The 144,179-nt window shown below is 42.7% G+C and overlaps 2 non-coding genes and 1 pseudogene across 2 annotated transcripts; all 3 read right to left on the minus strand.

The window, feature by feature from the left end:
• Positions 1–6,539: 6,539 nt before the first annotated feature.
• On the minus strand, positions 6,540–103,549 carry LOC142451418 (uncharacterized; annotated as a pseudogene).
• Positions 40,882–41,044, minus strand: LOC142451923 (U1 spliceosomal RNA). The gene has a single exon (XR_012785027.1). It is a non-coding gene; the product is annotated as a U1 spliceosomal RNA (small nuclear RNA).
• A 4,427-nt stretch (positions 103,550–107,976) lies between the features above and the next one.
• Positions 107,977–108,363, minus strand: LOC142452298 (small Cajal body-specific RNA 2). Its single transcript, XR_012785315.1, has one exon.
• Between the last annotated feature and the right edge of the window lie 35,816 nt (positions 108,364–144,179).

A 144,179-nucleotide genomic window follows, 5' to 3' on the forward strand; every position in this document is an offset into this window, starting at 1 on the left:
AACCTTTTGGTTAGCAGCAGAACACATTAACTATTAACCCTGGGAATTCAAGGTTGAAAAAGAGAGTCCTTCTACAGCAGCAAGCTAGACATTTGCAAGTTGACCTGCTTCCGTCCTTCCCCCTCCCATACACCCTGCCTAAAGTGGAATAACAAGTAGCAGAACAAGCTTGGGTTCTCCTTTCTGATCTATGGGCTATTCAGCCCTCCTGACTCTTGAAACCAAGGACTTGGTGTTAGCTTGTGTATGAACAAATGTGGGGCTGGGGACCATGCCCACTCACATTCCATGTAACCTCAGTTGGTGTATATTTTTACAGGGTTGCTTTGAAAGTCAACCAGAGCAAAAAGTAGACTTAGTTGAGTTCTACTCATCAGCCTCATCAACCCCAGAACCTAGATTACTGGTCTTTGAAGCCTGGCATAGTTTACTTCTAAATCTCAACCTCAGTCCAAGTCTCTTACCTGACTGACCTACACAACTGCCTACAGACCTGCACCTAGCTGGGACACAGGGGCTCAACATTCCATGTCCCAGACAGAACAGGGTTTTCTTGTAGGCGCCTTCTCAGATTATATGCCCTAGCTCAATGGCTGGCAAAGCCACACTATTAGTCTATCTACCTACTCATGCCAGAAATTGAAGGATAGACCTTAGCCTGTGTTCTTTTCACTTCTGTATCCAGTTGTGGATGTATTCTATCTCACAACTAACTTCCGTGTATGGATGCCTATGTCCACTCAAGTCTAATGCCTCTGTCACTGCCTTGGTCCAGGTCCCTGGATGTGTTACGATACCAAGATTTAGTGCCAGTAGAATCTTTGATTTCAGAAATAGAAATGCAGTCATAAAAAATCAGACAAATTTATTCCAACATTAATAAAATTAACCTACTTATTACAATGATAATATTCTTTCTGAAAACAAAAATTTATAGAGTATTTATTTAGTTTTATTACTTGAGTTGCAATAATTTTATTATTTTTCAAATGAAGATTACCTTTTCCCCAATAATTTTTAAAATCATTTTATTGGGGGCTTGTACAATTCTTTTTTTTGGTACAATTCTTATCACAATCTATATATGCATCGATTGTGTCAAGCACATTTGTACATTTCTTGCCATCATCATTCTCAAAACATTTGCTTTATACTTGGGTTCTTAACCCCAATAATTTTAAACATGGAATAATTTATTATTGGCTCATTTTAATTTTAATAGCTAGGTCTTTCACTTCCAGAAACTCATACTGTATTAATCATATATTTCCCAACAACTCATTTTCATTGATTTAGTTTCCTATAAGACCTGAATCCAAGAAACCAGACTGAGTGACCTTACAGCTTAGAACATGGGGTGGCAAGCAGGAGGTCAATGATGGGACAGAAGAGTACATTTTGAAGACCAGAAAAATAAGGATCAACTCCAAACCTACTGCTATCAAGTTGATTCTGTACAACAGAGAACTTGCCCAGAGAGCTTTTAGGGCTGTAATCTTTATAGAAGCAGACTGCGACATCTTTTTCTTCTTCAGAGCAGTTGGTGGTTTCAAACTGCTGACCTTTGGGTGAGCAGCTGAGTGCTTTAGTCACTACACCACCAGGGCTCCTTAAAGTAAGGAAAGCAATAAAAAAAAAGTAAAAAAAAAAAAAAAAGTAAGGAAAGCATTCAAAGCCAATATCAATACTAGAAGTAGCACTGGGTGGATTGAAAAAGCCCTTTCAAATAGCCTACTATTTATTTGTTCGCTCTTATATTGCTAAATAAAAACTGTCATGAGCAAATCTATATGAATAATAATGCTGTCCTTTTATTTCCTACCTGTTGAGGCCTCGCAGAGTTGAAGAATGGTACTCAAGAGCACACAATTTTAGAATTGAACAATTAAGCTCAGCAAAGATGGGATTAAAAGTTACCTTGGCAACTGGAATTCATCATCCTAGGTTGGACCAGATTGGTTCAGTGTTTGGGTTAGAGACTGGTAATTGTGATTGATGATCCTGGCAATGTTAGTGTTTCTCTTGTGCCAGTTTAGAAAGGACCAAACGGAACCAGTGGCCATTAAGCCAATTATAGCTCATAGCAGCCACATGTGTGTCACAATTGTCAGAGCTGACTCGATGGAAGTGGATGATCACGACAGTGTGCCTGCTCATTCTTTTTTAAAACATTTTATTAGGGGCTCATACAACTCTTATCACAATCCATACATATACATTCATCAATTGTATAAAGCACATCTGTACATTCTTTGCCCTAATCATTTTCAAAGTATTTGCTCTCCACTTAAGCCCTCTGCATCAGGTCCTCTTTTTCCCCTACCTCCCTCCCCGCTCTCCCCTCCCTCATGAGCCCTTGAGAATTTATAGATTATTATTTTGTCATATCTTGCCCTATCCGGCGTCTCCCTTCACCCCCTTCTCTGTTGTCCATCCCGCAGGGAGGAGGTCACATGTAGATCCTTGTAATTAGTTCCCCCTTTCCAATCCGCTCACCCTCTACTCTCCCAGTATAGCCCCTCACACCCCTGGTCCTGAAGGTATCCTCCGCCCTGGATTCCCTGTGCCTCCAGCTCCCATATGCACCAGTGTACAGCCTCTGCCCTATCCAGACTTGCAAGGTAGAATTCGGATCATGGTAGTTAGTGGGAGGAAGCATCCAGGATCTGGGGGAAAGCTGTATTCTTCATTGGTGCTACATCGCACCCTGACTGACTCATCTCTTCCCCTAGACCCCTCTGTGAGGTCTATAAGGTCTTGGAGGGTAGCAAGGGCCGTCTCACAAAAACATCGCTGGGAAAACTTAGCCCACCTATCCACCCATCCTGATATTGCCCGTTCTCAATGCTCACCTCACAAACTTGAAGAATATTAAAATGGAGTGTGCCCTGAGTTCCCCGAGGATGCCCAAACTGCCATTTGTGTGTCATGTAAGGCTATGTTGAAAAAGCAATAGCTTTACATTTCGATATTTTTGTTTAATAAAAATTTCTGTGATTTTGTAGCAATACTCTGTGACTGACTATTAATACATTTTGCCATGAGCACAACAATACAAGAGATCAGGGGGTGATCTATGCAAACGTTTAGGGAGAAATATTCTAGGCGAAGTGAACACCATGCAGAGGCCCTAAGAAAGGCGTATGTTTGGTGTGCTGGAGGACCATCAAGGGGGCTGGAGTGAAGAGATTGAGGGGGGATTAGTAGAAGGTAACGGAGGACAAGATCTTCTAGGTCCTTTAGGGTCAGGATCATATGGGGGCCTTTCCTTGGGAATCAGCCACCACAGGGGGTTCTGGAGGAGCCTGGAGGGAGTAGTGGTTCCTGTGGGGCTGCTGACCGCTGAGATAGCAGTGCTAACCACCAGCTGCTCCCCAAGAGAAACACAAGGCTTTCTCTTCCCATGAAGAGCTGTAGTCTGGGGAATGCACAGGGGCAGGCCTACTCCGTTCTCCAGGGTCACAATCTCCTGGTGGATTGGCTGTGGGATGTGAAAGGATGAGTGGAGCCGAGGCTTGGGGTCTGAGAAACTGGAATGATGCAGTTGCCATCCACTGAGCTGATGGAGACTGAGGTGATAGAGAAACTCACGGTCAGCAACTAAAGCCAGGCCAGGGACGGACTGTGGAACTGGTAGCTGCTTTTCAGGAATTGTTTTCCTTTTTGCCTTTTTTTTCACAAGGACCCTGGCTGTCTTTTTCTTTAAAAACAAAAATAAAAAACTAATGTGGTCTGCTGTTGACATTAACATTTCCTTAACTGTTTTCTAAAAGGGTTAACTAAATTATCATCAGCAATATCGATTACATGTTTAAGCAGTTCTTTATCAGGCTGATTCTTTTCCAAAAACTCTTTCTTAGGACCCATGTTTTTTTATTTAAAAACAACACAAAGATTAAGAAAATTATAGCAAAACACTTGGGACACAACTGCAAAAGGTTTAAACAACGCATACGAACAATGCCAACTAACGCCGAGTGACCAAAACACGAACTGCTTTTGTTTACACAAATCACATACGTTGGGTCGGAATCTGATGTTTTGTTCAAGCCCTGGATGCAAATTTTTCTCGACATTTTGCATTAAAATCCGTGTATGTCGAATGCTGATGCGGTCAGCTGAGTAGTCCCGGGTTCTACTGCACTGCGTCCCAGGATTTCAACGCGGCAGCCTCTCGTGCCTCTGCCACTCCAGACAGAGAGCTGCGAACACGCCCCATTGGGGGGGGTCTTCTTTCCACGGTCCTGAGAATACTCGCTGTGTGGACTCCTGCTTCTGTACACAGGTGGATGTATACACAGGTGGCTTATCTACACAGGGAAAAGGCCTTGATGAAGGTAGGATTTTCAACTCTCATCAGACATACCATCAAGGAAACAAAATGTAGTGACTTGATTCACACCTAAGGTAGAGACTGAATCCCACCTTAGTCCTGTCCATTCGTACAGCAGACAATTCCTTCCAAAAAGGGAGTTTAGAGACAAGCAGGGGCTATCACATAAGGAGTTTTGCTAGAGGGGTCATATTACTTGACTATATCTCCAGTAAACAAGCCCGGAGTTAAGGGGGCAGGGGGGGGGGGTCTGAGCTGGGGGTAGGAGGTTGGGAGCCGTAGTCCAGTAGATAGTGTTTAAAGCCAGAAGATGGGGTAAGCTATACGAGAAGGCATTGAGGAGCAGATAGACTGAGCCTATGGCACGGTGGCATTGAGGTCCTGGGAAAATGTGCTGGCAGCGTACATACAAGTGTGCTTAATACAATTGCATGATGGATCACCATAAGATTTTTGAGGACCCCAAGAAAATGATTAATAAAGACAAAAAATAAAGTCCTGGGAAGAAATGACTAAGGAGTGACGGAGAGACAAGAGCAAAAGCAAATCCAAGAGAATGCGGAGGCTAGAACCCACAATAGAGTGTTTCCCCGAGGGAGAATGACCAGTAGGAGAAACCTGATTCTCTCCTTTCCTGACTGTGTGACGGTGGCCAAGGAATTTGACTCTCTGTTTCCTCTTTTGTGAAAGAAAAATATAATCATGCCTACCTCGGAGGCTCCCTACCTCGGAGGCTCCCTACCTCGGAGGCTCCCTACCTCGGAGGCTTCCATGTAGGATTTCATGACTCATCCTCCCACAAGCCCAGTGCTGTGCCTCTGACCAGTGAGCATCTGGTCCAGGTTAGCTGTGATCATAATTCAATGCCCTGAAGTGAGGAGAGGACCCCTCCCCTTCCTTGCATACCCGTGTCTGTTTCATTTCAGGGGTGTCTGCGAGAGCCTCTTCTCTCATCACACAGAACTGAATGCCACTCTCAGGGGTCTGCTTATGGAATTCAGGGATCTATAAACTCAGATGGGGAAACATTCATGTCCCCCCACCCCCACTAACTGCTAATTGAAAAGTAGTGTGTTCTTTAGTTATGAAGTTGGCAACAAACTTCCTAGTATTTACAATACCTGTAAACTTAGTCCCTAACAGAAATCACGCATGTGTTCATTTCATTGCAGTTGCTATAGATATCTCAAAACATAATTACACTCACCACTGCTTTAAAATCCTGGTAGCTTCCAGATGCATTTCCTTCTACATCATATTATTTATTTCTGGAATAATGGACACATCTTACTATATGATAATACGAAAAAGCGACTTTGATTCTCATGTTTCATTATATTTCATTTCCTTTGCAATTAAGCTACCACCATGCCCCCTGTCCTCCTCCAACTTTATTAGGTAGTTTAAAATTACATTGCGATTTGCTGGGACTTCAGTTGCTTTTTCCATCTGACGTTTAAACGCTGATTACAGTAAATGAAACACAGTTGTTTAAGTGATATAGCATACAAAAATAACTTCTTGATTTCTGTGAAAATGCAGTTTTTTTTTCATTTCCTGAACAAGCTCCAAATTTGCCAACTCTGAGCATCGATGTTAACTCTGGGTTTTAAATTTAAGTCTTTGAGGAAATAAATTTCTTCTAAACCATTGCTATCACCACGTAAATTATCATTCGGCACTAACTCTGCGATGAAGTCGTTCCTGTGTAGACTTTTTTTCCTGGTTTCTCTCTCGCATAGTCAGGAATGAGCATGTCTTCCTTCACTCCCACTCAGTAACCCTATGAGCTAGGTAGGGCCTGATACAGGTGTGGCTTGATGTTATAGCTGCCAAGGCTGTCACTATGCTAAAATTAAAATGAAAGTTACTTAGACACTTCCAAAGCTGGTCTTTATCTTCAAATGGGAACATCTCAAGACACCCAGAATGGGCGCTGTGGTCTGCCTCTTCCCCGTTCATAAGCCCTTCTTCACCAGTGGCCTGGAAAGGTTTTTGTTTTAGTTGTTTTTAAACAAAGCATTATACATAATACCTCTACCAAACTAAACATAATTTTTTGTAGTTAAATGGAGAAATTAACGCCCCCCCCCCCCCACCTTTCCCTCCTTTTACACCGCAAGAAAAACTCACTGGCCTGGGAGTAGCCTCTATCTGCCAGCCTTGGCCAGTGAAGAGGATTCAGAGAAGACAATCTAACCATCCATCAGTAAAAGGCAGGGGCGACAAAGGGAAATAATGAAGATGTAGCCTCAATGGTGCATTCCTGTGCAAGGTGCCCTGATTTGCCACCGTGATAGCAGTTACCTTCGCTGACTTCGTTTGCCTTGCTGCAGTTGGTGGCTACGACCAGTTTCACCACACCTGCAACTCTTCCCTTGAACGTGTCCACATCCTCCACAAGAACAGCACTGCGGCGCATCAGCGTGGTCACAGTCACGAGCTTGATGGGCTGGTGTACCACAGTTGTAGCAACACTGCTCGTCTCGCGCGCAGGCTCCTTGCAGTCCTTGGCACTGTGCCCACCTCCACCGCAGTTATAGCGGGCATTCTCCTGAAGATCACAATCCTTGGCAAGATGACCAGAGTCTCCACAAAGATAACACATGTCTGGAAGGGACAAGGAAACAAACTGGGAACCTTTAACGTCTGCCACGGCCAATAGCTCCCTCCGGTAGGGCATTCCCGGGCCCAGTGGCCAGCTCGCCCCTACTTGACTCATTTGTTGCTGCTCACGGCTGCAGGTAGATTTTGTTGGACCTCTGAGTGTGTCACAGAAGTCGAGATTCCGACGCAGCCCAGGTGAAGGAGGCTCTCAAGGTAGAGGCTGTTTATTTTCAGGGTCCTGGCCTGCGCCACAAGGGCACCATGGCTCCCTCGGCCTCCCCCACGCAGCCCACGCTTTATTTTTCCATACCCTTAAAAACGTCATTCTGAAAAGGGCCACCCTGGCAAGAAAAAATGTATAAGAATCCTTCTTTCCACCCCTCCAAAAAAGTGAATGGGCAGCCACATTATAAGCAGAAAGTATGTTTATCCAGCAAGTAAAAATCTCTGATCTTTTGGATTTCCAAAAAAGTATCATTGTCAAAGGTGTAGTGGTTATACATTGGGCTGCTAACTGTACAGTCAGCAGTTTGAAACCACCAGCCACTCCAAGGAAGAAAGACGAGGCTTTCTACTCCATTAAGAAGTTATCCATCTCAGATCCTCCCAGGGGCAGTTCTGTCCCGTCATAGAGGGTCTCCGTGAGTCAGAATCGACGGGATGGTAATGAGCTTGGTTTTTCTTTCTTTTAAATCGTTGCCAAATTGCTCAGGTACTCCCAAAGTTATGAATAAAATCCACTATGATGGAGTGCGAAGTGGGTTCTTTTATAAATACTTGAAAAGCAATAAAAGTTTTCAAAGAAAATGAAGGTACTCATGCTCTTATTGCTTAGCTGAGTGGAGTGCAATACGGGCGTTGCGTTCGTCCACTGTCTTCAAAGAGCGCTCTCGCGGTCCATTGTCCCAACGCCCTGTCTTATCATTTCAAGTGGACTAGGAGACATTTTATGTAGCATGATTTCATATGCCAATTACACAAATACTGACTCAATCTGGAACTCTTTCGAATGGGTTTTAAATATCTGTGACATATACTCTATAGCTTCTGGAAAAATAAAATAGCCACATCGAAGGGGAAGACCATGAAATGGAAGATGAGAAAAAGCAACTATCTTTATTCTAGCGATGGCACCATTGTGCCCAGGTCCCAGCTTGTAAAATGACCACATTTTAATGGAGACCAGATTTAAAACAAATGTCTAAGTGTTGAGAAAGAAATGACCTCCGTGTTGCATTTTTTCCCTGAGGAGCCCCCTCCATCGCCGCTGTGTGGGCAGATGTAGCATGGTTCCCTGTGGCCCCACTGATCTGGGCTCTAAGCAGAAGACAGGTTATTCCAGGCCATTAGTATCAACATAGGCTTAAATTAACAGCCCATTTAGCATCAGAACATTTATTGCAAACTAAGCACTGACATACTTCAGAGAACTGCACACTGCAAAACAGCCGCCCCCTGTTGGCTGTAGGTGTTTTTCACAACAGAATCCATGCCTGACCTTCAATGTTCAAGCTTCAGGTGTCACATCTCCTCAGTACCCTGGTGCTGTGTCTTTCTCTTCGCCGAGGCTGCTCTTTTTTTTACATCGGAAATGCTATCAGCTTAAAACACAACTTATAGAGCTTCATTAACATAAAAAAGAGAACCTTATTAACATGAAATTACAGCAACATGTATCGGGGTTTGGATTTCCAACGCATTTTGGGGGTAGGGGGTGGGAAGGGGACACAATTCAATCCATGATGGGTGCAGACACAGAGACCCAGATAAAGAAAACGACTTCTCAACGACTGGAACTTGATCGCTTTCCTTAATGCTGTCTTCCCCCCATAACGCTGCTGCGGCGGTGTGAACTTGCATCGGCCAAGAACAAACAAATGGGGTTGAGGGTGAAGCCTTCGAAGTCCACTCTCCTGCTCGAGGTGGGACAGTCATTGCCTCTTGCAAGTACTGCCTTATAGAGTGGCTACGAGTCGTAATCAACTCCAGGGCAGTCGAGTTTGGAATTTGGTTTTGCCTCATAAATGAATAACTGAATTCATTGTGTGTTCCCATGGATTGATCAGAAGCAAATACTTGGTAAATAAAGTTTGGTGAAGTTTTCTCCTTCCTTTGATTCGGTGGCAATCTTCATGTGACATGTATCATTCCCAATTTCTCCTCCTCCTTTTTGGAACAATTTATTGTGTTATAGATGAAAGCTCACTTAACAATCTGTCTCCCCGTTCAGCCGTTCGTGCACCAGTTGTTCTGTGACACGGGCCGCTATCCAGCCCTCCCCTGTGCCACGGTTTTCTCCATTCCCACCCATCCAGGTTCCCTGCTCCTCCTCTGACCTCTTGTCTTTGGAGCAAATGCTGTCTGTTGGGTCCCACATAACCCGTTATTCTAAAGAGCAATCGACTTCTTACACATCTTATTGTTTATTTTAACTGGCCTATAAAATTACAGACTGAAGAATGACCTCTGGGTGTGACTTTAGTTCTAGGTAATCGTCTCAGGGGCTCCTCCTGTCTCTATCAGTCCAATAATTTTTAAACAATTGATAAGAATTTTGTTTTACGCCTTGCTCCCCTTCTAACCACGATCTTCTGTTATGTCCCTAGTCAGCGTGGCCTGTTATCATAGCCAGGCACCATCCAGTTTTTCTGGTCTCAGGTCAGAAGATGCTGTGGTTTGTATGGGCATTTAGTCCCTTAGACTGATTGCTTCCTCGAGTCATTTTCTTACTCCTGCTCCAGATGGGAAGCGACCTATCCTTGTATCTTAGATGGGCATGCACAGGCTTTTAGGATGTAGAACATTATGAATTATGCTATGCCAATTGACTCAAGATGTGCCTCAAGGCGATGCACAGTAACTCAGTTCCATGAAGTGTTTGAATATGCTGTTTCCATAGCTGTGATACTATGTGCTCTATTATACATATATGAATGCATAGCACATATACATAAAAGGGTGCTTCAAAAGTTTGTGGAAAGTGGAATGAAAAGATAATAAGAATTTTCTACAATTTTTGAAGGACCATTATATTTATATGTGTTGGGTATTTAAATAATAGAATACATATTTTAATCAATACAACTATACTTATATATGTACAGGTATATACTCCTATGAGGAGCCCTGGTAGCATGGTGGGTTATGTATTGTGCTGCTGGCTGCAAGGTCAGCAGTTTGAAACCACCAGCCACTCTATGGAAGAAAGACGAAGCTTTCTATGCCCATAAAGATTTACAGCCTTGGAAATCCACAGGGTTACTATGAGTTGGAATTAACTAGATAGCAGCGACTTTGATTCGGAATTGGGATAGATTTCCACATACCCTCTCATACCTATATGGCATACATAGCTCCCTATAAAACCAGTCACAAATTTTGGGTTCATATTATAATCCCTAGTGGTTAAACCGCTTAACTGCTAACCGAAAGTTGGCAATGTGAACCCACTCGCTCCTCTCTGAGGATCCCTGTTCTTAGGTTTGAGTTCCTCACCATTTTTCTTATGTTTGAGCCCATTGTTGCAGCCACTATGCTAATGCATCTTGTCAAGGGCCTTCCTCCTTTTCATTGCCCTACCACTTCTCTGAGCATGATATTCTTCCCCAGGGACTGGACTTTCTGGACAACACAGCAAAGTATAAAAGATGAAGTCCTGCCATTCTTGCCTCTAAGGAGCCTTCTGGTGGTACTTCTTCCAAGACAGATGCTTGTTCTCTTTTGGTAGTCCAAGTACTTTCAATGCTCTTGGCCAGCACCATGCATCCATTCTTCTTCGGTCTACCTAATTCAAAGCTCAACTTGCATATGAGGTGATGGGATGTACCATGACGTGGGTCAGGCACACCTTAGTCCTCAAAGTAACATCCTGGCTTTCCAACACTTTCAAGAGATTTTGTGCAGCACAGTTACCTTTACTCCTTTAGGAAAGTCTTTTTTAAAAACATACAATAAAATCTTTTGATGAATATAAGTATTTAGGTTTTAGGAGCTCTTGATTATTTTCTTGACTATCTTCTATTATTATATTTTAGTGTTTGATTGCATACTTGTGCCATACATTAGAACCCCCAGCTTTGCTCCAGAAAAGACTGATGGCTTAGTGGATTACATGCTGGGCTGCTAATCACAAGGTTAGCAATTTGAAACCACCAGTGACTTGTGGGAGAAAGATGCAGTTTTCTAGTTCCATAAAGATTTACAGTCTCAGAAACCCACAAAGGCAGTTCTACCCTATCTCACAGGGTTGCTGTGGCAGTTACATCATCTCCTGTCAACTTGAGCAAAGGGGTGGAGTCTAGCCTGTCAATCAGGTAACTCTGTGTGGGCATGGCCTTGTCCTAAGGATTCTGGGAATTCCTGTTTTTCTCCTGGCAGGTGGGACACAGACTCTGCTAGACACTCCTGTTGATAATCCACATGGAGCTGATGGAACCAGAGCCCTGGAATTGGAGAATCCATGTGGAGACCCACGCCAGTGCTGAGATGCTTCCACTGCCACTGGATCCACAAGACTTTCCATCCACTGGCCTGTGATGTTCTGGCATTCAGCATCATTGCATATTGCATGAGTCTGAAGAGGAATTTACAAATTGGTTTTGGAAATATGGGCTAAAATTGGACTTGTAGACTTGATCTGGATTGGGCTGGGATGTTTTCTTAATATACTATTACTCTTTGGAATAAAGCTCTCTCTTACATATAGATGAGTGTCTCTGGATTTGTTTCTCCAGTCTACCTGGATAAACACAGTTGCTATAAGTTGAATTGACTCCAGGGTCATGAGTTTAGAGCTTTGCTCTTATGTTATCAATCATCCAGGAACTTTATGCTTTTAGATTTAACATTAAGGTCTTTGGTTCATTTTGAATTAGTTGTTGTGTATGGTATCAGGAATGTGTCCTGTTTGATCTTTCCACATATACATAACCAGTTTTGCCAGCACCATTTGTTAACGAGACTGTCTCTTCCCTATTCAATGGACATTGACCCTTTGTTGAAGATCATTTGTTTATAACTGAATGGATTTACTTCTGGGGTCACAGCTCTGTTCTGTTGGTCTATAGGTCTGTCACTGTACCAGTCCCAGGTGGTTGTTGTTGTTTTCTGCAAAGGCTTACCTTTTGAATGGAGATCGGAACCAGAGAGTGGGCACATGTATTTTCTAACAGACTTATATAATCTCAGGCATGCAAATCACATTATACACATGTAACAGAAAGGCCTTGTATAAGAGGCATCCATGTAACAGGAAGGGGACATGTTAGGGCCATACATGTGACAGGAAGTACATAACAAGACGGGTGGGTTCTAGAGTTAAGATGGCGATTTAACTTTGGTTGTCTCTGAGCTGGCTTGACCTTAGATGTGACTGAGCTCTTCTCCGGGGGAGGAATCTATGATCCTTAACCCAAGGGAGTGGGCCATACTTAGGGTGATCACTCTTGATGGCAGACAACCTCCAATGGGATAGTAGCAACCGTGTGTTTGCAAGCAGCATCTTAAAATTGGTATTATTACAGGGGGGCGATATGGGGAATAACTTTTTAGTTAGGAGAATGTGGCGAGGATACATCGCCAACTCACAAGTATGAAGGCCTCCCTCCACCAAAATCTGCCTCCAGGCTCTTAATTATGAGCACAGAGAATTTTTCTGCACACACTCTCTTCTCAGTTTTCCACATTTCCCCCTTTTGTTTTATGTTTTAAATTCAAAAGGGCTACAGAGGGGACATGGTCTCTTTCTGTCAGTTGGAAGCCTTCTGACTGCCAAGACAAAAATGACAATAAGTAATACAGTCAGACCGGAACTTCAACTGTGTGAGAGACTTTGCGCCCAGACACGTGGGTCAAGTCCCTCAAGCCCATCCACCAAATGCTTCATTGTGCCAGAGCTAGGGGATAATTGAAGATCTAAATGTACTGAAAATCTCCTTCCTTACAGTCCCAGGCTGTTTTGACAAGTGAGTTTATAAAGTAGTTCTGAGATCCAGAAAATGAGGCCTCCTACTTCCTTTTTTCTCAGTGATTCTTTAGCTATTTGAGCTGCTTTACTTTCCATATAACATTAGAGATTAGTTTTGCCATTTTGTGAAAGAATGTTGTTGGGATTTGGATTGAGATTGCATCGTATCTATAGATACCTTTGGGAAATACTGATGGACATTTTCACAATGTTAATCGTCTAATTTGTGCATAAATAGAAAACTAGCAGCCGACACTATTCTCAACGGAGAAATGATTTTCCATTTACTTAGGTCTCTTTTGGTTTCTAGTGGTCGTACTTAGTAGATGTCCTTGTATAGGCCTTTCATATCCCTGGTTACAGTTATTCTTGGCCATTTTGTCCTTTGGGAGTTATTGTAGATGCCACTGTTTTCTTCATTTCATTTTCAGAGTTCTCCTGCTTTCTGTAGAGGAATCTAACTGATGTTGATCTTGTACCTTGCCACTTTATTGATTGCGTTTATGAGTTGCAGTCAATTTCTTATGGGCTCTCTGGGACTTCCTGTGCTATGATTACATTATCTGTGAGGAGGCACAGTTTTACTTCTTCCTTACCAATTTGGATGTCCTATATTTACCGGTCTTGCCTTATTGCTCCAGCTAGGGCTTCAGGACAATATGAAGAGTGGCGATAGAGTGTATCTTTGTTTCATTCCAGTTCTCGTAGGAATGCCTTCTGTAGTTTTCCATTGAGAATAATGTTGGCTGCTAGTTTTCTATGTACACACTAATTTTGCTGAGTAATTTCCCTTCTATTCATATTTTGCTGAGAATTTCTATTAGGAAAAGATGTTAGGATTTAACACATGTCTTTCTGCACCCGTTGGCATAATCATGTGATTCTTTTATTTATGTAGTGAGCTACATTGACTGGTTTTGTAATGTTGATCCAGGCTTGCATCCCTGGTATGAATCCTATATGATCACAATATATATCTTGTGATATGCTGTTGAATTCTTCTGGCTTGAATTTTGATGAGAATATTTGTGTCTATGCTTATGAGGGATACTGGTTTGTAATTTTGTGTATGGAGTCTCTGCCTGGCTTTGCTATGCTGTCTTCATGGAACGGATTGGGGCATATGCCTTCCTCTTTTATGCTCTGGAATCGTTTGAATAGAATTGGTGTCACCTCTTCTTGGAATGTGTGGTAGAACTCTCCAGTGAAGCCACCCAGGCTGGGGCTTTTTTTTTATGGTTGGGAAACTTTGTTTTTTAAATGACATCTCCAATTGTTTTCTTTTGTATGGATATATTTCAGTTTTCTAGCTCTGTGCTAGTTCAATTAGATGGCGTGTTTCTAGAAATTGTACATTTCTTCTAGGTTTTCAAATTTGTTAAGAGTGCAGCTTTTTCTTCTTTAAAAATCATTTTATTGGGGACTAATACAATGCTTATCACAAGCCATACATACATCCATTGTGTCCAGCACATTTGTACATTTGTTCCCATCATCATTCTCAAAACATTTGCTTTCTATTTGAGCCCTTGGTATCAGCTCTTCATTTTTCCCCTCCCTCCCGCTCCCCCTCCTTCATGAACCCTTGATAATTTATAAATTAATATTATTTTGTCATATCTTACACTGTCTGATGTCTCCCTTTACCTACTTTTCTGTTGTCCACCCCCCAGAGAGGAGGTTATATGTAGATCCTTGTAATTGGTTCCCCATTTCTACCCCACCTTTGCTCCACCCTCCCAGTATCACCACTCTTGCCACTGGTCCTGAGGAGTTCATCTGTCCTGGATTGCCTGTGTTTCTAGTTCTTATCTGTACCATTGTACATCCTCTGGTCTAGCCAGATTTGTAAGGTAGAATTGGGATCATTATAGTTGGGGGGGAGGAAGCATTTAAGAATTAGAGGAAAGTTGTATGTTTCATCATTGCTACACTGCACCCTGACTGGTTCATCTCCTCCCCATGACCCTTCTGGAAGGGGGTGTCCAGTTGCCCTTAGATGGGCTTTGGGTCCCCATTTTTCACTCCCCTTCAACCACAATGATATGACTTTTTTGTTTCTTGATGCCTGATACCTGATCTTTTCCACACCTCATAATCACACAGGCTGGTGTGCTTCTTCCATGTGGGCTTGGCTGCTTCTCATCTAGATGGCCGCTTGTTTACCTTCAAGCCTTTAAGACCTCAGTGCTATATCTTTTGATAGCTGGGCACCATCAGCTTTCTTCACCATATTTGCTTATGCACCCATTTGTCTTCAGCGATCTTGTCGGGCAGGTGAGTGTCTGGAATGCCAGTTTAATAATAGAACAAAGTATTCTTGCATTGAGGGAGTACTTGAGTGGAGACTCAATGGGCATCTGCTACCTTAATACTAAACCTATAAAATATATACACATAGATCTATTTCCCCATCATCATAAATGAGTATATTTACATGTGTACATACCTGCATCTAGACCTCCACAAATGCCCTTTACCTCCTTGTTCTTTCCTCTATTTCCTTTTACTTTCCTCTTGTCCCACTATCATGCTCAGCCTTCATTTGGGCTTCAGAATTTCCTCTTGGTTAAATTACCCTTGCTCAAGCCTTACCACCCTCCTTGCCACCGATTTTGGATCACTTGTGGTTTCCTTGTCCCTGAGTTTGTTAACACCACTTCCTTCCCCCCCCCCCCATGTCCCCCACTGGAACCATCGTTTTTTCCTCCAGGTTGTTTATCCAGGTATGTTCCCTTCTTGATTCACTCCGTTTTGGGGGGTTCAGATCACACTGCCTCTCCACCAGGTGACCCCAGAAATGCCTTCTGTTCCAGTCTGCTCCAGTAAGGGGACAACATGACACATGCTGTTGTCATTTGCCCAGTCCCCTCTGTGTCCCATTAGTTCCTCGCAGGGATGTCATCCTGGTGTGCCAGCATGGGGTCCAGTCTGGCTCTCTCTTTCTCTTCCCCCCTCCCAGCCTGCCTCCGTGTGGGTGTGGCATGCTGGCCCCTCCTGTAGGTTCAGTTCTTCTCTCAGCCCCACCCACTTCCCAGGAGAGGGTCAGTTTGGCTCTGGTTGGGGCCAGGCTGGTAGCTCTCTCTTTTCATGCATCCTTCCATGTGGCCACACTATCTTCATGCTTTCATGCATCTTGGTCTGCATGCCCTCTCCTGATTCTGTGGAGACGAGACCAGTACTCTCCCCAGGGTGAATTAGTGCCCTGCTTCCTCCATCATCATTTCCCTTTCAATCCCCCCTTTTCTCCCTTCCCCTCCCTCCTTTTCCCATTATTGTGTTGGACCAACATGTACCTCCTTGAGTTTGGTCCAAATGCTCCCAATTCCGTGTATCTCAACCCAAATGTTATGATATAGGCGGCTTCTCTTCTATACCTACTGTGCTGATTACACTTACTTTAGGCGACTCATGGCTAACTTCGCTTAGCGTAATTTCCTCCAACTCTTTCCATGAAAAGACGTGTTTCATGTGCTCATCAGTGCTTTTCAGTGCTGCATAGTACTCCATTGTGTGGATGTGCCAGAGTGTACTGATCCCAAGAGTGCAACTTTTCATGACTTGTAATAATCCTTTCCATCTCAGTTGGTTTGTGGAAATGGCACCCATTTCATTTTTCATCTTTGTTATGTATGTCTTCTACTTTCCTCCGATGTCAGTGTGCCACTGACAGCCTTGCGTTTTCTTGATCCTCTCAAAGAACTGATTTTTATTTTTGTTGATTGCCCCATTTGTTCTTGCTTCTGGGCTTAATCTGTTTTTTATGCCTCAAAAGTAAGTGGTTTAAGACACATCCTGTTGGCATGGCCTCATAACATAACAAAGCAAACTTTATTCCCCGGGGGAAATTATATCTACAAGCATTGGGGTTAGGATTTTGGAGGGGTATATTTTGAGGGCACATAACTCAATCCTAGCAAGATTGTATCATGATATCATTCACATACAAGCAGAAAAACAAGTGAATTTACCTCAGTCATTGGTTCAGAGTTGACATGAGTGCAATATCATTGATCATAAGTGATGATAACTTGCATTCTAAATTATTTACATGTATTAATCCAGTCACTCTGTAAGTTGGGCACAAGCCTTGCATCGGAAAAGCCAAAAGGGGAGAACACGCTCGTCAGTTCTCGAGCTGAAGGAACTAAAGAAAAATCCAGACCTCGAGTTGCGAGGCTGGGGCATTCTACAGACAAGATAGCAAACGGCGCAGGGGACATAAAAGAGGATGGGAGGGATACGCAGGGTCCCTGTCCTGGAGAGGACTGCTTGGGGTTCGCACTTGCCAAGAGGTAGCATCGGATCAAGAACCAATGGCGTCGAAGGAAGAAATCCCAGCTACACTAAAGGCATCAGCCAAGGAGCCTAGGAATTGACAGGACATCCATCCAAATGTTTCAACAAACTGATGTAGCCCCAGAAGCACTCATGTCTATGTCAAAAACTTAGAAGACAGCTATCTGGTCAGCCACCTAGAAAAAAAAATCCCTATTTGTGCCTATTTCAAAGAAAGGTGACCCAAAAGAATGCAGATATTATCTAACAATATCATGAATAGTATATGTAAGTAAATTGTGTTGAAGAGCTTTCAAAAAATAGTTGCATCAGTACATCCACAAGGATATGTCGTACATTTAAGCTGGATTCAAAAGAGAATTTCAGAGGAGGGGAATGAGGGGTTTTTATTGCTGATGACACATGGATCTTGGCGGAAAGCAGAGAATATTAGAAAGATGCTTAGTTGTGTTTAATTGACTATAGAAAGGCATTCAACTGTGTGGATTATAACAGACTATGGATAATAGTATGAAAATGGGAATTCCAGAATGCTTAATTGTGTTCATGGGGAAGCTGAACATGCACATAGACCAGGAGGCAGTTATTCAAATCGAACAAGTGGATATTGCACAGTTTAAAACCAGGAAGGGTGTGCATCAAGGTTGCTCCCTTTGTTGTACTTCTTGGATCTCTGTACTGAGCAAATGCTCTGAGAAGCTGCACGACACAAAGGCGACCTCGGCATCAGAATCAGGAGAACCCGAGCTGTGTGACTGACAAAAGTTCACTTGTGGAAAGGGAAGCCCCCTGAAGCATTACTGATGAAAATCAGAGGTCATGGTCTTCAGTGTGGTGTGCAGCTCAATACAAAGAAAACAAAAATTGTCACAACTGGATCAGTAGACAGAATTATGAAAAACAGAAAAACCATTGAATTTGTCAAGGATTTCATCTTACTTGGATCTACAAGCAATGCTCATGGAAGCAGCAGTCAAGAATGATCCATTTTGCACGGAGGCAAATCTGCTACACAAGACCTCTTTAAAATAGTAAATGTGAAGATATCACTTTGAGGACTAAGATGTACCTCACCCAAGACATAAAATGCTCTGTCATCTCATAACGCACGCGCCAGCTCGGCAGACCAGAGAAGATGTGATGCATGTGAATTGTGGCACGGCTGAACAAGATGCTGAATACCCACAGACTTCTCAAAGAATGAGCACCTCTATCCCATAGGAAGTACAGCCTGGAGATCTGCTTCCAAGAAGAGCAGCCAGTGACAAGCCCACGGAGCACGAGTCTGCTCTCATTCAGGAGCCCGCCATGCATCATGGATTATATTCCCCCAACTCCTGGGATTCCAGCCTGTGAGGAGAAGAGAAGAAAGCAAGATGGATCAGGGAGAAGAGTGGAGCTGTGATGTGATGCAGGCTCACAACAGCCAAAGCCAACCCTGTGGGCATGCCTGGAGCTAGACAGGTTGCTCAGAGTGGTCCTGAGTGAGACCAAGGTGGCCGAGCCGTACATCTCTGCACTCATCAGAAATAGGTTAGCCAGAGAAACAGATGAATGTGAATATGGAGTCTCTTGGTGACAATCCGGGAAAGGCTGGCAGACAGCTTGCCCCGGCATCCGGACAAGTCCTTTTTTGAAGAAGATGTTGGTTGTGCATGGAGTGCCCACAATGATTGAGGTCGTGACTGACAACCATCCCTGTAGTTTCCCATATACAGTAAGAGAGAGAAAGAGCTTTCTTGAACTCCAGAAACTTTTCAGGGACGAACTCTTGTCTGTCTTGGACCAGATAGATGCCTACTCCTTGGCTCCTTGGGCCAAAAATGTGTCTGAGGGTGCAGTTCTATGCAGACACCACCTCGGTCATGTTCAGCCTGTGAGCATCTGGGTGTTCATTGAGGATCGGAGCCCTACCAAGCCCCACAGAGTCAGGAAGAAGCATTTCTTTAAAGGAAAGGGATAGTGGAGCTGTACCTTAAGGACAAGGAAGGGAGTGGAGTGCTGGTAAAAACACGTTTTCCCCGACCTGTTTCTCAGATCCACCTCTCCACTCTGACTTGTTCCTCAGTGACACTGTCAGGCACACACCTTACACAAGTGGAAGTCTGAGACAGGCACGCAGCTTTGCACCAGGGAGAGAAATGACTAACTAGTCTCCAAGTCCACTCACATAAAGGCTCCATGTCAGCTGTCAGTCTCTGAAGTCAGCCTGGTCACCAGAGAACCACTGCTGTAGAGGCGATTCCAGCTCATGGCCACCCCATCGGTTACAGACTAGAACTGCTCTAGGGGTGTGGGGCTTAAATCTTTAGGAATGAGCAAGATTTTCATGTGAAACTCCACTGTGTGGGCTCCGACTCTGTGCCAGGGAGGGTCTACCCTCAAGATAGACTTTACTCTCACTTAGTTCCCAGAGTTGATGCATCCCCAATCTTTCTTTTACACACACACACACACACACACACACACACACACACACACACACACACCATGGCGAGTAAGGGATTTGACCCTACACATTCCAACATCTCACTAAAAAACCTCAACCCAAACTCTGCCATTGGGTAGACTGGGACCCTATAGGGCAGGGTAGAAGTGCCCTGTGAGTTTCCATAACTCTTTAAGGGAGTACAAAGGACGTTGGGGAACCAAACCCGGTCTCCCGTGTGACTGGCAAGGATACTAACCACTATACTAATAAGAATAGCAAGGCATATTATCCCATCTCTTGCACATCAGCTCCCAAACTGCTTTTTTTTTTTTCTGCCCTTGTCCCAGTCCATTCCCAAATTTTCGCCTTTAGTTTTCCCTTGTGATTCTTCTTCGGTTCCTTGGACCTGTCATTTACTCTGGATCTTTCTGAATCTCACACCTACTCAAGGATCCCTACCTTGGATTCATTCCAGACCCTGGTCCTATTTCACCGCTTGGTCCCCACTAACTTCACAACAGCCACCGTTTCTTCTGCCTCATCTCCTGTGAGCGGAGCACAAAAGCTTCAAATGCTTACCTGGGCACATTTGTGAGGCTTTAAATTCTCTGTAGGAAATTAGAATGGAAAAGCACACAGAGATGAAGAAGGAAAAGTACAATTAGGAAAAATCAGAAAGCCAAGAGGCTCATAAAATCATAGTTACTTGGCAGGCTTTCTAGGATCCAGGGTCAGACGTTGCAGGTGACAATTATGTGATATTTTCAGTATCTCCAACGTGGATGGACTTAGAGATGCTAACTTATGATGGAAACGACATAAGGGGCGGGGAGGGAGGGAAAAAAATGAGGAGCTGATACCAAGGGCTCAATTAGAAAGCAAATGTTTTTAGAATAATGATGGCAACGAATGCACAAATATGCTTGACACAATGGATGGATGGATGGATTGTGATAAGAGTTGTACGAGCCCCCAATAAATGATTTTAAAAAAGAGATTAAAATGATAAATTAGCAAATGTATTATTTGATGAAGGAAATGTAATTACAAAAGAGCATTTTTTTTAATGGAAACTTGTAATTTGCTGCCCATTTTATAAGATAAGGGGGGGAAGCCATAAATGTGGGAATTATGTACTGAGCTATTGGGTGGCAGGCAGCGCCACCTTGTGGTGGTGCTACGTTTATTGGTCTGCAGAAGTATGGGCACAGTCTATGAAATGGGATTTAGGAGTGTCTTTCTTCAGAGCACAGCACTGAAGTTACAGCTCAGGGAGAGGGGCGTGTCTGATCAGAGCACAGAGGAGCAAATGAAGAGGGAAGGAGAGAGAGTGGAAAACATCCTGTCCCACCTAATCTAGAGGACGATATTCCTGCTCAGAGCAGTCAAAGCAGAGAGAGGACCCTAGGGCAGGCCCCACCATGAGACAAGACATCCCTCACTGACCCAAAGCCCTACGAGGACAACACTGGAGACACAGTGAGGGAACTCTACCCGATCTGACTCCACCACACCGTCAAAACGCTAAGGGCGTGTAACAGAGCAGCAAGGGGAGTAAAGCAATGAAGCCCCCAAGAAATACCAAAAATAGACTTTGGGGCCAGGATGTAGAACCCCATCAGTCTCGACCAGAAAACACTCCTAAAGGACAACAAACAGACCTGGAACTATTAATAGGCTTTTCTCTCTTTTTTTGCGTGCCAATTCTTTGTTGTTGTTTTGTTTTGCTCTGTCTTGTTTTTGTGCTTACTATTGTCTCTACATGTCTATCTAGACCAGTGGTTCTCAACCTTCCTAATGCCATGACCCTTTAATACAGTTCCTGATGTTGTGGTCACCCCCAACCATAAAATTATTTTTGTTGCTACTTCATAACTGTAATTTTGTTACTGTTATGAATCATATGTAAATATCTGATATGCAGGATGTATTTTCATTGTTACAAATTGAACAAAATTAAAGCATAGTGATTCATCACAAAAACAATACGTAATTATATATTTGAAATATTTATTCCTAATTACAAATAAATGAAATTTTGTCTTAAAGCATGGTGTAACATGGGTAACAGTCTTCCCGCCAGGTAGTCCTATGTGGGTGTATCTGCATGTGGGCAGACCGCCTGGAGATGATAGAAGAACGGTGTCTCGGTTCCTAAGACTATAGGAAATATGTGTTTTCCTATGGTCTTAGGAGACCCCTGTAAAAGAGCTGATCTAGATAAGATAGGTGGGAGAAACAATCCAGAGGAAAAAAATGGGACAGATGGTTCCAGAGGGGACCCAGGAGAGGGGTAGGTGGGGGTGAGGTAGGGGGAGAGTGGGGGAAAGGAAGGGGAGTATCAAAAACCTAGAGGCAAAGGAAAAGTAAGTGATCTAAAATCGGTGGTAAGTAGGGTACAGAATGCCTGGGGCTTGGTCAAAAGCAATGTAGCCAAAAGGAATTACTGAAACTTAAATGATGGCTGAACTTGATAGTGGGACAAGAGGAAAGTAAAGGGAAATAGAGGAAAGAACTAGGAGGCAACAGACATTTATAGAGGTTAAATACAGGCATGTACATATGTAAATATACTTATATATAATGATAGGGTAATATATCATTGTACATACATTTATATGTTAAGTATCAAGGTAGTAGACCGACATTGGGCCTCTACTCAAGTACTCCCTCAATGCAAGAATACGTCATTCTAACAAGCTGGCATTCTGTGATGTTCACCTTCCAGACACAATTTCTGAAGACAAAATGGGTACATAAGCAAAAGTGGTGAAGAAAGTTTATGGTGCCCATTTATCAAAATATATAGTGTCTGGGATCTTAAAGGCTTGAAGATAAACAAGTGGCCATCTAGCTGAGAAGCAACAAAGTCTACATGGAAGAAGCACACCAGCCTGTGTGATCATGAGGTGTTGATGGGATCAAGTAGTAGACATCAAAGACCCAGAACAAAAAAAATCATATCATTGTGAATGAGAGGGAACGCAGATTGGAGACAGAAGGGTCACAAGGAAGCAATGAGCCAGTCAGGGTGCAGTATAGCACTGACAAACATACAACTTTCCTCTAGTTCTTTAATGTTTTCTCCTCCCCATTATCCTGACCCCAATTCTACCTTACAAATCCAGCTATACCAGAACATGTACACTGTTACAGATAAGAGCTGAAAACACAGGGAATCCAGGAGAGAGAAACTCCTCAGGACCAGTAGTGAGAGTAGCGGTACCAGGAGGGTAAGGTGGGGGGTGAGAGAGGGACTGATCACAAGGATGTACATATAATCCTCTCCCAGAGGGACAGACAACTGAAAAGTGGCTGAAGGGAGACAGCGGTCAGTGTAAGACATGAAAAAAAAAGAAAGATAAATTATCAAGGGTTCATGAGGGAGGGATGGGGAAAAATGAGCTGTTACCAAGGGCTCAAATAGAAAGACAATGTTTTGAAAATGATGATGGCAACATATGTACCAATGTGCTTGACACAATGGATGGATGTATGGATTGTGATGAGAGCTGTAATAGCTCCCAATAAAATGATTAAAAAAAAAGAAGAAGCCATCATCAGAATTGCTGAGTCAAAAGTGACTCACTTGCAGTGAACTAGGGTGGGTTGTGATGCCTGGTGGCGCAGAGGTTAAAGCACTTGGATGCAAACAAAAGGGCTGCCGTTTCAGCCACCCGGTGCTCTTTCAGAGGAAGACTCGGTAGCTTCCCTGAAGATACACAGGCTCTGCCCGAGAGGGCCACTACGAGTTGGAATCATCTCATGAAAATCATCTCATGCTTTGGCTTAGTATGATATTAAAATGCATTTATAACAGCGGGCAGCCGTGGACTACCTCCAGTTATATTGAGTTGAAGCAACATTTCTTTACTATCATAATGCCCTGACTCAGGTTATCTTGCTGGTCTCAGAATTGTTTTGTCTCTCTGAGCTGGCAGCATATCTCTAAGTTAGGGTAATATGTTTGCATCTCTGAGGGAAAACTTGTTTGCAATGCACCGGGAACAATTCCCCATCTTTGCAGACCACACGGCTTCCTGTTGTTGTTAGGTGCCATTGAGTCAGTTCTGACCCAAAGCGACCCAATGCACAACAGAATGAAGCACTGCCCGGTCCAGCACCTTCCTCACAAGTGTTCCTGTGTTTGTGTCCACTGTTGCAGCCACTGTGTCAACCCATCTTGTTGAGGGCTTTTTTGCTGTTTTGCTGGCCCTACGTTACCAAGCATGATGTCCTTCTCCAGTAACATGTCCAAAGTTTAGAAGATGAAGTCTTACATCCTTGCCTCTAAGGAGCACTCTGGACACACTTCTTCCAGCACACATTGGTTTGTGCATTTAGCAGGCCACACTACTTTCAAGATTCTTCTCCTGGACAATTCAAACGCATCCATTCTTCTTCGGTCTTCTTTATTCAATGTCCAACTGTCACATGCATATGAGGCAATGGAAAATATCATGGCTTAGGTCAGGTGCACCTTAGTCCTCAAAGTAACCTTCCTGCTTTCCAATACTCTAAACAGATCTTGTGCAGCTGATGGACCCAATGCAACTCATTGTTTGATCTCTTGACTGCTGCTTCCATGAGCATTGATTGTGGATCCAAGTACAATGAAATCCTCGACAATTTCAACCTTTTCGCCATTGATCATGATGTTGTCTATTGGTCCTGTTGTGAGGATTTGGGTCTTCCTTACGTTAAGTTGTAATTCATACTAAAGGCCCCAATACTTGATCTTCATTAGCAAGTGCTTCAAGTCCTCCTCACTTTCAGCAAGGAAATGTCCTCTGCAGGTTGTTATGAAGGCCTTATGATATAGTTAAGGTTTATTGTGTCAAGCTGGCCGATAAACACATGTGGGGTTATTTGAAGGGTGGAGAGATAAATGGCCAGGTGAGCCTCGCCTTTCGAGTTCTCTGGTCTCTTGCTTTGTGATGGTCGGACCAGGGTGCAGCTGCCTTAGCAATTCTCAGCTTCAGCTTGTGAGGCTGACGTCCTGTAAGACATCCCAAAGGAGAAGCCACATGAACCCACCCCGATGCAGCCCTGGGTGCTGGAGCAGCCCTGTGGCAATCCCTGTCAGCATTGAGATGCTTACACATTCACTGACTCTGCTTTCCTCCTGCAGTCGGCGTCATTGCATTTGCTTTGTGAGATGGAGGAGGACTTTGTGGATTGGTGTTGGACATATGGGTTAATGTTGGACTTGTGGGCTTGGGCAGCACTGGGTTGGGATGTTTTCTTGATGCTCACTTAAACTTTATATAAAACTCTCTCCTATACATGAGTTTTTGCGGATTTGTTTCTCTAATGTACCCAGACTAACACACCTTACTCCAATCCCAAGATCACATTCTGTTCATATAAGCCAGTTTCTCTGATGATCTGCTCAGCATATAGAGTGACTGTTCGGTGAGGGAATACAACCTTGATGCCCACCTTTCCTGATTGATAAACCTTACCTTCTTCCCTTGTTATACTTACGCAACTGCCTCTTGATCCATGTACAAGTTCCTCATGAGAACAATGGAGTGTTCAGGAATTCCGTCTTCTAAAGGTCATCCACAGTTTATCATGGTCCACACAGTCGAATGCCTTGGCACAGTCAATGAAATACAAGTAAACATCTTTCTGGGGTTCTTTGTTTCTAGCCAAGATCCATCTGACATCAGCAATGCTATCCTTTGCTCCAAGTCCTTCTCTGAATCTGGCCTGAACTTCTGGCAGCTCCCTGTCAATGTACTGCTGCACCATTGTTGGATGATCTCCCACAACATTGTACTTGCAGGTGAGAGCAATGATAGTGTTCTATAACTTGAGCATGGCTTCCGGCATTACACAATTCTAGGAAGGGGGGAGTGTTGTCTAGCACTCTTGTGACAGATACTCTTGAGTAATTCTCTTCTCCTCATAGCTGGAGAAAGATCTGGCAAAATGCTTCTGTAATGATCGCTGTTGCTGCTGTTAGGTGGTTTTGAGCTGGGTGGACTCAAAGCAACTATTTGCACAACAGAACCAAGAAATGCTCCATTCTTCAGCTTCGTCACAATTGTTTTAATGCTTGAACCCATTGTTGCATAGTTAACAAAACACAAGTAAACCTTTTTCTTGTGTTCTCTGCTTGAAGTTATGATCCAGCAGGCATCAGCAATGATAGCCTTTGTTCCATGTTCTCTTCTGATTATGTACAACTTCAAACATTTAAAAATTATCTTCTTCAAAAATTCACTCGCATGTGGTATTAATGATACTGTTCGATAATCTCTGTGCTCTGTTGGGTCACTTTCCTTTAGAATGGACAAATGTATGGATCTCTTCCAGTTATTTGGTCTGGGAGCTGTCTTCTAAATTGCTTGGCAGAGACATGTGAATGCTTCCCATGCTGCATCAGCTTGTTGAAACATTTTGGTTGGTATTCCATCAATTCTTAGGTCCTTATATTTTTTTGCCAAAGCTGCCGTGCACCCTGGTTTTCTTCCTTCAATGCTATGAATTATTGATTACATGCTGCCTCCTGAAATGGTTGGCCAATTCTTTTTGGCACAGTACAATATTCCCCCCATCTTAGGATGCTTCTTGTATCATCTACTATTTTTTCCATAATATCCTTCAACGTTGAAACTCAAGGCTTACATTTTTTCTTTATTTTTTTTAGCTTGAAAAATGGTGAACACATTCTTCCCCTTTGGTTTTCTAACTCCAGGTCTTTGTACATTTCATTGAGTGTCTTATTGAGCTGTTGTCCTACATTTTTCTGTTCAGCCTTTTAATGGCATCATTTTCTCCATGCACTTTAGCTACTGCATATTCCAGAGCAAGCGTCAGAGTCCCGCTGACATCCACACGGACACTGTCTTTCTTGCTTGGCTTTTCAGTAGCCGTTTGCTTCTTCTATGCATGATGTCCTTCATGCCATTCCACAGCTCATCTGGTCTCCAGGCATCAGTGTTTGGTGTGTTAAACCTGGTTTTGAGATGCTCTCTAAATTCTGGTTGGATGTACTCAAGGTCGTCTTTTGGCTCTGCAGTAAAGTGAAATTATTCAGTATGGCTCTTCTATTCAGTCTTTATAACTCCCACTTAATGATTGGTTGGGATCATGCAAATAAGATTTTCACTTGGGGACTGGTTGATTTTGCCACACCTTGAGTATAAAAGTGAGCCATTTAAGAAGCAAGGAGAGAGAATTCCATGACCATCAAGAAAGAAGAGCCATCAGTGAAGCTTGTGCGAAATCCTTGTGTGAAGTTGTGGGGACCACAGGCATACCAGAAGCCAAGATCATGAGTTAGATCAGCAAGATGCCCAGCCCCCAGACAAAGTAAAGCTGAATGCCTTTAAACAGGAGGCTGGTATGCAGAGTGGGCTTCCCTTTGGGCATCTATTGGTGCTAAAGGAGCTTTGTACCACTTGCTGGAACAGGGCAGAGGCCAAGGGGTAGAATGACTGATACACTGAGAACCAGAGAGAGAGAGAGAGAGAGAGAGAGAGAGAGAGAGAGAGAGAGAGAGAGAGAGAAAGAGAGAGAGAGAGAGAGAGAGAGAGAGAGAACCAGAAAGAGATGTGTCTACTGACATGACTGAGAAAAGGTGCTGTTGTGGACAAGAGGGCTATATCCTTAATGTTTTCTGATCCTGACTTACAGTAACTGGTAAGGTTCCCTAATAAGCCTCATAATTCCGAGTATTGTCTGTTGTGAGCTCCATGTGGATTTTGAAACAAATGATTAAACCGGGCAGAGAAGTGGAATGCCACGGGAGAGATGGTTTGTGTCTGAATGGGGTGAAGCATGATGGAGGGTAGAGTCGTATCTGACCTCTGCTTTGTGGGAGTCAGCCTGGTGATAGTGTGGGGTTGGCTTCTCCTTTTCCCTGCTGAAGCCAGAGGAGATCAGACATAACTCCCCTGCCATCTGCCCAGGCTGTCATGGATTGGTTTTAATTTTCTTCAACTTCAACCTGAACTTGCATTTGAGCAATAGATTGTTCCATAGTTGGCCACTGACCTTGTTTTGGCTGATGATACTGAGATTCTCTCTTTGTCTCTTCTCATGTTGTCCATTTGATTCCTTTGTATTTCATCTGGCCAAGTTCATGTGGATAGTCATTGTGTATGTGATTATAAAAAGGTATTTACAAATGAAGAGGTCATTGGTTTGCAAACTTCTACCATGCCATATCCATTTCGATCAGTGAGGCCATACATTCCAGCTACTGATCCTTTCTCTCTGTTTCAACTCTGACATTCAAATCACCAGTAATTATCCATGCATCTTTATGGCATGTTTGATCAATTCTTCATTTTTTTCTCATCAGCTTTAGTGGTTGGTGTATACATTTGAAAAATAGTTGTATTCACTGGTCTTCCTTGTAGGTGTATAAATATAATCCTTTCCTAGACAGCATTTTACATCAAGACAGATCTTGAAAGGTTCTTTATGATGGTGAATTAATGCCATCCTCTCAAATTTGTCATTCTTGGCAAAGTGACCCAATTATTGTCCATTTCAAAATGGCCAATACCAGTTATTTAGTTCACTAATGCCTAGGATATTGATACTTATGCCTTCTATTTAATTTTTGATGATTTCCACTTTTCCTAGATTCATCCTTTGTATAGTCCACACTGTAATACTGAATGGATATCTGCAGATGTTCCCTCCCATTTTGAGTCACTCCCTATCAGTAAGGGAGCATTACTCCATCCTTGTCTTTAAGGTAGACTCCATTTGAGGAGATGGCTCTTCCCCAGTTGTAGTTTGAATGCCTTTCAGCCTATAGGACTAATCATCCAACAATTTATCAGACAATGGTGTAATACTACTAATAAAATTTTCAGTGTTTAATCCATCCTAAGTGGACAGCCTATTCTTTCTTCCTAGTCTGTCTTCGTTTGGAAGCTTTCTTGAAAACCGTGCACCATTGGTAACCCTGCTGGTATTTGAAATATCATGTCACCACTTCCACTATGCACTAAGCAACATGCAAGTGATCACAGATCACAGTACCACAAACTGACATATGAGTGCTGGTTGTAAAGAATACAGCCTAAAAGATCCTATGGAGCAGTTCTACTCTGTTATGTGGAGTAAAACATTGACTTGATGGCACCTGTGAGGGTTAGGTTTATTGTGCCAACTAGGCTCCCGTAGGATCCTGTGGGCAGAGTTTAATCAGGTCACTGGTTCACTGGAGGGTGGCTGAGATAAATGGCTTTCTGAGACTGGCCTCCCTCTCTCTTTCTCCCTGGTGATCGGACCAGTGTGCTGCTGCATGGACTAGTCCTTTGCCCCAATCGTGCTGCGCTATCTGTAGGCTGAGCCAACCTGTAGATCCTGTATCCTTGGCATGCATTACTAGAGGTGGAGGATCCACCAGGACCTGCTTCGCTGTGCTCCCGTGCTTCTGGGCTCTGCTACCCCTCAACTTCTCATCTTCCTGCTGTTGCCATCCCACCCTGCTGTGTCAGTTGCCTGAGGGTAGATTCCACTGTCTGCTTCCTTGGACTTTGACCAGCAGCTGGCATGAGTTGAAGGACCTTTAGTTCCCAGAAAGTGAGTTGAACTGAGCCCTCTGTACTGCTGTGTGGACTAATTGGCTGTTGTATTCCTTCTTGCTTTATAAACCTATATATATATACATATTTGTATTTATATATGAAATCATAAGTGTCCTGGTTTTGTTTCTCTAGAGAACCCTGCATAACACAGCTCCCAACACCACCACAACACTGGAGGCTGTTGTTCACACAGTTAACACTCTGGGTTGCCACCTTAAAGGTTGGAGGTGGGAGTCAATCCCTGGAGAGCTACCAAAAAATCAACCATTGAAAGGCCGAGGGAGCCCGGCTCTCCTCTGATGCACATGCATTTCCATGGCAGCTGGTATAGGAGGCTGTGGGTGCAATGATGTTTCCGTGGTAGAATTCTTGTCTTCCCTGTGGGAGACCTAGTTTGATTTAGGGCCAATATACTTTTTGTGTAACCACCATTATGGATACTCATGAAATAAGCCAGGTAAACAAACACATGCTCAGGCCCCAACAAACCAGACCACCGGTTAGCCAAAGCTAAGACCTGTACATGCCAAGCAGATAGGACACAAGAGAAAGCAAGTGCCTCCATTGGCCAGTAAATGAAATTGATAACATTTAATAAACTTTGCATATGATAATAATTATGCAAGAGTCAATGAAATAATATTTATACTAGGGTTCCATTTTATATTATTCCAAATAAAATACGTTTAAATGTGTGTCTGTGATCAGCAGCTGGCTGCCGACCAGTTCTCTCAGTAACACGCTGTCTTAGTCTAGTTAAAAAGAAAGCAAAAGGTTGGGTCAAAACAATAGTCTCTGAGGAGAGGTGCTGAGTTGATTCTGAGGTCTTCATAGAAGATGTCGTGACTGCTTTGTGGAATTCCACCTTGAGATATTTTCTCAAAGGACATAGGAGCTTGTTACTAAAACGTTTTAAGAAAACGGAACACTACACGGGTGGGATCAAGTCCAGGAAAGCGTTGAAGAATTTTCTTCCGTTGTGGCAATGCTCCTGCTCCTTCACTGAGTGCAGCCGGCGCTGCCTAAAGGGATTTTGATGGGAAACCTTACTTCACCCATCCTACAGCCCCGATCTTGTCCCTTCAGGCTTTTTGTGGGTCCCCAAACTCAAAGAACATCTGAAAAGAGCAGGTTGTGTGTCCCTCAGGGTCGACAGACCACTGCTTTGATGTGGTGCACCACCAAGAGCGCAGCGCTTCTCAGAAATGTCAAGGCTGAGATGGAGGATCTGTTGATAAACAGTAGACTCACATTTTGATATTTTTGTTTAATAAATATTTCTGATTTTTATGGCAATACTTTTAAAACTTATTCGGCTCTCTCTTGTCAACCACAAAAGGACACCCCAGCGTCATAATAATCACGTGACCCCTTTGGTGTTGTGCAAAGCAAACCAAAAGCACATCTTCAGACGGAGCGTATTTGGACCCCGCTCTTCAAGAGGGCTCTTGCCTGAATCCCGTACCAGCACTAATCCCGTGACCTTCAAGATGCAGCTTCAAAGGGTAGAAAGTGACTGCAAGTTTTAAAGTATTATTTCAAGACAAAGAAAATACTCATGGAGGTCTGTGAACAACGTTGTACAAATAACATGATTTTCCACTGTCTTATACGTACTATTTCTCCTGAGAATCTCCAACTTACAGAAGAAAACTGTGCTTTCCCAAATATTTTGTTGTTGTTGTTGTTGCTGGTTTGCAAACAGAAAATTGAATATGTGTGTAAATATCCCAGTTTGAATGTAAATTTTATTTAATGAATTCTATTTATTTTTAATTGTTCAAATGAATCTGCTATGGTAGAACTAAAGTTATAAGGTGACATACTTTTGTATCTGGATATAATGAAATAGCAACAAGGAAGTGGAGTAAAAACATGAAACTTTGCAGAAGACAAAAAGAAAAGGGTTTGTGAATTCCTAAAGACAATTCCAGAATTAATTTCTTTTTAAACATGTAAAGAAATCAGAAGAGACCTCTTCCATTGAATGCTCAAGCTTAATGGGTACAGGTCATTGCAAGAGTACTGCCACTGTTGAAATTACTAACAGCAAAAGCAGAATTTGTTACAAATGGACAGATGTAACAGAAGTTGTTACAGTCCTTGCAGTTCTAAGGGGAAAAAATAATGGCTTCGAAAGTGAAACTATTCTAGAATCTGAAATGGTCACATCTGCAGATCCCATACATAACAGAAATACAGCCTACTTTGTGGAGTACTTCTGCTTCTAATGATGTAAATTACTGCATCGAAAGAGGGTGGAGGGATTGTCAATGACAGTGTACCACTTGAGAATTTCTGTGGAAATTTTCTGGATGGTAAATAAACAAGGTTCTGTAGCCAGAAGTGCAAAGTTAATGGTGGAAATTATAAGAGACTGTAACTACTGCCTGATACATAACTCAGCTCTATGTATTATTTTGTTGGCTTACTATTTAGTCCTAAATAATTTCATTCTAAATTTTCTGTATATGGATTTAGCAGTTGGTTTAAGGTAAAGATGATTGATAAACATGAAAAGAGTTTAATTTACAGACCTTGTATATTACCACTTTCAAACATTCAAATTGATGAGAGACCACTGTGCAATGTGCTGTTGCTGTCATGATAATAATAATGAACAATAATAATGGCTTAGTTTTCAAGGAAGAATGGAACTGGTTGGGTTGTCACCACGAATGGAAACTTTTGGAGTTTACTTGAACTTGTTACTCAGTTTGATCCATTTTTAGTTGGTCACACCTCAAAATACGGCAGCACGGGGAACAGCAACCCACAGTCTGCATCCAAAGCAAGTGAAGAATTAAGAAACTTAATGAGTGATAGTTTCATCAGCCATTTTCAATGAAGTAAGTAAAGGCCAATATTTCATGTCTGTAGCTTCTATCCCTTATCTATCCTTATTCTGCAGACAGAGGAGCCACACATTGTTTTCATAAATGTACTCCCAAGACATGGGAAACGTGTCCAGTGATTTATCACATTTTCTAGCTTAAGAAAATCAGACCAGTGAAGTCATTGCAAATCAAGTACTTCACTTTTCATCTGATATTTGGAAAATTGATGTTTCTAAGTGCAGAGGCCAATTCTCTGACAATATTGCCAGTTTTTGAAGGCATTATTAAGACTGCAATGGAAGAGTTTCAAATGTAGGGACTGTGCTATTTTCTTTTCCCGTGCATGTGCTGTGCATTCACACCGCCTTGTAGCATGGTAGGTTGTTGTTCAGAAGCAGGTGACTTTTTTCTCTAGGACTCAATCACGAGATGCATTTTTTTGCTGCCCCTCTCACTGACCAACAAGTCTTAAGGCCTCAAGGCAATGGTCAGACTTCGAAATGCCTTTCTAACACATGTTGGGAGATGTACGTTGCAGCAGCTAGTACAATCCTGAAATTGTCTACTCAGATTGCTAGAGGTCTTAGGAAATATTGCTGAAAACCAGACACAAAAGAGAAACTGGAAACACAGATGAGTCAAGTCCTCCAAGACTCAAAGTGACATGAAGACCACACACAGATCCTCAAGAAGTCACTGTCAGGATACTTAGGTGATTTAAGAAAAGATTTTGAACATTTTGAAAACAAATCAATACTGCTCCAAATTGGTTATCAAGGAGTTCACCCCCACAGAAGCACTCGAAAGAACACAGAAATCATAGAAGTGCCCCAGAAGTATAATGATGTCCGAGATCAATTTTCCATGATCACCTGCTCCACCTTCAGTGGCACGCTTGCATCTCACATGAAAAGAAGGGCAAAGTGTGAGGGGCTCTTCAGCCAGATTGTCTTTCTTAAACAATGTGGATGGATCTGATGAAGACTGCACCAAGGCATCCAGGAAATCAGTGCAGGCGCATCCTGGTGACTGCAACACAAATCTTAACAGAGAGCAACAGTTTCATTCTGACATGGGAACTAAGTTCATAGATCCAAGAAAGACAAATCTTACTCATGTGGGTGTGTTATGGTTTCGTAATAGAGGATAAAATAGAATGCTAAGTTCCCAATGTTGAAATTGCTTCATACATATTCCTAACTCTAATAAACTACAACAGAACACTCACTTTCATCCCTAAAGAGACTAAAAATCCCTAGGCATACAGCAGGAATTCAAGAAAGACTTGATTCATTGTGTGTCTTATGTATAGGAGTAAATTTTATTTGGCAGTTTAATTGCGATGAAATCATTGAAGAATATGGAAGAACAAATACTATGATCAAATGTTTTTAATTATGTTAGAGATGAAAGATCTATCTAAAAAGAAGATATAGTCATTTGTTATAATATTTCTTTTCTAAACATGAAATTTTCTTTTATGACATTTTTGTTTGTTCATTTTAAATTAAGGCATTTATTATGAAACTAGCATCGACATGGAGGTACTGCAGAAAGTCAGTTTTTGTTGTTGTTGTAGATCAATAGAATTTTACATTGATTATTGACACAACTAAGTTCACGGATTCATTTCTTTTTTAGGGTTTGTGGGAAATTCTGCTGTAGAACATGTGAACTACTGTAAACATCTTAGTATCGACATCCATGAAAATGTTTATAATCCAGTTCATCTCTTTCCCATAAAATGGCATGGGCCACTATTGGATGCAGCCCATCACTCCTATGAATGTGTTGTCCTCGCTGTTGTTAGGCGCCGTTCATTCAGTCCTGCCTCAGCGACCCATGCACAACAGAACAAAACCCCACCTGCTCCCGTGCCACCCTCACCATTGTTCTTGAGTTTGAGGCCATTGTCAAAGCTACTGTGTCCGACCATCTCATCGAGAGCCTTTTTCTTTGTTGCTGCCCCTCCATTTTACCGAGCAAGATGTCCTTCCCCAGGGACTGGTCTTTCCTGATAACATGTTCAAGGCACATGAGACAAGGTCTCACCAATGTTGATTTTAAGAAGCACTCAGACTGTACTTCTTCTAAGACTATCTGTTTGTTCTTTGGCAGTCCATGGTACCTTTCAATATTCTTCACCAACCATCATTGCTTTTTCTTTAGTCTTCCTTTTTCAATGTTGAACTTCCCCATGCATATGAAGCAATTGAAAACATCATGGCTTGGGTCTGGTGCACCTTAGTCCTCAAAGTAACATCTTTGATTTTCAACACTTTCAAAGAAGCTTCAGGCAGCAGATTTATCTAATGCAATACATCATTAATATTACAGTTGCATTTGGAAAGATGTTACAGCTTGGACACACAATACATGTGTGTACAGAACTCACATACCATCTTGAAATGCATGAGTAAGTAGAGGAGTGGGACTGTAATTTATCCTGCTCATTCCCGCTCTGACTACCACTCATCTGTCAGTGGATCCTTGTGTGTGACTATGATGCTCAACAGGGTTCAGTGCAGGTTCTGTTCTAAGACCTGGGGGAAAGACCTGGTGATCTACTGAACATCAGTCAGTGAAAATCCTATAAATCACAAGGATCTAATCTCTTGATCAACTGATTAGTTGATCAATTGGACAGTGCAGGACTGGGCAGCATTTAGCCCTGTGTCTTAAAGAATTTGCAGGTAAGTCAGAAAAGAACAGGTGCATAGAGCTCTTACTTAACCTTATTTAGTGCAGGAGAAGCTGGAACCTCAGTGATTGTGATGGAGAGTTTGCTTTGAAGATGGGTTGGTTCAATTCTTTCAAAGTAAAGGCAAATTTGCATAACATTAAAGGTCAAGCATAAGAGACCTTCAAAAATTTCAGGAAAAGGAAATGAAAAGATAATGGATTCTTTTTGCCCACTAAGTTTGTGAAGTCCATTCATAGGAGTTGTCTGCAAATCAAACTGTTTCTAGCTAGCCCACAGAATGCCTCTTCTTGTGTTCATCTCCTGGTAGGGACAGAGATTATGAACTCCACTGCTAACTGGAAGGTTAGTGGCTGGAATCTACACATTGATGCTCGAGAGAAACACGTGACCATCTCTTTCCATACAGAATGCAGCCTGGAGACCCTGTGGGGCAGCTCTACTCTCTACTTGAGGCCAGTCAGAGTCCAAATAACAAGTTTGTGTTTGTTTGTTTGTTTTAACTATTTACCAGAATTAGGAACTTTTTTATAAGAACCACATCATTTTATCTTTACAGAGACCCTATGAGAAAAGTACTATAGTTATCTCCATTTTGTCTTTAGGAAAGTCTCAGGGTGACACAAACAGCTTGTGCTCCACAGCCAACCCAAAGCTTAGTTAGTGGATTGAACTCACCAAATGGCTCCGCAGAAGAGAGACTTGGCCATCGACTTCCATAAACATTGCAGCCAAGAGGCAGGTCTTCTCTGTAACACATGGGTTCCCATGAGCAGGAATCTAATTGGGATCAACTCAACAGAAACAAGCCGTCCTTGGGGGAAAAGTAACTTGTTCCCAGGAACCATGTCTGGTGAACCGGAATCAGGACCAGATCGTGTGGATCCAAAGGCCGTGTTCCGCACCACCCCACCTCATTAACCCTGCTTCACGAGCTACATTGCATCGTGATTTGGACACAAACACATTGCCAGCTAGACAACTCAACTCATTGGCTCTGCTGTGAGTGTTCCTGGTGGTTTGTGTTGCACGTGACAGGTTGGTCTTGTTATTGTTTGTTCATCCCCTCCACTCCGCCCCCGTAATAGAGAGATGCTTTATGAAGTTGTCAATTATAACTTCAGAATCATAACTAGAAGGGAATGTTCTTTGTCTGGATTCCTAAAGAGTTTTTCTTCAAAAAAGTCCCCTTGGTTGAGCAAATGCAGAGCCTTCTTTTTATTTGCATCAAGGGGGCTGAAAAACGTGGACACATCCTTTCATGTCAGCGGCGATTACCAGATGGCTCTAGATGGTAGACAGAGGGATGAGGTCGAAGCCACTCTGGGAAGATCTTAGTGAACGGATTGGTTGGTGAGAGAGTGTTGTGCCTAGAATGTTGCCATCACACACTGTTTATTTGTTTTTAAGTGAAGAGGACTGCTTTCTTAGGTAACAGAAAGATAAATAGAAGGACTGAAATGGAGAAGTAGTGGTCTAATGGAAACAGCTGTACACAATGCTTTTCAAAGCTCTGTTTATGATCACTCCTTTTGGGAGATGAAGAAAGAAAAACAGATGCCAACATGTGGAATATTTTACAGAAAGTAGTTCATGATTATGTTGCCTTGAAAAGAAGGAGAAGGAAAAGAGATCCTGTTTCATGTGGAATGTAAGATGAATCAAGGATGATTTGGCATTGGTTAGCAAGACCTGGCCACACAGATTATTGAATCAATGCCAATTAGGGAGGGGATTTGGGAGGAACCAGTCCTGCTCATAGGGACAGTGTGTGTGTTCCAGTGCTGGCTTTTAAAAAAGGATTGTAGCTGGTTGTAGGTGGGCTTTTTACAGTAATGTCTAATGGGTTCTAACTTGACCAGTGATGGGACTCAGATAATTTAACACCTGGTTTGCTGCCCTAATGACCATGCTAAGTATAAATAAATAAATAAATAGATAAATAAACCAAAAGATAGTTTATTATTTCCTACACTTAACACTTAAATAAGAACACTGAAAGAGGTTCACGAAACTAGATTGTGTTATAAGAAACTGGGTTAAGCGTTGGACTGCTAACCAAAGATTGGTTGTTCAACCCCACCAGCTGCCGTGAAGGTGAAAAATGAGAGTTTCTGCTCCTGTAAAGATGTACAGCTACGTCCACATGGAAGAAGCACACCAACCTTTGTGATCCAAGAATTTGTAAATAATAAAATCCAAATGGTGTCAGGACTTAAACTGTAAACACCCAGGTGTGGAAGGCAATGGATGACAATGGAAGCCCCAAATCCACTTGCAGGATCCACACATGGATCAAATTCTTAAAGACACAGGGCAAAATGCTGCCAGTCCTGCACCGTCCAATTGATCAACGGATCAGCTAATCAACAGATTAGATCCTTGTGATTTATAGGCTTTTCACTGGCCGATGTTCAGTAGATCACCAGGTCTTTCTCCCAGGTCTTAGAACAGAAACTGCACTGAACCCTGTTGAGCATCATAGTCACACACAAGGATCCACTGACAGATGAGTGGTTGTCATTAAGAATTTGCAGGTAAGTCAGAAAAGAACAGGTGCATAGAGTTCTTACTTAGCCTTACTTTAGTGCAGGAAAAGCTGGAACCTCGGGGATTGTGATGAAGAGTTTGCTTTGAAAAGGGGTTGGTTCAATCCTTTCAAAGTAAAGGCAAATTTACATAACAATACACATAGAGATTTTCAAAGTGAAACCTTCCCCAAGAGGCGAAAATTAGAAATATTAAACCAAAGCAATGGGAACATTTGGATTGAGTGTTACCTGGAAACAAATTAACGCATCAATTAAATTCCTAGATGCTTGGAATCTTTAGCTGAAAAATTCAGTGGATTTTCTCTTCCCAACTGATCAAATGAGCTTCCCGACTTTCAGACACTCACCCTGCGTCCTGTCTTGTCATCATATGACATCCTGTTTCACGTTTTCTCATCATGTACATCATTGGAGATTTTCTTATTTGTTTCCTGAAATGTTTTTAAGAGCAGGTACCCTCTACTTCTTATTTTCAGCCATGCGTCAGTTCCTTAGTACAGAGTAATGAAAAACCAAACAAGTCCTGTCAAGTTGATTCTGACTCATGTTGACCCCACCTCTGTCAGAGTGTAGCTGAGCTCCATAGGATTTTCAGTGACTGATTTTTCAGAAATAGATCAACAGACTTAAAATAATATATATATTATTAGAAGATCACTTTATTGGGGCCTCTTACAGCTCTTACAACAATCCATACATCAACTGTATCAAGCATATTTGTACATATTTTGCCATCATTCTTTTCTAAACATTTACTTTCTATTTGAGCCATTGGTATCAGCTCCTCTTTTTCTTTCTCACCTCCACTCCCACCCTCATGGCCCCTTAATAAATTATAAAGTATTATTATTTTCATATCTTACATCAACTGTTGTCTCCCTTCCCCTACAGTTTCTGTTGTTTGTCCCCTTGGGGGGGGGGTGGTGGTGGTGGTTATATGTCCATCATTGCCATTGGCTCTTCCTTTCTCCTCTCCTCTTCCCCACTTCCTTCTACCCTCCTAGTATCACTACTCCCATTCCCGTTCCTGGATTCCGTGTGTTGTGAGCTCTTAAATCTTATATGTACCTGTGTACATACTCCAGTCTAGCCTACAGTGACAGGCAGGACTGGGGTCATGATAGTGGGGATGAGGGAGCCTCAAGGAACCAGAGGAATATTGTGTATTTAATTGGTGCTATACTGAATCCTGGTTGACTCATCCCTTCCCTTTGACTCCTCTGTAGGGGGATGTCTCATTGTCTGCAGATGGAGTTTGGGTCTTTTCTCTGACCCCCCTCGTTCTCAGCAATATGGTTTTGTTTGTTTGTTTGGGGTATGCTGATGCCTGTAACCCGATCCTCTCGATACTTCATGATCACACAGGGTGATGTGCTTCTTCCATGCGGGCTTGGTGCTTTTCAGCTAGATGGCTATTTGTTTAACTTCAAGCCTTTAAGACTACAGATGCTATATCTTTTGATAGCTGGCACCATCTGCTTCCTTCACCATATTTGCTTATGCACCCATTTCGTCTTCTGAGATATTTCAAGGAGAGTGATCATCACAGAATACCAGGTTGTTAGAACAAAGTGTTCTTGCATTGAGGCAGAACTTGAGCAAAGGTCCAAAGACTGTTCACTACCTCAGTGTATTGTCATATAAATATATGTACATAGGCCAATACCTCTATTTTTATGAATTAATGTACTTACATATGTACCAACCTATGTTTAAACCGCTATTCATAGTTCTGCTTTCTAGATCTTTCTTCTGTTTTCTTTTACCTTCCTCCTGTCCCACGATCATGCTCATCCTACTTCCACCTCTTACTACTTCCTCTCAGCTAGATTGCTGTTGCTCCAACAGTTGCTCCCTGTCTATGGTGCTGTTTGCTCACTGCTCCCTTCCCTTGCCTCTTCCTAACCCCAAGTCCCTCTGGAACTGTTGGTCCCATTGCGTTCTCCTTGAGCTTGCTTCCTATGCCAATCTTACATAGGTAAGCAAAACCAGCAATAACAGAGACAAGACAAAACATTGAATAAAAAGGGAGAATAAAGATAATAATAACTAGGAAAACAGAAACGAGAAAAGCACACATAATTCCAGGTCTGTCTGCTAACCTTTATGACTATTTCCCCAATGATACTGGAGGAATTCCGGGAACTGCCTGCTCTGAGCCGGAAGTCTATTTCGGGGGCTCCTCAGGGACTCTGTGGCTTGGCTTTGCTCCCATGGCTGATCTATTATGTTCCCTTCTTGGTTCACCCTGCTGTGGGGGTTCAGATCAGAGTCACTCCCTGCCATGTGTCCTCAGTATTGTCCTGCCTTGGTATGCTCCAGGGAGGGCCATCATGTCTCGAGCTGTCATCGGCCCTACGGTTCACTCTCTGCCTGTGATTGTCCTGCATTGTCTCATCATTGTCTGTGACGATCTTGCATTCAGCATCACTGCATCGTTGCATTCCTTGCTTTTGAGAAGCCTCTGGGCAGATGTGATCATTATAAAGAAGACATTTTTAGTCTTTTTGACCAAAAACTGATGATTGAATTAAACCCAGTTCTTGCTAAATTAAACTGGCCCTGTAAGTTGCAACCACTTGATGACATTGGGTTTGTTTTTTGGGGAGTGTGGAGCAGGGGGTCTTGGCCTCCACCCCTTTTCTAATTTTCCCAGGCAATCAAGACAGTTTCACTTGAGCAAGCAGTTTCTAAAGAAAGAGCTTTGGTGTTAAATCTTTTTACCAGCCTTAGCCTTAAGGAATATTTTATGCCAACTTAGACATTTTGATAACGTATACTGGAAATTATACATTGTAAGCATTTTTTGACTATTGTGCATTTGTATCCACAGGAAGTAATTTCTTACTTCTTTAACCTTCCCTTTTGTGACCTTAATCAAAAGTTAACCAACCAATTATTTTATTATGTTTTTTTTGGTTTCTCATTTTATATCTGTCCTTGCTTTGGATCCACTCTCTAAAATCACCATGCTTTCATCTATCCAAACTAGTGATTTTCCATCTGGATGTCTCTCTAATGCTGAGTAAAACCACTGCTATTGAGTTGTCTCTGGCTCATAGCAAGACTATATGATAGTAGCATTGCTCTTTAGGCTTTCTGAATTTAAATCTTTATGGGAGCATGTTGTCAATTTGAGAGGATTAAGAGTGAAGGGGTGGAGGTTAGCCTGTCAATCAGGTCATAGCTTGATTATGTCATTTGGAGGTGCTAATGAGAGAAATAGCTTGCTGGAGGTGGGACACTCACTCCCTCCCTGGGATACATTGAAACTGACAAGCCACATGGAGCCTATGGCTAGAGCCCTGTGGCTGAAGGAGCCACATGGAGACCCCTGCTAGTGCTGAGATGACTCCACCACCACTGGATCCACAAGACTTTCCACCCACTGGCCTCTGATTGTCCTGCACTAGGCATCATTGCATGTGTTTCGTGAGTTTGAAGAGGAGTTTATAGATTGGTATCGGATATATGAGCTAATACCAGACTTATGGATTTGATCTGGACTGAGCTGGTATGTTTTCTCAATATTCCATTGCTCTTGTATATAAAGCTCTTTCTTTTTGTTCCTTTTTTATATTTTTAAGTTTTAAATGCAGGGGAGAGTGCAGATACATTCCCCCACTACCATAAATTATGTAGTCCAGTTTCCCACATTTGTGGAAATTGTAGGGGTCAGCACATCCAGAGTGCAATGGATAAGCCTTGCCCTGGGAAACCACCTTCGTGATCATGGTATCTCCCCTGCCAGGTAAGTATATAAAGTTCTTTCTTATACATATATGAGTGTCTATGGATTTGCTTCTCTAGTCTACCCAGACCATCTCAGAGCAATAATCCAAGCAGTTAGTCTAAACTACTGAGCTTGAGCTTACTAGCTTAGTACTTAATCCACAGCGCTGCGAGGGCTTCTTCTAGTGTCAAATAAATCCTCTGAATTTCAGCTAAGGTCTGAGTGAGTTTTCCCCCTGTGACAACAGTTTGGTTAGAAACGGAGTGCACAAACTGTTTGTATCACCCAGGGACTCATGGCACAGAATTTGTTGAATTAATGACTGAATAATGTGCTGTGCTAGTCCAAGTTGACTAGAGAAACAAATTCATTGACACTTATGAGTGTATAAAAAAGAGCTCTATATAAAAGAGCAATTGTGTATTGAGAAAAATTCCACACCCAATCCAGATCAAGTCCATAAATTTGATATTAGTCCATCTGTCTGATATTAGTCCACATGCAATGATGCCGAATGCAGAAAAATTACAGGCTAGTGAATAGACTGTGTTGTGTATCCAGTGGCAGTGGAAACATATCAATGCTGGCATGAGTCTCCAAGTGGCTCCTCCAGTTCTCTGAGTGTCTCAACAGCAGGAAAGGGAAGGCAGGGAGAGAGACTGGGTCTGGCCTCCAGTGAGCTATTTATCTCTGTCACTCCTACAAATGAAGTCATCAAGCTGGGAACTGATTGACTAGACTAACCTCCACCCCTTTGCTAGGCTAGACTAGGCTAGACTCCACCCCTTTGCTCAAGTTGATAGGAGATTATGTAACTGCCACATATGCATTGCTCATTGGAGCTAGTACCTTAAAACTATTTTTCAGTACATGAAAATTTACATTAGCAAGCAAACCCACAAATTTTTATTATATTGTTGCTGCTGTCACAGAACACATAGGGCAATCAAAATTTTATTTTCCGTAGTTTAAAAGACTAGAAGTCTAAACTCAGGGCACAGTCTCCAGGGGAAGTCTTTCTCTCTGTTGGACCTAGGGGGAGGTCCTTGTTTCTTTTAAGCTCCTGTTCCTTGGTTCTTTGGTGATCTTCAGGCAGTGGGTATCTCCTCTTCCTCTTATGCTTCCTCCCACGTCCTAATCTAATTATTTTTTTGGTGGGGGGAATAAAGCAGTCTCATCTTTCTTCTACAGAGCTGCTGATGGGTTAGAACTGGCAATATTTTAGTTCACAGCCAAATGCTTTAACCAGCATACCACCAGACTCTTTGACCACTGCTTCTATTAAAAACTTTTAAAAAACCCTATTCTTATAAAATAAAAGTTGTTTTTTTTTTGTTTCCCTCGTGTGTTAAGTTGGGTGGCTTAGATAAACAACCAGTGACTCCTATCTATGTACAAGAAAGAACTTTATATCAAGAAGTAATTTCATATCAAGAAGGTATCCCAGTTCAATCCAACACAAGCTCCTAAGACTGATACTAGCTGGGCTGTCTTCAGACTCATGCAACAACAGGTCAATGGTACAGAAAGGTGAAGCAGAGGCAGGGGATTCATAGGTCAGTGGGTGCAGAATTGTGTGGATCCAAGGTCGAGGGAAACATGGCAGGGCACCAACAACTCTCAGGATCAGGGAGTCCATGTGAGGAGGTCCCTGGAGACAGACACAGAGTCCCAGTGAAGTCCCAGCAAGGAGGAAGATAAGGGGGCAGAGAGAGAAGGCCCTTATTAAAAACCACACCCTTATAAAAAAACCACACCCTGAGGAAGACATCATCAGACAGTGACCTAATTGACCTCTACACATTCACACAGGGTCAAGTTGACATACAGTCTAACTGCCACATCATGAAATGTAAAGCTGTGGTGAAATTGACTCATTTGAATGGTCTTTTACCTTCTCTTTCACTTTCTTTCCTTCTTCTTTTTTTTTTTGTTTTGAAAATAGCACAAAAGATTTTCCTGCACGGAAAAGTTATGTTACCCTTAGTTTTTTCCCCTACTGGGTTTCTTACATTTGTCTAGATTGATTGACATTTCCTGAGAAAGCTGTAAACACTATGTAGTTTGTTACTTTTTTGTTTAGTTTGCCCTGATATTGGTATGCCCCTTCTAGGGATTATTCAATAGATTTTGTAAACAAATGTTTATAGCCTAATGTACAAACGAACCCCACTCATCTATCAGTTTGTCTTACTGATGAAATTACATGGTGGCTTGCATGTTGCTGTGGTGCTAGAAGCTATACCACTGGTATTTCAAATACTAGCAGGTTTACCCATGGTAAGCAGATTTCAGCAGAACTTCCGAACTAAGAACAGACTAGGGAGAAGAAAGAAGTGGTCTGCTTCTAAAAGAGTTAGCCATTGAAAATCCTATGAATAGAAATTGAATATTGAGTGATAGAGTCAAAAGATAAATTCTTTGGGCTTGAAGGCACTTAAAATACTACTGGGTAAGAGCAGCCTTCCTAAATTACAGTTAACTTAAATGACATGAATGGAACAAAACTTTCAGAATCTTCATTTGGTGATGGGGCATGAATTAAATTGAGAAGTAACAGTTATAGACAGCCATTAATAATTGTAACATGCAATGTACAAAGTTTAAATCTAGGAAAATTGGAAGTTATAAAAAATGAATAGAATCATATATATTGATACCCTAAGCTTTAGTGAACTGACATGGACTGGTATTAATCACTTGAATCAGATAATCATATAATTTACCATGGCAGCAATGACAAATTCACTCATTATTAAAAGATCAGTGATCATTAAAAAGACCATTCTTCATTAGAAAGACTATTTTAGGGAATGTATGGATGTGCTTTATACAATTGATGTATGTATATGTATGGATGGTGATAAGAGTTGTATGGGTCCCTAATAAAATGTAAAAAAAAAAAAAGACTATTTTAAGCTCTATCTTGAAGTACAATACTGTATGTTATAGGGCAATATCTATACAACTAAAAGGAAGTTGATTTAAACAAATATTATTCAAATTTATGCACCAACCACTAAAGTTAATGAATAAATTGAAGAATTTTACCAAGTTCTTCTGTCTGAAACTGATCAAACATGCAACCAAGATGCATTGATAATTACTGGTGATTAGAAATTAATTACTGGAAATACTTACTGGAATTAGAACGTTGGCAACAAAAAGGAAGGGTTAGTAGTTGGAAAATAAAGCATTAGTGATAGAAACAAAGCTAGAGATGGCATGGTAGAAATATGCAATACCCATGACTTCTTTATTGCAAGTATTCTTTTTTAACAATATAGATAGCAACTCCAAATGTGGACTTTGTGAGATGGAATACACAATACTCAAGGAGAAGAGACAACGGAGGCTCAATAGCATCAGCTGAAATAAGGCTGGACAATCAATTACTCATATACAAGTTCAGGTTGGTGCTTAAGGAAATTAAAATAAGTCTGTGAGAGTCAAAATACAACCCTGAGTATATCCCATTTGAATTTAGAGATCATATTTAGATTAGATTTGGCCCATTAAAACTAATGACTGAAGACCAGAGGAGTTGTGGGATGATGCCAAATACATCATATATATGCAAAGATGGTTCAACATTAGAAAAATTATCAATGTAATCCATTGCATAAATAAAGGGGAAAAGTTACATGACCATATCATTCCACACTAAAAAGTATTTGACAAAATCCAACACTCATAAAAATGTCAACAAAATAAAATAGAAGGAACATTCCTTAACATAATAAAAGGCATATATTCAAAATCAATGGCTCACATCTTATTCAATGGAGAGGAAGTGAAAGCATTCCCCATGTGAATGGGAATCATATAAGGATATCTTTTATCATCACTCATTCAATATTGTTCTGGTAGTCTTAGCGCTATCAGACAACAAAGGGAAATTAAAGGCATCTAAATTAAAAAAAATAGTATTAAACTCTCTATTTTCAGGTGATATGATTTTATACATAAAAAACTCCAAAGAATTGACAAGAAAATTGACACAAGATTCAGCAATATGGCAGGCTAAAAGATCAATGTATAAAAATCTATTGGTTTCCTGTATATAAAAGAAATGAACTTTGAAAAAGAAACCAAGAAAACAAAACCATTAATAATAGCCACCTCAAAGGTGAAATAGGAATAAACCTAATCAAAGAAACAAAAGAGTTGTATCAAGAAACTATAAAACACTAGTACAAGAAACCAAAAGAAACTACATAAGTGGTAGAATATGCCATGTTTATGAATAGAAACACAACATTTAGAAAATGTCAATATTACCTAAACTGATCTATATATATCACACATATTCTTAGTGACCCCAGTATCATTTAAAAAGATGGGAAAAACTAATTCCCAACTTTATATGGAAAGGAAAGAGACCCAGAATAAGCAAAGCACTACAAAGAAAAGAGGAAAGTAGGAAATCTCTCATTTCCTATCTCAAAGGCCTACTGCACAGCCATGGTAGTCAAAACAACTTGATACTGGTACAATGATTGAGAGATATAGACCAATGGAATAGAACTGAGAACCCAGAAGTATGCTCATCTACCTACAGAAAACTGATTTTGACAAAGGACAAAAAGAATATGAAATGAGGGAGAGATAGATACTTGAACAAGTGGAACTTGTAAACCAAGATTTTTTTACTTGCAGAAGCTTGAAACAAGATGCATATTGCTCTTCATTTAAAAAATTCTTGGTGGGACTTCTGGCAAGATGGCGACTGAGTAACACCTACCAGAGGGACTCTGCATAAATCAGTGCAGGAGAGTCACTAAGAGGGAAATTCCACACTGCCAGGTCACAGGAAGAGCATCATAAAAATAAGAAGGCACACAGTCACTAGGTTTTGAGGTGCTGTGGGCTTTTGGCTTACCATTGTGGAAGCCAGCTAGAGTTTAACCTTAGCCCTGCCACTGTTTTGGCCAGAGTTGGGATCCTTTGGCAGGCCCAAAAGCTTTATCTCAACACAGCCACAGCTTGCTGCCACCCCAGGGCAGGGTTTAAACCCCTCCAGCCCTTGGGGTTCATCCGTATTGTTACTTTTGTTTCCCTCTCTTTTAATTTTCCTCCACAGTCTCAGTGGGCTCAGTTTGTTTGTTTGTTTTTTCTTGTTCTCTTCCCTTTTCTCTCACCCACCTCCAGGCTACTCCCCTTAGCCAATGACATTTACATCTGCTCTCCACGCAGCTGGGGGAGCTCCGCACTCTGCAGCATAACAGGAGGCTGGGAAAATCCCACCCACCTTCCTTAGGGGGAAATCCTGCTGGCCTACCCGCCCTCTACAGCACTTAACATGTGGTTGGGGGAAATTCTGCCCATCTACTTCCAGGGGAAGTCCCACCTATGTGGCTTCAGAAGCTCCTGCCCATTCTCTGTGGTCCTACATGACTGAGAGAACTTCCTCCTGCCTGCTGTAGTGCCTCACATGGCTTAGGAAGCTTGGCCAACACTCTCCAGCACTCCACGTTGCTGCGGGAGCCTCTGCCCAACCTCTGTGGCAATCTAGCTGACCAGGGCAATCCCATCCAGTATTCACGGTGCTTCACACCAAAGCAGGCACACACACCTGTCTTCTGCAGCACTCCTGTTGCAGCAGTCACATCTGCATGCTATCTGCTATGCCCCAAGCTGCCATGGGCTACACCATTATGGTTTCTTGTGAGATCACACAGTGTAGCACCATCCTCGTGGGTCCACAATCACCTACCCAGTGCCACCTAAAAGGAATATACAACTTGCCCTTCAAATAACACAATACTGGTTGACTAAGGAAAGAGAGAAGTCACAGGAGGATAAGGCAGTAAGCCAATCCTACAGTGAAATAAGCTGCAGGCAGTTCAAAGAAGCATTGCTACAAGTCTCCCAGTCAGGGCCCAGTGTTATTTGACTCTTTGGAAAATGGCACCTGGCTCCTCTAAAACAACACAATGGAAGCAGCAATAAGCCCCAACAACCTCAATAAAAAAACAGGAGAAACAAAAGGCAATGTTGGAAGATGTCCTGCACATAACAATATGCAATAGAAGAAGCAGACATTGACCTACCACAGAAAGAAAATTTCAGAATGCTGCTTGGAGTCATACAGGATATGAGGGAAACAATATAGAAAAAGGATGAAATGATAGAGGAGATAAAGACCACACATCAAAGGGAAATACAAGAGCTTAGGGACGAGCTAACTAAAACCAGCAGCAAACTCACAGAGTTCGTCAACTGAATGGAGGAGGCAGAGAACCACGCCGGTGACCTAGAGAACAGCCAAACAGACTTTAAGAAACATGAACAAGAGTCTAATAAGATCATTAGAGAAACTGAAGAAAGCCTAAGAGGTATGTTGGGATGTTATGAAGAGGAACATCAGAATAATTGGATTACCGGAGGAAGACACAACAAAGAAATCAACTGCAAAAACAGTGAGAGAATTCTTGGAGGAAAACTCCCCCAGATTAATGAATGAAAGCCAGGCAACCATTCAGGAGGCTGAAAGAACCCCAGCTAGACAGAATCCAAAGAAGAAGTCACCAAGGCACATAATAGTAAAACTATCCAACTTTGAGGAAAAGGAGAAAATAATGAGAGCAGGTAGGGAAAAACAAGCAGTCACATATGAAGGTTCCCAAATAAGAATATGCTCAGACCTATCAGCAGACACTATGAAGAAGAGGAGATAGTAGAGCAATATATTCTAAAAATTGAAGGAAAATAATGCAAACCCAAGAATACTCTACCCAGCCAAATTATCTATCAAGATAGATGGAGAAGAAGAGTCTTCCCAGACAACAAAAGAATTGTGAGGATGGTGCAGGACAAGGAGGTGTTGTGTTCTGTTGTCATAAGGTCATTAAGGGTCAGAAATCACTTGATGGCACCTAACAAACCAACAACGATGCTGGGTGGGCTCAAATCACCAACCTTTAGGTTAGCAGTTGAGCAAACACTGTGCCACCGAGGGATCTTTATGATCGCCATAGGAAATGACAAAAGGGTTCAAAGAGATTATAGGAATCACAAGAAATCTTGCCTTAATTGTTTCAGGGTCTGACTGGGCTGAATCTTCCTCCAGTAGCTGTGATAACCTGGGTGAATTAACCTCTAAGCTATAGTTATCCTTTTTAAAGGGGGTGTATACCTACGCTATGGTTTTATTTTAATTTTGCTTCACATTTTAATTTTGGGATAATTTGAGATTTATGGTGTAAAAGTAAAGATTTCTTGAATGCTCTTCACTTCCTCTTCCATAACGTTAACAGCTTACATTATTATAATACCTGGGCTCAGACATAGTAACAATTGTAAGGATGGCACAGGATCACACAGTGTTTTGTTTTATTGTGCACAAGGTCACAAGGAGTCAGAACAGACTTGATGACACCAGCTAATAATAGCACAACCGTGGCTTACATGATCATGCTGCACTTGGCCAACATAAGTGCATTCCTACTAACTAGATTTCAGACTTCATTTGGTTTTCCTTGTTTTTCAATTTATGTCTTCTCTCTGTTCCACAGTGCAAACCCCGGAACCACTTGGCGATGTATTGGAGCTTAAATTCTAGGTTTGCCCCGGGAGTCCTAAATCTGTTTTTGATGCTTCACAGAGATTGCGTTCTTTCTGTCCATTGACCAGCAATATGAAGACTGTTGCCCTCAGGCAGAATTATTCAATGTATCATGGACTGCCAAACAGACAAAAAAATCTGTCTTGGAAGAGGTATAGCCAGAATGCTTCTTAGAAGCAAGGATGGTGAGACTCTGTCTCATGTACTTTGAACATAGTATCAGAAAAGACTGAGGAGTTCTGTTGGTATAGTGGCTACGCATTGGGCTGCTAACTACAACACCAGTAGTTTGAAAACACCAGCTACTCTGTGGGAGAAAGATGGAACTTTCTACTCCCATAAAGACTTATAGTCTTGGAAACTCACAGGGGCAGTTCTACCTTGTCCTATAGGGTTGCTATGAGTCAGCACCACCTTGATAGCAATGAGTTTGGTTTTCAGATTTTCAGGAGAGACCTTGGTAAAGTAGAGGGGAAGCTAAAAAGAGGAAATCCTGCCACAAGATGGATTGACACAGTGGCTGCAACAATGGGCTCAAATACAAGATCAATTGTGAGGATGGTGCAGGTCCATTCCATTTTGTTGTGCACAGGCCGCTGAGTCGGAATACACTGGATGACACCTAATGACAACAACAACAGACAGAATATGTTTGAAAGTGTATCAATGTGTTTGAATGTAGATTACTACCAACCCCCAGCCAGCCTAGTTAGGAGCAGTCTGGCCCTTAGAGATTTTGCCTGAGTCTATCTTTGAGGTAGGTAATTTATTGTGCCAACCTGGCTAATAAACACATGCGGGATTAATTGAAGGGCAGAGAGATAAATGGCTCGGCGAGCCTTGCCTTTCTTGTCTCTTGCTCTTTGATTGTCGGCCTAGTACGTGGCTGCCTTGCTTGTTCTTTGCCTCAATTTGCAAGCTACACTACCTGTGGGACACCTAACCCGTGGACTGTGTCATTGTAATTTGAGGTTCCTTCAAGACCTGGTTCACCACACCATTGGAATTTACATCTCTTGAGCTGGGAACTGTCAGACCCTGTCATCTGACTGACTGTTGGTGACCTGCTTGGCGGTTTGCATCCTGTGCCCGGATAGCCTGAATTTCTCTACAAAGGACTACCTGGAGGCCCTGAAGACTTGAAGGACTGCCAGTATCTCACAACTGTCTCACAGGAGTGAGTTCCACTGAGCCATCTGTACTGCTTTATAATTTAATTAACTATTTCTTATGTAATATATCTATCGATCTGTATAAATATATATAAAATTATTAGCATTCTGGTTTTGTTTCTCTAGAGAAACCTGTCTAACACAATCCTTAATGGAAATTGGGGGATTAGGGCCACATGATTTTGAGTTATACCCTGACAAAGTGGTCAGAAAGCCCTGACCAAATCTTGTAAGTTTTTCTAGTCTGCAATAGTGTGTACACCCATATATGTATATAAGTACATACCTTTGCTGCAAATATATTCATGAATGTGGTAGAGGATACAATTATGACTTCTTGTTGTGGTTAGGTGCCATCAAGTTGACTTTGAGCAATAGTGATCCTATGCACACAGAATGAAACACTGCACAGTCCTGCACCATCCTTGCAATTGTTCTTATTCCTGAGCTCACTGACACAGTCACTGTGTCAATCCATCTTGATGAGGGCCTTCCTTTTTTTTCAGTCCTTTATGTTACTTTTTAGACATAACCTAACATTCTGAAGTCTCCGGTCCTGGAGTCCAGGATTATTGTCTTGGGAAACATCTCTTGTGGTCCTGATGTGTCAAATGGCACAATATTCTATAGTTCACACAGACAATGTCGTACTTTTGTGAGTGGTGAATGGGACCTTAAAATTTTTTCAGCAGCGACCTAAGGTGCAACAATTGGTTTCTCCCCACCCAGAGGAAAGAAGAATGATGGAAAGGGAAAGACATGAGGAAACAATCAATTCTCGGACTAATCAATGGATAATACGAATATCAGACTATACAAACTGGAGACCAGAAGAACTAGACAGTGCCTGGCTACCACTACTCACTGCTCTGAAAACGATTACATTGGGAGATCCTGCATAGAAATGTGGAACAGAACTCAACATCATAAAAGAGGCCCGATTTACTGATCAAAGAGATTGGTGGGAATCCACCCCACCCCAAGTTAGAATAATCCTCAATTTAAGAGAAAAGGACAGCATCCCAGAGTGCAGCTCAGAGGGTTAGAAAAGAAGGAGGAATAGAAGAGGGGAAAGTGGGATGAGTCATAATCCAGCGAGGGGATTGCAGTTGAACCAGAATGTGAATGGCTTGCTAAATGGAGACTCATAGTCTGCTCTGTACATCTTCACCTAATGCCCAATACACAGGTGTTGTTGTTCACTCTGAAAAAAAAAAAAAGGTGTATGGATCCCAATCCTAGTCCTTTTCTGACCAAGGCTGGGCTGCATGCCTAGTGGTGAAGATTGAGAGGAGGGATGGCCGGGTGAAAGAGTCCTAGTCTAAGAAAGGTAAACTGGAATCCATTCATGAAATCACTTATGGGTCCTGACCAGCATGTATCAGTCCATGATGAGCATTTATGAATCCATTCTTAGGTCATGAAATCACTTTTATGGGCCATTACCAGTTGAAAGCAAGGCTGTTGGGAACCCCTTGAGCCAAAGTAAACTTTTAGAAGAATGGGCTTACTTTGTTAACCCCTCTACACTTAGATATGGATTGGGAGAAACCATCAGATATGTGTCCTCATTGAAATGTCAGTAAGGATTTTGGAGTTCAGAAGCTGAAGCCTTTGACCAGCTGCAACCCCTATCTGCCTTAGCCAAGCTTTACAGCCTTGGAAACGTGAGTTGGATTTGACTTTATGATACTGGGTGGATTCTCAGAGCAAAGGCATCTCTCTTTTTTATCATTGGAGGTCTACAAGTGCATTCTCATAGCCACCTTCAACACATCATGGAATCAGCATTTAATAAAATAATGCTTATCTTCACCAAATAAAATGCATTCTAATATTTTCTTTTCTCCCCTGCTCCTTTCTCTCTGTCTTTGAAGTTAAATGCTGGTCATGACCCATAAAAATGATTTCATGACCTATGAATGGATTCCAACTTACAAACCGAAAACCCTGATTTAAACCATATGGCAGCATCCAACTCATTAAGGGGTCTTGTGGATATGCAACTTCCTGGGCAACCTCCCAGAAAGTCTGCCAGGATAAAGGAATCTAGATTTTCTAACGCACACTGACTCCTCTGATCATTATTTTGAGAATGCAAACTCTTCAGCTTAATCATGCTTCAGAAAGCTAAGTGTAGCAAAGAGGAAACACATGAGATAAAAAGGAATGTCTTTGCTCTGAGAACCAACCCAGTACCATCAAGTCAAGTCTCACTCCTAGGGTTTCCAAGGCTGTAAAGCTTTGCTAGAGCAGATAGTCTCAACTTTCTTCCTCGGAGCATCTGGTGGATTTGAACTGTCAACCTTGCTTCAAAATTCTGAGAAGCCCTGCTCTCAGAACAGGACAGACAAACTGACAAGGAAGGAAAAAGCTCAGTGAGCACTCCAAGGTGGTTGTAGGTAGGGTCTTGGATAGCAGGAACACTCTAAACTAGAGTTGTTTGGGGGATGTTTCCATTGGTTTGTGGCACCATTGCACAACACCTCAATGGTCTGATTGACATGACCATGGACGTTGGTGCTTGTGAAGGACTTGGAGTATTTCAGAGCAGAGATACATGGTCTAGATGAGAGTGGTAGCCAACAACCCCGTGGACAGTCGATCCCTGTGCTAGACTGGTTGACTAGAGTAATTATGTGTCAAGAAGACATCCCAGCCCAACTCAAGTCCATAAGTCCGATAGTAGTCCATAAGTCCCTCTTCAGACTCGCACAGTCACATGCAATGATTCAGAATGCAGGAAGATCACAGGCTGGTGGTGTGAAGTCACCTCATGGCGATCCAATGTGGATCCAATGGCAGGGCTCTGGCAGGAACCAGGGTCCGCCAGCAGGAAGGTGACGGCAGAGAGAGTGAGAAGGAGGTTCCCAGAGCCGCTGTCTGAGAAGGTGATGCCCACAAGGAGGCACCAGCAGGCCGTGACCTGATTGACAGGTGGAATGCCACCCCTACACTTTTATATATCTTCAAGACGACATGAAACTATGTAACCACCACAATCCCTGATTCTCACCTCAGGCATTCCTCTTCCCCTTTCTTCCCATTCTTCCTTTGTTTCTCCAATCTTGCCACGCCCTGTCTTTATCTCCAGTACACTGTTCCCTAGCATTTTCTGTCTGCATCGGAAAATTCTGACTCAAAGAGGTCACTGGCCCTTGTCTAAGAACAAAATGTGTTTCATTTAAGCCTTTTTTTTTCATAAAAAAAGGCAGTTTCACTCTCTCTCCCAGTTGCTTTTTCCCGTCTCCTCTCCCCCTGCCCGCCTTCCCCCATCCCTTTCCCCTGCCACTCCCACCCTCCATATCCCCAAGTGGACCACCAAGCGCGGCTGAGAACCTGGTTCCTGAAGCCATAGTGAAGGTGAGCACCCTAAAACTTTTGTCTGTCTCTTGATTTCTTCCCTTCAATTACTCAACCGTTCCTTAGGACCCATCTGGCTGGGACCTGAGTCTCACACCCATTGGAAATCTCAGGGAAGAATGCCAAATTTCCTTCTGGGAAGGTTGCAGCAATAAACATCACCACAGAAGCTCAGGAGAGGAGAGGACCTTATTTTGGGAAAGAGAGCTGCTAGTTTGTGAGCAGCCCCATCAAGACACCCACATGGCCAAAAAAAATAATAAAAAATCAAGCCTGGAGCTGAGCTGCCAGCAGTGAATCACTGAGGCCTGCCAACCACCACAGGAATGGGCTTGGGAGTGGATTCTCCAGTCTCAGTCCAGCCTTGAGCAGAGTGCAGCCCCTGCTGATGGTTGAACGGAAACCTGGTGAGAGATCCAGAGCCGGAGCCAGCCGTGCACTGCAGCTCATTTACTTCTGGATTCCTGACCCCGTGTGAAACTGTGAAATATTAAAAATGTGTTGTTTAAGCTACTGAAATTGGAGGGTACACGTGCACCAAAACATGCCTCTGTGTGGGCACAGAACTGTGTCCATAGGCCTCTGTGTGGACACATGTCATTTGGGACACAGAACTCTCAGGACCATCAAAGAACACTTTCCAGATCTCTGCCTGAAGTGGTGGAGCAAAGACCAGAGGCACCAGAAACTCTGGCACAGAGACTAGGGGACAGAGCAAGGAAGCCAGGCCAAGACTGGGGTGAAGGCAAGGAACTATGAGTCCGAACAGAGCAGCAGTGTGCTGGGTCTATGGGACGATGCGACAGAGCGACAGGCCTGCTTCCTGGTCCATGGGGAAAGAGGACCAGCTGGCTGAGAGACTGAGAACTGGAGAGAGACTTAGCTGCTGGCTGAGAAGAAGGGTTGCCGTGGACCAAGGACTATTTCTCACTTACTGAGCCTGACTGAGCCTTTTAACTCCCCTAATTAACACCCATAATTGGGGGTGGGGAGAGGCAGTTTCACAAGAGCAGAAAGCTGGAGTCAGAAATTCAAAGGATCCTTCCTTATGTCACCAAACCTCCAAACTGTAGAAAACATCAAGTCCCAGCTGGCCAGTGCCAAAGAATGGAATTAGAGCATCAGATTATAGCTGTTTCCCCATTGTTTTCTGACTCTGACTACCTGTTGCCAAAGAAGGCTCAATTGACCATGAGAAAGCACTTTGCAGACAGGGTATCTCATTCAAAGGGAAGGGTAATTACATTGATACATTTCCTTGGGCTGAGTCTGATCCATATCAAAAATTTGATTTGAGCTAAATATTTGCTGCAAAAATTATATATTGTGGCACAGAAATAGCTCCTGATCTAGCTTTGGTCTAGGCTTCAATGTATCTAGGCAATTTTCTTGGGGTACCTTATTTCCTGAGTGTTGAGTCTTAAAGGTATGAGGATTGTATATGTAAATTAGTGCAAGGTCTAAGGTCTAGATAACAGACAAGGGAAGGGCAAACACATTTAATGCATCTTTGTGATGGTGAAAATCTGTTCCTCAATAAGAGCAAGGAGTTGGACACACAAAGCAGAGGCAGCCATCCCTTCTGCATCCTCTAATTGACAGAGGTGCTGCCTTAACCCCGTCACCCTGTCCCAAGAGCAGGGGCTTCCCCTTGGCAGGGCTCAGGGTAGATGATGGCCGAGGAGGTAGGCATGGGGTTAAACTACTAGCCAGCCGCTCCACAGGAGAAAGGAGAGACTTTCTACTGTAGAGAGTTGCAGTCTGGGAAACCCACAGGGGTTCCTAGGAGTCTGAATCATCTGGGTGGTAGGTAGTGTGCTTGGAATTTGTTTGGAAGGTTGATTTATTTATTTTTCCTTTTATGGTGGTGAACATATACAAATATACTCAGCAAAAAATACACCATCTCAACACATTCTGTGTGTACAAATCAGCAACATTGATTATCTTCTTTAAAGAGGGCTGCTTTCATCAAAGAACAAAAAATCATATCATTGACTGCACACCTCCATGATAGGATCGCTGAAGACAAATGGGTGCATAAGCAAATGTGGTGAAGAAAGCTGATGGGGCCCGGCTATCAAAAGAGATAGTGTCTGGGGTCTTAAAGGCTTGAAGGTGAACAAGCGGCCATCAAGCTCAGAAGCAAAAAAGCCCACATGGAAGAAGCACACCGGCCAGTGCGATCACGAGGTGCCAAGGGACCAGGTATAAGGCATCATGCAAAAAAAAAAAAAACAACAACGATATAAGTGTGTGTATGTATGTGTATATATGTGTATATGTATATATATACCATATTAAATGAAGGGGGAAGTGCAGAGTGGAGACCCAAGGCCCAAGTGTTGGCCTCATAGAGGCGTTTAGGAGAGGAGATGGGTTAATTAGGGTGCGAGGTAGTACCGATGAAGAACACAGCTTTCCCCCAGATCCTGGATGCTTCCTCCCCCCAACTACCATGATCCGAATTCTACCTTGAAGACCTGGATAGGACAGAGGCTGTACACTGGTGCATATGAGGACTGGAGGTACAGGGAATCCAGGGTGGATGATACCTTCAGGACCAAGGGTGTGAGGGGCGATGCTGGGAGAGTGGAGGGTGAGTGGGTTGGAAAGGGGGAACTGATTACAAGGATCCACATGTGACCTCTTCCCTGGGAGAGGGACAGCAGAGAAGGGGGGGGGGGAAGGGAGACTCCGGATAGGGCAAGATATGACAAAATATCGAGGTATAAATTACCAAGGGCACATGAGGGAGGGGGGAAAGGGGAGGGAGGGGAAAAAAAAAAGAGGACCTGATGCAAGGGGCTTAAGTGGAGAGCAAATGCCTTGAGAATGATTGGGGCAGGGAATGTATGGATGTGCTTTATACAATTGATGTATGTGTATGTATGTATGGTGATAAGAGTTGTATGAGTCCCTAATAAAATGTAAAAAAAGAAAAGAGGAGAAAAAAATGATTAGGGCAAAGACTGTACAGATGTGCTTTATACAATTGATGTATGTATATGTATGAACTGTGATAAGAATTGTATGAGCCCCAATAAATTGTTAAAATTAAAAAAAAATAAATAAAGAGGGCAGCTTTTAGTTTTTGCTATCCTTTCCCAAATCATTTTGCCGCCACTAACATAACCTGAATAACCCCAAAGGAAAAACTCACACCTCTCATTCCCTACCACCCCCAAACCACTAATAATCTTTGGTTTCTATACATTTGCTTATTTCATAGCAATGGGATTTTATCAGATTTGTCCTTTTGTGAGTCACTTCTTTTCGCTCTGCGTGGTGTGTCCAAGGTTCCCCGTGCTGCAGAATGCCTCAGGACCTCATTTGGGTATAGAAGTCACATTTTCTTTTGCCATTCATCACTTGATGGACACTTAGGTTGCTCTCATTTTTCTGCTTTTATGAAATGTGTTACAATAAACCTTGGTAGAAAAGCTCTTATTTGTGATCCTGCCTTCTCTTCATCAGGATAATATGCAAATACTATGTTAAACGTTGTGAGGAATTTCCAAACTTCCCTATGGAGGCTCTGCCCATTTTCTCTTCCCATCAGCACAGGATGAGGAGTCCAGTTGAAGGAGCTGCAGGCTTCCAGACAAGGTTAGGCAGCATTTAGCTGGTCCTGCTTGAGACCCTGAACGCACCTTGCATCTTCTTCCCAACAACTGGATCCTTTCTGTGGTGCCTACGTTGGGACCCTTGAAGACTAGGCATAGACTATATTCTCCCCCATCCTCCCAAGGGGTAGTGTCCTGATACAGGGTCTTTGGGCAGGCTACTTGGACCCAGCCTCCCCAAACCAACACATGATTCAAATCTCCCAAACTCTTCATCATGGTTCTGATTCACCTGTCAGAACTTCCTCCTGTCTAACCAAACAGCCTATTATCTTGGACCACTTCCTGTTACCTGAATATCCAGGTATACCCTGCACATCCTCCCTGATGGACTATCTTTATTGTACCTATACCTCAATCTCTCTTGTTCTGGCTGAGGCCCCTGTTCATCAAACTTTCATCCTACCTGAGAACCCAAGACAGTTGTAAAAGACAGAACTAAATAAGATGATATGTGTTAGAAGTTCTGTTCAGATCCAGAATTTCAGAAGTCCTTCCCTTCCCCCATAGTGCTGTCATGAGGATTAAATGAAGACAGGAGATAGACATGTAGACAGTAGATAGCTATCTGGTGTTGAAGGTGACCCAGTGTACAACAGAACAGTAATTGCCCAGTCCTGTGCCATCTTTTGCAAGCATGGTTAAGCACATGGTTCTGACCAATATGTGCCTCAATCTCCCTAAGGATCTCTCACTCTTGCTGGTTTTCCTCCTTATCAAATAGGATCTCTTCCTCCCCAGCAGTTGACCTCTCCTGATGCTGTGTCCAAAGCATGCAAATGTTCTGTTAAAATTCATAGGTTTTCATTGGCTAATTTTCAGGAGTCGATCTCCTGGCCTTACTTCCTAGTCTTTGTTGTCTGGAAGTACCACCAAACCTGTTCACCAGGGGAGATACTGACACTTGAAACACTGGTGGCATAACTTCCAGCATCACAGCAACACACACCAGGTTGACATACCTGAGCTAAAACATGAACTATCTGAAGGAGTTGCCCAGACATGAAGAGAAATGGGGAGATTTCAGACAAAAAGAACAGCCCAGTAAAGCTCAGATACCAGTGTTTGTCCTGCCTGTCCTGTCCAAAGGCCTCTGGGAAGTAGGGCCAGACTATCCTCATTAGACCAAAGAAACTGTCTATTACTCTGAACACCAGGATTCTGGAGTTCAAAGTCTTCTCACCAGGCTCCCAGCCTGGGCGCTGCTCTGCCCCGTTCGCCTTCCTTCCTTCATGACTGAATCTAGCAGTCTTGATTAGACCATGTACGGTGCTAATTAAAATCATGTAAGTGAAGCACTTTCCATTTATTCATAATTTTCCAAGCACCACTATAATAATGTATATTATTGTACATGTGTTAGATGAGCCTAGTTTAAAATTTTAATTTACTGCACCATTGAGTCCACTTCTGTAAGTTCTCCTTCTCAGGGTACCATTTACATAACGAGAAGTCATCTTGCAAAGTTGTGAGCATTGGTTAACCATCATGATTCCCGTGGTCAGCTTCTTGATCATTTTGTCTACCTACAAGTTTTAGGCGATTCTTTATGTAACCACTTGCCCCATAAGTCACAGAGAGACTCTGTCGATCCTTATGTTACAAGTCACGTGCTTGTTGCCTGCCTTTTCCTTGGGCAGCACCTTAACTGACTTACTATATATCGTCGTGGTTTTCCCATGTTTGTGGATCGAGTCAAGGCAGGAGGAATGCTCAACAGGATAAAGTTGAAAGGACTCGATTATTGCGAACTAATTTAGCTCACACATCTGGTAGCCTTCTTAGCGCCATCTCCCGGGATTAATAAACAAAAGGCTGCTCCGCATTTGCGTTTCCTTTCCATGCAAGAACCTCCACGCAAGAGAAAAGCTGTTTCTGAGATATCTCACACCGGGGTCCGAGGACCCCTGTTATGAACAAGATCCAGCAAGGCGTCCCTGACCAAGCCGACATCAGCTACTTCTTATGACAACTTTAGAGTGTGTGGAGTTGGTATGCTTCTGAGAATGAGCTTAGATTTGCATAATAAATCATATTCTAGTGGGACACAACAGAATAAGTTCAAAACTGAAAAAGCAATGAATGGGAAATGACACTTTCTGATTCAGAGGACATGTCTCGGAGAGGGGACCTTTCAGGTCAGCACTGAAGTTGTGTAGGAGCTGCCAGAAGAGACATTCTAGGCAAAGGGAACAAAAGTCTCATACTCAAGCAGGCCTAGTGTGAGTCGGTATTGACTCTGTGGCAGTGAGTTTGGTTTGGACAGTGATTTATCAAGGCCTTGGTACTGGAGCTCATGGTTAGATGCACAGCTTCCAACCAAAAGTTTGGTGATTTAAGTCCACTCAGAGGCATCTCAGAAGAAAGGCCTGGTAATCTACTTTAGGAAAATCAGCCATTGAAAACCCCAGGGAGCTTAGTTCTATTCCAACACACACAAAGTTATTATGAATTGGGAACAACTCAACAACAAATGGCGGTGCAGTAAATAGGGGTGGGCGGGATGTGTGGTGGTGGGGGAGGGGTGAGGAAGCTAACTCTAATTAGAATATGAAAGGCCTAGAATTGATTATGTAGCAAGTAGTCAGTAGAGGAAGGAGCCCGGGTGGTGTGATCGGTTATGTGTTGGGCAGCAAACTGCAAGGTCAGCTGTTCTAAGTGACTAGCTGCTCCTCAGGAGAACGATGAGGCTATCTTCTCCATAAAGATTTACCCTTGGGAAGCCATAGGGGAGTTCTACCCTGCCTCACAGGGTTGCTATGAGTAGAACAGACTTTATGGTAGTGAGTAACTGGAGGAAGGAGCCCTGGTGAGGCTGTGGATTAAGGTGTACCGCAAGCACAAAGTTGGCAGTTCAAACCCACTAGTCACTCTGCAGGAGAAAGATGAAACTGTTTGCTCCCATAAAGACTTACAGCACCAGAAACTCTATATAGGGTCACTAGGAGTCAGAACTGACCCCTGCAGTGGGCTTTGGGGTTAAAAAGTAAAAGATTAATATCAGACTTTCTCTTTTTTTAAGATCAAACACTCAGTGTTGTAGAAGACAACTTAGAATGGGAAAGAGATTTGTAAGATACATTTGCAGCAGTTAGTGGAGGCCTGAATTGAAGACTCTAAAAGGGCACTGAATTTGGGAGAGGATTCTAGGCTTAGTGGCCAAAAAGAGAGACTATGAAAGAGGTGTGTTGTTAGAATTGCTCCTAAGTGTTTGGCTTGGAGGCTGGGTGAATTATAACACTATTAACCAGTAGGAAATGATAGGTTACAAAATCCAGTGAAAATGTTTGGTGAGGATAAAGTGGAAGGAAGGATGCTCTGGGTTCAGTTTTAGACAAGCTCAGAGTGAACGAGAGCTGAGACAATGTCAGCAGGCAGTGATAACACTCATTCAACACAGGTGTAAATGGAGGGTTGGAACAATTCATTTTAGTATGTCAAAAGATAGTGTCTGTTATGGATGTAATTGAGAAAAAAATCTAGCTATCACTTACTGCAAGCAGCCCTGGTGGCATAGTGATTCTGTGCTGGGCTGCTCACTCCAAGGTAAGCAGTTCAAAACCACCAGCTGCTCCTTGGGCGAAAGCAGGGCTTCCTAATGCTGTAAAGAGTTACAGACTCTGCTAATGAGTATGAAAATGAAGAAAATGTTTTGAAAGTGATTATGGTGCTGATTGCACAACTCTTTTCAATATGATTGAGCTGTTGATTTGCATGATATGTGGACTATATGCCAATAAACTGTTGAAAAAAACAGAGTTATATTCTCAGAAACTCACATTTCTATGCATTCTGTAGGGTGCTATGAGTCGGCATTGACTTGATGGCAGTGAGTTTGGCTTTTGGTTTTATCACTTATTGAGTTTTTATTATATTCTAAGTCCTAAACTTTACATGGATGATCTCATTTAATGTTGCTAGCCATTCTATTTACCAGAGTGACTGGGTGGTAAAACCGTTGATGAGTTTAGCTGCCCCCACCTCCCCGCCACCCCCCGCCCTTCCCCACTGCTCCACGAGGAAGAAAGGGCTGGTGCTGTACTTTGGGGGGGAAAAAAATCAGCCATTGAAAACCCTTAGTGCAAAATTCTACTCCAACATATGTGGGTTGCTATAAATCAAAATCAGTTAAATGACAACTCAAATAATCTGAGAGTCTGAAGGATTCAGTAAATTTCCCACATTCAGACAGCTCATGAGTAGATTTGAACCCAAATGGTCTGACGTCAGAACTGTGCTCTCTGCCCGCTATCATGGAGACATTTATGTTCAAGGGGCAAGCCAACGTGAGGCTGCGCAGGAAAGAGTTTATCAAAAAGTTGACAGAGAACCAACAAAAGCAGCATCTTAGAAGACAGATGCAGAGCATCAAATGCTCAAAAATATCCAAAGATCCAAGAGGGCATGGTTGGGTTGAAACCTGAAAATAATCCCAACTGGGACAATTAGAAGACCACTTCCTGAGAGCAGTTCACAGGGAGCAGAGGCAGACTATAAACTGCAGGGGAGAAGATGCAGCTGTGGTTTGGTATAAAAGCCATGACACAAGGTCAGAAGGAACCCAAGGACGGAAGGAAGGAAGGTAAGCTGGTCTCGTCGATAAATGTATTGAGTGACATCACCTTGGCAAATGCACATCCAGCCAAAGTCTTAGAAACTCAAGTCTCGCAAGCTCAGAAGCAGAGTTTTCCGGGACAAACACTCAAATTCACATGAGTTTATGTGTAAAATCCAGAATGTTGGTTGATTAATTTACACTGAGCAATGAACTTCCAAGGAGTCCTATGGTATGACAATAAAGTACTCAGCTGCTAATGAAAAGGGTAGCAGTTCAAACCTATTGAATTTGGAGGGAATAAGAGAGGTGACCTGCTCCTGTAGAATCGGGATCATGATAGTGGTGGGGAGGAAGCATTAAAGAACTAGAGGAAGGTTGTATGTTTCATCATCGTTACACTGCACCCTGACTGGCTCATCTCCTCCCCGCCACCCTTCTGTAAGGGGATGTCCTGTTGCCTACAGATGGGCTTTGGGTCCCCACTCTGTACTCCCCCTCATTCACAATATGGTTTTTATTTGTTCTTTGATGCCCGATACCTGATCCGATTGTCAAGGACATTCTTAATCACTGAAATGTTCTCATATTTTCATTGGGGAGGGGCAGATTTACTGTAAAACTAATCATTTGAATTCCAGGGCCTAGTACTCATAACTGCCCGACCTTACATGTGTTTGTGTCTAATTTTCTCTTCTTTTATAAAGATTATGGAAACTACTTTTTGGAAATCTTGATAGATTTTGTGAAGGATACAGGAAAATCACAGGAACTTATTATGAAGAAGTTTTCCGAAGAATGAAAAACTGCATTGGTAGGAAATAGAGAAAAGAACTAGGATGTAAAGGGCATTTATAGAGGTCTAAATACAGGTATGTACTTATTTATGATGATGGGGAAATAGATCTATGTTTTCATATATTTATAGGTTTACTACTAAGGTAGCAGATGGACATTGGGCCTCCACTCAAGTACTCCGTCAATGAAAGAATAATTTGTTCTATTAAACTGGCATTCCATGATGCTCACCTTCCTGACATGATCGCCGAAGACAAAAGGGTACTTAAGCAAATGTGGTGAAGAAAGCTGATGGTGCTGGCTATCAAAAAATATAACATCTGGGGTTTTAAAGGCTTGAAGGTAAACAAGTAGCTATCTAGCTGAGAAGCAACCAAGCCCATATGGAAAAAGCACACCAGCCTGTGTGATCACGAGGTGTCAAAGGGATCAGGTATCAGGCATAAGGCATCAAAGGGAAAAAATCATATCATTATGAATGATGGAGGGAATGCAGATTGGAGACCCAAAGCCCATATGTGGGCAACTGGACATCCCCTTACAGAAGGGTTGCAGGAAGATGAGCAGTCAGGGTGTAGTGTAGCAATTATGAAACATACGACTTTCCTCTAGTTCTTAAATACATGTCCCTCCCGCCCCTATCATGATCCCAATTCTACCTTACAAATCTGGCTAGACAAGAAGATGTACACTGGTACAGATAGGAAGTGGAAGCAGAGGGAATTCAGGACAGATAAATCCCTCAAGACCAATGGCGAGGGTGGCAATACTGGGAGAGTGGAACAAAGGTGGGGTAGAAAGGAGGAACCAGTTACAAGGATCTACATATAATCTCCTCTCTGGAGGATGGACAACAGAAAAGTGGGTGAAGGGAGACGTTGGGCAGTGTAAGATATGACAAAATAATAATTTATAAATTATCAAGGGTTCATGTGGGAGGGGGAAGCAGATAGGGAGGGGAAATATAAGGAGCTGATACCAAGGGCTCAAGTAGAAAACAAATGTTTTGAGAATGATGATGACAACAAATGTTCAAATGTACTGGACACAATGCATGTATGTATGGATTGTGAGAAGCATTGTATGAGCCCCCACTAAAATGATTAAAAAATAAAATTATGAAGATTAAAATAAAACTGCATTGATGAGAAAAAAGGCCAAGATAAATGTCCCTACCTTAACAATGTCCCTTCTTATTCTTTGAGAGTACTAAGAGCTGTCTGTGTTAGTCTGGTATTTTGGAGAAACAAATCCACAGAAACTCATGTTATATAAAGGTTAAGTGCACATCAAGAAAACATCCCAGCCCAGTGCTGCCCAAGCCCACAAGTCCAACATTAATCCATTAACCTGTATGTCTGACACCAATTCACAAATTCCTCCCCCATCTCATAAAACACACACTATGATGCCAACCGCAGGAGGAAAGCCGAATCAGTGAACGTGTAAGCATCTCAGTGCTGGCAGGGGTCTCCACACAGCTGCTCCAGCACCCAGGGCTGCATTGGGGTAGGTCCATGTGGTGCTTCCTCGGGATGTCTTGCAGGAAGTGAGCCTTGCCAGATGACGCAGGGAACTGGCTAAGGCGCTGCTCCCTGGTCCGACCATCATAAAGCAAGAAACCCAATAACTAGAAAGGCGAGGCTCATTGAGCCATTTATCCCTCCACTCTTCAATAAACTCCACGTGTGTTTATTGGCCAGGTTGGCACAATAAACTAACTACCTCACTGTCCAATGAGAATTTTAATGGAAAACCTGACCCCATCCATCTTGCATCTCTGATCTTGCCCTTTCAGACTTCTTTTTGTTCCCCAAACTCAAAGGGCATGATCTGTTTCCTTCAATCATGCTCAAGCTTTGCCCTTTTGATGGGTAAATCACAGAACATAGTTCTGTGGGGAAGGGGTATAGATATGAAAACACTGCTTTCAGAAGTGTATAGAACTAGATGGAAGATGTGTTGAGAAACAATTGCCTCACACTTTGATATTTTTGTTTAATAAGGATTTTTGTGCTTTATAGCAGTGCTTTTCCAACAGTCTCATTGGTGTATCATTCACGTAGCCTACGATTCAATAGTTCAGTCACATCAAGGAGACGTTACGATCATCACCACAATCCATTTGGGAGGAATTTTTTCATTCTGTACTCATCGGTATTAGCTCACCATTCCTCAGCTTCCCTGCTGCATGTCCAAGGAACTATTAATCTAGTTACTGTCTCTATAGATTTATCTCTCCTGGATTTCAGACACAGAGAAACATTAACATTGTAAAGGAAATAAAAGCTTCAGTTGAAAAGAAAGCAGGATGGGAAGGGATGAGTCAACCAGGGTGCAGTACAGCACCGATGAAACACACAATAGTCCGCTGGCTCCATAAGGCTTCCTCATCCCCCACTATCATGACTCCAGTCCTGCCGTTCACTGCGAGTTAGAACAGAGCATGTGCACAGATACAGATCAGAGATACGAACTCACGGCACAGAGAAACCAGGAACAGGAATGGAGATAGCAATGCCAGAAGGGGAGGGGGGAGGCAGGGAGAGGGGATGAAGGAGGAACCAATTGCAATGATCTTTACATAACATATCCCTCCAGGGGGATGAACAACAGAAGCCGTGGTGGAAGGGAGACAGCGGTTAGTGTAAGATATAATAATAATAATTGATAATTCATCAAGGGGTCATGAGGTGGGGGGATGGAGGGAGGGGAAAAAGATGAACTGATACCAAGGGCTCAATAGAAAGTAAACGGCTGGAAAAGAATGGTGGCAAGATGTGTACAAATATTCTTGAGACAATTGATGTTTTAAGAGTTTTAAGAGCCCCCAATAAAATGACCTTTTAATAAAAAAATAAAGGAGGAAAGATTAAAAACTAAAACAAATTTAAATGGATCATGAGGGAGATCATATGATGGGGTGCTAAATTTTAACGTAACCGCACCTGCAACAATGCGCTTCCCAATGCATTCTGCATGTTAGCAGGCCATTCACCTCCCTGATGAGAGCAGTTTCCCCAGGGGCTGAATCCACGTGTACTCCCCTTCATTTAAACAACAGCTTTACAGCGGGTCAACAGCGATATGACATGGCATTGCATTTTGACCTATGTCTGCCATACTTGACTTACAGCGCTCTCTGTCTGATGACAGGGCTATCCATACCCTCAACTATGGTCAGAGGGTTCCCTGGAGATGTAAGCTATGTGTGGTCCCTACAAGTGGATTCCAGTGTGCATCCAGCACACCCGGTGTTCTGATACCATCCCTTCCTTCAGATCTAGATGACGTTATTTACGATCCTTGGCTCACGCAGGCTGTATGCTTTTCCCAGGTGTACTCAGTTGACACCTCACTTAGATGGCTGTGTAGCAATGCTTTTTGTTGTACCCTTGCATTCGAGGTGGAGTGTCAAATGCAGCATGGCTGTGACTCACGTGGCCTCTGTCTTAAATTCAGAGAAAACATCATCCATTAAAGTAAGGGATATGCAGGTTGTGTGGTAAGTGTGAGCAGCATATTGTGGAATTTCTGACATGGGTCCTTCAAGAGGATGCTTACTAGAGACAAGAGACAGCACTGCAGAGCAGCTCTGAGGACCTGAGCTTGTAGGGCAGCATGGTAATAGGATTGTCTCCCACACTACGCTGAAGCACTGGCATAAGAAAGAAAGAGCTAACAGTCTAATTCTCCTAGGGCCTGTATTAGCTGAAGAAGGAGGGGAAAGAGGCTAAAGAGAAGGAAATAGAGTTGCTGATAAAGGTGACCTTGAATGGATTAACCAGGGAGAAGGCTGGTTGATAAGTTGGGATTTGTGGACCAGTGTCTTAAGAAGGCCAGGGAACAGAGTTAGTGGAAACAGAGAAAATTGTGGTCTGGGTATAATTTCTGAAGAAGAGCGTGGAGAAGCTCAAGTTTTTGTGATGACAAGGTCTAGAGTTGCCATAAATGAGAGCGGTATGAGGATATGGTGAGATGTAAACACCAAAGACAGAGATCTATACCAGTGAGCCACCCACCCCCCTTGCAAAATAAGGGCTGGGTTTTCTGTGCCGTGGGGATGGTGTAGTAAGCAAACTGAGCCCTCCCCCAGCCAATGTGTCCATGTCCTACTTCCTAGAACCTGGCCTGGAAAAGAGGATCTTATAGGTCTGATGAAATCAAGGATATTGAGGATGGGGAGATTATGCTGAATGATCTGGTTAGGACCTACCAAATCACAAGGGTCCTTGAAAAGTGGAAGAAGGAGCAAGGGGACCCAGAGGAGATGTGATGGCAGAAGCAGAGGTTGGAGGGATGCTGGCTTGGGATGTGAAGGAAGAAGTCACTGGAAAAGTCAAAGGTGTGTTTTCTCCAGAGCCACCAGAAGGATTGTAGCCCTGCCCACATTTTGATTTTAGCTCACCAGAAACGAAACAAAAATAAATCATTTGCCATTGAACTGATTCCAATTACTGGAGAGCCCCTGTGCTCCAGAGTAGAACTGGCCTCCGCAGGGTTTTCTCGGCTGTAATCTTTATGGAAGCAGATTGCCAGGCCTTTCTTTCACAGTGCCACAGATGGGATTAAGCTACCAGCATTTCCCTAAGGCAAACCTTTCACACCACCCAGGGAGCTGGTTATAAACCTCCAGAACAGCACAAAAATAAATGTGTGTTCCTTCAAGCCTCTGAGCTTATGGTGGTTTGTTCCAGCAGCAACAGGAAAGAGACCCACAGAGATGGGAAACTGATTGGTAGAAGCAAAGCGTATGTATGCAAGAGCGAGCTTCACTGCTCGAGAGGGCAGCAAGGGACAGAGTCCTCCAGGGAAACCCAGAGTTTGGTTAAAGCCAGGGAAACCCAGAGTTTGGTTAAAGCCAGGAAGGAGAGGAAGTAGTGAGTAGGAAGGTTAAAATGTCAGGGACTTTATTTTTTGGGCTTTTGTTGTTGTTATTTAATTCTGCACTAGAACAAGTATGTCAAAGGGCACAGTAAAAATAATGAGGAGCTGGATCTCTGGGGGAAGACGGAGTTGAATAGGACAGAGTCAGAGGGTGGAGCAGGCTCCTTGGTCTCAGGGTCAGCATGCTGTGGGCAGACCCTGAGCTGTGTCTGAGGGTCACAAGGCAGGGGAAGCAGGGTCTTTAAAGGTAGAGAGCACAGCTGAGGTGGAGCTGACTTTGTGCAACAATTCTAATCGAATGCTCTTTGTTCCCCCAGGACCCTTCAGTTCAGCTGGCTCCCTTTGATGCTTGCTGGGTACCTTCTGGTGCTAGTGTGAGTCACATGCTACCAAAAAAGCTTCTGGATTTTAGAGAATGGAGAAAGTTTTTATGCAGACCACCTCATCCAATATCACGCTAACTGGTTCATGATTGTCATAAGCAAGTGAGAATAAATTCATTTCTGCAAAGGCTTTAATAAAAATTAGCTTCTGATTAGAGAGTGCATTGCTCATGTTGCGTTGCTATGCGCTTGATGAATTTAACAGTTAAAATAAGCCAGGAGGTGCTGGAAATCTTGGTTAGCCCCATGAAAGAGCACAAGGCTCCTGACCAGGGTTGGTCTTGTGTCCAAGATAGGAAGGCATCAGCCTCTGCCTCAGACTCATCACAAGGCAGCTAAACAACGGGATCCTTTAATAATATCAATAAGCCACAGGTTTATTCACCAGGCCCTAACCAAATCCACAGCTCCTGAGTCGGTTCTGACCAACAGTGCCCCTATATAAGGTCCCTGAAGCTGCACATCTTTATTGGAATAGACAGTGGCATCTGTCTCCAGCCAAGCAGCTGGTGAGTTAGAACCGCCCGCCCTGACATTAGCAGTCCCATGTTTACCCAACAACGCCACGAGGTTCCTTTTCTTTAAGGGTACAAAGCCTTTAGGAGGGTTGACCCTCTTCTGCTACCTGTGACTCAAGACCCGGACGGAGCTCCTTTCTATGAGACCTCTCACCTTTGAACCCTGGACTGTAGCTGGTACCAATTCCTGGAACAGAGACTGAGGAACAGCGACACCCACTCCCTCAAACAGAAAATACTGCATTCCTCCGGAGTCTGAGCTACCCACCCTGCAGCCTGCCACGGGTAGATACCCCCCAACTAATGGTCACCCTGGTCTCTTACCACACTAGCTACACAGATCAAAGAGAAAGAAAGAAAAGAAAAGAAAAAGGGTCCAAGAGTGTCAACAACAAAAAAAGATCCGCCAAAACTAGCCATTGGAAAGGCAAGGGTTTTAACCTCTTTCGGAGTCACCTTGAAAGTTGGACCCTTTCACAGGATGGCCCAGTTCTGCCCGGAGCCTCCATTCAAGTCCAGCGCTTCCTCCCGGCAGTGGAGCGGAGCGGAGTGGGGAGCCCTTGGTGCTGCTGGGTGGACCCAGGACCCCTTTTGAGAAGTAGCTTCTGAGGGGCCTCCTGCAGAACTTCCATGTCACCGACGAGGAATCCCAGAAAGGATTCCCGACTGAGAAGAAGGATCCTATGAATTTGCAGGTGGCGGGACAGGATGGCTCTGTGATGTGGTTTAAGATGAAGGGGTGTAGGCTACTTTGTAAACTCATGAAAACCGGTTGTGAATGACAGGGCTGGTCCAGCAGGCAGATCGGATTCCAATGTGACGGGGCGGCCAAGCACTGAAAGAGACATGGCCGCACAGTTGGCAATATATCTGAAGATCCCATGGGTGGAAGTGTCCAGCGACAGACAGGAGGTGACTTCTGAACCCGAGCCTGCGCATTCCCTCCAGACCTGCCTTCCGACCCACCACGAACCCATCATGCTCATGAGAAAACCGCAGCTTGCTCCCACCACCTGCTGATGACTCCAGTTTGCTCTCTCCTTTCATTTCCCCTCCCCATTCCTTTCTTGTACATCAAGTAACTGGTGCACGTGCACAAGCATACTGCTTTGCCCTTTTGTTCTTTTGACTAAAGGGTCAATGCTTTGCTTTGATCGACATCAAGTGGAGATGGGAAAGGGAAAATACTGGTTCTGTACAATCACCCCTTCTCTGTTGATGACACGTTCACCCAACACTTTATATTGCAGCAAATTATTTTGCTCTCACTGTTTAACAAAAACAAAAACCCAACGATGTTAAAAAAAATCCTTGCATACTGTGTTCGATTGGAGAATTTTCATGTTTTTCGTAATCATTGCAAAACCAAGGACAATTTTATAACATTTCTTGTATGTAGTTTTTACATGCAGGGTGATCAATCTTTAAGGAGGGGTGAATTACTCTCAAAGAAAAGAAGCCTAGATGGGTTTCCATCAAGTTAAGGGTCTTGTTGAAATACATTTCTTGTTTAAAATGCAAAAAAGAAAGAAAGAAAGAACTTCAAGCCTACAGACGCACAGTTCCAATGCGCCTGTTTGTTGTATGTGTTCCTCCTGTGTAGAGAGCTACTTGCTTCTTTAATTAAGCACTCTTCACTTTTATTAGCATATGAAAGGACATTTGCTCATCTTGATTTCCCAGTGGACAAGGCATGCATTTTTCAGAAACCATCAGGTGTGTTTATACAGTGTCTCTTAGGTGCGAAAAGGATTGCTTAATGTCTCTCCGCTACTTGGTTCCTCTTTAAGGGGGTGCACCTGCATCTGAACCAGGGGTGTCTGGCTGCATGCAAACCTTGCAACGGCTGACCGTAGTGAGTGGACAGTCTTCAAAGCCAGACCCAGAATCAGCTGTCTTGGGACCACTTGTCCGTGAACCGTGAGGAGTTGCATAAGGAGATATGGTGGAGGCCCCTGCTGAGTTCAGGGCGATATGGTCCCTACAGGTCAGAACTGATTTCATGGCAGGGAGCAGGGCAGGACTGAGTGTCACCATGATGTTCAGTCTCATGTAGAGTTATTTTTAGTGAATTAGAAGTATAGCTATTTACTCAAAATTATCTGATGTCTTCTTTTTTATTTTTAACAATTATTTTTTATAAATCATTTTATTGGGGGCTCATACAACTTTTATCACAATCCATACATACATACATCAATTGAGTAGAGCACCCTTATACATTTGTTGCCCTAATCATTCTCAAAATTTGCCTTCCACTTGGGTTCCTGGAATTAGCTCATTTTCCTTTTCCCCCTCCCCTCCCCTCCCCACTCCCTCCTCCCTCATGAAGCCTTAATAATTTATAAATTATTATTTTATCTTATCTTACACTACCCGGTGTCTCCCTTCACCCACTTTCCTGTTGCCCATCCCCCAGAGAGGAGGTTATATGCAGATCCCAAAGATCTGTTCCCCCTTTCTATACCCCCTTTCCTCCTGGTATCGCCACTCTCACTGTTGGTCCCGAGGGGTCCATCTGTCCTAGATTCCCTGTGTTTCCAGATCCCATCTGTACCACTGTGCATCCTCTGGTCTAACCAGGTTTGCAAGGTAGAATTGGGATCATGATAATTGGGGGAAAGGAAGCATTCAAGAACGAGACGACGGTTTTGAGTTTCATTGTTGCTACACTGAACCCTGAGTGACTCATCTCCTTCCCACTACCCTTCTGCAAGGGATATCCAGTTGTCGACAGATGGGCACTGGGTCCCCATTACGCACTCCCCTCATTCATGATGATATGATTCCCACCTTTATTGCTTGAAACCTGGCCCCCTCGGCCCTTCATGATCACACATGTTGGTGTGCTGCTTCCATGTGGGCTTTGTTGCTTCTGGGCTAGACGGCTGCTTGCAAGTCCCCAGATGCTATATCTTTCAATAGCTGGGCACCATCAGCTTCTTCACCACATTTACTTATGCATACATTCGTCTTCAGCGTTTATGTGGGGAAGGTGATCACACAATGATGGTTTTGCTCTTTGGTGTCTGCTACTTGATCCTTTCAACACCTTGTGTTCACTTAGGCTTGTGTGCTTCTTCTCTGTGGGCTTTGTTGCTTCTGAGCTAGATGGCCATTTGTTTGCCTTCAAGCCTTTAAGACCCCAGATGCTATATCTTTTTGATAGTTGGGCACCATCAGCTTTCTTCACCACATTTGCTGATGCACACGTCTGTCTTCAGCGATCATGTTGGGAAGGTGGGTATCATGGAATGACCGTTTAGCTGAGCAAGGTGCTATTGTATTGAGGGAGTGTGTGCGAGAAGGCCCAATGTCCACCTGCTACCCTGCTACTGAACCTATAAATAGGTCTATTTCCCCCGTAATCATAAATATATTTACATATGTACACGTCTGTATTTAGGCTTCTATGTATGCCCTTTGCCTCCTACTCCTTTCCTCTATTTCCTTATACTTTCCTCCTGTCCCACTACCATGTTCAGCCTTCATTCTAGTTTCAGTAATTCCTCTCAGTTACCTTGCCCTTGGTCACTCTCTACCAGTCCTCCCATCCCCTCCCTCCTGATCTCTTCTTTTAATAAATATTGAGCTTGATGCTTTCTAATCCTTATCTTTCTGAAGACCAAAGTTCCTGACAGGACCAACTCAGGAACTTATGGCCTGTGGAAACCCACACAGCCTTGCATTCCATATGGTCCATGCTTGGTTTAATGCTCTACTATCACTATCTTGAGGAGCTCTGGTAGAGTAGTGGGTTACTAACTGAAAAGTCAGCAGTTCAAAACTACCCCCTGCTCCACAGCAGAAAGATGAGGCTTTCTACTCCCATAAAAATGTGCAGTCTTGGAAGCCCACAGGATTGGTTTCGTCTGTCCTACACAGGTGCTGTGAATCAGAATGGACCCAGTGACAGTGACTTTTCTTGTTACAGCTTTTAAATCACCATCTTGAAATTCCTAACAAAATTTTAATAAAGGACCTAGGATTTTTATTTTGCATTGGGACTCACAAATTAGGTAGCCAATCCTGATCTCCAATATGGACTCTTTAGTTGGAACAGGTTACTGCCTTCAACCTCCATTGAGATTGTTAGTGACTGTTCCAACTCATAGCAACCCCATATGTACAGAGTATTGTCTCAAGACTGACCTCGCAGAGGAGAACACTGGCCTATCCCCCGAGGTTCCCCTCTGTGGGTCCGAACTGACAGTCTAACACCTACCCATTTGCACTACCCAAGGTCCCTTCATGGTTCATGATGGTCTTTTATTCATGCTTCTGTGCCTGTTTCCCAGGCTGCAGGTTTGGAAGGGTCTGGACTTTGTAATCTATTCCTCCTGGGGGTCTAGCACACTGTCTGACACATTGAAAACACTCCCACAATGTTTGTTGAACGAACGAATACTTGAAAGAGGCCTTGGGGATGTTCCCATAACCAAGGTAAGAAGCAGACTATTGGGATAGTGCCACATTTGGTTTCAAGTTCACCATAAAAGGGGTCATTAGTTCTGGACACTCCCTCCCTCCCACCCCCCGCCACCACTTCTCTCTGTCTGAGCCGTAAGCTGCTTTAATGCTTGGCTGCCTACAGCGTTTCTCTGTTCACCCGATTCCTCGTTCTGTAACAGGAGCAGGGAACCTTGTACTGACCCAGATGAGCATGCGTAACGGACCAGGCTGGGCTGCAGTTGGCAGTGTCCAGTGAGGTGGATCTCAGAGTTTTGACCCATGGCTTACACACACCTTCCCCCTGGCCAACTGCATGGCAATGTCGTGGAGACGTGTAGGTAAGCACAGGTCTCTAATAATACTTTATGAATTTATGAAGGGTTCATGAGGGAGAGGGGAGGGGGACAGGAAGGAGAAAATGAGGAGCTGATATTAAGGGCTCAAGTAGAAAGCAGGTGTTTTGAGAATGATGATGGCAACAAATATACAAATGTGCTTGACACAATGGATGGATGCATGGATTGTGATAAGAATTGTACGAGCCCCCAATAAAATGATTAAAAAATAAAAACACAGGTCTCACGATCTGCTCCATAATGAGGTGCCACGGTGCTCACCCTTGGCAGCTGGACAGTGGGTCTGTAGGCATGAGCACCAGCAGCGCGAATGACACAGCTGAGGCATGGGGCTAGACAGAGGTACTTCCTTTGAACTTTGAGGGACTCCTGAGCCCTGCCACACATTCTTTCTAATGAAATACCTAACTGTAGGACCATCAATAGAACTTGCCTCCATTGAATGCCTTGCATGGCCTGTTGAATAGTGTTTTGAACAGTGTTTGGGGCTCAGAAAAGACTGTGGTAGTTTGATGGTTTGAGTCCACCCTTAGGCACTTTGGGAAAGGGGCCTGACCATGAACTTTGCACACACAATATCAACCATTGAAGGTACAGTTCTTCCCTGACACACATTGGCTCACCATGCATCAGACTGGACTTCAAGGCAACTGTTTTAAAACCCAGAATACTAGTGGGCATTCAGACCCTTCCACGATGCACCAAACTACGAGGGCAATGTGGCCGCATGGCGAAATGCATGAAAAGACAGGGTTACAGGGCTGGCCGCGACCAGCGCCAAACTGACCTGCTCCCTAGAAATATATGTGATAGAGAACACTAAAACCACAGGTTGGGGAGTGGGGCCAGCATGCCACGCCCACACAGAAGCAGAGCAGAAAGGAAGAAAAGAAAGGGACAACTGGTCTGGAGCCCATGCTGGCCCACCAGGCTCTGAGGAGACATCCCTGCAGGGAGCTGCTGGGACACAAAGGGGACTGTGGGGCCGACAACAGCTCATGTCAAGTTGTCCCCTTACTGGAGCAGACAGCGACAGAAGACAATTCTGGGGTCACACAGGGGGGAGGTAGTACAGTCTGAACCCCTACAACAGGGTGAACCAAGAAAGGAACATAACAGATCAGCAACTGGAGCAGAGCAAAGATACGAAGCCCCTGAAGAACCCCCAAAATGGACTTTAGGCTGGGAGGGGCAGCTCTTGGAGTCCTCCAATGACCAGTGGGGAGATAGTCATGAAGGTCAGCGAACAGACCTGGAATTATGTATATATTTTCTCCTTTTCTTTTTTCAATCTTTTGTTTTCTTTTTGTTTGTCTATATCAGTTTGCCTACTTATATAAGACAGGCATGAGATGCAAGCCCAAGGAGAAAGCAGAGGGACCAACGATCCCAGGAGGACTCGAGGGGAGAGGGAGGCAGGGGAAGGGTGTAATGAGTTGGCAGCACCATAGACAGAAGAACAACTAGGGAATTAGAGTCAACAACAAGGAGGATATAGAGATCCTGGGGCTGTCAGGGCAACAGCACACTAGCTAAGAGGAAGTTCTAAGAGGCAGAAATAGGGGGAAAGTGATGGTGGGCAGGAGGAAGGTAAAAGGAAACAGAGGAAGGACCTAGGAAACAAGATAATGGAAAGCGGTATATGCATATGTGTGTACATATGTAAATACCTTAATCCACAAAAATAGAGGTATTGCCTATGTATATATATTTATGTAGAATACACTAAGGTAGTGGATGGACTTTGAGCCTCTGCTCATACCCTCCCTCAAGACAAGAACACTTTGTTCTAACAAATCAGCATTCTGAGATGCTCACACTCCCAACACAATTGCTGAAGACAAAAATGGGTGCATAAGCAAATGTGGTGAAGAAGGCAGATGGTGCCCAGCTATTAAAAAAATCTAGCATCTGGGGTTTTAAAGGCTTGAAGTTAAACAAGCAGCCATTCAGCAGAGAAGCAACAACCCTACAAGGAAGAAGCACACCAGCCGGTACAATCACGAGGAGTCATCGGGACCGGTAACAGGCATCAGAAGACACATTAACAAACAAACAAACAAACAAACAAACAAACAAACAAAAAATATATTGTTGAGAACGAGAGGGGTTGGAGCAGAGATCCAAAGCCCATCTGTACACAATGGGACATCCCTCTACAGAGGGGGTCACAGGGAAGGGATGCGTCAACCAGGGTGCAGTTAAGCATTGATGAAACACACAATATTCCCTGGTTCCTTGAGGCTTCCTCACCCCCCACTATCATGACCCTAGTGTTGCTTCTCAATTCAGACTAGACTGGAGTACACGGGTATAGATAAGAGATGGGAGCTCATGACACACGGAATCCAGGAATAGGAGGGGGAATAGCGATACCAGAAGGGTAGGGGAAAGGGGGGAGGGGGAGGGAGAAAGAGGGAACCGATTGCAATGATCAACACACAACCATACATCCCTCTCCAGGGGGAAGAAGAACAGAAAACATGGGGGAAGGGAGACAGTGGTTGGTGTGAGATATGAAAATAATAATAATTGACAAGCTATCAAGGGGCCATGGGGAGCTGATGCCAAGGGCTCAATAGAAAGTAAATGTCTAGAAAAGAATGAAGGCAACATTTGTACAAAAACGCCTGATGCAATTGATGTATGGATTGCAACAAGAGCTGTAAGAGCCCCAATAAAATAAAGTTTTACTAAAGAAAAGGAAAACAGGGGGACCAGTGTAAAAAATTAAAACAACAACAAAAACCCAGAATACATCATTCACTACACTTTTCTCTTTCCTCTTCTTCACCATTATACCCAAGAACTCTTACCCCACCACTGATACACTTCTTTCTAAATTCCAGAGAAGCTGCCCAAGGAATCTCATAGGAAGATGATCCTTAAAAGCAGATACTTAGCCATTGTAAGAGGGTATTTAGAACCAGGATATGGGAGACTTGATTGCTTTTGTGAGCATGCGGCTGGCTGAGGAGAGAATCAATGCATTACAGGGCTCTTCTTATTGAGCTAGCTCGGTGCTCTGGCATCAAAGGAATTCTCGGATTTAATTTCTGAGACACATCAGACAGTGGGAAAGCTTGGTCATGTCACACAGTCAGCACAGGCAATTGCCCACATGGGGTGAGTTCAGGATTCCAGGCAATGTGTCCACATCCACATGCTTTCTTTCCCCTGTAGCCTGACTTGATCTCTCAACAACTTTGTGAGAAATTCATTCCTTCAAGTTAAGGTTTTGACCCCTAATAAAAGGCTCATGGGAGAGATAACCTATTGACCACCAGTCACTAACTGTCAGATATCATTTTTCAAAAAATTATTTTCATTCCAAAAGTAATATATTTTTGCTGCAAAAACAAACAAAAACACCCCTCAAAATGAAAAAGAAAAACCAAGAAAAGAAAAATCCCAAACCAAAAATACCCCTCTAAACATTACAGATCAAGCTAAAACATCCCTAGACTACGATGAACACAGTGTCGTACAAATCTGTCTAACCTGCCTTGTACAATTAGGGGCCCTGGTGGCACAGCGGGTTTTGAGTTGGGTTGCTCACCAAAAGACCAGCCGTTCGATCCCACCAGCTTCTCCAAGGAATGAAGAGGAGGCTCTCTGCTCCATCAGGACTGACAGCTTCAGAAACCACAGGAACAGCTCTACACTTTTCCAAGGAAAGCCCGATGGCAGGGAGTTTGGGAGATTTTTTTTCCTTTGAGGTTGTACAATGCAGTGCACAGTGTTGACTACCTGCTTCTCTTCCTCCAACCATGTTCTCTTACCAGAAGGAAATTTTGCTATCAGTTTGGTGTAAACCCTACCAGACTTTTGTGTCCTGTGCATTTGCATACACATGTATGTGTATATGCTTGCTGAACATAAAGAACTATTTTGTGTTATGCTCCATTGTGTCTCCCCCAATTCATGTTGACTTTTTGATTAGTAGCTAAAAGCATTAACTAATTGTACCACACATGGACATATATATGGTATCACAGTGTAAAGATCATTGTCAAACTTGACTTTGGGACAAATCATATGTGCCCAACAATGGTCCTCTCTTGAACTAGAAATGTTGACCCAAGGATCTAGCTTCAATTTTTATTGTTGTTAGGTGCTCCTGAATTGGTTCTGATTCATAGCGCAAGGTACAACAGAACAAAATTCTACTGAGCTCAGCTCTGGACCATCCTCACAATTGCTATGCTTGAGTCCATTGTTGAAGCACTGTGCCAATCCATATAATTGCGAGTCATCGTCTGAGATAGTTCATTGTGCCATTCAGGTCGATAAACACAAGTGGGATTAATTGAAGGGCGGAGAGATAAATGGCTCAGTGAGCCTCTCCTTTCTTGTCTCTCGCTCTTTGATCATCAGACCAGTGTGAGGCTGTCTTGCTTGTTTTGTGTCTCAATTTACAGACTGCACTACCTGTGGGATGCCTAGCCTGTGGACTGTGTCGCTGTAGGTTGAGGTTCCTTTAAGACCACACGATTGGAATTTACATCTCTTGAGCTAGGGACTGACAGTTGGTGACCTGCCTTGCTGTTTGCTGCCTGTGTTGGGATAGCCTAGCTCTCTCTACAGAGGACTACCTGACGGCCCTCAAGACTTGAAAGACTGCCAGTGTCTCACAACTCTCTCACAGGAGTGAGTTGCACTGAGCCATTTGTACTGCTTTATAATTTAACTGTTCATTTCTTGTATTATATGTCTATCTGTATATAATTTAACAGTTCATTTCTTGTGTTATATATCTATATAGCTTTATACATCTATATCTATATATGTATATATATAGATACAATTATCAGCAATCTGGTTTTATCTCTCTAGAGAACCCTGTCTAACACATCATCTTTTTCACTGGCCCTCGCTGTCTTGGAGAAGGAGCCCTGGTGGTCTTTTGGTTATACATTGGGCTGTGATCCACAAGGCCCCAACTTGGAAACTACCAGCCTTTCTGTGGGAGACAGACGGGCCTTTTTACACCTGAAAAGTTCCTGTCTTGGAAACTCACAGGGTCAGTTTTACCCTGTCCAATATGGTCACTATGATTTGGCATCGACTCAATGGCAGTGGGTTTGGTTTTGGGTTTTCTGTGCCTTGGAAGACGTACTGCCAGAATGCTCCTTAGAAGCAATGATGGTGAGACTTCATCTCATGTATTTTGGACATGTTGTCAGGACAGACCAGTTCCTGGATAGACACCATGCTTGGTAAAGCAGAGGGGCAGTGGAAAAGAGGAAGGCCCTTGACAAGACGGAAGGACAGAGTGGCTGCAACAACGGGCTCAAAGATAAGAAGAATTTGTTCTGTTGTTCATAGGGTCCCGGTGAACTGGAACCAACTTGATGGCACCGAACAACTACTTGACTAAGCAGGATGCCCTTCTCCAGAAACTGGTCCCTCCTGATACCATGTTCAAAGTATGTGAAACTAAGTCTTACCATCCTTCCTTCTAAGGGACATTCTAGCTGTATTTCTTCCTTTCAAGCTAATCACAGTTAATTTCCCCTCCTATGTGCTCTACTATATTCATGGATATATTTTCAGGATAGGGAAATACTTATGTAGAAACATGAACCGAGCTTCTTTAAAGTTAAGAGTGTTACTTTGAGGTCTCTGCATATCAGTGTCTACATCTTAATATCTTAATACGTTTACACATTGTTTTAAAAAATACAATTATACAGACAACATAAACACCACAGTTGTCTTTCTTAACCTTCCTTTCTCTTGGCTCCACATCCCAGAGGGAACCAGGTTTGTTTAAAATTCTTCCCATGGTTACTTTTGTATCTATAAACAGTGTGCCTTGACTTGCATTACCCGTTAACTTCCTGTTATGATGGGTGAGCTTCTCTCCCTTGTATACCTTCTCTCTCTCCTCCTGATAAATTTATATCCCCAAACAGAGTTCCTTCATGGTTCTGTGCCTTCAAACCAATTCAGCCTCCACTCCTATTTCTGACAACAAAGATCGTTTCCCTCAAACTCCCGTTTTAAAAGGTCAAGATAAGGGTATTTAACAGCTCTTCTCTTCCCTGGCAAGCCTCTATCGATTTTTCTCTTGCCAAGACTGATGCCACTGTATGTATTGTGTCCCAAGAATTCATCTTCTATGTGGAACTGTGGGTTGGTTTTAGACACGGAAAACTAACAAACAGCAATGAGATTATCATGATCACACACCCAGTGTTCACGTCAGAGATCAGCAGTCTAATGACTGTATGTTCTTCCTAGATCTTTGGTTAGAATCCACATTCTGTACAAAGGAGATGATTCTGAATTCTGAGGAGGAAGGAATTCTTTCCACTTTTTTTGACTCGCCTTTTATGCTCACACTTTCCAATGTCTATCTGTTATTCACCCCACACCCATTTCCCTCCACGCCCCCTCTCCCAGTCCCTCTCTGCACTCAGACAGGAGGCGCTTTTGGATTCAGAATAACTGCTATGGGTTTTGGTTTCTTCTGCTTTTTGTCAACACTCCTCCCTCCACTCCATGCTTTCTAGACATAATTGGAATGCTCTCCTACTGTCTTCGCTGTCGTGGGGTTATGCATGTTTTCAATCCTTTGCTGCCATTTTAGGGGGTTCTCTGGTAAAAGGGAAGATAAATGTTTGGGCTACATCCATCAACTTGAACCTACATGTTGCTATCTCAGTGTACCCTGGTTGAGATGGAACGATGCACCTTAATTTTTCCTCGTCTCTTCTTTATATAATATCTACAGGCTAAAGACCTTCTCAATCTTTACTTGCAATCCAATATCTTCCCTGAAGTCGACTTTCATTTCAGCTGTCTACGGTGTTGTCAGGTAAGCACTAGACTGCTCATCATAAGGTCATTGGCTCAAGCCCACTAGCTGCTCCAAGGGGCAAAGATGAAGGTGTCCTGCTCTCATAAATATTTATAACCTCAGAAACCCTGTGAAAGGTCACTATGAGTTGGAATGGACTCAATGGCAGTGTTTTTGGTTTGGTTTTGTTTTAGAATGTCTATCTGTATGTCCCATATGCATTCTAGACTCTGTCAGTGGTTCTCAACCTTCTTAATGCTGTGACCCTGTAATACAGTTCCTCAGATTGTGGTGACCCCCAACCATAAAACATTTTCATTGTACTTCCTCACTGTCATTTTGCTACTGTTCTAAACCGGGCGACCCCTGTGAAAGGGTTGTTTGGCCCCCAAAGGGGTCACAACCCACAGGTTGAGAACCGCTGGCATAAATCTTTACAAGAGGAGACAGTCTAGTCTTTCTCACAAGAAATAGTTAGTAGGTTTGAACCAGCTACCTAGTGGTTAGGAGTTCAACCTTCCAATTAAAAACCAAACTCGCTGCCGTTGAGTCAGTTTGGACTCACAGTGACCCTATCATACAGAGTAGAACTGGCTCTGTGGGTTTCTGAGACTGTAAGTCTTACAGGAGCAGGAAGCCTCCTCTTTCTCCAATGGAGCTGATGGTTTGACCTGCTAACCTTGTAGCTAGAAGTCCAGTGTGTAACCTACTATACCACCAGGGCTCCTGGTCCAATGCTACCTGATGGTGTGAAAGCGAGCATTAACTGGCACACTCATAGGCTTCACCTGCTCATATTCCAATGTCTGAAGTCAAGTTCCTTACACCCTTCCAAGTCGGCTCCTAGGTTTCCTGCTACTAACTGAGGAGGTTTGAACCTTTAGAGACTTTTTCAAATTAACACTTTGCATTTCTAAAAACAGTTTTATTGGCCTATCATCACATGTCTATAATTCAATTAATTCAATCATGTCAAGAAGAGTTGTACAATTATCACCACAATCAATTCTAGAACATTTTCTTCTTCCTTGTACTCATTGTTATTCATGTAATTATTTTTTAATTCTGGCATAAATATACAAAACATTCTCCAATTCAATAACTTCTACATGTATAATTCATTGCTGTTGATTGTACTGTTCAAGTTGTACAACCATTATTAATATCCTTTTCCAAATGATTCCACCCCATTAACGTAAGTCTTAATACACCACAAGCAAAGGTTTTCCTCCTTCACCCATGAGAGCCACTGGTCAAGTTTGGCTCCTGTTCTTTTTCCTGCAGTTTCCTTGATATGTATTACATCACACACTCACATAGTTAAAGGGCCTGCAAAAAGAGTTGCACATACATAATCACAATCAGTTCTAATACTCCCTCCTCCTGCATCCATTGTTTGCTCTCCTAATCCCCTCATCCGCCCCACTCCCCAGCCCTCCACCTCCCACACCCCCAATAAACCATGGTATCAGTTATTGTCTGTACGCATCCACTCCTTCTGATAAATTAACACTTTCTTTATCTTTAATTACATTCAGCATCAACCCCCAATACTTCTGTGTTTTTATAGCATCTCTCTAGCACAGTAGCTTCTATTTGGTCTCCCAAACTCAGTTCTCTCCTTCCCACTCATCTTACATACCACACTAATGCCACATTGCTATCCCTTAAATACTGTTTCCAGCCAGTTATCCACCTACTCAAAAGACCTTCAGAACTCAGTGTTTCTTTGACAACTAGTCTCAACTTGATGCACCATGACATAGGAGGTTGAAATAGGTTAGAGCTGAGCCCCATCATATAATAATACTATCCATAGAATGTAGCCAAGTTAGTTAATTTCCATAAATCCTGGTTTTCTTAGAGATTGTGGAAGCACTTTTTTTTCACTCTAAGGTGTTATATAAATAAAAGGTATAATTAGGGAAATAGCTATTAGCATATTCATTTAGCTCTCCTTTAAGGTTTTCCATAAACTGCTCCCAGACAATAATTAGAGAATTTCCCATAAATTCTGGTCCTGAAATTTCTAAGAGAGGGGTTCCCAGGACATAGCTGCAGTACAATTAATTACTTCCATATATCAAACTTCCCAAATTGTAGCATTGCCTGTTCATCTTATTGTTGGCGATTACTGGAGTGGCTGTAAGATGGGAAGATGTGTTTTTGGAATCAGAGATATAATTTCTGTGATCCTTGCATATAAAGTTGTGATTAAACTCAATGCTTTAATGTACTCTAATTTACTCACCTATAGAGAGAGTAAGGAGATGAGAGGAGGCTGAAGGCAGAGACCAGGGCAACACTAACTAAATTATTTATTAATTTCCTAGAGCCTAGATCTGTGCTTTCTTCATGAGGAGAAGGGGGCAAAAAGCAAAAGTCATTAAAAAAGATGAGAAAGGAAGAAAAGATCAAAGTGAATGTCAGAAGAGACGTTGATACTGTTCTTTTTGCTAGCTGGGCACATCTGCTGTCTTTCCCACACTTTCCTGTGGCACTGGTATCTTCAGTGATGTTTTCCAGAGGGCGGTCATCAAGTAGAGTCATGTCATTAGAAGGAATTGTTCTTCGATACAGGCTCGAATTAAGTGAGAGCCCGAAATCCATTCACTTGTCTATGACTTATGGATGTCTCAGATTTACTTGAGAGGCCTCCTTATCATTGTCTGATGGAGAACATTGTCAATCATCCTCCTGGGGCATAAGGTAATGAATTCTATTGTTAGTGTCACTAACTTATTCAATGGTATAGAATTTGACATACTGTTGAGAAAAGGAAGTTATACAGTTATAGACCTGCTCTGAACTGCAACCCATGAGTTGTGGCTGGGAGCACTGTTTACATTGACCATGAGTTTGGTGAGAGGGGAACTTTTTCGGGAATGTTCATTCACAAGGGTAGAATCATAGCGAGCAGATTAATGCATGTCATGGTAAAGCAAGGAGGGGATCAAGATAGTAAATATGGTGATCTGGGCCACCTTTCATTGAGCACCCACAAAGTAAGGCACCTAACAAGGTCCAGCAACCCCCAGTTCCACACCTGTGGGGTGGCAGTCATCTGTTTCTTCTCACGCCAGGAAGTTTCCATGAGAAGTCCAAGAGCTACCGATAAGTTTGAGGTAAAGCCCAGTTCATTCAGTGGGGTTTCCATGTTAAATCCTTCTGTTGTGCCCTATGGAGGATGCCATGTTCCCTCAAAGGACAGAGGAGAAGGTCACTGTAGTTCACAATCCAAAGGCGGGGTCACTATATGCTGATAGAAACTAGGTCAAAAGTGTCAAACTAAGACCATAGTACCTGGGTTTATTCTCCGCTTGAAATTTATATAAGTATTGTTAACATCCCTCCCTGACGGGAGGTTGTTCCTCCCCATTTACCCACCAAGAGAAGCGTAGATGCCTTCTCTGAAGAATAGATGCTCCCCTTCTGCACCTTGACTTGACTTTCCAGTAAGGTTCCCTTATTACTGCTGGAGTGTCTATTGATTTGACATGCAAATTATGGTTTTCAATTGCCTTGCAGATGTAAAAGCTGCACAGTGAATAAATAAGATGGCAGAAGAATTGATGCACTTGACTTCTGATGCTGGAATGTAATATTGAAATTATGGACCGTTAGAAAAACAAACACATCAGTCTGGGAAAAAGTACAACCAGAATCCTCCTTGGAAGGGAGGTGGTAAGAATTAATCTCATGGACTTTGGATGTTATCTGGAGAAACCAAGTCCTTGGAAAAGGATAGCCTACCTGGCAAAGGAGCGATCAGGGAAAAAGAGAAAGATCTCCAAGAAGATGAACTGATGCAGGGACTGCAACGATGGGCTGAAACATGACAATGGTGTGAGGATGGCATGTGTGTTCTGTTGCCCACAGGGCCGCTGTGAGTCAGAACCAACTGGGTAATACCTAAGATCAGCAACACCAACAGTTCCAGTGCTAGCTCAATCAACTTCCCTTCTGGCAGTTGGTCATACCCATGATGGTTGGTTACCTGTTGTTGTGATGCTGAAATTTATGCCACCAATATTTCAACAATACTGCAGGGTCATTCATGATAGGTCTGAGCAGAGCTTTCAGACTAAAATAGGCTAGGAAGAAAGGCCTGCAGATTTAATTTTGAAAAGTAAGCAATGAAATCCCCAATATTGTTCAGTATAGCACTAGAAGATAGGTTCTTGGGTTGGATGGGTCTCAAAATACACAATGGCCACAACAATGGAGTCAAGTATGCCAATAATTGTGAAGATAGTGTAGGGCCAGGCAACATTTTACTTATTTATACACAGGCTTGTCATGAGTTGGAACCAACTCCATGACAACTGACAACAACAACATTTCAATGTCTACCCTGGAGGATAGAATCAATCAATAATTTTAATTATATTTAATTAAATAGTAGATGTGTCATCAATTTATTAATTAAATTACTCAATAGATACTTATTACATAAAATAGATTATGTTATGTGCTGGATATTGAGGATATGTTGGTGATCAAAATGAATACTGAGAGCCTATAGTTGTGGTGGAGTGGAGGGTCGGAAACAGACAATGAAATCATTTCAATAATATCAGTGCTGTCATAACTGAGATCTAAAGGCTGGTGAGCAGTGCAATTGTCAATAAATTCTTATCAATTGTGGCTGATGGCCTCTGCTATCTAACTCAGAGAAGAGACTCTGACACTCCGGGTGAGTGACAGTAAGGGCTATGCCAAAGGTAGGACCTAGGACAACCTCATACTTCTCTGCAGGTCAAGCTTAGCTATTTTTGTTAGTTGCTTTTGAGCTGGTTCTGGCCCATGGCATCTTGATGCTGAATGTCATCTTCCAAGATAATTTCAGCTACTAAGTCCATTTACCTCTTTGAGGGGGTTGTCCTGGCTTTCGTTGGCCACTTTGACCAAGCACGATGTCTTTTTCTAGTCCTTCCTGATGGGGTGTCCAAAAAGTCACTCTCTCCTCACTTCTGGTTATTACTTGTAAGACTTGTTGGTTCATTTGGTCACCCACTCAGACAAGGGGCTTTAAAGAGCTTGTGGAGAACTATTATCTAATCATTCCAAATTTCCATGACTTTTTGAAGTCCCTTTGTATGTCAATATCTTTGCCAACTTCAGTTAAAGGGTATCCATTCTTTTCCGTCTTCCTTTTTCACCAATCACTTGCACGTGCATATGAGGGGATCAGAAGACGCTGGGTTGGACCAGATGTGCCTTAGTGCTCAAAGGTGGTTCCGCATTCTATGCATAAGCTTACCGTGTTTAAGAAGAGCAGTACTAAAAACCTTCATTTGAAAATCACATAAAAATGCTGCAAAGGGACGTGCAACATTTCGGCCCTGTTCACACCATTACAAGGTCGTACTCTTAATCTACATCTTTGGGATTCAGTAGGGACCCCTGTTCTTAGATCTCTGTCACAGGCCATCTGGCTGGTCCTGTGTGGAGAGGACAGCACACACGTTTGGCACCAGGCAAGACTTCAGCTGGTAGTTAATACCTTCCCTTTATATAACGTAACTTTTTCAATCGATGGGTTTTCACACAGTACAATGTTATTAATCCCCTTTGCCACTTCAAGGGTACAAGGGCTAAGTAGGTTAAGGATTAAAGGAAATACGTGAGAAAAGCATTTTTCTTGTTTCACTTTTGTAGTTTTAAATGAAAATAATCCTTAGGGAGATGGGATGGAATTTCCTAGCAGCAACCACAGGATCAGGTTGCAAAGTAATTGAATGTCATGGAAAACAAAGGTGATTGCTCTAGTAGGTGAGGCGCTCACTAAGCCCAACCCGTAAAGGTGTGCTTTCATGGATGATGACAACTTCCAAGTCTTCCCTCAGGTTAACTGTGAGACGAAACCCACCAGGTTTTAGGGTTCTCCCCAACCCCTTTCATATCATGCAGAAAAGAATGCTCTAATCATAAAAGGGAAGTATATATGTGGAAGCAGATATGATTCATGGTAGAAAAACAGACCCTGGTGCTTATATTTGTCATCCTTTATCTTCAATATTGCTTTTAAAAAAAATGTGTTTTCTTCTTATCTGTCTTTGAGCATATTACAAACCTTTGGGGAAGCTATTTCTCTATTGGAATCCATTATAGGCTGTCTCTCAAAGTGATCTCTGTTCTGATTTTTAATTTTATTTTTATTTTTAATGCTTTTACTATTATTTTTATTGAAGTGATAACTTATAACTTAAGGATGGCTGTATGAACTTAAGGATGGCTGTATGAAAGACTCATTACTTCATAGCTTCATATTATAAAGATATTTTCTAAATAAAGCATCTGAGTCACAACTACATCATGAAATGAGCTGAACAGTATGAAGGGCACATTTCTCCATGATTGAAGTTATTATCTTGTCTACGTGCTTTGGATTTTTGCTCTTTCAATTAGTACTTCATTCCTTTCATCTAGAGAAGAGATTTATTCCACCTGTCTCTTTGTGTCTGCAAGTTTGTGAAATCTCTAACAAGCCCAAAAGTACACCTCTCTGGAAACTGGGCTGGATTAATCCAGGGCCTGATTTGCTCCCTGATTTCCACATTTAATTAACCACATCCAAGGCACTCTTGTTCCTTAGTCAATAGGGTTTTTTTTTGGTTTTTTTGTGCCCCAAAGACTCATAGGAATACCAAAGAAAACAAAAATGCTGCATCCCCTAGGTCTGGAGACATCTTCCCACAAACTAAAATGCTTTTATTTTATGGTTATCCTGCTCTGAAAAGAGCATGCTGGCTTCCTGCTAAAGGCAAGAGATTAAAGCAAGGAAATAAAAGACGCTAGGTGATAAAGTAGAAAGAAAACTGAAGTGGCCACAATCAGAAAAGAAAGTAGGAAAAGGAAAAGATAACTGAGACTAAAATTTGGCAGGAAATCTTACAATCTCTTATTTTTAGAATTTCCTGGATTCTATCCTAATTCCACTGTTACGGGGTAAGCTGGGACGGAAGGGCTTCTTGAATAAAGCAAGGATAGGCCATGTCGAGTTTGGCTTCCTTTTCCTAAGCATATCTCAAAGGAAACAGTCGATTGTGGGCATGGCACGAACCCCTTCATCCCATGACTTTTGTGGACAGGTGTGATGATTAAGGTGTGTGCCACTTTGGCTGAACCATAATTCTCGGTGGTTTGGCAGTGAAGATGCAGTTTGGCAGCTGTGTCCGGATGAGCACTGATATAATGTAACCACTTCTGTGATGAGCTCCACTACGAGCAGTCAATCAGTTGAAAGGGAGTTCGCAGGGGTGTGACCTGCATCCAGTATTTACAGATGTTCGGCCAAAGCTCTCGCCTTTTGCCCACTCTGGAACCTGCAGGTAGCTTTTCATCATCTGACTTCTGTTTCTTTACACAGCAGCTGCAGTATTACCTGCTCATCTTGGGATTCGTTAGCCTCTGCAACCTGTCTGATCTTCCAGTTTGGGGCTCTGCAGCTGTCTGGAGCCGGAGCCTCTCCAACTGCATGGGTCCTTGAGCTGATTCTATATGTGTATCTATGTATCTATATTACCTATCATCTCACTATACATATATAAGCATCACTGGTTTGGCTTCTCCAGAGAACCCAGTCCCTGGTAGTAAATATTAGAAAATGTATTCAAACTAGCTTCACCATAAATGGAAAAATCAGTAGATGTCGATATCTCGCAGAATCCAAGGCAAGTAAGTTTCAAAGTCTACAGAGCGTTTGAACCAGAAATCAAGGACCATAATGATTGCTTTCTATTCACTGCCCATACTTCATCTCTGCATCTGTGTATTTTCTTTATTTTTGTCACACATTTCTGCTCTAGCCTCTCTGTGTCAACTAGGTGTCAACTAGGCCATTCTTCTTATTCTCTCAATTACAGGGTCCCTGGTAGACTAACATCCCAACGTCCAAATCTTTTAGATTCAGCTCAACCAATGAATGTCATTCCACTGGATCAGGCGGCCATCTCTTAACCAATCAGTAGAAAAGGTGGGGTCATGTGGTCCAAACAGATCTTTCGGGCCTCATATCTTCCTGTGTGGACTAAGTCTCAGAGAAGAGGGTTCCAGTGGGGGCAGACTCTCCCAAAGCGGTCAACTACATTCCAGTGCTTTACTTTTCATGCATTTGCTTCAGCTCTGACGTGAACCGTAGAGGCAGAAGGAAAGGGAGAACCTCTTGGCTCATCCATTGAAATCCCTGGCACAATGTAGATCCTTCACAAATATTTAATGAATGAACAAAAAAGAAAAGGTGACAATGTGGACAGAAGAAATGCAGAATGATAAATCATATGCATTGTAACAATGGATGCCATATTTGTTTTCTTCCTATACTTTTTACAAATTATTTTCTTCTCATTATGAAACAGTAACTGTGTTTTCAAAGTAACTGTGGTTTTCAGTATGAAACTGTACCCGTGGCCAATATCTGTAGACTATGGGAAACGCATGTTAAGACCAACTGACCTAGTAGATGAAAAGGAACTGTGTTACTCCGGGTTGACCAGAGAAACAAATCCAGAGACACCCATAAACTCATATGTGTGTAAGAGAGAGCTTTATATCCAAGAGTAATTGTATAGAAAGAAAATATCCTGGTCCACTCCAGATCAAGTCCACAAATCTGATATTAGCCCATAAGACTGATAATAGTCCATAAATTCTTCTACAGACTCATGCTGCACCTGCAATGATGCCGAAAGCGCAAGAATCACAGGCTGGTGGGTGAAGAATCTTGTGGAGTCATGTCAGCGGTGGCGCAGCAATCTCAGGGCTCTGGCTGCCATCAGTGTGGCTCGTCATCAGTAATGTGAAGCAGAGAGAGTGTGTCCCACCGCCAGGGAGGAAGAGAGGAAAACTCCCAGAATCCTCATGAGAAAGCCATACCCACAAGGAAGCGCCAATCAGACTGTGACCTGATTGACAGGTTGGATCCCACCCCTATAACCTATTTAACAAGTTGACATGAAATTATGTAACTACCACAGGAACAATGGCTCCAAGTGAGCATGAGAATGTGAAGAAATCAGATCTCTCCGCTGGCGAGGGTGTAGAGTACTACTGTGTGGCTGCCCACATGTTAAAGTTCCATTTACACCCATCCTGTGATCCCGCAATTTCCTTCTTGGTACAAACCTAACAGAAGTGAGCACATGTAACCATCAAAATACATGTATGAAAATGACAGAAGCTCTATTCTTAATAGAACAATGTCAACAGCCCAACTGTTCATACCTCTGATGGATAAATAAACTAGAATCTTTCTATATTTGATTACTGCACAGCAACAGAAAGGAAGAAATGGCTGGTGTCTGTGGCAACATCAATCATCCTCATAGTCATAATGTTGAGCAAAAGAAGACAGAAACAAAGGAGTTGTATGGTATAAGTAAGTGCTGTATGATCTCATTCGTATGAAGTTCAAGAACTACAAAAAACTAATCTGAGACTACAACCCACTTGAACAAAATCCATTGCTGTCCACTCATAGAGATGCTACCGGGCAGAGTGGAACTGCTCTATAGGACTTTCAAGGCTGTAAATTGTGACAGAAGCAGAATGCCACATCTTTCTCCTGCGAGGTGACTGGTGAGTTCGAACTGCTGACCTTTTGGTTAGCAGCCAAGTGCTTTAACCAGTGTACCACCAGGGCTCCTTTCTATGACTATAAATATTAGAATACTAGTTGCTTTAGAGGACTTAGATGCTCTTTAAAAATATATCTGCCAGAGTCCATTCTGACTCATAGTCACCTTCCAGAGAGTTCTCCAGACGGAATCTTTCCAGGAGCAGACAAACGCAGCTTTCCCCCGCAGAGGGGCTGGTGAGTTTAGACCACTGCCCTGGCAGGTAGCCACCCACCTCCCAGCCCACAGTGCTCTCCAGGCTCCACAGCCAACCTAAAGGATACCCGTCAAAACCCACCTACGGGTCTCAGGAAATAAAAAGGCCTGGCAATCTTCTTCTATCAAGATTACTGCCAAGAAAATGGTATCACCGTTCTAGCCAGTACTGCACGCAATCACCAGTAGTTTGAAAGGACTCAATCGGAGCTGGCCGCAGGAATAGCACTGAGTGGGAGGCATTGGAGGAAGCCTCCTGAAGGGTTGGGAATAGTCCATATCTTGATCTTAGTGGGGTTGCATGGGTGTAGACTTATGAAAGACTTCATTGAGCTTCTCTTTACCATGAATCATATTGCAATTTTGATAAAGTACACATTTGCTTACTTTGCACAAAATGACCTTGGTGGGCTTTCTCTGGGGACATAGAGGATGCTGTCCTTTCCCTGGAGGCACTCCAGCAATCTGATGCCATCATTTTCTTTAAAAAAAATCATTTTATTGGGGGCTCATACAATTCTTATCACAATCCATACATCCATCCATTGTGTCAAGCACATTTGTTGCCCTCATCATTCTCAAAACATTTACTTTCTAGTTGAGCCCTTGATATCAGTTCCTCATTTCCCCCCTCCCTCCCCTCTCCCTCCTCCCTCCTGAACCCTTGATAATTTACAAATTATTATTATTTTGTCATATCTTACATTTTCTTTTGAATACCACTTCTAAATTGTTTGGATGGAAAAAACTCTAGGAATAATCATGGCAGGACTTCCCCTTCGGTACTGTGTAGAGGGATGGACTAGGTGCGAAGCAGATAGGGCTTGGCAACATGGTGTGCAGATGGTTGAAGAGATAAGGGAAATGCACACTTGGCAAGCACCTATCCTATTCTGAGCCTTAGGGATGACTCACGGACAGAATAATATATTTCCATTGGTGTGTTAGTTACCTCAGAACCTGTCCGGACTCGAAATATTGGCACCCTTTGTATACTCATCCTCTGCTTTTTGACAGCAAGTTACTTTTGCAGGAGGGGGAGGAAGGAGTCCTGGGGACCAGCTGAGCATGTTCACTCTTCAGTGTGTTTCTCTGAGGAGATACATGCATAGTGTCCTTTGTGGTCAGAGAGTTCAATATACGCAGAGCTCCCTAATCTCCTCTTAGGTTCCATCTATGGCACCATGTCATGTCTTGGATGGGTGCTTAGTTTCCAGGCCCTGGCAAGATTTAGCTTTCTTTGTGAACCTCAGGGTGGGCCCTTTTAATTAATCTCCAAAGCATCTGGATCTTGTTTCTCTACACAGGTTGAATAACTAAGCTTCTTGAGCCCCTCTATCTGAGCTCCATGAGAATGAAGAGTGCCGTGCTTTGTGAGGGATTTGCCTCAATACCATAATATCTTCCTGTAAGAGTTGACACGGCGCTGTGCCCCATTCCCAGGAGTGGATGTCACCACTGAGTAAAGGATCATCTTGATGTGTGGAGTGGGAGGAGGGAGCGGGAAGAGGGGAGATAGAGCAGAAGCTTGGCAGAAACCTTTCTGTGTGAAACTTTAAAATTTTTCTTGCTTTTGAGAATTGTAATAAGATATGAACAATTTTCATTTCGATAAATTTTACTTGCACAACTCAGGAACATGAGTTACATTCACGATGCCGTGTAAGCAGCGCAGACCAAACATTTCCCTCGCCTTTCGCATTAGCTTAGGACCCTTAAACTGTGACCCCCCCCCCTCCAGGCTACTCAAAAATTCCGTCTCTAAGCTTTTGCCTTTTCTGTTTGATGTCAGTGGGGACGTGTGTCTTTTTGCGACGGACTGACTTCTTTCTTTCCGCCTAACGCTTTCAAGAGTCATTCGTGTTTGTAAGAGGTGTTAAAATTTCATTTCTTTTTATGGCTGAGTACTGTTCCATTGTATGGATATACCACATTTAATAAATCCTTCATTTGTTGGTAAATATCTGACTTGTGCTGTAGCGAACGTTGGTGTATAAGCATCTGTTTGCCTCCCTGCTTCCCAGTCTCTTGGGAGTGGATCTGCTTTTAGGAATAGAATTGCCAAGCCATAGGGTAATTCTATGTTTAACTTCCTGAGGAATCCCCTCTATTTTTGATCTCTCCGCCACCTTCCCTGCCTCCTCCTTCATTTCCTCTGTGTCCTTTGTGCTGAGTCCTCTGGCTTCTCACAGAATGTCCGGAATTCTTCTCCCCTGTTGGTTGTATCTCCCATCATCCTTTCCCATAGCATCGCTCACTTTGCGAGGAGAGCTAAAACAGATAACGCATACCTCGCTGCGGTCCCCTCCTCTTCTTGTTGCCCTCCTCCCCTTGGAGGTGGGCTACAAAACAATAAGTGGAGTTCTGAGAGAGCCACTTGGATTGATGCCCTCATTTGTTTAATTCAAGAACTAGGATTATTAGGTAGACATAACTGGTTTCTTGTTTTCATCTAAATACACCACAGAATTGCTTAGATGATCTTCTTTGTATGCCGTCTGGATTGTTTAAAGAGTCTTCTTGTGTCAATTCTTTATCTATCACTAGAAGAATTTTGTTTCCTTTTTTTTTAAATGAAGAAATTTCAAACAAATGCAAAAGTCTGCTGAACCCATGTGTGCGTATCACTCAACTTGAACAATTGCCTACAGTCCGCCAAAATATTGCGCCATTTAGCCGCTGTACACATTTTTCTTTCAAATGGTTTTAAGCAAATCCCAGATGCGATTTCACTTTGTTTCATTGTCTATACGTCAATGTCTAGCATTCCGAAAGGAACACAAAGAAAAAAGACATAAACATTTTTGAAAACTCACCCCAAATTTTCATATGACTGTCCATTTTGATTGGTAGGATTTGTATGAAGATGGAAAAGAGCTAAATTTAGTTTCGCCATTACAAAGTTCAGTTGTGTTTCATATTGTTTTTTCAGGCCTGTGACAGGAATTCATGATAAAGGGCATATAATTTTTCAACTAACATTTATTTTTAGTCTTTCCCAGCTATATCCATTTACCACAGGCTTCCTACTCCTCTTGAGACCCACAGACTGAAGCCAAAACATGACACTTCAAATAATAGGTGAGATGGGAAGATGGCCATCACATATTGTACTCTGTGGTTTACAACCAGTAGTGCAACTTATTTAGAAGTCTAAAATGTCTTCGTTTGCAAAACATCAAGCTCACCTAGTGCCAAATGCTTACTTGATGTTATAACAGTCAAACAAAAGAGAGACAATGAAAGGCACCATGCATCAGTAAGCCAGAACCAAGGAACGGCAGTGATAACTTTTCTCTTGGGCGTGCTCCTACACTAGCCTGTGCTCACTTTTCCATCTGAGGTGAGCTGTTTGTCGAGCAGGCCTGCGATCCCAGAATGAAAGCTCTCAAGTTTCCTGAGGACATCCAGAGAGCTCCCAATAGTTGCGACTGTGGAAATGTTTCCGTCGCTGTGCATTTTCTCCCCCATGTGCAATAAGTTTGCTAGCTGGCCTCTGGGAAGTTGGCCTTTCATTTGCTTCCTATTACAGTTCTTTTAAGGGGAGCAGGACTACAGATAGGTCAGCTTATATTAAGTCTAAAGAAAGTCACAGAGAGTTGAGGGTTCAGCTTGGAATTGGTGACTGTTGCTGTTCCCGATATTTCTGTATTTAATCTGAAAGTAGCATTGGCCTAGCCCTTAGCATGGAATGAAGGAACTAACTATCAATTGTCTACTATCAAGAATAGCAATACTGATAGAGATTGGGGTACAGTGGGTGTTATTAAAAAGTTCTGTATACATACATTTTTGGGGTGAGGACTGTGTAGTATGGCAGAGGACAGATCAAATCCAGGGATGCACGTGGTAGACAATGGTGGAGGAGGTGGGGAAAGGAAAATAAAAGGATGAATATAAGGAAGAAAAGGGAAGTGGGGGCATGGGGCACTAATCCACCCAAGGGGAGGGTATTGTTTATATCTCCACAGGGAAAGAGGGACCAGACTTCAACCTAGTGCCCAAGGTGTGAATGCAACATTCCGGCGTGGAGTAGGGAACCAGTGGAGAGGTCTGGGATTGTGATAAGAGTTGCATGAGTCCCTAATAAAATGTTAAAAAATTTAAAAAAAAGTTCTCTCATCACTTCATAGCTATGCCTGGGTAGAATCTCACAATCTCTTCTAGCTACCTTGCTTTCTAGGACAACATTTCTCCAGGTTTATGCACCAAAGTCATGGGTCAGCTTTGTCTCTGAATTAACGTATAGATAATAATGATGATTATTATTCATTTTGTAATAGTCTTCCTATTTCCACACATAATTTGAGGCAGCCCAGACTATCTAGTGCCCTCGACTCTTTTAAAGGATGATGTGAACTGTAATCTGTGTGTATGAGAATAATTGATAGAATCAGGATGACATGGGGAATTCATTACTTACCTCTGAAATGATCAGAAAGGTCTGTTGCCATCATTTTTCTTTCTAGATTCCTGCTGGGAATGTCACTTTCTAAAAGCAATGGTTCTCAGCCTAAGGTTGTGCAGCACGAAGCTCTATGAATCCCTTGAAATTATCAGTAAAATTATGGGTAAAGACTTTGTGAAGAACCCACATTTTTCATTAAGAGTCTCAAAAATATTTCACACCTTTCCCCTATCAACTCCACTGCTCACTGTCAGGACTCTAGATAGATTTAGACAAAGTTCAGAAGAACTCCTCCCATCTCTGGTTTTAACACTGGGCATCTCAACTGAGTTTCCTTTGCCTCATTGCCCTGGTTAGGCTGAGAGGTGAGTCTCTGTGTTTGAAGGCATCTCCATTTCTCTAGGCTTTGTGTTGGTTATTATCTTCTTGTTACCATTGAGAGAAAATCCACCGATCAGTTGTTAGAACCGGAATTGGATTCTTCTAAGGGCTTGTCCAAAACGTCAAAATAGTGAACACTCTTTTCAGGGGCCCTGCACAGACACATTTAATCACCAAATATCTGCTTAGTGTCACAAACTATCTAGGCAGTGTGGGTGGACTACAAAGGACTGTTTTACCTCCTCCATTACTGTCCATAGATAGCTAACATATTAAGGTATTTTTAGCAATATGATCAAGTGGCATCATACCAGCTGTCATCTTCTATAAACATTGCATTTTCTATTTCTGAATCCAGACTTAGTGAATATGCCAGCAGAGTCCTTGACCTACTTGGGCAAATTAATGGTATTTTTAAGAATTGGCCACAAGAGTGTTCACCTTCATCGAGGTAAGTAATTGAGAAGTAGGCACCTTTAGGAAAGCTGTATTATATGCTGTGCTATTCTAGGAGATGTGGCGGCATAATGGTTATGCATTCAGCTGCCAACCGCAAGGTTAACAGTTCAAAACCACCAGTTAACGCCACTGGGGAAAGAGGAGGCTTTTTACCCCAGTAAAGCGTTACTGACAGATAGGCTCTAACCAAAGGCAAGAGTCCAGAACAGTCTTACTGTCAGGCAGAGACTACTGTAATCTTGATTTTGCTGAATCGAACTTAATACTTTGCCAGTTGACCTCACTATAGACATGATATGAATTTGCTCTGGGTGCAGGTATCGCTTAGATGTTCCATGACAGAAATTTCTTGCCTGGCTTCTTGAATGTTGATGGGGATCTCCTTCCTCTCACACATGATTTGTATTTTTGCTTTTATACTAATATGATCTTAGCCTTACCACCTTTGTGTGACTTGTTTTTTATTGTCCTTGGTCGGGTTTTCCAGCTGTGAAGCACAGGAGAAGTGGAGGTATATTGATAATAACAGGTCCAAGGTATTATAGGGATGGGCAATAGGGAGGGAAAGGGGACATCGGGAGTCAGTAATAAGGGCGGGAGTAGGGAGGGAGCACTAGAACTGATCCCGATTGCCCAATTCATTTTAAAGGTGATTTAAGCCTGGGGGGGGGGTGCTCTAAAGTAGATGTGGTGCTGACTGTACAATTCCCCTTGATGTGACTGGGCTATTCAATTGTATGATATATAAATTGTGTTCCAATACAAATACTGAAAAAACAAACAAATAATAGTATCAGAAACCCACAGGGACCATTCTACTGTCCTGTAGGGTCACCATAAGTTAGAATTATTTGATTATAGTGAGTTTGGCTTATTTGGTTTGGGTTATGTACTATTAATACCATTAAATAATCGTATAATTCATTGCTAGAATAAGTATTATAAAACATAGGCCTTTGAATATTCAACTTTGCCTTCACTGAAGTTTTTTATGCTTCATCTTCCTTGAGTTTCTATGATTATTTAGCTTTGGATTTAAAATGATCACACAATCACTACATTTCTTTAAAACAAAAATATACAAGAAATAACTTCTTAAAGATCTCTCTAACACTTGTAGTGGAAGATCTCTGTACCACTGTTTCCCTGTTGCAGGCCATCACCCTTCAGTGGGTTATGCAAACAATTTAGAGGGTTGCAACATGAAGTAATTTATTCTTAACAGTAAACATAAGAAGTATGTGCTCTGTAAGTATAAGTATTATTTAATGAAAATTTTAAGTTATTTATGTAATATGTATATGTGGCAGAATAGTGCTAATAAACATGAATGAGCTCTCTGAGGCAACATTTAATTGCATATGAGAGTAAGTTAAAAAAACAACAACACAACATTGCTACTAAGATTCCAGATAAGCTATGTCACTGGTATTTCAAATGTCAGCAGGGTCGCCAAAGTGAATTGGTTTCAGTGGAGCTTCCAGACTAAGAACAGACACTGAAGAAGCTCCCCATTTCAGAGGAAGGAGCTACTGAAAACCTTATGCAGAGCTCCAAAACCCTGTCAGCTACTGAAGGCCGGCTGGACGGAAGCAGAACATTGTCTGAGACAGTGCTGGAGGACGGGCCCTTTGGGTTAGGGGCTCTCCAAATGTGACGGAGGGGGATCTGACTTCTCAGCGTGGCACCTATGATGGTGACGGGAGTTGGGCAAACTCGTGGGCACGGTGTCTTCAGGACCTTCTGTTGCTGAAGGGCCATGTACTCAAGGAAAAGAGAAACAGGTATGAAACTGCTAATGATCAGAACTTGGAATGTGTGAAGCAATCAATCAAAGGAAATTTGAAGTCCTCAAAAATAAAATGGAATGCATAAAGATAGATATCCTAAGCGTTAGTGAACTGAAATGGAATAATACTGGCCATTTTGAATCAGAAAATCATATGATTTACTATAAGGAATAACACAATCAAAAGGAATGTCATGGTATTCTTTGTCCAAAAGGACATTATAAATTCAATCATGAAGTATCAGGTCATCTGTGAGAGGATTATATCTATCTGTCTTCTAGGAAATCCAATCAATACAGCAATTATTCAACCTTATACACCAACCACAAAAGCTATGATGAAGAAATTGAAGAATTCTACAAACAACTTCAGTCAGAAATTGATCAAACATGCAATCGAGATATATTGATAATTATAGGTGATTGGAATGCCAACGTTGGAAACAAAGAGGAAGGAACAGGTGTTGGAAAATACAGACGTGGATGCCTCTGATGCATGAGAAAGTTAGACATTGACATTGAATAAGGAAGACTGATAAAAAATCAATGCCTTGTCATTGTGATGCTGGAGAAGACTACTGAAAGTGCCATGGATTGTCCGAAGTACAAACAAATCTTGGAAGTAGCACATACTCCTTAGAGGCAAGTATGGCAAGACTTTGTCTCATCTGCTTTGGATATGTTGTCAGGGGAGAACAACCCCTGGAGAAGGACATTATGTGTGGTAAAGCAGAGAGTCAGCGAAAGAAAGGAAGACCCTCATGGAGCTGGACTGACACCGTGTCTACACAATGGCTTCAAGCACAGGAACAACTGGGAGGACGGAGCAGGACCAGGCAGTACTTCATTCTGGTGCACGTAAGATTGCTGCGGGTTGGCATTGTGTCAATGACACCTGACAACACAGGCAGCCTCCAGCTCACACAGACTCAGGTTTATTCCAAGTAATATATGTTTAGACTTGTCTCTGTGATCAGTGGATGGCTGCAGCTAAGCTGTCTCAGTAATACCCTTGTCTTAGTCTAGTGAGCGTGCCTTCAAACAAGGGTCCAATCCAAACCGTGGTTTCTCAGGGGACCTTCTGGATTAGTTAAATTCAAGGTAGGGAGGTCAGCTGGAAAGTTGTGGTGACGTTTGGGGGTGGGGTAGGGTCCAAAAGAGTAACCTCGATAGATTTACTTGAAAGACATGGGCCGAACATGGGGGCTTCTGTGGAGTAGCTTTAAGAAACTTGAAAACGGCATAGATGAGGAAAGGGGCGGGGCGTTGTGCTGAGGATTTCCTCCCTTCAGAACGATGCTCCTCCTCTGCCTTCGAGGGCAGCACAACTCGTACCAGGAGAATTCACTGGAAACCCTTACCCAGCCATCCTACAGCCCGGGCTTGCCTCTTCAGACTTCTCTTTGTTCTCCAAACTGAAAGAACATTCCAAAGTAGCCTGTTTGGAGTTCCTTGAGGATGCCCAAACGACCGCTTTGAAATGGTATAAATTGAAGAACACACAATTCGTTGAGAAAGGATTAGAGAGATTGAAACATTACCTTCAGAGGGGTATAGACCCAGACGGAGGCTATATTGAGAAATAATAGCCTTACATTTTGATTTTTTTTAAGTTTAATCAAGGCCTCTATGATTTTTTAGCAATACTTTTTGACATACTTCTGCATATTAGTGTTGCTTGTATTGTGTGTCATCAAGTTGCTTCCAACTCACAGTAGCCCTGCCTGGTCCTACCTGTCTTCACAACCGTCCCTATTCCTAAGCCCATTGTCCCAGCCACCGCGGTATCTATGTCGTTGAAGGTCTTTTTTTCTGATCCTTTACTTTTCAAAGCATGTGCTGTCCTCCTCCAGGGAGGACAACTGATAACATATCCAAAATATGTGAGATGAAGTCTTGCCATTCTTCTAAATGCTTCTAAAAAGCATTAGGCTGTACTTCTTCCAAGGCAGATTCATTTGTTCTTCTGGAAGCTCATGGTACTTTCAATATTTTTTATCAACTATATAATTCCACAGCATCAATTCTTCCTCCAGCTTCCTCACTCATGACTCGGGTTTTGTGTGATTTCAAATGCCACTGTGACTTGGGTCAGACACACCTTTGTATGTCTTTGCTTTTTAACACTTTAAAGAGGTCTTTTACAAGCAGATTTGCCCAATGCAATAAGTTATTTGATTTCTTGACAGCCAATTACACTGGAGCCAAGTAAATGAAGTCCTTGACAATGTCCCTCTTTTCTCCATTTATCTTGATGGTTGTTAATTAATCCACTGTGGGGATTTCTGTTTTCTTTACATGGAGTTGTAATTCATACTGAAGGTGGCAGGTTTTGATTTCAATCAGCAATTTAAAATTGCTTGTAAATTGCAGAGAATGCATACAATTCTCTTTAATGTACGTTTCATATTGCCACTTGAATCCCAGCATGCTCTTGTTAAGTTTTACTAACCTTTGTATCCAAGCTGACTTTAAAAAATATTAATATCTTTTTATTACTGTACTTTCAGATACATTTTGTGTTTGTTTCTGATTGATTCTTTAAAAAAATCATTTTATTGGGGGCTCGTACAACTCTTATCACAATTCATACATACATCCATTGTGTCAAGCACATTTGTACATTTGTTGCCATCATCATTCTCAAAACATTTACTTTCTACTTGAGCCCTTGGTATCAGCTCCTCATTTTCCCCCTCCCTTACCAGTATCCCTCCCTCATAAACCCTTGATAATTTATCAATTATTATTACTTTGTCATGTCTTACTCACTCCCTTCACCCACTTTTTTGTTGTCCATCCACCAGGGAGGAGGTTATATGTAGATCCTTGTAATCAGTTCTCCCTTTCCACCCCACACTCCTCCACCCTCCCGGTATCAGGCACTTTCACCACTGGTCCTGAAGGGATCATCTGTCCTGGATTCCCTGTGTTTCCAGTTCCTATCTGTACCAGTGTACATCCTCTGGTCTAGCCAGATTTGTAAGGTAGAATTGGGATCATGATAGTGGGGCTGGAGGTGGAGTGGGGATAAGAAGCATTTAGGAACTAGAGGAAAGTTGTATGTTTCCTTGTTGCTACACTGCACCCTGACTGGTTCATCTCTTCCTCACAACCCTTCTGTAAGAGGACGTCCAGTTGCTTACAGATGGGTCTTAGGTCCCCAATCTGCACTCCCTTTCATTCGCAGTGATTTGATTTTTTTTGTTCTTTGATGCCTGACACCTGATCCTTTCAATACCTCATGATTACACAGGATGGTGTGCTTCTTCCATGTGGGCTTTGTTGCTTCTGAGCCAGATGGCTGCTTGTTTACCGTCAAGCCTTTAAGACCCCAGACACTATATCTTTTGATACAGTTGCAATTGAACTATAACTTGACAGAATCAGACTATGACTGAACTCTTCATTAGTATCAGACACAGCAAAGAAATTTTTCACAGTATGGATGAATATTACGACCTGAATGTTAGCTATATTGTCATTTATGCTAAAGAATAGGATGAAGAAGAGAGAACAAAGATGTATCCGAACTCTATCAGTTCATAGATGATGTGAGTGATTCCTTGACTGAATCAGATAGTGGTTCTCAAATACTGGGAGAACATTCCCTTTCTTTTTTTGCTTCTCAGAACGGAGAAGAGCCCAGGTAGGGCAGTCGTTCAAGCAGTCAACGGCTAACCAGAAGTTGGTGGTTGCTCGGCGAGAGGAAGCTGGAGCAGTCACTTGTGTAAACTTTGCAGCCTTGGGAACTCTCCGAGGCTCTCTCCTCGCTCCTACAGTCACTCCGATTCAGAGTGGACTCAATGGCAGGGGGTTGGTTTGATTCACATGCAATGGCTATAGATGCAACACTCTTTTACATATCATCTGCAGTAGTAATATTTTCTCCATCACTTTAGTAATAAAATTGCAACCAACCAATAACTCAAGCCTTGATTTGCAGTGTTTGGCAATTTCTTTGGTGTAGATGTTTCCACCATGGCTTACTTCAAGCTATTGATGTGACAAGCCAAAATGTGACGTTAGGAAGGGACACATCCACTGATCGTATTTCTATCATTCAGACACCATTGATATGACTAGCCTCAAGAACAGAGATCATAGCGAAATAATTAGGACATATGAGTTTTAAGTGCTTATTACTTGGTTTCTAACATAATTTACTTATATGGTTATATCATTTATTTTGAAATAAATTATTAACAGGTTCACAAAGTTTCTAAAGATATAACAAAGGACCCTCATAAGCTCATGCAGGTGAGTACCAGCCCACCATCAGTAATATATTGCAATGTAGCATGCATTTCTTACTGAAGGATGCGGTTTAAAAGAGGTTTGATCGATGCTGCTCTAAACCTACACGGGTGCTGCTGCTGACATTCACAGTGGCCAGTAGGGTTGGCATTGAACCTAGCAGCATTATCTACCATATTAGAAGTCTAGCCAGTTTTCTACTTTCCCTGCACATTCTTTGGCATTTAATTTCTTACTACCCAAATTCAGCTCTTTCCCTTAGAGTTTAAAAAATATCCTTGGCAATGTAACATAAGAAGGCATGCCAACTCTTTCTATTTGTATGTCTTCGGATACTAAACAATAAAGTTGGGCATTCTTATATTTGTATTATTTATATTTCTCTTTTAAATAATGATAGCTACATGAGCAAGATTGTGGATGTAAAGGATAGTTATTACAGTATTTTTCATAATGGTAAAGATTTTTAAATTATATAAATATTCATTAATGGAGACTGGTGAAATGAAAGTAATTTATACAACTGACAACTCTGCAGTCATTCAAGATGGTGTAAAGGAAGGGAGGAAGCTCTTTAATCAATGGATTGCTAAGTGGGAAAGAGGACTGCTGGACAGTGTGCTAAGCAGAAGAAAGAAAATATAGGAGGGGAAGAGATATTTTTTATTTATATACCCTTTTATCCTTTTCAAATTAGGCTTAAGTGACCATAATGTATATTTTTAAATACATTAAACTTCTAAAAGCAATAAATGCTAATAACATGAACATTTACTATTTGCCAAACATTGTACCAACAACACTGTGTACATCATCACTGGCATTCCTACTTCCCAGTCCTTGATTTCATGGACCCATTCTCTGACAGTTACCCCTTATCTGGCAATTCCCTAAATGCTCCAAAACCCTGCAATTTTCCAGGGTCATCAAAACCTGTGTTCTTTTAGCCTCAAAACCCCACCCTGGTTAAACCTAACTCGTCCCCTCAATCGATTGCACTGTATCTACAAATCTGAACACATCCCGCTGCCTTCCCTTGAGTTACTAATGGAGAATTGCCTCTAATAAGGCCATCCCTCCCTCTCACATCTGGTCTCCTTTGACAAGGTTTCTCTTACTTTGTTTTTCTACATTTAAATAAACTCTAATACCTTTTTTCCTTTTTTTACCTTGCTGTCCAGCCAATTCCCTAAATTTCATTAACAAAAGGTGCCTCTGTGTACTTTTCTCAATCCCTCCACTCCCATTGTGACTCTGCTGTTGGTAGGTGCCATCGTGTTGTTTCTGACTCAGAGACCCTAACCCAGCAGATCAGAACCCTGGATGGTCCTGCAACATCCTCACAGTTATCCCAACGTGGAGTCCATTGATGCAGCCACACTTTAATCCCACCCTGAAGGATACAGCATGTGGCAAGGTCAACAGCCAAATAGCCAAACCAGATGATTCCTTCTCTGTCTCCCTTCACCTCAATCCTTCAGCAGAACTGGGCAATCAATGCTACCCTGACACTTGCCGCTTTCAAAGAGCCCACTACATCCGGATTTTCCTTTTGTTCACTGGCCACACCTTCCTAGCTTCCGTGTCCACTCTTCGTCTTTGATCTCTAAGTGTCCTACCGTCCGAGGGCTTGTTCTAGTCCCTCGACCCTGGTCCTGCTGTTTATCATTAGGAGATGTAATCTAGCTGTAGGACTAATATTCCACTATTAAGGGTTGAATTGTGCCCCAAATGGATGTGTTGAAATCCTAAGCACTGGTACCTTTGAATAGAACCTTGTTTTAAAATAGGGTCTTGGAAGATGTTATTAGTTAGCATGTGGTCATACTAAACGAAGGAGGGTGCTAACCCAAGATGAATGATATCCTAATAAAACAGGAAATTAACATAGAGAAAATACATGTGAAGACAGAGGCAGATATTGGAATGGTACATCTACAAGCCAAGGAACACAAGGAATGGCCAGTAACCACTAGAAGGTGGGAAATAGCAAGGAAAGATTCTTCTCCAGAACTTTCATGGTTTCCGACTTCTAGCTTCCAAAGCCATGAGATAAAAATATCTATTGCTTTAAGGCAACCAGTCTGTGGTACTTTTATGGCAGCCCTAGGCAACAATTATATCACTTGTTTGCTGACAATGCTCCCCAAATGTATATATACATATAAATTCTAACAGCTTGTGGCTTCTGCTATGGCGTGGAGCGGGTATCTCAAAGTGTCATGACCAAAGCAGAAATCAAGATTCCCCACCTGCCCTCTCCCAACTCTTTCCATCCCAACCAAAAACCAGGAACCACATCAGTTATTTAAACAAATCAGTGGTAGAAGGTATGAGGTGAAGGGTAAGAAATGGAGTCTATAGTATTAGATAAATTTGCTGCACAAGAACTCGTACAAGCATTGCAAAGCAAGGATGTTACTTTCAGGACAAAGGCGTGCCTGACTCAAGCCATGGTATTTTCAGTCACCTCATATACAGGTGAACGTTGGACATCTTTGAAGTATGATGCTGGCAAAGAATAGCGAAAGTATCATGGATTTCCAAAAGTACCAACAAATCTTCCTTGAAGAAGTGCATCCAAGATGCTCCTTCGAGGCCAGGATGGTGAGACTGCATCTTAAGTTCCAGACATGTTGTCAGGGGAGACCAGACCTTGGAGAAGGACATCACACCTGGCAAAGCAGCAGGTGAGCCGACAAGAGGAAGACTTCTGACAACATGCACTGACACAGAGGCTGCCTCGCTGGGCTCAAGCACAGGACAGCACACACCAGACCGCGTTCCACTCTGTTGTACAAAGGAACGTACTCAATCGCAACTAACAATGACGTCACAATAGTGTTAACAATAGAGCAACCACTTACCCATCAGTTTGTCATCCTGTGATGTGACTGTGAGGCTGAAAGCGATGCCACGCATATTTCAAATACGTGCAGGGTCGCCCATGGTAGACAGGTTTCAGCAAAGCATCCAGATGGTGACAGAGTAGGAACCAAGGGTTAGTGATCTCTGGAAATGAGTCAATGAAAACCTAAGAACAGAATATGATCCATCATTGTGCAGGATGATGAGGCTGTCGGTGAGAAGCTACTACACTGCCAGAAGCCACACTGGACTCAACACTGGGGAACACGGCAGACCATTTTGTTCTATTGCACACACGGAGTCAGAGCAGACCCCACTGTCACTACCAGAGGTAACAAGAGGTAGCAACCACAGTAAGCAGCTACCACCTGTAGGTGGAGGGGACAAGGAGAAGAAAATAGGATGATCAACATTAGAAACACAAAGAAGAGACCACCTCAGGACTGGAGCTCTGAGTAGGGAGCTCCACTTGGCTGTCACCGATGCAGGATGAAGCTCGTTCATTCGGCAAGCATTGGAAAGCATGCAAATCCGATCAACTGCTGCAACAGAGAAAGCAGCTGCTGCAGGTCATGTTTAAGGATGCTGCGCTCAAGGAGGAGCTGATGAGGAGGCGCAGTCCCTTCTCCCTCCTCGGGGACTTGCCACCTCCATCTCGCACCTGTCATTGGCAGGCAACAGGGAGTCACCTGGCAAAGCAGAAAAGTGGCTTGCAGTGCCCAACCCTGCCATTACCAAAGTATGAAAAGGTAAGTTTGGGGTTGAAAAGCAATAAATGACCTCATAACTGGCACAGTCATCTGGTTGATGAAACCAACAGCCACACATGATCCTTTATTTCTTCTTTTAAGGCATTTCATGTAACCCATCAGCATCTCCAGGAAGGTCTGTCTCCAAAATACATTCTCTCTTCACTTGTCTCTGTCCGCATAGCTACCATCCTCGTCCAAACGGACTCCCGAATGGCGGATGAGTGCTGTGGTATTCCAGATTCCTTACCCTCCTGCGTGCACACTTAGTACAGTAGCTAACAGGAGCGGTCTCCTGGAAACATAAATATGCTAAAGGGTCCCCGTGGTTTGGATTGATTCGATGACTTCATCTTACGTCACGCTGGCCTTCTTTTTGTGCTTCAAATGTGCCAAACTGGGTCCTACTTTAGGCCCTTACTCAAGATCTCCCTCTGACTCGACCCCCAGCTCATTCTCTTCACAGAACTGTCTCCTTATCGCCCAAGTGTCGCCTTCTCCTGGAAGCCTTCCCATACCACCCCCAACTAAGGTAGGACCCTTTTGGGGTGTTGGCAATGGGCTTGTTGATATGTGAGCCACTTTTCTCACTAGAGTAAACATTCATGTGAAGAGAGACATCGCCCAGGACAGTGCCTGGAAAGCACCAGGCATTTAACAACTGTTTGTTGAATTAATAAATCTCATTTAGTCCTCAGAACAAATTCCCCCTATTATAAAAGCCACGACAACAAAATAGTTGCTGTCAATTCTGACTGATGATGACCCTGTGTATCAGAGGAGAACTGTGCACCACAGGGCTTTCAATGGCTGTGGCCTTTTGCAATTAGATTGCTAGGACTTCCTTTCAAGACACCTCTAGGTGGACTCAAACTACCAACCTTTAGCTGGTACCTGAGCACTTTAACTGTTTGCACCACCCATGCCTTGCCCCTTTGTAGCAAAACAAAAACCAGACTCACTGGTAATCAAGTCAATGCCAAATCATCACGACGATGAAGGACAGGGCAGACTGCTCCTGTGAGTTTCTGTGGCTGTAATTCTTTACAGGAGTCAAAAGCCCCATCTTTCTCCCATGGAGCAGCTGGTGGTTTCAAACTGCTGACCTTACAGTTGGTAGCCCAACTTGTAGCCAGTATGCCGCCAGGGTACCTCTCTCCATTGTACAGATGATTACAAAGGAAGTTACAGAATGTAATGCAGTGAAGTATATAATGTGGCTCTCCTAGCCAGAGTCTCTGGAACTCCCACCAAACAACCGTTATCGTATGGGTCTGGGGAAGATCCTCACAGGATTCCCTTGTGAGTGCTTTTTAACAGGACTCATTGTGATTGCCACCCTGCTAGGTATAAAATGAGCCAGAGCCATCCTAGAAGCAAGAGGTGGGGATTTCACAATCACCAAGAGCCAGGAGTGGAGCATGTCCTCTAGGCCCTGAGATCCCTGAGCAGTGACTCTTCTTGATCCAGAAAGACAATTGTGACACCAAGGAGGTACAGAGGAAGAGCAGCAGCAGAGCCAGGAGCCAGGGCATGAGACCAAGTGGAGAACTTTCAACCCACAGAGCAAGTAAAGTTGGGGAAGGAGGCTGGCTTGTGGAGTGGGGTGCAGCTTAATTTGGGGAGCTAAATTTTGCTGACCCAGGGAGCTAGAGCTGAGTGCCTTCAAGCTGAGGCTTAGAGCAGAGTGCATGCCCTTTGGAGATTTATTACAGTCCTCAAAGAACTGTGTAGTGTGTCCTGACTGAAAAATTCATCATGTGCATTTCTCTCCTGAACTGTAACCTGATAACATCCTTAATCAACCTCATAATCGTGAGCATTGCCTGTGAGTTCTGTGTGGCCACAGAAATGAAATATAGAGCCTCGGTGAGAAGGTAGAGTGTGCTGTGAGAGACCGAACACAAGGTTAACCAAAAATCACCCAATGGCAAAAAAAAAAAAAAAATCTGAACTTAATAATCTAAATACAATCTAAACTCTGAGCTTGAATAGTATATTTTTAGTCTTTAATTTGTAGCTGTAACACCTGGGCAGTGCTTCTGTATAAAACTATAATTTTAATAGATGTTTCTCTTCATCTTCTGAGAAAGACTCCCATCCATTTTTCAGGCTTATGTGCTCTCCTGGGAAGGCAGCTCTTTTCTCAGGACTCCTAAAAATCACAGAGAAAACTGACAGCTAGCTTTTGTTTTTTGTTTTGAATGAGCAGGGCTGGTTATATTAAGATAAAAATTTTTTTTTGAAGTGCTACCAACCCCAAACAGATTTTGGGAAATAACAAAGTAGGTGACACACATGTTTCTTTCTGAAAACGAAAACCAAGGGTCAGAGTCAGATTAGTAAATGGAACATCATAAGTTCACCTGGTCTTACCTCTCAAAGAGTCCTTCTGATTGGCACTGGCTGCGCAAAGTCAAACCGACAGGCTAGCTTTGTCACAATTCTAGTTTACATGAACGCGCAAGAAAAACATTCTCCGCTCTCGTGTCACTTCAAACTTCAAGTTATTACTCTGGGAGGGATTTCCCAGAGGTAGAATCAGCATTACCTCACCTTTCCCCTGTGTGTGCCAGCCGTAATGAAAGGTTGCTAAGAAATCCTTCATTTCCATCAAAGACCCATGTTTCGGAAATGGAGTCCTGGGTGTTCCCATTGCCCCAGGCTTGAAACCCTTTCTAAAAGAACAAGTTAATTTTAGGCCTGTGGATGTTAGCTAGAATGATCCTGGAAAATCTCTACAAGATGAAATAGTTAGAGGTTCCTAAATGATGGGATTATTTTCTATGCTTCGAGCAATAAAAGCATCGGCATGAATTGGCCGGGAGCAACGATTTCAAGATCTAGTCTGCACTTGTGCCTTTGCCTCTTGTGACGCTGACAGTCATCCAGATTGCTAAGATTTCCCACCAAGGTTGTTGCTGTTCTTTAAAAACCTCCAAATTCATTCCCATCTCGTCAATGTTGGTTTCAACTCCTAGCAACTTTATCTACAACAGAACGAAGCACGGCCTGGCCCTACGCCACCCTCACGATCGTTTCTGTGTCAGCCCATCATTGCAGCCCTGGCGTCAATCTGGTTGCAGGTCGTCCTCTTTTTCACTGACCCTCTACTTAATGAAGGAGTCCTGGTGGTGTGGTGACATGTTGGGCTGCTCACCACAAGGTCAGCAGTTTAAAACCACCAGCCACTCTTTGGAAGGAAAATGAGACTTTCTACTGTAAAGAGTTACAGTCAAAAAAATGAGGAGCTGGTACCAAGGGCTCAAGTAGAAAGAAAATGTTATGAAAATGATGATGGCGACACATCTACAAATGTGCTTGACACAATGGATGGATGGATGGATGGATTGTGATAAGAGCTGTATGAGCCCCCAATAAAATGATTAAAAACAACAACAACAAAAAAAGACTCTACAGGGGCAGAAAGCCTCTTTTTCTCCTGCAAATGACTGGTAGGTTCAACCTCTGACCTTGTGATTGGAAGCCCAATATGTAACACACTAAGTCACCATTATAAAGTTTATAATGTAAATTAACATAGAGTTTTAGGAAACAGGGAAATTTTTATCTTGCTTAGACAGACAACCAGTGGTCCTGGCAGCGGCAGCGGCAGATCAAAGGGCACATTGCATTGGGTAAATCTGCTCCACAAGACTTCTCTCAAGTGTTAAAAGCAAGGATGCTACTTAAAGGACTAAGGTAGCAAGACATGGTATTTTTCTTTTTTCCCCAGATCAGAATCGCCTCGATAGTCAGCGGCCCAGGACAAGCCCGGCCTCGTCTAGCTGATCAATTCATCATTCCTTAGCGCTGGGTTGTCGGACCAGCTCCGGGACCTCGGGGACCACAGCGTTGCCGCTGCCCAACAGGCCTCGCTGCACAGCGCCCCGGAGGGCTTCGCAGGAGGGGATCATTTCATTTCAGGTTGGCCTGGCCTGATCAAATAAGATCAAGGAGTAGGTGGGGAGAGGGGTGCAGGGGCGGGCTCACACACTCCTCTGGTGTGGGGAGTCCACACGCGCCCACTCACAGACACACGCACACATTTGGGCCACAGCCACCTTCCACGAGACACAGACACAAACACGACCCCACGCCACTCTCCCGCTAATGAGTGGGAAAGTTGGACATTGAATAAAGAAGACCAAAGAAGAACTGATGTGCTTAAATTGTGGTGCTGACCATGAATGATGCATTTCTGCTTGAAACACTGTGCATCAATTTTACAGCCAATCATTTTGTTATTATCTCTCTCAGTATCACCTGGTATCATTCATATCCCACACCCCACATTAAGTGAAGCCTCTTAATAGAGTTTCCAAATATTCAAATTCTAAAGAGTGAACATGTTACAACTGACGAGTCACTGTAGCGCTGCAGGCAATGCTACTTTTTGTAACTGTCTTATGTCAGTCTGAGTTGTGGCACCCAGGACTTGTACGGGACACTGGGCTGTTTTACTGAGGAAATAGTGAACGCAATTGTCAGAGTGACCTGTGAAATTGTACTCAGCACATCAAACTACCTCTTAATAGAAAAAAAAGAAAAAAGAAAAGTTACAGTCTTAGAAATCCCACCCTGTCCTATAGGGTTGCTCTGAGTCAGAACTGACGAGATGGCTGTGAGTTTGTTTTTAGGGTTCTACTGTTCTAAGCACAGTGGCCTTCTCGGGTGACGAGTCCCTCCCGATAATATCTAAAGCACATGAGGCAAAGTCTCACCATTCTTACTTATTAGGAACATTCTTGATGTATTTCTTCCACCAATAGATCTCTAATTTACACAGCTTCTTACTTTCTAGTAATTTCTTCCACCAGAAATTGGCTTAAGAGAGAAAAATGAAGTGCCAGGGAGCCTGGAATGCATTTAATGGGGCACATAAGAAAAAACGTTTATGTTAGAAAGAATATGTACCTCTAAAACCATGCTGAATATTTTCTGATTTCCAAAGCTTACTTAAAAGTTTCCTGGCTTTATGCCTAACAATGGGGAAAAGGTACAGATGGTGAAACCATCTTATCTCTTCTTGCATAGCATTAGTCATCTTGTAGATCAAATCAACACTTAGATTCTGGCGCCAATTTTCTAATCACAATATGAAAAATTAATAACTCTAGCATTGTCTTCATTCTCCAATCAAGGACTATAACAGAATAAGTTAGCATTATTTACCTTGTTCCTTAAGTCATTAACCTCCTAGAAAACACAATGCACCATCTCGCTTTATCATATTGGCACAAAATAAAAGCTTGGCATTAACAAGTGTCGACAAGGAAGTAGAACAATGGGAACATTCACAAAATGCTAATTGGATTCAAGTTGGTCAATGCCTTTGAAAATCACCTTGTCAATTTTTAGAATAGGTCAGGCAGCTAATAGCATATGAAGAAATGATCATGATTGTTTGTGGGTGAAGGGAGACAGCAGTCATTGTAAGACATGAAAAAATATTTTAATAAATTATCAAGGATTCATGAGAGAGGAAGGGGGGGCAGAGGAATGAGCTGATACCAAGAGCTCAAGTAGAAAATATTTTGAGAATGATGATGGCAACATATGTACAAATGTGCATGACACAATGGATGGATGTATGGATTGTGATAAGAGCTGTAAAAGCCCCCAATAAAATTATTTTTTTAAAGGTGCAAATCAAAACAACAAGATATTACCTCATCCTAACATTAATCACGAAGGTAAAAAGAAGCAAAACAACAAGTGCTGATGAACGTGTGGAGATACTGGAACCATCTCACACTCTCACGGACTGTGAAATGGGGCAGTCGCTGTGGAAACTAGTATGGTGCTTTCTCAGAAAGTTGAAGACATAATTACAATATGAGCCAACAAATCCTCCACTTGATAAATGAGAGCTGTGACATGAATAGACATATGTACGCCATGTGTATCACAGTCCTACTCACAATCGCAAAGAGATGGAAACACCCTAAATTCCATCAATGGAAGAATGAACAAATAAATATGGTACATAGAGGCAATGGAATACTACTTTACAGAAAAGAGTAACTATGAATCTGCAAATTACTTCAAACATGGGTAAACCCGGGGGACATTATTTTGAGTAGGATTAGTCAATCACAAAAGTACAAATATTGTATGAGATCACTACTATAAATATCGAGAAAAGGCTTTCACAGTAAAAGACAATGTTGTGAAATGGGTGCATAAGCAAATGTGGTGAAGAAAGCTGATGGTGCCCGGCTATCAAAAGAGATAGTGTCTGGGGTCTTAAAGGCTTGAAGGTGAACAAGCGGCCATCTAGCTCAGAAGCAAAAAAGCCCACATGGAAGAAGCACACCGGCCAGTGCGATCACGAGGTGCCAAGGGACCAGGTATAAGGCATCATGCAAAAAAAAAAACCGATATAAGTGTGTGTATATATGTGTATATGTATATATATATATATATATATACCATATTAAATGAAGGGGGAAGTGCAGAGTGGAGACCCAAGGCCCAAGTGTCGGCCAATGGAGATCCCCTCATAGAGGGGTTTAGGAGAGGAGATGGGTTAATTAGGGTGCGAGGTAGTACCGATGAAGAACACAGCTTTCCCCCAGATCCTGGATGCTTCCTTCCCCCAACTACCATGATCCGAATTCTACCTTGCAGGACTGGATAGGGCAGAGGCTGTACACTGGTACATATGAGGGCTGGAGGTACAGGGAATCCAGGGTGGATGATACCTTCAGGACCAAGGGTGTGAGGGGCGATGCTGGGAGAGTGGAGGGTGAGTGGGTTGGAAGGGGGGAACTGATTACAAGGATCCACATGTGACCTCTTCCCTGGGAGAGGGACAGCAGAGAAGGGGGGAAGGGAGACTCCGGATAGGGCAAGATATGACAAAATAACGAGGTATAAATTACCAAGGGCACATGAGGGAGGGGGGAAAGGGGAGGGAGGGGGAAAAAAAAGAGGACCTGATGCAAGGGGCTTAAGTGGACAGCAAATGCTTTGAGAATGATTGGGGCAGGGAATGTATGGATGTGCTTTATACAATTGATGTATGTATATGTATGGATGGTGATAAGAGTTGTATGGGTCCCTAATAAAATGTAAAAAAAGAAAAGAGGAGAAAAAAATGATTAGGGCAGGGACAGTACAGATGTGCTTTATACAATTGATGTATGTATATGTATGAACTGTGATAAGAATTGTATGAGCCCCTAATAAATTGTTAAAATTAAAAAAAAAAAAAAGACAATGTGTGGAAGAGAAGAGGAGGTGAGTCCCACTAGGGGGTGTTGTTGTTAGGTGCCATGGAGTCCGCTCCGACCCGTAGCAACCCTGTGCACAGCAGCACACAACTCTGCACGGCCATGCACCTTCCTTATGCCTGAGACCATTGCCGCGGCCATGGTGTCAATCCATCTGGTCAAGGGCCTTTCTTTTTTTTTTTAACAATTTATCGGGGCTCATACAATTCTTATCACAGTTCATACATATACATACATCAATTGTATAAAGCACATCTGTACAGTCTTTGCCCTAATCATTTTTTTCTCCTCTTTTCTTTTTTTACATTTTATTAGGGACTCATACAACTCTTATCACAATCCATACATATACATACATTGATTGTATAAATCGCATCCATACATTCCCTGCCCCAATCATTCTCAAAGCATTTGCTCTCCACTTAAGCCCCTTGCATCAGGTCCTCTTTTTTTCCCCTCCCTCCCCGCTCCCCCCTCCCTAATGTGCCCTTGGTAATTTATAGATTGTTATTGTGTCATATCTTGCCCTATCTGGAGTCTCCCTTCCCCCCTTCTCTGCCGTCCATCTCCCAGGGAGGAGGTCACATGTGGATCCTTGTAATCAGTTCCCCCTTTCCAACCCACTCACCCTCCACTCTCCCAGCATCGCCCCTCACACCCTTGGTCCTGAAGGTATCATCCACCCTGGATTCCCTGTACCTCCAGCCCTCATATGTACCAGTGTACAGCCTCTGCCCTATCCAGTCCTGCAAGGTAGAATTCGGATCATGGTAGTTGGGGGGAGGAAGCATCCAGGATCTGGGGGAAAGCTGTGTTCTTCATCGGTACTACCTCGCACCCTAATTAACCCATCTCCTCTCCTAAACCCCTCTATGAGGGGATCTCCATTGGCCGACACTTGGGCCTTGGGTCTCCACTCTGCACTTCCCCCTTCATTTAATATGGTATATATATACATATACATATACACATACATACACACACTTATATCTTTTTTTTTTTTTGCATGATGCCTTATACCTGGTCCCTTGGCACCTCGTGATTGCACTGGCCGGTGTGCTTCTTCCATGTGGGCTTTTTTGCTTCTGAGCTAGAAGGCCTTTCTTTTTTTTTTTGCCGCCAACTTTACCAAACATTATATTCTTTTCCAGGGACTGATCTCTTCCAGCAATATGTCCAAAGAATGTAACACGAAGTCTTGCCATCCTTTCCTCCAAGAGTCTAAGGAGCAGTCTGGCCTTGCTTCTTCTAAAACAGATCAGTCTGTCCTTTTAGCAGTCCACAGTACTTTGAATGTTCTTCTCCAGCACCACAATTCAAATGCATCCATTCATCTCTGATCTTCTTTTTGCAGTGTTCGACTTTCACGTGCATATGATGCAATGGAGAATACCATAGCTTGGACCAGGCACAGTTAGTCCTCAAAGGAACATCCTTGTTCTTCCGTTCTCTAAAGAGATCTTGTGTGGCAGATTGACCTAATGCAATATAACTTTTGATCTCCTGACTTCTGCTTCCATGAGCATTGATTGTGGATCCAAGTAAGACAAAGTCCTCGACCACTAGTGCATAGACAAGTGTCCGCTAGGGCAAAGGGGTAGATTATATACAGTAAGAGGGAGATTGGCAAAAAATGATGGAGGCAGGGAAGACTTTGAGAGGAATATAAGAGTTAAAACAAACAGAAGTAAATAATGTTTTTAAAACCAGTTTTTATATCTAATTCATATAATATACAATCCAGTAGTACAATCATATTAAAAAAAGAGTATAAAATCATGTTAGAACATTTTCTTCTTTGTTGTACTTACATTACTAGCTCACCATCTCCCCTCAACTTCCCTGGCTGTGCCCCCAGACACCATTATTCACTTACAGTCTCTATAGATTTACCTATATAGGACACATGTACACACAACAACAGTAACAAAATAAAGCAGAGTTCATACCGTTCTATACACAGTCCTGCAATAATGATAATCTACAGGGAAATGCATGGAGAGACATGAAGGCTGGGTGGGAGAATGGGAGTATGCCCACCCAAGGGTGTGACAAAGGGTATCCGTGCATGGGTATTTGCCTTTGCTATAAATATATGCAAGAATGTGGTGGAGCATATCAGACCAAGTTATGAAAACTTTTTAGATAATCAAATACCTTGAGGGAATGACTCACTGGGCCTGGGCCCAGGAGCATAGCCTCAGGGGACACCAAGGCATCACATAGCCCACCAGGACAGTGCTCAACATGCACTGGGGTCTTAAAAGCTTGTGAGGAGCCATCTACAGTGCAACCATTGGTCTCTCTTTGTCCAGATGAAAGAAAAATGAAGAAAAGCAAAGGCACATGGAAACCTAGTCTGCTGGACGCGTGGACCAGGGGAACATCAGTCGCTATGACTAACACAGAAGTAGATGGTGCCCACCTATCACTGCCAACTGCTCTGAAAGAGATCACCTTAGAGTTCTGGATAGAGTGGGGTGAAAATGTGGAACAAAGCACAAAATCATAAAAGAAAAAAAGACTGGATAGAGATTAGCTGGAACCCTTAAACTCTATGACCCTTAATCATCCATCCGGTCTGGAAATGAAAATTTTCCGTGGCTCAATTTCAGCCCCCAAATAAATAAGTCTACCAGGGGAACAATAGCACTTGTGAGGTACACATCTTTAAATAAGCAAATATTTGAGATCCAGTCCTTAGGAGCGGCATGTGCAACTGAAGAAAATAAGGCCGGCAGACAAGTGAGGCACAGGGGCTCATCTGCGATGCTGGAATGAGAATAAGAGAGCGAGTTTATCTCGTAGTGAGGTGTGCAAGCCTCCAGCAGGCACATATACCGCAAAGAATGTACAGATGTGCTTTGTACAATTGATGCATGTATATGTATGGATTGTGATAAGAGTTGTATGAGCCCCTAATAAAATGTTTAAAAAAAAGAAAAAGAAATGGGCAGTGCCTTAACCTTGGACGTCCCCTGAGCTCACCAGGGAATGCCCCATGGTAAGTGTCAACAGGCATCACGAGGAGTAGACTGCTCTCTGAGCAGGAAGGACCCAAGACTTCTCCAGCCACACAGTGAAGGGCCACGTGCTTGTAGGCGATATCTTTATAGTAGCCTTTTTATGGAGAGCTATTGTTCTTTGCATGGGGGTTGTGTATTTGATGTTATGTCTCTCTCAGTTCTGTGGAGCTATTTCTTTAACACTAGAGCCCGTCTTCCAAGCTCTGTGGTTACAAGTGCAGCGATCAGGCCACATACGCTCCCTTCTAGGTCTACAGTTTTCCACAAACAAGGACAAGAAGGGTTAAAAATGGAGAAACGAAAGCAGAAAACATGAGGAGGAATTGGGATAATCAGATTTTAGTCAATGAGATGAAATGAAACAGAATGGAAAACTCATCTGTTCAGTACACCAACACTCAGTGAGCAGCAAAGAGTTAAAATATATTTAGAATGGTTGAATATACTTGTATGCAGACCCTCAGACCTAGCAATAGTGCTTCTAGTAATAAATTTTGAACGCTCAGGAAAACACTTAAAAGAGTAGCATGTTCAGTACAATCTTATCAGTGAATGCAGAAATTTTAAACAGACCAAGTTTCCATCAAATGAAGTATAGATAAATTAAGGCATACTTCGTATAATAAAACCAGCCTTAGAAATTAAGATCAAATTAATTAGAGCTAAATGCGTCAACATGAATACTTCTATAAAATTTAATATCAAAATGCCATAATAGACAGGTCCTTATAAAATGTGAGGCAGAAGCTCAAATTCCTAAATAGCCACACGGAGCTGGCAACATTGACTAGTATAGGTAGAGCAGATGCTCTTTGAAGGCAGTGACTGTATCTTTCTTGTTTTAATAGTCCCTACCTGGATTCCCACCTCATTCTCAGCCTCTCAGCACAGATTACATATACAGAGAATATACAGCATGGATATACAGACAATAGAAGTCAACAAAAACATTTGTTATTGGATTCTGAAATTCAACCCTTGTTAGGCCATTGCTTACCGTGGGGATTCACTTAATCTCTGTAAATTCATCCATCGTTGGATCAAACATATACTGTCCGCCACCTCTGTGCTGGCCTGAAAGGATATAAAAACAAGTAAAACAGTCCCATCCCTTGTGGGTGGCCTGGTCGGGCCATAGTGTTCTCAAGATTAAAATGAGGGGGATTAATCCTAATTATTTCTAAAACTCCTCCCAGGCCCAAACTCCTATGAAAACACTCACTGATTTTTTTCCTTTGTGTCTCTGATGCTCCAAGAGCCCAGGGACATGAACAATGGAGCAATAGAGAGCCCGTTAGCCTCATTCACACATTCATTTAACAAGCACTTAAATGCACTAGATGTATTTTCGTGGACAAGTACAAATGGTTCTTGCCTTCGTGGGTTTTATAGTTTATATTTCGGGAGCATATTGAACTAGGATACTGTTAACAATAGAGATATTTCTTTCCTTCTCTTTAACTTGGTTTTGGGGCTCCAGGCCCCATATTATGGGGACTGGGGAATGTTTTTGTTTGTGTTGGTTTTTTAGCCACTAGAGGGCATTTCCTACTTTCTAGATAGTCTCCTGTTTCCTGGGGTTTTAGCTGAAGTTGTAAGTAATGTGCATTGATTGATTCTCAGTTTTGGCATGCATCAGAACCACTTAGGAAAAATTTAATATAGAGCTCAAGCACCAAAAATCCTGATTCAGTAGGTATCGCTTAGACTTTGGGCCTGGATAATTCGAAAATGTTTCCCAAATCATCCTAAAGAGGTAAGTCCAGTTGAACAATCAAGGGCTCACAACTTGATGAGACAACCTATTTTCCAATTGACAAGGGAGTCCTGCTTACTCGTTCGGTGGTTAACCACAAGGTCTTCAGTTCAAAACCACCAGCTGTTCCATAGAAGAAAGACCTGTCTTTCTACTCCCATCAAGAATAGCCGTTTCACAAACCCCCAAAAGGAGTTCTGCCGTGTCCTACAGAGTCACGAGCAGTCTGATGGAAGTGAGTTTGGTTTGGGTTGTCTTCATCTAATTCAACTCAGAACTCAAATTTACTGCCATCGCATCCATGCTGACTCAAGGTAACCTTATAAGACAGGATAGAACTGTCCCTTTGAGTTTCAGGAGTATAAAGCCCCATCTTTCTCCCTTGGAGTGGCTGGTGGTTTTGAACTGCTGACCTTGCAATTAGCAAGCAGTTCAATGCATCACAACCACTGTGCAACCAGGGCTCCTTCATAGCATTACACTCCTCAAGCCAAACTCACTGCCATGGAGTGGATGCTGACTCAGTAGCACTACAGGACGTAGTAGAACTGCCCTGGTGAGTTCCTGAGACTGGAAGTCTGTATGGAAGGAGAAAGCCCTGTCTTTCTTCCTCAGAGCAGCTGGTGCTTGTGAGCTTCCAACAATTCGGAGCAAAGCCCCAGCCATAGCCACTGTGCCACCAGCCTATCACGGCATAAAGCACTGTCACTTTTCACTAAAATCTTAAACTAAGATCGGTCTGGATTGCAGGGCAATATTTTAATGCCTTTTCATTTTTCAATCTCTTCTTACTTTTGATTGAATTCTCTCAGTTTCAAATGTAAAATAGAGTGTGCAAAAGTTCCCAGGAGACAAAGATGAAGAAGTCATTTGGAGAACACAGCTTTAGAGAAACCAGGAGAATAGATTGTGTATTAGAAGTTCTTCTTCAGAGGCCTGGCTCCTGGTGACACCCAACACTCAAGGTCACTACCACTGATGTCAGGCTATGCTGACTGGTAATTCACATTATTAGTTGCTATTCAAGTTAAACCAAGGTGATCTACTCTTAAGACTAATGACCACTGAGGCTCAGTTTTGGTGTTCCCCCCAGCAAGGGAGAACATGTGAGATTACATGAGAAAAGATCTGGTAGAGCCATTGTAAATACTGTATATACTCGTGTTCGGCTTACACACGTGTCACTGGTACCCCAGCGAGGTGTAACATCTCGCTGCCTCCCCTCCCACCAGGTAACGGAACAAGCGCCCGTTATCTCACGGGTGATTGCCATTTCTTCGCTGTTCATTGAAAGCCCCGCTGACACTGCAGGGCTTTTAATGTTTGTTTACTCACATCTAACCAATCAGAGCCGTCCTATGACACGAACGGCTCCAATTTGCAGAAGCCCCCGTAGTGATTCACTTACACCGACAGCTGAACTGGTAAGGATGTGTCTGTGGCTGCGCTGAGTCTCTCCCTCTGGTCTCTGTGTTAATTCACATCCTGCATCCCCCGCCCACATGGACTCCACCCCCTCCTCCCAGCTGACACATCGTGGGGGGAGGGGGATTACGCGGAAAATTCTTTTTCAAAGTCTTGTTTTTTTTATCCTATTAGAAATGAATACTCTTGAACCAAAGCAAAAACGCCGGTCATATGAGGCTGGTTTCAAAATGAAGGTTGTGTCAAGAGCAGAAGAGAGCACTAACAGCAAGTAGGGAATTCTGTGTTGACAAAAAGCAAGCAAGGGAGTGGCAGAAAATGAAGGCTGACTTGGAACAGAGTCCAAAAGCTAAAAAAGCTCGTTGTGGTTTAATGTCTTTTTATGGGGCTCTAGAGAGTGAATCACATAAATGGGCTATGGAGTGTCATCAAAATGGTTACTGCGTAACACACATGGGAATCCCGCATACGTGCTCTACAAATGGCTAAGGGTGACAAATATAAAGCACCAGGCATTGAAAAACTTGGTGCATCAGCAGGATGGAGTACCCGCTTCATGAATAAGTTTGGCCTACTATGTTTGAGACAAAGAACAAAGAGTTCCCAGAAATTGCCACAAGACCTTGAAGAAAAAATTATGTCATTCCAGTCATTTATTACAAAACAAAGAAGGATTTATAATTATGACCTGGCAGATATTGGGAATATGGATAAAACTGCCATGACTTTTGATCTTCCAAGCAACAGAACTGTGGCAAGTTTAGGAGAAAAAGCCATTTTTCTCAAAAACCACAGGAAATGAAAAAAACAAACCAACGACACTTTACAGTTGTTCTATCATGTTTGGCTAATGGAACTAAGCTGCGTCCTGTCATTATTTTTTAAAAGAACGACCTTGCCTCAATAAATCAATTTCCCACCAAGAATTACTGTGTGTGCACATGTTAAAGATTGGATGGATGAAGATGGAACAAAAAAATGGCTGGAGGAAATTTGGAACTGACGACCAGGAGCAGCCTTAAAGAAAAAGCCATCGTTACTTATTTGGGATATGTTCAGAGCCCACCTATTGGATGACATAAAAAAACCTGGCAAAATCTAATAAAGTTACTTTAGCTGTTATTCCCGGTGGGTTTACATCTGTACTGCAGCCTCTGGATGTATCTTTGAATAAGCCTTTTAAAGACTAGGTGCGAAGGATGTGGCATGAATGGATGTCTTCTGGTCAAGCCCGACTAACAAAAGGAGGAAATCTCATGAAGCCTGACATACAGTTAATAGCAAAGTGGGTTCGAGATGCATGGGAAGACATTCCAGAAGACATGGTGCAACGTGCCTTCCAGAAATGTAGTATTAGTAATGCTATGGATGGCAGGGAAGACTATGCTTTGTATGAAAATGACAGTAGTGGTGGTGATGACGGCGATCTCAGTGAGGACGGCATCTATGATGACCTCATACCAGCAGAAGCTCTGCATTGGGATACGGATGATGATGATGAATCCAGTTTTGAAGGATTTTAACTCTTTACATTTTAGCTTGGTTGCTGATTGAGCTCAGGGAATAGTACTCTTAAGGTATCATTGTTGATACCTTATTGTTTTTGTTGAACCTATTTTCCACTCACTGTACTGGTTTACTAATGTTTAATGACTTGTCCTTTTATTTATGTTTTTATTTAAAATAAATATTTAAATACATTACCCCACTGATATTTCAATTTTTGGTAATTTTATTTTCATTTGTTTTGATTATTTAAACTCACCAATAGCTTCTGCATTTTCCACCCTAGGCTTATACTTGAGTCAATCCATTTTTCTGGTTTCCCAGGTAATAATTAGGTACCTCGGCTTATACTCGGGTCAGCTTATATTCGAGTGTATACGGTAGTTACATCTAAAGCCAAAGTGGATCAAGCCTCACCAGATCAGTCCACAAGGTCACATGGGCACAAACAAAATACAACAATGACCAATCTAAGAAGGGCACTCTCTAGGCACAGCTGGTGGGTAGCCTCAAGGTTCCCCCGAATCTAGGTACAAAAACACTATTGAGGTTTCAAGCAATGTTGGGGAAAGGCTAGCCCCATCATCAATCCATAGAGCATTTTTCATCTAGAGTCATAAACACTATGCAAAAATCCCCACCCTATATCCCTTGGTTTCCGGCTCTAGACCACCGGCCAATATTGAGTGGGAGTAATGGAGGTGTGTGGAAGTGGGTAGCCACAAGGAAAGACATTATGCCTTCTCCCTGTCATTTCCTCATTAACTTCCTCTATCTCTGTTCAAACACTAAGCACCAAGTTAGTCTTTTCTCCTCCCGCACAAAGAACAAACTTCCTCAGGCACTCATTCCTGCAGGCAGATCCCGGATGGAACTGCCAACCCGCAAGTAACTCAGGTCTGAGTACAGTTGAGGTAGGGTGCCCTGAGCCCTAACAAATATACACAAAATTATCATCTGGACCTCCTGACTTTTTCTCATCTCACATGATTTTGAGAAAAAGGAAGTAAAGAGCACAAATCACTTGAAAGAAGCAGATTTTCCACCACTTTAACACTGAGTCACTCTGAGTCTTTAATTGCTCTTTCTGTTGGACTTTTGTCATGGTGGGTTTTTTGTCATCATTGCTTTGTCTTGTGAGCAAAACAGACTCCCCCCCCCCCCAAATTTCAAGGGAGTTATTGAATGATGAGTTTATGGTTACTGTTATAAAATTAGGGTAATTGCTTGATTATAAGATATTCCATTTAAAAAAAAGTTAAAAGCAAGACTCCAGGCAAAGAGAACCACAGGGTGATTTAAGGATTATAGACTTCCTCTCAAGGCAGTTACGCTCAATTATGAAGGATGCACTCCTTGGAAAACAATGCGAGTTTATCGAGAAAAGGCAAATGCTACATTTTTTTAGGTAAGCTGAAAATTCCATGTCTTCCTGTCCTCTGGAGACTTGAGGAAACAAAACTCACTATTCTATTGTTTCGGGTACAAAAGAAGCCCCAATCTTATATTAGCCCTCAAATATAAATTTAACCATCTACCAATGGTTGAAAATGTCCCCTAGCACAGACATGATAAAACAATTGCTAGACAATTTAGAAGGCTGGGATCCACGGGACAGGGTTCAAAGTCTATCGTATAGCCTTGGCTCTAGATGAACTGTTTTGCATAGTCACCATTTCAGTCTTTGTAACTGCTTACTATTTCTGCAGAAAGCTTCGATGTTTCAAAGAAAGTCAGATCACCTTTTTGAATTTGAAACACAATCAAAAGGGAGACTTGTGGTAAACTGGGGACTTGGTAGAAACTATTTGACCTCATTTCTACAGTCAAAACCACGGGCATGGAAAACTAGCCCTATTTTGAGAAAGATTTCCATTGTAATGTGTCCCACCACCGTAACCCATCGATAATATTGATTAATTCTTAAAAGGAACAAAGACACCACAAAGATACAGACATATCATCCCGACGAGGGAAGCCATCCATATGAAGTCAAAACGGCACCTGAGGACTCGGGTCAGGGTACTAGTTCCATCAGGCACAGAACACTGTCCCAAATTCACGACTGGTGGCAGATTCACACCAACCTCACCCCCGCGACAACGCCAGCTCATAGCAGCGACCCTATAATCAGAGTAGAACTGCTCCTGTGGGGTTCTGAGACTGTAACTCTTTACCAGAATAGAAAGTCCCACCTCTCTCCCACAGAAAGAAAACACTGCTGGTGGTTTCGAACTGCTGACCTGGCAGGGTAGTGGCCCAACTCATAACGACTACACCACCAGCCACCAGGGCTCCTTAGTGGCAAATAAATATGTCACAATTACAGGTGAGAAGTATAGGAGCAGAAACAGGACCATGGACATTATGTTAGCTAGAAGGGTCAGTCAGGGCGAGGCTGACAGTGCATGACTCATGACTATTAGACCCCCTAGAGCAGTGTGGGTCTCCACCTTCCTCAAACCGCGACCCCTTCATTCAGTTCATGGTGTGGTGACCCCCAAACATAACATTATTTTCATTGCTACTTCATCACTGTCATTTTGCTACTGTGATGAATCAGGCGACCCCTGTGAAAGGGTCATCCGGCCCCCAAAGGGCTCTCAGCCCACAGGTTGAGCACTATACTGTTCTCAGCATGGTGACCGCCATTAAGGCAAGCGCCTAAGAGAGACTGCCCTGCCAGGGCTGACTGCAGAGGGTGGAGGCAATCTACTTTCCAAGGTTCTCTGCCAGAGGACAAGGTTATCTATTTTCCAGGTTAATGATCAGAAAGAATCCGAGGGAGGCTTCATTTCTGTGGGGGACACTGCAAATGAATTTTGGGCTGTCACTGCTATCCACAGCCTTTTGAAAAGTGGAGTGCTCAGAATTTAATTTAAAGCTTTCAGGCTAAATTATAATTTTCCTTTTCCAACCAAAATGATTAATGGAAGACCATCTGGTCCTGGAGAGAGTTCTTAAGCTCTCACGCCCCTCAGTGGATACTGGAATTGAAGACTAGCATGGGGGACCTTGTTTTTCAAGCCTCGCCTTGGAGGTTCATTTTTGTGTGGATGCAAATCAGACACGCCTCAGAGCTGGCTTCTGAATTACCCACTCGCCCCACTCACTGTGCTCTACCGGAGTAGAACACGAACTCCGCTAATAATAACTTGAAGAAAGCCGTCTGTCTCAATCCCCAAGACATTCAACAACATTGGAAGTATTCTCCAGGGGCATGGGTGTGTCTGGGTGCGGAGTAAAAATTATCCTCATTTGAACTAAATGTGTAATTAGAAATTCCACATCAGATACGCCTACTTCAGACGTTGCAAGCAGATAGAATGATAACAATTATAAAAATATACATATATGTGATAACAAGTAATCTATTATGAATCTCACCTTCCCTTTTCACATTTGTACTTCATTTGCAAAATATATTTCTAGGCAAAATAATCTTCGAAAAAGACTATGAAAACAAAAACTAGACTATGCTCGGTTTATGATGCCCAGTCACAATTTCAATAGCTAAGAATAGCCACTGCCACATTCTATTACGGCTTTGGGGCACAGTGGTTATGCGTTGGGACATTAACCTCAGGGTCATCTGTTTGAAACCACCAGCTGCTCCGAGCAAAGGAGATGAGGCTTTTCACTCCCATAAAGAGATACCATTTCCCATACCCACACGGACATTTCCACCGAAAGGTCATCATGAGTCGAAATCGACTCTGTGGCAGTGAAAGCTTGGTGGTGGTGGTGGTGGGGGGATCATTTTATTGAATGGCCTATGCGTCATCAACTTTAACCTCCTGACAACTGCCCAGACTAAGAACACATCCTTGAGAAAAGTACACTTAAGAGATTTATTGAGAGTCTGCCCAGTGGACAGTTAAGAAGAAAACATGTTTGTACAATGGCCACAAGAACTCATCCTATCTGGCGACATGACCAGAGGAGTGTAAGGTGAGATATCTAGAAGCCGGCAGACCTAAAGGCCTAGGTAGATAACATATTCAAGGGTCTGCCAAAACCGAGTGTTAAAAGTTACTAGAACGCTTTATTTAACAAAAATGTCAAAGTGTGAAGCCCTTGGTCCTTGGCAGAGCGGCTCTCTAAGCCTAGGCACTCGGGGTAGCAGCTGGCTCAGCGGAGACTCCCTGACCTGCAGGGTCGCCTGAGTCGGCGTCCACCCTGTGGGCAGTGAGCGAGGCTTGAACATTTCCCAGGAGAATTCCACCGTCATCGGTTTCCTTGGCGTGGTCCAAGGACTAAAAGCATGTTCATTTAAATTGTTCTTTCTATCTGGGGAACAAAGAGAAGCTGCCGGGGCCAGGTGAGGCCTTTAGGAGAGATGAAGAAGTGATGGCCCTGGGGAATTCTCTTCAGACAGCCCTTGCTAGCCTGGAAGAATGCACAGGGCATCGTGATCACATGGGGAAGAATTCCCCCATCAGCCTTTCCTGGCCCCTTTCTCACCAGTGCAGGTGTTGATTTTCTGGAAACTTCTAATAAGCCCCCGTGATTGTCCTGGGTCCTTTAGGACCATTTCACATGACTACCCCTTTGGAGCCCCATGCCCAAAGTGCACGACCTTCTGTGTTGACCTCTGCCTGGAACTAAGCTGGCCCAGCAGGTGCCCCGCCCAGCCCCCCACCCCCTACCCAAGAGATTGTTTTGACTGGATCTTGTTTTGAAGGCTTGATAAGGAGACGAAGACACATGTGTTACTGAGAGCTGGTCTGGAGCCACGCACCGCTCACAGAGACAGGCTTAAACACGCACTGTTGGACTGGAGCCAGCCCTTTTGACTACCCTTGCATGGGGTTTACAGGATGGGTTACGGCTACATAATTCTAAGCACATGGACCCTTCCACTTGTGACAGGATGGCCACGGGACAATGACAGGGTTTCACTTTTTCTTTTCTTCTCTGGTCGCCTGTTATTGCTTTCTCAATCATTCCTGTTCCCGAAAACATTTATCGGCAAGGCTTCTCATCAAGACTCGTTGGACACAAGCTCTCGGGTCTTGCACCTGTTTAACCACAGTGGGAAATGCCCTCTGGGAGCAGATTGCGAGAGTTCAGACCCACCGACCTCCGAGAAAAGAGTGTCTCCTAGAGAGGAGATGGCTAAGTCAACAGCGAGGGGAGAGGAACTGCTTTTAGAAAAGGCACCTTTAAAATTCAACATGGATTCAAGACTCCTGTCGAGATTCTAAAATGGAGTTAAGCCTCACTCCCACGCTATTTCTGAACACCAGCTCGCTCTGATTTGCGGCTCTCATGCACAATACTTGAGGTAGGGATCAGTATTTTGCGTATGTGACCATTGAGGAATCCAAGGCTCAGAAAAGCTAAACAAGTTCTTCCAGGTCACTTTACAGTAAAGAATAAGTAAGACACCATATTCAGTTGTGTAAGTCCATGTGTTTTGGATGACCAAATGCACATTGCCATCCTAACCCTTATACCTAGAAATATTACCTTGTTTGAAATAGAAAGACTTCTTTTAAAAATATTAATAAGATCATACTGATGTAGACTGGACCTTAAACCAAGTCACTTCTCAGTTTATAAACAAAAGAACAAACAAACAGAATAAACATAAGAGAAGAGGCCAAATAACGGAGATTATGAGAAAGTCCTCCAGAAGTAAGTGAAAATATGTCTGTTCTTTATGTGTGTGTGGTGATCTTTATGCGTGTGTGGTGATCTTTATGCGTGTGTGGTGATCTTTATGCGTGTGTGGTGATCTTTATGCGTGTGTGGTGATCTTTATGTGTGTGTGGTGATCTTTATGTGTGTGTGGTGATCTTTATGTGTGTGTGGTGATCTTTATGTGTGTGTGGTGATCTTTATGTGTGTGTGGTGATCTTTATGTGTGTGTGGTGATCTTTATGTGTGTGTGGTGATCTTTATGTGTGTGTGGTGATCTTTATGTGTGTGTGGTGATCTTTATGTGTGTGTGGTGATCTTTATGTGTGTGTGGTGATCTTTAGGTGTGTGTGGTGATCTTTAGGTGTGTGTGGTGATCTTTAGGTGTGTGTGGTGATCTTTATGTGTGTGGTGATCTTTATGTGTGTGTGGTGATCTTTATGTGTGTGTGGTGATCTTTATGTGTGTGTGGTGATCTTTATGTGTGTGTGGTGATCTTTATGTGTGTGTGGTGATCTTTATGCGTGTGTGGTGATCTTTATGCGTGTGTGGTGATCTTTATGCGTGTGTGGTGATCTTTATGCGTGTGTGGTGATCTTTATGCGTGTGTGGTGATCTTTATGCGTGTGTGGTGATCTTTATGCGTGTGTGGTGATCTTTATGCGTGTGTGGTGATCTTTATGCGTGTGGTGATCTTTATGCGTGTGGTGATCTTTATGCGTGTGTGGTGATCTTTATGCGTGTGTGGTGATCTTTATGCGTGTGTGGTGATCTTTATGCGTGTGTGGTGATCTTTATGTGTGTGGTGATCTTTATGTGTGTGTGGTGATCTTTATGTGTGTGTGGTGATCTTTATGTGTGTGTGGTGATCTTTATGTGTGTGTGGGGATCTTTATGTGTGTGTGGTGATCTTTATGTGTGTGTGGTGATCTTTATGTGTGTGGTGATCTTTATGTGTGTGTGGTGATCTTTATGTGTGTGTGGTGATCTTTATGTGTGTGTGGTGATCTTTATGTGTGTGTGGGGATCTTTATGTGTGTGTGGTGATCTTTATGCGTGTGGTGATCTTTATGCGTGTGGTGATCTTTATGTGTGTGTGGTGATCTTTATGTGTGTGTGGTGATCTTTATGTGTGTGTGGTGATCTTTATGTGTGTGTGGTGATCTTTATGTGTGTGTGGTGATCTTTATGTGTGTGTGGTGATCTTTATGTGTGTGGTGATCTTTATGTGTGTGTGGTGATCTTTATGTGTGTGTGGTGATCTTTATGTGTGTGTGGTGATCTTTATGTGTGTGTGGTGATCTTTATGTGTGTGTGGTGATCTTTATGTGTGTGTGGTGATCTTTATGTGTGTGGTGATCTTTATGTGTGTGTGGTGATCTTTATGTATGTGTGGTGATCTTTATGTGTGTGGTGATCTTTATGTGTGTGGTGATCTTTATGTGTGTGTGGTGATCTTTATGTGTGTGTGGTGATCTTTATGTGTGTGTGGTGATCTTTATGTGTGTGTGGTGATCTTTATGTGTGTGTGGTGATCTTTATGTGTGTGTGGTGATCTTTATGTGTGTGTGGTGATCTTTATGTGTGTGTGGTGATCTTTATGTGTGTGTGGTGATCTTTATGTGTGTGTGGTGATCTTTATGTGTGTGGTGATCTTTATGTGTGTGTGGTGATCTTTATGTGTGCGTGGTGATCTTTATGTGTGCGTGGTGATCTTTATGTATGTGTGGTGATCTTATATGTGTGTGGTGATCTTTATGTGTGTGGTGATCTTTATGTGTGTGTGGTGATCTTTATGTGTGTGTGGTGATCTTTATGTGTGTGTGGTGATCTTTATGTGTGTGTGGTGATCTTTATGTGTGTGTGGTGATCTTTATGTGTGTGTGGTGATCTTTATGTGTGTGTGGTGATCTTTATGCGTGTGTGGTGATCTTTATGTGTGTGTGGTGATCTTTATGCGTGTGTGGTGATCTTTATGCGTGTGTGGTGATCTTTATGCGTGTGTGGTGATCTTTATGTGTGTGTGGTGATCTTTATGTGTGTGTGGTGATCTTTATGTGTGTGTGGTGATCTTTATGTGTGTGTGGTGATCTTTATGTGTGTGTGGTGATCTTTATGTGTGTGTGGTGATCTTTATGTGTGTGGTGATCTTTATGTGTGTGTGGTGATCTTTATGTGTGTGTGGTGATCTTTAGGTGTGTGTGGTGATCTTTATGTGTGTGTGGTGATCTTTAGGTGTGTGTGGTGATCTTTATGTGTGTGTGGTGATCTTTATGTGTGTGTGGTGATCTTTATGTGTGTGTGGTGATCTTTATGTGTGTGTGGTGATCTTTATGTGTGTGTGGTGATCTTTATGTGTGTGTGGTGATCTTTATGTGTGTGTGGTGATCTTTATGCGTGTGTGGTGATCTTTATGTGTGTGTGGTGATCTTTATGTGTGTGTGGTGATCTTTATGTGTGTGTGGTGATCTTTATGTGTGTGTGGTGATCTTTATGTGTGTGTGGTGATCTTTATGTGTGTGTGGTGATCTTTCCTTATGTGTGTATGATATTTCTTTTGCAGCAGCATTAGGTTACCAGGATATCATGCATTGCACTACCAACTTAAAAGGGTAAATAGAGGCAAAAATCCAGCCTGTGTTCCATGTGCCAAGTCACACACCTGCAGGACAGTGTCCACCTAGAGACACACTCTCTCTCCCTGCCATTGTGTTGATGCTGACTCATAGCAACCCTATAGGACTGTGTAAAACTGCCTTGTGAGTTTCTGAGACTGTAACTCTTCATGGGATTGGAAAGCCCCATCTTTTGCCCTGGAGTGACTGGTGGTTTTGAACTGCTGACCTAGAGGTTAGTAGCCCAACACATAACCATTACACCACCAGGGCTCCTGTTCACATAGAGGGGGCACCCTTTCCCAATTTGAACAAATATACTTTATGGGGTGGGGATGGTCCTGAAAATAGAACTTGGAATCAACCCCCACTGAGCTAATTCCGTATCCTATGTGCTTTGATACCTTGCGAAGCACATTTTCCTACCTCAAAGGGTCCCATAGCACTCACTGCCATCAAGATGATGCCAACTAGTGCAGCCCTATAGGGCCCACATAGGCCACAGGTTATTCCGCTTCATTCCATTGGCAGGACGCGAGCGTACACGTGGAGGAAGGGTGGGTCTGTGCCAAAAAGGACATGGACAGATGCCCTATAACTTCCGTAGCCTGGCTTTCTGGTTTGACAGTAGCGTGAGTGATTGGAAGCAGCAACAAACTACTATTCTGGAAAATGCCCAAGATCTGATCCTTTGAAAGTTTTCCAGGCCTGTTGATGGGCTTGCCCAACGGTGGGAGTAGTGAAGCTCTGGATGAATAGTTGTAAGTACCCTGGCCGGGAGCCAGCAGGCAGGAATTCTCTGTCACGCTCCTGTCTACTACACAATGGTGTTCTGACCTTCGGCCAGCCACTTAACCTCTCAAAGCCTTGCCTTCACCCTTTCTTTTCGCTGGGCACTTATCCAGCTATCAGTTCTTCTAGCTCACGGCATACATTTAGATGTGCTTCTCCCCTTGTTTCAAAAGTAAGATATACTTGCTATTTGAAATATGGGGAAATATTTAAAGAATATTACAATTATTCATCATTCCTCGCCTCAGAGATAACCACCGTTAGCTTATTACTATGGGCTCAATGCTAACTCAGGGCGGCGTTAGAGAACAGAACTATCCCCTAGAGTTTTCAAGGGTATAAACCTTTACAGAAGCCAACTTTCTTCCTGGTGCTTTCGAACTGCCAACCTCTTGGCTATGAGCATATTAGTCACTGGGCCACCAGATGTCCTGCTAGCATGTTGTATCTATTCCTGGTCCCTTATGCACTGTTTCAGATGGATGGGGTCCCTGGATGGCACAAAAGGTTAAGATGCTCAGCTGGTAACCAAAAGGTGTCTCCCAAGGCACCTTGAAAGAAGGCCCAGTGATCTACTTTAGAAAAAGCAAACCCTTGAAGACCCTTTGGAGTATAGTTATTTTATTACCGGTGAGCAGGAGTATGGGGTGCCACATGTGGGTGCTGGGGGTCCCCATACATGGTTGAGCTCTGGCCCAGGATAGGCCTGCTGTGTTGCATGATTCCCACCTTCTGATTCTACCCCACGGAGCTACATGGGTATGTGACTCCCAGGGTTGTCCGGGATGGGGATTTGCAGCCTGCCTGCCATCAACCATATCCTTGCTGAAGGAGGATGCCGTCATTGTGAGTTTATCCACTTAGGAGACCAGAGCTGGAAAGCAGGGATATGTGGTAAGTGCTAATTGCTTCTTTCCCATTTTTCTCAGCTATCAGAACTTAAATTCTGGGCACTAGCATTAGTAAAGACTATAGTTCACAGTGGGAGCCTTGGCTCCATCTTGAGTCTCCACATAGTTTCAGCCTCTGCTGAGTTCTTCCTGAGCATTCCATTGACCGTGAATGTAAAAAGCTTTGTTGCCGGGCAGAGGGTGTTTCTTGTGACTCCCCTGGCCACCAAGGAAATTGTGGCCTCACCCTTAGGAACTTGCCAGGGCGTGCCCTTGCTGGAATTTAAGGTCACATGGTTATGCACCAGAGGACCTCAGAACCAATCCTGTAAACTTTTCTAATCTGCAACCGAGTCTATATCCCAATCACCATCCCCTTCCTGCTTCTGCAGTCCCACCTGCCACCATGATGAATTTGGCTTGCTCCCAATGTGCGACAATATCCTTTGTTTCTGTGTCCTAGCTAAGTAGCCATGTGGCTGTGAATCCTTTGGTTGCCATTATGTCCTTGTGTTAATGGTGCCCCTCATCTGGATAATTTGTCTTATCTTTGTCTTTTCCTGCTTGATTTAATAAAAGGGTTTCTATAAAATATACTTGAATTTTGGGTTTCCTCTCACTCCCCCCACCCCCTGCCGTCTAAGGAGCCCTCAAGGCCTAGAGGGATAGACACTGAGCTGCTAACCCAATACAATTAATTTATGGATTGTTATAAGAGTTGTAAGAGCCCCCAATAAAATAATTTATTAATTTTTAAAGGGGGGGATTCTTCTCTGTCCCACAGGGTCACTAGAAATGGGAATCAACCGGACAGCAGTGTGTTTAGTTTTTTTCCCCCTTTAACAGCCCACGCTCCTCACCTAGGACATAGGTTTATTTCCTTTTCAACGTGTATTAGAGCTTAACTTCGGAGCAGCCCATTTATAGGAGGCTAGGGATGACATTGAAAACCTCAAGTCCATGTACAGAGACCCTTCCTAGATGAAGCCTCCATTGAATTCCTTCTGATCATAACCAAGGTGTCGACAGTCTTGCTCTCAGGCACAGCTCACTAGACAGCGTGCTGCCTTCCCTCCCTCTCTGGCCAGCCCAGAGATGGGCAGTCTTCCTTGAGGCCTTACCTGGGTGTGTCCTCGATGGAAACCACTATACTGAGGACAATCCTGGGATTCACATAGTCATGAGTCAAGCCCTGACTGCCATGGTCAGAAGGCCCTGGATCCATCTTGTGAACTTTTCTATCTACCATATGTATGTGTCCCAGTCACGGTCCAATTCCTGCTTCTCTAGTCCCACCTGAAACTTTGATGTACAGATCCGACACAATCATGAATGTATGACAGTTTTCTTTGTGTTCTTTAAGTAGCTGTGTGTTTATGAATCCTCGGGCGCCATTTCGGCCTCATGTTAATGCTCTTCCTCTTTTTCTTATCTTTGTCCCATTTAAGCTTTAATAATCAAGAATAAATGTTCTCCTTAAACTATATTTGAGACCAGGGTCTCTTTGAACCCTAAAACAAGAGTTCATGGTACTCCCGTCTCGAGGTTACAGTGCATGAATCAGGGAACCCTTCAGCATTCAATGTGTCTTTCTGCAACATTTACTTAGCAATAGATCATAAATATATTCCCACACACATTCTTCTGTTGTTTCGTTTTGTTTTTCTTCTATAATCGTCCATGCAATGCATGACTCATAATATATTTAACTAACCTCCTATATTTGGACATGGAGGTTGCTTTCCTCACCCTACCCCACCCACACACCCCTTTTTTTCTTTCTTCTAACTATAAAAGACAACATCTTTGAGTAGAATTTAATATTTGTGCACATCTCCTATTTCTTTAGGGTAAATTCTTTTTAGAATTGCTCCATGAAAGAGCAATATTTTAAAGGCATTTGACACATATTGCCTAATTAATTTCAGAATGGAGGCTTCAATGTTCAAGCTTCTCTATGAGAATGAGACCCTGATCTAGGTTGTCAAAATTTAGATCTCATTCCCTTTTCCGAAAATGACCTTCACTGATCCTGCCCTAAGGAAGCCTGGTGGCACAGAGGAAGAGTGACAGCCTCAGGAACCCACTCGGGCAGTTCTGCTCTGTCCTGCGAGCTCACTATCAGTGGAAATCAACTTAATGGCAATGAGTTTGGTTTTCTGGGCCTTGCCCTTCCGTACCTTGACTGCTTCATCACAAGGAGAGGAAGGTTTCAGATGTAAAGAGAGGAATTTAAGATATGATATCGCCGTTTCAGACAAGAACATAGTCCATGGTTTTTCTTGTCCCTTTATTTCTTTTTCAAGACAGAGCTAAACAAGATTTGGACACTTGCTGAGCTGTGACTTTACCCTCCTTTGCCCTCCCCTACACGGTAGCCATCTGAGCCTGTTTCTTTTGGTACGAAAACCTTTGCTTTTATATTTCCTCTTGATAGCGGGGCCTCACGCACTAGTTGTGCTTTCATGACCGAGTAATGTTCCTCGTCATCATGTTCCTCAGGTCGATCCATACCACGGAGCGCTTCATATTTTGATCATTAGTTTTTAGCAAAGCATAGAATTCCGTCGTGTGTCTGTACCAACGTTTCTTCATCCTTTTTTCTACTGATGGGCATTTACGTGGTGTCCACCTTCTGGCTGTTGCGAGCAGTGTTTCCGTGAACACGGGTGCATGTCTGGTCATGCTGCGGCTCCAAGGTCCTTAGGGTTTACACTCGGCAAAGTGACAGATGGGTCATGTGGAGCTTCCTCCCATAACTGTTTAAAGTCAGGCCCCATCGATGTCCACAGCGGTCCCACATTTTTACGTCCCACCAGCCATGCTGAAGGGTTCCAAGTTTTCCACACCCTCTCTAACATTTGTTTTGTTTGTTTGTTTTTCAAACATTGCTGCCAATGTCAATATAAGGTGATATTGCATCATTGTTTCAATTTGCATCTTGTGGATGGCTAGTAACCCTGAGTTTTCTTCCTGTTTGTCAGCCATCTGATGTGTTCTTGGAGGGACTGTCTGTTCATGTCCTCTACTCGAGATTCTTCATCTTTTTCTTGTTGAGGTATTTGCTTCTATCGAAGATGTTAGACATTAGCCCCGACCAGGTGTGTCTTTGTGAGAAATACTTTCCCAGTCTGTGTTCTCTTTTTAGTCTTTAGATGGACATAACTATCTTATTTTAGCAGGCCCAGGCATCTATTTTGTCTTCTTCTGTGTGTGCTTTTTCTCCCATTGTGTTTAATCATGTGTTTATTCCCTGTATGAAGGCCCTTAAGTTTATCCTGTTTGCTCATTGATGGTCTTCATAGCTCTGAATTTTACATGTAGTTCTTTCCCCTGTTTTGAGTTCATTTTACATATGGGGGTAGTGGGGGGCAGTGTCTGGGTTCCATTTCATTCTTCTGCATACAGAGATCCAATTTTGCTAGCACCGCTTGTTGAATAGCCATCTCTTCCCTACCTAGTGGTCTTCAGACCTTTTTTGGAGATCAGTTATCTGTAGGTGAGTGAGTTTTACCTCTGGCTTCTCTATTCTGCTCCCATTGGCCCACGTAGCTATCACTGGACCAAGACCAGTCTGTTTTGACCACTGTAGTTATACAATAGGTTTTGAGATCAGGAATGAGGGGTCTCTTATTTTGTTCTACTATGGTAGTTTGGGGCTTACCCTTTGAGGCAGGTTTTAATACCAACCTTCTTTCTCATTTGAGCTACTCAATTTTGTAATAGAAACAAGCTTCTGGAATAGGAAAGATTTCTCACGAGACCTCTGTAAATATTACATTTCCCCCTCTTGTTCCCAGTATTTAAATGTTGTATTTGCCTTCAGGGGAAGCGAGTCGCAGATCGTGGTATAACCTGCTCAACAATCTCTTTGAAAAGAAAGACTAAGGTTTACATTGTTCCTGGTACGAGAGGCTTCAAACTTTATGGAAAAATTCCTCTATCTCTTAATTCGATTTCTCCACAAACTTTTGAAGCCCTTTCGTCTGTGCCAGTAGTGTCAAAAATGCTTTATGCACATTTGTGTACTTTAGCCCAGTCCCACCAGCAGGCATAGCCCCTGCTATGTTTTGTTGTTGTTGTCTCCATGATACAGATGCAGAGATTAAAGCACAGAGAACCCTCATTACTTGTGGATAAAATATTAGTAAATTCCCCTACTTGCTAAAATGTTTGGCAGTGCCCTCACCCCAAACCACTGTAGCTTTTAAAAAAATTGTTTTATTAGGGGCTCATACAACTCTTATCACAATCCATACATACATCAATTGTTTAAAGCACATTTGTACATTCATTGCCCTCCTCATTCTCAAAACATTTGCTCTCCTCTTAAGCCCCTGGCGTCAACTCTTCATTTTTCCCTCCCTCCCCGTTCCCCCACTCTTATGAACCCTTGATAATTTATAAATTATTATTTTGCCACTGTAGCTTTTGCCCTCGATTGTAAACACAGAAGTGTGAACAATGTGGGGGACTGATGTGCATGCGCAGCTGAGGTTGAGCAGAACAGCACTCTATGGTCCTGTAAACAAGTGTCCTTTTGATGTGTTCATGTGTCTTGTTGAGTTTTTAAAAACAGTTTTATGGGCATATAGTTCACTTATCATCCAGTTATATAGTTCAATCACATCCAGTAGAGTTGTACAATCACCATCACAATCAGGTTTAGAACATTTGCTTCAATCTTGTGCTCCTCCTTAGTAACACCCCCATTCTCCCCTCCAATCCCCCCACCCCACATGCCCCAAGAACTATTTACCCAGTTATTCTCTCTAAAGATTATCTATACTGGATTTCATATACAAAACAATAACAACAACAAGAAAACCAACAACACTAACAAAGCAAAATAGATAACCACCTCAGTCGCTCCAAAAGAAAGCAGAAAATATTAAAAACTAGTGGCATAGTGTTGTCTGGTGTTTCTGCCCTAAGGAAGGCAAGGATGTGACTTAGGAGAAAATCCGTGGGCCAGGGAAGCCTCAGGGGCCCTAGTGATGCAGAGGGTGCGAGTTGGGCTGTGATTTGCAAAGCTGGCCATTCAAAACCATCAGTGGCTCCGTGGGAGAAAGATGGGGCTTTCCACTCCCATAAACAGTTACAGTCTCAGAAACTCACAGCGGCAGTTCTACCCTATCCTATAAGGTCACCATGAGTCAGTACTGACTCGGCGGCATGGAGGCAAGTTTCATTCAGGCATACATTACAGTGCTGTTGGCCATGCATCCAATGTTAAGGAATCAACATATATTAAACAAGATGTTTTAAAACAGAAACGCACATGACACTAGATTATATATTGCTCGATTGATGAAAATGTTGTGAACAGAGATTCATAAGACTCTAACCCTTTCCTGGCCCACCAAGCCCCAAGGACAATATTCCTGCTCAGAGCAGCCAATGATCAGAGAGGACCACAGGGCCAGCCCCACCACGAGACACGTCCTCCCTTGCTGACCCATATAGCAACAAGGGGAGCAAAGCAATCAAATCCCCGGGGAATACCAAAAATAGACTCTGGGGCCAGGGTGTGGCACCCCATCAGACTCGACCAGAAAACATGTCTAAAAGTCAACAAACACACCTGGAGCCATTTATAGGCTCTTCCTTTTATTGTCATTGGTTTTTGTTGTTTTGTTGCTTTGTTTTGCTCTGTCTTGTTTTTGTGCTTATTATTGTCTCTGTGTGTCTATCTAGATAAGATAGGCTGGATAAACAATCCTGAGGAAAAAACAACGGACTGACAGTTGTGGGGAGACACAGGAGAGGGGGAAGTGGGGGAAAGAAAGTAGGTGTTCACAAACCCAGGGACAAGGGAACAACAAGTGATCTTAAATCGATGGCAAGAAGGGTGTAGGATTCCTGATAGGGCTTGATCAAGGGCAATGTAACCAAAAGGAATTACTGGAACCAGAATGAAGGCCAAGCATGATAGTGAGACAAAAGGAAAGTAAAAGGAAATAGAGGAAAGAACTAGGAGGCAAAGGGCATTTATAGAGGTCTAAATACAGGCATGTACATATGTAAATACATTTATATACAATAATAAGGAAATACATCTATGTATATATATTTATATGTTAAGTATTGAGGTAGCAGACAGACATTGGTCCTCTACTCAAGTACATCCTCAACACAAGAACTCTTTGTTGTAAAAACCTGGCATTCCGTGATGCTCACCTTCCCAATGTGATTGCTGACGACAAAATGGGTGCATAAACATATGTGGTGAAGAAAGTTGATGGTGCCTGGAAATGAGAAGATATAGCACCTGAGGCCTTAAAGGCTTGAAGATAAATATGCAGACATCTAGCTGAGAAACAACAAAGCCCATATGGAAGAAGCACACCAGCTTGTGTGATCATGAGGTGTTGATGGGATCAGTTATCAGGCATCAAAGACCCAGAACAAAAATAATATCATTGTGAATGAGGGAGAATGTGATGTGGAAATCCCCTCACAGAAGGGTTGTGGGGAGGAGACAAGCCAGTCAGGGTGCAGTGTAGCAATGATGAAACATACAACTTTCTTCTAGTTCCTAAATGCTTCTTCCTACCTCCCCCCACCTCCCACTATCATGATCCAAATTCTGCCTTGCAAATCTGGCTAGACCAGAGGATGTACACTGGTACAGATAGGAACTGGAAACACAGGGAATCCAGGGCGGATGGTCCTTTCCAGACCAGTGGTGAGAGTAGTGATACCAGGAGGGTGGAAGGAAAGTGGAGGAGAAGAGGGGAACAGATTACAAGGATCTCTATATAACCTCCTCCCTGGGGGACAGACAACAGAAAAGTGGGTGAAGGGAAACGTTGCACAGTATACGATGTGACAAAATAATAATTTATAAACTATCAAGGATTCATGAGGGATGGAGGATGGGGGAAGGAGAGGGTGGAATGAGAAGCTAATACCAAGGGATCAAGTAGAAAGAAAATATTCTGAGAATGATGATGCCAACAAATGTACAAATGTGCTTGACACAATGGATGGATGGATTATGATAAAAACTGTACAAGCCCAAATAAAATGATTTTTAAAAAAGAATCCGACCCTATGTATCCCCTAGAAGGAGTCCAAATACACAACTTGTTGCCCTCCAGTCAAGTTCAACTCATAGCGACCCTAGAGGACGGAGTAGGATTTCCAAGGTTGTCCTCTTTAGGGAAGCAGGCTGCCAGGGAGAGGCTGTAGGATTCCAGACAGCAGCCAAGGACTAGAGAAATGGTTCAGAACTCACTAATCCAGAGTTCCTGGTCCTCTTATCGACCATGTTGCTGTTTTTTGTTTCCTTATTCGTTTTTCCCCAACAGTTTTATTGGCATGCAATTCACCTATCACACAATTAAACGGTCCAATCACTCGATCACATCCAGGTCAGCTGTACAATCGCCATCTCATCTATCTTAGACTGTCACTGGGTTGGCTCCTGAGTCTTGGCGGTCCCATGCACAGCTGGAGGAAGTGCTGTGCCTGCCCCATGTTTGTTGCAGCGAGGAGCATAGTGCCCTGCAGGGTTTTCACTTTCTGGGTTTGGACTATACACCACCTTGCCCTTCCTCATCTGTCTTACTCTGGAAGCACTGCTGAGACCCGCTCAGCATGGTAGCAGCACCCAAGCCTGCAATGACTGATGGGTAGTAGCGATACATTTGGTACATTGACCAGAAATTGAACCCTCCCGTGTAATCTATTCTACATTACAATCAGTGGAACAAATAGTGCATGTTGAAGATCATTAAGTGCTGATGCACTACATCAAAGATTCCTGCCCTTGTGTTTCATGGAAGCAAAATGGGCTTCAGCAGAAGGGTTTTCTCATTGATCACAATGGCTCCCACCCTGTCCTTATGCTTCTGCCCAAGTGTTACCATCCTTTCTTGTTTTTTCCTTTTTATCTGTTTAAGATGACTTCTCATCTGCCCTCGTCATGATCACTGTATGGGCGCTGCCTCGGAAGTCAGGCTTGTCAGGGTATGGTGGTAGCTTTTCTCACCAATGTTTCTCAATTTACGAAATCAGTGTGGCCCAGAGCAGCTCAATCCCTGCCCAGGACTCTCAGCAAGTTTCCAGACTGACAGTGGTGACTTCATATTTGTATTGTAGCTCTATTTAATTATGGTTATGACCATGGGAAGTGTGGCATTCAGAAGAAAATAAATAAATTTTATTTAGTAAACATACTGAATTTAGTAAGCATACATTAATTTAGTAAACATACACCCATGAGAAATATTTTATTTTCATTACTCAAGTAGACAAAATAAAGACTGGTACTTGGAAGCTTAAGGAAGGCAGGGGACAGAAGCACGCATTGTTTCATTGGCTTGCTTGCATCAAAGATCTTTATGAGAATTTCTTATTTGCCTGGTGCCCTTTCTCCAAGACACACAGAATGAGCTGTCTTAAGAGTGAAACTATGAATGAGACAGGCCTAGGTGGGCGCCTATGCTACTAACTGCTAGTTCAGCGGCTCATCAAGAGGCAGGAAGTTTTTTTGCTTTAGATGCTGTAAAGTGTATTGAAGCAGATAACATAAGCCTGAAAACTAACATTTTCCTATTGACAGGAACTTGCACTTATTGCCAATGACCATGTCAACAGTAGGTCACAAATCCCTTTAAGAAACCTTAGTTGGCTTGAAAAGAAAACTCATCTACCCAACCTGCATTTATCAGTGATACGCAGTATCATGTACCTAAGAAGTAAAAGATGACTCATGCACTCTCTGCTGTAACTCTTGGCCATTCCTCAAATGTACCAGGTACTTTGGCAAGAGATGTCCAATCTACCTTGAATGACCCTCAGTTTGTTCTTTGCCTATAAAATGTTATCTCTCCACGTATATCATAAATCATATATGCAATATGGATTTTAATTATATATGTACACATAAGGGCTTAAAAATTCATTAAGAAACCAAATTAAAAGATAATGGATTTTTTAAATGGAAATTTTCTTGAAGCATACATGCACATATTATACAGAACATGCGAGATTCTGAGTGATGCAAATGGTTAGGCACTTAGCGACTAACTGGAAGGTTGGTGGTTCAGATTCATCCAGAGACACCTTGGAAGAAAGGCCTGGTGATCTACTTCTGAAATATCTGTTATTGAAAACAGTGGTGCACAGGTCTACTCTGAAACTCATGGACTCACCATGAATTGCAAATAGCTTATTTTTTATTGGTTGCAGGTATATACAGTTAATATTTGGGATTTCCAGGTGTTAGAATCAGCTGGATAACAGCAGGTTATTATAAAGAGATAGAGAATCATAAATCTCATATACATACACACACTATGTGGTGGTATTTATGTAGTTTCATGTCAACTTGACAAATAAGTGTAGGGGTGGAGTCGAGTCTGCCAATCAGGTCACAGCCTGATAGTGCCTCCTTGTAGCCATGGTCTTCTCATAAGGAGGGACCTGGGAACCTCCACCCTCTCTCTGCCTTCACCTTCCTGTTGACGAGCCAGCTGAGCCCTTTTCGAGCCCTGGAGATGCATGCACCACCATTGGATCCACAAGACTTTGGACCCATCAGCCTGTGATCTTTCTGCATTCTGCATCATTGCATGTGACTGCTTGAGTCTGAAGAGGGTCTTATGAACTAGTATCAGACTTATGGACTTGAGTTGGACTGGGATGGGATGCGTTAGTAATGCATAATTACTTCTCTTACACATACAAGGGCCAACCCCCCCCCCAAAAAAAAAACAAAACAAAACCAAACAAACAAAAACCTGAAAAGATTTTGCTGTGCAGAGCTTTTGTAGTATGCATTGTTCCCACTAGGTGAGCATCAAGCAACTCGCTCTGTGTTAGTGCACCCAGTGGCATCGCCTGGGAAGGTTCTCTCTGGTCACAGTGACTTTTTCGTAAAAAGCGGTTCACTTGAACCCCTTCTTTTGTAATGGCTGATTTAAGAGAACAGCATGGGGTTGTGCAATTTTGTTTCCTGCTCAGGGAAAATGCTGCAGAAACTGTTGTGATGTTGAACGCAGTTTACAAGGACAGCGCTATGTGAAAAACTCAAGTGTATGAGTGCTTTTCTCATTTCTAAAAAGGTGAAATGCCAACTGATGACAAAACTCGTTCTGGACATCCCTCAGCCTCCCGAACTGATGAAATTCTCCACAAAATTCATGCACATGTGCTCGAAGACTGATGGACTGACGACAGACCATTGAAGAGATGGGGAAGTTATCTGGAGGATCTTAGAGCTCAGTTCAGCACATTTTAACAGAAGATTTGGGAATGAGAAGGGTTACTGTAAAATGTGTACCTCGGTTTCTGACTGAGCTGGAAAAAGAGCATGAACTGGAAACGTGCCATGCTGTGAAAGAACAGATCTGAAGCGACCCAGACTTTTCGTCTACTGGTGAGGAGACATGGTGCTTTTCTTAGACCCCCAAAACAAACATCAATCAATCCAGTGGAAGACATCACCTTGCCACCCCCTGCCCAAAGCTCATCAAGTGAAATCAAAGATCAAGACAATGCTCTCTCTCTCTCTTTTTTTTTTAATGTGAGGGGTATAGTGCACTTGGAGTTCATTCCACCAGGTCTGACTGTTAATCAAGCTTTCTATTTAGAGGTTCTGAAAAGATTGTGTAACAGTGTGACATCACACCAATGTGGAGACAAAAAAGACCTGACTTGTGGCAGGCAGAGGACTAGTTTTGCCACCATGACAATACACCTGCTCATGCAACATCTCAGTGTGCCAGTTTGTGGCAAAAAATAGCATGCCTTTCTTGCCCCACATACGTGATTCACCTGACCTCACTCCATGCGAATTCTTAGTTCCTAAAATGAATAGGGACACGAAAAGACAGCAATGTGACCACGTAGAAGAGGTGAAGGAAAAAAACACACGAGGGAGGTGCTGTTAACCATCCAAAGGGAGAAGTTTGAAAAATATTTCCAAGAATGGAATCACAGATTTGACAAATGTATTAAATGTAATGGAGAGAACTTTGAAGGTGATAAGTTTGTTTTGTAAAAGAAAAAAGATCTGTTTTGGGGGGGCGTGGGGTACCCCCTTGTCATTGGATTTGTTTCTTGATCTAACACACACTACATGCATATATGTGAATATATACATATAAAATCATAAATGTGATTTTACCCTTTTTTTCTTGGTTCACGCCTTCTACCCACCCTACTTTCATATATAAGCCCTCTTCCAAATGATCATATTGTTTCCATGTCTATTTCCTACCATATTGTCAAAGTGTTTCTCACATAACATGTTTTTTGGTGTATATCTTTTTAAAATATAAAGTTGAGAATATATTGCACTTTTTTTGTGTGTGCATCTTTCTTCTCTCACCCCATATCTTTCTTCACCTCCCATTTCCAGTGGAAATCCCTTTCAGATGACCCATAGAGCTATAACCAGTCTTGTTAATAGCTTCAGAATATTCCATGGTGTGAACAGTACCACAATTGACTCAACCATTCCCTACTGATGTTTCACATCAATGTTTCACATTGTTTCCAGATTTTGGCTTCAGAACAATGCTTCCAAGAACATGCTTACATTTGTAAGTGTATCTATTCTGTCTTCAGTAGGCTAGATCTCCAGGGGTGGGATGATGGATCCAAGAACACAGATATTCTTTGTAAACATTGAGTCTTTTTCTGAAATTGAGATACCTGAATATATGATGTGCACCCTTCTCAGGTGGCAACCACCCTCCAGTTTACACTGCAATTTCTAAGAATCCATTTGCTGCTTTATTATCAGAAAGCATTATGTTGGATCATAGATCCTATAGAATGTAGATGAAAAAAGAATGTATGAAACCTTACTTTCATATTTCCATCTTGTCTAATTCATTAATTTATTTTAATCTTAAGAATATACATATTTAAAGTGGAAGGTTTGACTTGGCAAAATCCTTTTCCAAAAAACCCCCAAAAAATTAAGAAAAGAAAGGAAAAAAAGTTGGCATTAATATTTGAAGAGACCCAAAGAACTAGGTGGTATGTAGCCACTACTAGGGGTCCTGGCTCAAAAGAAACATGCAAAGCACTCACGCGAATGAGTCCATGACGAGTCACAGCAACCCCGACCAGGCAAGGCGGAAGTGCTCCTGTCAGTTCCCGAGGCTGGACCTGCGGATGGGGATGGAGAGTTCCTTCTGTCTCCTGCTGACCCCATGGATCTCACCAAAGACGCAACCACGATGTCACGGGGCTCCTTAGAGGGAGGAAAACATGGATCAGAACCCCAATCATTTAAAATTCCTGATTTACTGGGCCAGGTGAGACTAGGTGATTACCCGGAACTTTCACCCTGAGATAAACCTTTTACACTGTGCAGGCTGAAACAATCCCCTGGGTCAGCTTTTCTCGAGTAAACAGTCTGACACACATGCAAAAAGATAGCATTCATGGGTGCTCCAGAGGAGACCAAAAGCCAACAATTATTCTAAAGTGAAGAGGAGAGGAGAGGAAGGAGGAGGGGAGGGGGGAGAGGGGAGGAGAGGAGAGCAGGAAAACTAGAGGGCTGGACAGGGAGCAACTGGAATGCCATTAAAGAGAATGCTGGCACGTTGGGAAAAGCATGACGGATGTCTCTGAAAAACAGGGAGAAATGGCCAAGTGGGAGCCTGATTTGTGGAGTAAAATTTCATAGAAAAAGCAATAAAATGTTATTTTTAAAAGTATAAAAGAGGCAATAATCTTAAAACCTAGCATTTGTTCATGTTTCTACATTATTTTCCATTTGGAAGGCAACAGTAAAATTAAATCTACCTTAAAGTTAAATTTGTCTTCAGTCAGCATGTTGTTCTCATAAATAATAATAGTAGGTGCTCAATAAATATTTATTGGGCTGAATGATTGATGAATTGTGGTAACTCTCTGCTTTATTTATAGCATTGCTACCTCGTATATTTATCTTTCTTTTAAAATAGCCATGACCATATATTCTGTAGCCGATGGTTGTAGCATTTTTTTTAAGTTAATGAGAAAAGGCATTTGGTGGAAAGTGATATTATTCCAGAATCCCCAACAGGAAGCCCATGTTTGGATTCTTTCCCCTGGACAGTCAGGACCAGAGCAGGGTGCACCAACAAGCTGATGGCAGTGTTTTGAGCATTTGGCTCATGTAAATTCATTTTGTGGTTTGGGTGCCATTTTTAAAGAAACAAAAACCCAAAATAAATCTAGAAAGAAGACTTGTTTCCAAAAGTTGACTCGGGAATATAGGCTTGCGCCTATATGTTACTGAGCCAAGTACAAGCACATTAGGGAAGGTGTGAGCTTTGATGCCGGCAGCAGTTCTCGTAAACGCAAAATGATTTAAATCTGTGGCATCACTAAACGCGTGCCTTCAAGGTATTTGGAAGGTAAGCAAGAGACTAGAACTCATTTATAGAGTCTGTTAAACAGTGTATCAATTCTTTAGCATTAAACTAAAATATAAAGTATTGCACAGTTTCCCCAGCTGCCAGCATTCCACTCCCCAACATCTGGGCAGAGGAGGAAGCAGACTGCTTTTAATTACCCCATGGCAGCCAAAGATAGCTCAAACGTTCAAGGTATGTGATGGAGCAAGGGAGAATATTAAAAATAGTAAAGTCTTCACCAAACTCTAACACATCTGTAGCTTAAAAATAAATGAAAGCAGACAACTCCAGCTTTTTTTCCCTTTTGTCCTTGGCATTGTTGTCCAAATACTTGACCTTGATGGAAAATTGTTCTTATTTCTGACAAAAGACTCTGTAACTCCTGCTTGCATACGGAAAAAGAAACAAGTCCTACTGATCTACCCTGCTGTCAGGTTCAATCACAGACGCTGCCATAGGAGTAGAGACAAGAAAATCTGGTTCTCAGAGACCCCTGCATGAAGGGACATTTCATGTGATGGATTCATTTCATTTTGAGCAGTTAGACAACACAGATTAATCAAAGGCAGAGACAACCTTCTAGAATACCCTTCTTCCAGTTCACCAGTACCACTGGGTTTACTTGCTATTAAAGCAAGATCATCTGACTAGCTTGCCACTCGAAGTCTCATAGTTTTCGCGAAAGTGAATTCTAGCTATGCCAAATGTTTCTTTTTTGTAAGTTAGGGAATTCTCAGGCTGTCTCATGGTCCTCCCTCCCCCTGAGATTTCTTCATCTGGGAAATTATATTGTCTTAGTTTCCCCTTGAGGCTGCTAACTGAAATGTCACTGGTAGGACCTTGTCTAAAGTCAACTGGAACAATCAGTTTCCCTGGTCTGTGACCACTGCAGCCTAGCCAAGGAAGAACTGAAACTCAGTCTAAAGACGGAATCCTTTGATCTAGATTTAGTGTGAGAAGGTGAACCTAACTTGATTTTTTTTTTAGTGAAAGAAAATCGACTTTGGTTGATCAAGCAAGGAGCAGGCTGGAACTAGAATCACTAAGACAAGTTTCTGGGGGGAATCAAGAGGTTGGGGTGGTGGTGGGAGGGATTTGGAGTTTTATATCCGTATACTAGGAAGTGAATTGAGAGAATTTTGAATCTGTAGCAGATTTCTGAGGAAGGATCATGAATATGCATGCTGGTATACTGGGGTGAGGTTGTGATTCTTGGCCAGGAAATGACTTGTCGGACTCCTCCCTTCTAAATGTTTTCCAAGTTGGTCTGATGATGTCTTTCGGTGATTTTTTTGTTCCTTAACCAGAGTTCTTTGTTCCAGGGTGAAATGTAGGTTGCAACTCTCCTTTCTGCACATGTTGGATTTGTTAGCTGTCCAGAGCTGGTTATAACTGATATTTCCTTGGTTTGGGGAATATTTTCCATGTAGGAAATGACTAAAAAGAAGCTGTTTACAAGGTGGGAAAAATAGATTATGGGAAACATCTGAGGTTTATATCTGGAAATATATGATTATCAATGTCAACCTATGGGCAATATATGAGGTATATATTTCAAATTCCAGTGGCAGTATCTCTTATATCCTAAGGGTAGAACTGAGCTTGACCAGATACTAGGAACCTTGCCTCATAGTCAGTCATTCTTCAGGCTTACTCATGAAGTCAGGTCGTATTTAT

Source organism: Tenrec ecaudatus, chromosome 6, assembly GCF_050624435.1.
Source record: "Tenrec ecaudatus isolate mTenEca1 chromosome 6, mTenEca1.hap1, whole genome shotgun sequence".
Taxonomy (NCBI): Eukaryota; Metazoa; Chordata; class Mammalia; order Afrosoricida; family Tenrecidae; genus Tenrec; species Tenrec ecaudatus.